Consider the following 144,179-nt stretch of genomic DNA (forward strand, 5'->3'; position numbering starts at 1 on the left):
TTTTCCATTACGTTACAAATGAATTAAGTCACCATCAATTAAAAAAATACAACTGCTCATGTTGTACATCCTCTATAACAGACATAAATATCCTACTCAAACATAAAAATGACAAGTCAATAGTATAATGTGATACATCAAAGTGATAATATTTTATCGATCACACTAAGAAGAGGAATGAAAAAATAATTTCCCCTGGCCAGTCCTGATAATTTCATAGCCAAATAAGAGTAGTAATTATTTTGAAAGTCGCACTTAAGAATTATCTCGTCAAAATTAAGCTATCATCACTACAGTATTTTGGTTCTAACACTCCACAAAGACTGAGAATATTTCCCGCGAGTCCAAAGAAAGTGGGACAAATCAATCCAACATAGGCCTACCTACATGTATATGGGTAGAGGCAAGAATGGTAATTATCCTAACATGATTATACTTGGGCAGACCATAATGAGTACATCTATTTCATATTGATATAAAGATGCCTTCATGACAGTGTGAAAATTAGAGAAGAGCAAGTGTGAAGGTTTGGCATATCCACCGAAGAATAAGTAAATTTTGATGCTTTGAATTTGTGAAGTCATATGCGAGCAGTTGCCCAGAAGGCATGTAATATAAATTCCAACAATTCAAATTTTTAATGGCTCATGACGATAAAAGAAGGTATGAAATGATGTGTCTGATGATATATCACATGCACAGGTAAAATCACTTTGATTTGTATGCTACAATTCAATGTCACACGTGCACAAAACCAAACTGCCTGTTGATAGTTTAGATTTAGTGTTCCTTGCACTTCCGAAGTTATTGTTTTCTTTTCACACAGATGATCATGTGATATACACGAGGGCACATTTACTCAGTTTGTTATTTCAAATGTGATTTTCCTCATATTTTGGAATAGTTGCCATAATAACAAAGTTACCATAGATGTAACTCTTTTAGAAACGGGCACCTGGTAGGAATTACTAAGAATACAGTCTTGTAAAGGTACGAGTGACAACTGTTTGGCTAATTCCATAGTAATTACGTTGTATGGAAGAATACTGAGCAGAAACTGCTCAAGAAATAAAAGAAAAACACTTTTATTTACTAACAGCAAGTTCTACCATTCATCAATTTTCCATTACGTTACAAATGAGTTAAGTCACCATCAATTAAAAAAATACAACTGCTCATGTTGTACATCCTCTATAACAGACATAAATATCCTACTCAAACATAAAAATGACGAGTCAATAGTATAATGTGATACATCAAAGTGATAATATTTTATCGATCACACTAAGAAGAGGAATGAAAAAATAATTTCCCCTGGCCAGTCCTGATAATTTCATAGCCAAATAATAGTAGTAATTATTTTGAGAGTCGCACTTAAGAATTATCTCGTCAAAATTAAGCTATCATCACTACAGTATTTTGGTTCTAACACTCCACAAAGACTGAGAATATTTCCCACGAGTCCAAAGAAAGTGGGACAAATCAATCCAACATAGGCCTACCTATATGGGTAGAGGCAAGAATGGTAATTATCCTAACATGATTATACTTGGGCAGACCATAATGAGTACATCTATTTTATATTGATATAAAGATGCCTTCATGACAGTGTGAAAATTAGAGAAGAGCAAGTGTGAAGGTTTGGCATATCCACCGAAGAATAAGTAAATTTTGATGCTTTGAATTTGTGAAGTCATATGCGAGCAGCTGCCCAGAAGGCATGTAATATAAATTCCAACAATTCAAATTTTTAATGTCTCATGACGATAAAAGAAGGTATGAAATGATGTGTCTGATGATATATCACATGCACAGGTAAAATCACTTTGATTTGTATGCTACAATTCAATGTCACACGTGCACAAAACCAAACTGCCTGTTGATGGTTTAGATTTAGTGTTCCTTGCACTTCAAAGTTATCGTTTTCTTTTCACACAGATGATCATGTGATATACACGAGGGCACATTTACTCAGTTTGTTATTTCAAATGTGATTTACCTCATATTTTGGAATAGTTGCCATAATCACAAAGTTACCATAGATGTAACTCTTTTAGAAACGGGCCCCTGGTAGGAATGACTAAGAATACAGTCTTCTAAAGGTACGAGTGACAACTGTTTGGCTAATTCCATAGTAATTACGTTGTATGGCAGAATACTGAGCAGAAACTGCTCAAGAAATAAAAGAAAAACATTTTTATTTACTAACAGCAAGTTCTACCATTCATCAATTTTCCATTACGTTACAAATAAATTAAAGATAAATTCCAGTAGTTGCAGTAAACACTGATTTCATGAGAAAGTCTGTAAAACAAGGCTTAATTGGCAGTATATCATCGAGGATCTAGATCTGGTACAGTTACATAAACTGAACTTTGTGAAATCCTGAAATCTACGCTGAAAAATGTTCACACTGACGATCACCAACACAGATAGGCACACGTGGGACAGTGTATTATTATTGCTGGAATAAAGACCCGACGGAAGTGACCGAATCCGCGCTTATTTTGCTTATTTCTCAGCAATTACACAATTTCTTCCAGAATCCTTTGGCACATATTTTTTATTCATACGAACAGACACTTGGGTGGTCATTATATGAGATTCTGTAAAAAGTCATTTTGAGATCGTTACCAAAACTGGAATTTATCTTTAAGTCACCATCAATTAAAAAAATACAACTGCTCATGTTGTACATCCTCTATAACAGACATAAATATCCTACTCAAACATAAAAATGACAAGTCAATAGTATAATGTGATACATCAAAGTGATAATATTTTATCGATCACACTAAGAAGAGGAATGAAAAAATAATTTCCCCTGGCCAGTCCTGATAATTTCATAGCCAAATAATAGTAGTAATTATTTTGAAAGTCGCACTTAAGAATTATCTCGTCAAAATTAAGCTATCATCACTACAGTATTTTGGTTCTAACACTCCACAAAGACTGAGAATATTTCCCGCGAGTCCAAAGAAAGTGGGACAAATCAATCCAACATAGGCCTACCTACATGTATATGGGTAGAGGCAAGAATGGTAATTATCCTAACATGATTATACTTGGGCAGACCATAATGAGTACATCTATTTCATATTGATATAAAGATGCCTTCATGACAGTGTGAAAATTAGAGAAGAGCAAGTGTGAAGGTTTGGCATATCCACCGAAGAATAAGTAAATTTTGATGCTTTGAATTTGTGAAGTCATATGCGAGCAGTTGCCCAGAAGGCATGTAATATAAATTCCAACAATTCAAATTTTTAATGGCTCATGACGATAAAAGAAGGTATGAAATGATGTGTCTGATGATATATCACATGCACAGGTAAAATCACTTTGATTTGTATGCTACAATTCAATGTCACACGTGCACAAAACCAAACTGCCTGTTGATAGTTTAGATTTAGTGTTCCTTGCACTTCCGAAGTTATTGTTTTCTTTTCACACAGATGATCATGTGATATACACGAGGGCACATTTACTCAGTTTGTTATTTCAAATGTGATTTTCCTCATATTTTGGAATAGTTGCCATAATAACAAAGTTACCATAGATGTAACTCTTTTAGAAACGGGCACCTGGTAGGAATTACTAAGAATACAGTCTTGTAAAGGTACGAGTGACAACTGTTTGGCTAATTCCATAGTAATTACGTTGTATGGAAGAATACTGAGCAGAAACTGCTCAAGAAATAAAAGAAAAACACTTTTATTTACTAACAGCAAGTTCTACCATTCATCAATTTTCCATTACGTTACAAATGAGTTAAGTCACCATCAATTAAAAAAATACAACTGCTCATGTTGTACATCCTCTATAACAGACATAAATATCCTACTCAAACATAAAAATGACGAGTCAATAGTATAATGTGATACATCAAAGTGATAATATTTTATCGATCACACTAAGAAGAGGAATGAAAAAATAATTTCCCCTGGCCAGTCCTGATAATTTCATAGCCAAATAATAGTAGTAATTATTTTGAGAGTCGCACTTAAGAATTATCTCGTCAAAATTAAGCTATCATCACTACAGTATTTTGGTTCTAACACTCCACAAAGACTGAGAATATTTCCCACGAGTCCAAAGAAAGTGGGACAAATCAATCCAACATAGGCCTACCTATATGGGTAGAGGCAAGAATGGTAATTATCCTAACATGATTATACTTGGGCAGACCATAATGAGTACATCTATTTTATATTGATATAAAGATGCCTTCATGACAGTGTGAAAATTAGAGAAGAGCAAGTGTGAAGGTTTGGCATATCCACCGAAGAATAAGTAAATTTTGATGCTTTGAATTTGTGAAGTCATATGCGAGCAGCTGCCCAGAAGGCATGTAATATAAATTCCAACAATTCAAATTTTTAATGGCTCATGACGATAAAAGAAGGTATGAAATGATGTGTCTGATGATATATCACATGCACAGGTAAAATCACTTTGATTTGTATGCTACAATTCAATGTCACACGTGCACAAAACCAAACTGCCTGTTGATGGTTTAGATTTAGTGTTCCTTGCACTTCAAAGTTATCGTTTTCTTTTCACACAGATGATCATGTGATATACACGAGGGCACATTTACTCAGTTTGTTATTTCAAATGTGATTTACCTCATATTTTGGAATAGTTGCCATAATCACAAAGTTACCATAGATGTAACTCTTTTAGAAACGGGCCCCTGGTAGGAATGACTAAGAATACAGTCTTCTAAAGGTACGAGTGACAACTGTTTGGCTAATTCCATAGTAATTACGTTGTATGGCAGAATACTGAGCAGAAACTGCTCAAGAAATAAAAGAAAAACATTTTTATTTACTAACAGCAAGTTCTACCATTCATCAATTTTCCATTACGTTACAAATGAATTAAGTCACCATCAATTAAAAAAATACAACTGCTCATGTTATACATCCTCTATAACAGACATAAATATCCTACTCAAACATAAAAATGACAAGTCAATAGTATAATGTGATACATCAAAGTGATAATATTTTATCGATCACACTAAGAAGAGGAATGAAAAAATAATTTCCCCTGGCCAGTCCTGATAATTTCATAGCCAAATAATAGTAGTAATTATTTTGAAAGTCGCACTTAAGAATTATCTCGTCAAAATTAAGCTACAGGTATCATCACTACAGTATTTTGGTTCTAACACTCCACAAAGACTGAGAATATTTCCCGCGAGTCCAAAGAAAGTGGGACAAATCAATCCAACATAGGCCTACCTACATGTATATGGGTAGAGGCAAGAATGGTAATTATCCTAACATGATTATACTTGGGCAGACCATAATGAGTACATCTATTTCATATTGATATAAAGATGCCTTCATGACAGTGTGAAAATTAGAGAAGAGCAAGTGTGAAGGTTTGGCATATCCACCGAAGAATAAGTAAATTTTGATGCTTTGAATTTGTGAAGTCATATGCGAGCAGTTGCCCAGAAGGCATGTAATATAAATTCCAACAATTCAAATTTTTAATGGCTCATGACGATAAAAGAAGGTATGAAATGATGTGTCTGATGATATATCACATGCACAGGTAAAATCACTTTGATTTGTATGCTACAATTCAATGTCACACGTGCACAAAACCAAACTGCCTGTTGATAGTTTAGATTTAGTGTTCCTTGCACTTCCGAAGTTATTGTTTTCTTTTCACACAGATGATCATGTGATATACACGAGGGCACATTTACTCAGTTTGTTATTTCAAATGTGATTTTCCTCATATTTTGGAATAGTTGCCATAATAACAAAGTTACCATAGATGTAACTCTTTTAGAAACGGGCACCTGGTAGGAATTACTAAGAATACAGTCTTGTAAAGGTACGAGTGACAACTGTTTGGCTAATTCCATAGTAATTACGCTGTATGGCAGAATACTGAGCAGAAACTGCTCAAGAAATAAAAGAAAAACATTTTTATTTACTAACAGCAAGTTCTACCATTCATCAATTTTCCATTACGTTACAAATGAATTAAGTCACCATCAATTAAAAAAATACAACTGCTCATGTTGTACATCCTCTATAACAGACATAAATATCCTACTCAAACATAAAAATGACAAGTCAATAGTATAATGTGATACATCAAAGTGATAATATTTTATCGATCACACTAAGAAGAGGAATGAAAAAATAATTTCCCCTGGCCAGTCCTGATAATTTCATAGCCAAATAATAGTAGTAATTATTTTGAAAGTCGCACTTAAGAATTATCTCGTCAAAATTAAGCTATCATCACTACAGTATTTTGGTTCTAACACTCCACAAAGACTGAGAATATTTCCCGCGAGTCCAAAGAAAGTGGGACAAATCAATCCAACATAGGCCTACCTACATGTATATGGGTAGAGGCAAGAATGGTAATTATCCTAACATGATTATACTTGGGCAGACCATAATGAGTACATCTATTTCATATTGATATAAAGATGCCTTCATGACAGTGTGAAAATTAGAGAAGAGCAAGTGTGAAGGTTTGGCATATCCACCGAAGAATAAGTAAATTTTGATGCTTTGAATTTGTGAAGTCATATGCGAGCAGTTGCCCAGAAGGCATGTAATATAAATTCCAACAATTCAAATTTTTAATGGCTCATGACGATAAAAGAAGGTATGAGATGATGTGTCTGATGATATATCACATGCACAGGTAAAATCACTTTGATTTGTATGCTACAATTCAATGTCACACGTGCACAAAACCAAACTGCCTGTTGATAGTTTAGATTTAGTGTTCCTTGCACTTCCGAAGTTATTGTTTTCTTTTCACACAGATGATCATGTGATATACACGAGGGCACATTTACTCAGTTTGTTATTTCAAATGTGATTTTCCTCATATTTTGGAATAGTTGCCATAATAACAAAGTTACCATAGATGTAACTCTTTTAGAAACGGGCACCTGGTAGGAATTACTAAGAATACAGTCTTGTAAAGGTACGAGTGACAACTGTTTGGCTAATTCCATAGTAATTACGTTGTATGGCAGAATACTGAGCAGAAACTGCTCAAGAAATAAAAGAAAAACATTTTTATTTACTAACAGCAAGTTCTACCATTCATCAATTTTCCATTACGTTACAAATGAATTAAGTCACCATCAATTAAAAAAATACAACTGCTCATGTTGTACATCCTCTATAACAGACATAAATATCCTACTCAAACATAAAAATGACAAGTCAATAGTATAATGTGATACATCAAAGTGATAATATTTTATCGATCACACTAAGAAGAGGAATGAAAAAATAATTTCCCCTGGCCAGTCCTGATAATTTCATAGCCAAATAATAGTAGTAATTATTTTGAAAGTCGCACTTAAGAATTATCTCGTCAAAATTAAGCTACAGGTATCATCACTACAGTATTTTGGTTCTAACACTCCACAAAGACTGAGAATATTTCCCGCGAGTCCAAAGAAAGTGGGACAAATCAATCCAACATAGGCCTACCTACATGTATATGGGTAGAGGCAAGAATGGTAATTATCCTAACATGATTATACTTGGGCAGACCATAATGAGTACATCTATTTCATATTGATATAAAGATGCCTTCATGACAGTGTGAAAATTAGAGAAGAGCAAGTGTGAAGGTTTGGCATATCCACCGAAGAATAAGTAAATTTTGATGCTTTGAATTTGTGAAGTCATATGCGAGCAGTTGCCCAGAAGGCATGTAATATAAATTCCAACAATTCAAATTTTTAATGGCTCATGACGATAAAAGAAGGTATGAAATGATGTGTCTGATGATATATCACATGCACAGGTAAAATCACTTTGATTTGTATGCTACAATTCAATGTCACACGTGCACAAAACCAAACTGCCTGTTGATAGTTTAGATTTAGTGTTCCTTGCACTTCCGAAGTTATTGTTTTCTTTTCACACAGATGATCATGTGATATACACGAGGGCACATTTACTCAGTTTGTTATTTCAAATGTGATTTTCCTCATATTTTGGAATAGTTGCCATAATAACAAAGTTACCATAGATGTAACTCTTTTAGAAACGGGCACCTGGTAGGAATTACTAAGAATACAGTCTTGTAAAGGTACGAGTGACAACTGTTTGGCTAATTCCATAGTAATTACGTTGTATGGAAGAATACTGAGCAGAAACTGCTCAAGAAATAAAAGAAAAACACTTTTATTTACTAACAGCAAGTTCTACCATTCATCAATTTTCCATTACGTTACAAATGAGTTAAGTCACCATCAATTAAAAAAATACAACTGCTCATGTTGTACATCCTCTATAACAGACATAAATATCCTACTCAAACATAAAAATGACGAGTCAATAGTATAATGTGATACATCAAAGTGATAATATTTTATCGATCACACTAAGAAGAGGAATGAAAAAATAATTTCCCCTGGCCAGTCCTGATAATTTCATAGCCAAATAATAGTAGTAATTATTTTGAGAGTCGCACTTAAGAATTATCTCGTCAAAATTAAGCTATCATCACTACAGTATTTTGGTTCTAACACTCCACAAAGACTGAGAATATTTCCCACGAGTCCAAAGAAAGTGGGACAAATCAATCCAACATAGGCCTACCTATATGGGTAGAGGCAAGAATGGTAATTATCCTAACATGATTATACTTGGGCAGACCATAATGAGTACATCTATTTTATAATGATATAAAGATGCCTTCATGACAGTGTGAAAATTAGAGAAGAGCAAGTGTGAAGGTTTGGCATATCCACCGAAGAATAAGTAAATTTTGATGCTTTGAATTTGTGAAGTCATATGCGAGCAGCTGCCCAGAAGGCATGTAATATAAATTCCAACAATTCAAATTTTTAATGGCTCATGACGATAAAAGAAGGTATGAAATGATGTGTCTGATGATATATCACATGCACAGGTAAAATCACTTTGATTTGTATGCTACAATTCAATGTCACACGTGCACAAAACCAAACTGCCTGTTGATGGTTTAGATTTAGTGTTCCTTGCACTTCAAAGTTATCGTTTTCTTTTCACACAGATGATCATGTGATATACACGAGGGCACATTTACTCAGTTTGTTATTTCAAATGTGATTTACCTCATATTTTGGAATAGTTGCCATAATCACAAAGTTACCATAGATGTAACTCTTTTAGAAACGGGCCCCTGGTAGGAATGACTAAGAATACAGTCTTCTAAAGGTACGAGTGACAACTGTTTGGCTAATTCCATAGTAATTACGTTGTATGGCAGAATACTGAGCAGAAACTGCTCAAGAAATAAAAGAAAAACATTTTTATTTACTAACAGCAAGTTCTACCATTCATCAATTTTCCATTACGTTACAAATGAATTAAGTCACCATGAATTTAAAAAAATACAACTGCTCATGTTGTACATCCTCTATAACAGACATAAATATCCTACTCAAACATAAAAATGACAAGTCAATAGTATAATGTGATACATCAAAGTGATAATATTTTATCGATCACACTAAGAAGAGGAATGAAAAAATAATTTCCCCTGGCCAGTCCTGATAATTTCATAGCCAAATAATAGTAGTAATTATTTTGAAAGTCGCACTTAAGAATTATCTCGTCAAAATTAAGCTATCATCACTACAGTATTTTGGTTCTAACACTCCACAAAGACTGAGAATATTTCCCGCGAGTCCAAAGAAAGTGGGACAAATCAATCCAACATAGGCCTACCTACATGTATATGGGTAGAGGCAAGAATGGTAATTATCCTAACATGATTATACTTGGGCAGACCATAATGAGTACATCTATTTCATATTGATATAAAGATGCCTTCATGACAGTGTGAAAATTAGAGAAGAGCAAGTGTGAAGGTTTGGCATATCCACCGAAGAATAAGTAAATTTTGATGCTTTGAATTTGTGAAGTCATATGCGAGCAGTTGCCCAGAAGGCATGTAATATAAATTCCAACAATTCAAATTTTTAATGGCTCATGACGATAAAAGAAGGTATGAAATGATGTGTCTGATGATATATCACATGCACAGGTAAAATCACTTTGATTTGTATGCTACAATTCAATGTCACACGTGCACAAAACCAAACTGCCTGTTGATAGTTTAGATTTAGTGTTCCTTGCACTTCCGAAGTTATTGTTTTCTTTTCACACAGATGATCATGTGATATACACGAGGGCACATTTACTCAGTTTGTTATTTCAAATGTGATTTTCCTCATATTTTGGAATAGTTGCCATAATAACAAAGTTACCATAGATGTAACTCTTTTAGAAACGGGCACCTGGTAGGAATTACTAAGAATACAGTCTTGTAAAGGTACGAGTGACAACTGTTTGGCTAATTCCATAGTAATTACGTTGTATGGCAGAATACTGAGCAGAAACTGCTCAAGAAATAAAAGAAAAACATTTTTATTTACTAACAGCAAGTTCTACCATTCATCAATTTTCCATTACGTTACAAATGAATTAAGTCACCATCAATTAAAAAAATACAACTGCTCATGTTGTACATCCTCTATAACAGACATAAATATCCTACTCAAACATAAAAATGACAAGTCAATAGTATAATGTGATACATCAAAGTGATAATATTTTATCGATCACACTAAGAAGAGGAATGAAAAAATAATTTCCCCTGGCCAGTCCTGATAATTTCATAGCCAAATAATAGTAGTAATTATTTTGAAAGTCGCACTTAAGAATTATCTCGTCAAAATTAAGCTATCATCACTACAGTATTTTGGTTCTAACACTCCACAAAGACTGAGAATATTTCCCGCGAGTCCAAAGAAAGTGGGACAAATCAATCCAACATAGGCCTACCTACATGTATATGGGTAGAGGCAAGAATGGTAATTATCCTAACATGATTATACTTGGGCAGACCATAATGAGTACATCTATTTCATATTGATATAAAGATGCCTTCATGACAGTGTGAAAATTAGAGAAGAGCAAGTGTGAAGGTTTGGCATATCCACCGAAGAATAAGTAAATTTTGATGCTTTGAATTTGTGAAGTCATATGCGAGCAGTTGCCCAGAAGGCATGTAATATAAATTCCAACAATTCAAATTTTTAATGGCTCATGACGATAAAAGAAGGTATGAGATGATGTGTCTGATGATATATCACATGCACAGGTAAAATCACTTTGATTTGTATGCTACAATTCAATGTCACACGTGCACAAAACCAAACTGCCTGTTGATAGTTTAGATTTAGTGTTCCTTGCACTTCCGAAGTTATTGTTTTCTTTTCACACAGATGATCATGTGATATACACGAGGGCACATTTACTCAGTTTGTTATTTCAAATGTGATTTTCCTCATATTTTGGAATAGTTGCCATAATAACAAAGTTACCATAGATGTAGCTCTTTTAGAAACGGGCACCTGGTAGGAATTACTAAGAATACAGTCTTGTAAAGGTACGAGTGACAACTGTTTGGCTAATTCCATAGTAATTACGTTGTATGGAAGAATACTGAGCAGAAACTGCTCAAGAAATAAAAGAAAAACACTTTTATTTACTAACAGCAAGTTCTACCATTCATCAATTTTCCATTACGTTACAAATGAGTTAAGTCACCATCAATTAAAAAAATACAACTGCTCATGTTGTACATCCTCTATAACAGACATAAATATCCTACTCAAACATAAAAATGACGAGTCAATAGTATAATGTGATACATCAAAGTGATAATATTTTATCGATCACACTAAGAAGAGGAATGAAAAAATAATTTCCCCTGGCCAGTCCTGATAATTTCATAGCCAAATAATAGTAGTAATTATTTTGAGAGTCGCACTTAAGAATTATCTCGTCAAAATTAAGCTATCATCACTACAGTATTTTGGTTCTAACACTCCACAAAGACTGAGAATATTTCCCACGAGTCCAAAGAAAGTGGGACAAATCAATCCAACATAGGCCTACCTATATGGGTAGAGGCAAGAATGGTAATTATCCTAACATGATTATACTTGGGCAGACCATAATGAGTACATCTATTTTATATTGATATAAAGATGCCTTCATGACAGTGTGAAAATTAGAGAAGAGCAAGTGTGAAGGTTTGGCATATCCACCGAAGAATAAGTAAATTTTGATGCTTTGAATTTGTGAAGTCATATGCGAGCAGCTGCCCAGAAGGCATGTAATATAAATTCCAACAATTCAAATTTTTAATGGCTCATGACGATAAAAGAAGGTATGAAATGATGTGTCTGATGATATATCACATGCACAGGTAAAATCACTTTGATTTGTATGCTACAATTCAATGTCACACGTGCACAAAACCAAACTGCCTGTTGATGGTTTAGATTTAGTGTTCCTTGCACTTCAAAGTTATCGTTTTCTTTTCACACAGATGATCATGTGATATACACGAGGGCACATTTACTCAGTTTGTTATTTCAAATGTGATTTACCTCATATTTTGGAATAGTTGCCATAATCACAAAGTTACCATAGATGTAACTCTTTTAGAAACGGGCCCCTGGTAGGAATGACTAAGAATACAGTCTTCTAAAGGTACGAGTGACAACTGTTTGGCTAATTCCATAGTAATTACGTTGTATGGCAGAATACTGAGCAGAAACTGCTCAAGAAATAAAAGAAAAACATTTTTATTTACTAACAGCAAGTTCTACCATTCATCAATTTTCCATTACGTTACAAATAAATTAAAGATAAATTCCAGTAGTTGCAGTAAACACTGATTTCATGAGAAAGTCTGTAAAACAAGGCTTAATTGGCAGTATATCATCGAGGATCTAGATCTGGTACAGTTACATAAACTGAACTTTGTGAAATCCTGAAATCTACGCTGAAAAATGTTCACACTGACGATCACCAACACAGATAGGCACACGTGGGACAGTGTATTATTATTGCTGGAATAAAGACCCGACGGAAGTGACCGAATCCGCGCTTATTTTGCTTATTTCTCAGCAATTACACAATTTCTTCCAGAATCCTTTGGCACATATTTTTTATTCATACGAACAGACACTTGGGTGGTCATTATATGAGATTCTGTAAAAAGTCATTTTGAGATCGTTACCAAAACTGGAATTTATCTTTAAGTCACCATCAATTAAAAAAATACAACTGCTCATGTTGTACATCCTCTATAACAGACATAAATATCCTACTCAAACATAAAAATGACAAGTCAATAGTATAATGTGATACATCAAAGTGATAATATTTTATCGATCACACTAAGAAGAGGAATGAAAAAATAATTTCCCCTGGCCAGTCCTGATAATTTCATAGCCAAATAATAGTAGTAATTATTTTGAAAGTCGCACTTAAGAATTATCTCGTCAAAATTAAGCTATCATCACTACAGTATTTTGGTTCTAACACTCCACAAAGACTGAGAATATTTCCCGCGAGTCCAAAGAAAGTGGGACAAATCAATCCAACATAGGCCTACCTACATGTATATGGGTAGAGGCAAGAATGGTAATTATCCTAACATGATTATACTTGGGCAGACCATAATGAGTACATCTATTTCATATTGATATAAAGATGCCTTCATGACAGTGTGAAAATTAGAGAAGAGCAAGTGTGAAGGTTTGGCATATCCACCGAAGAATAAGTAAATTTTGATGCTTTGAATTTGTGAAGTCATATGCGAGCAGTTGCCCAGAAGGCATGTAATATAAATTCCAACAATTCAAATTTTTAATGGCTCATGACGATAAAAGAAGGTATGAAATGATGTGTCTGATGATATATCACATGCACAGGTAAAATCACTTTGATTTGTATGCTACAATTCAATGTCACACGTGCACAAAACCAAACTGCCTGTTGATAGTTTAGATTTAGTGTTCCTTGCACTTCCGAAGTTATTGTTTTCTTTTCACACAGATGATCATGTGATATACACGAGGGCACATTTACTCAGTTTGTTATTTCAAATGTGATTTTCCTCATATTTTGGAATAGTTGCCATAATAACAAAGTTACCATAGATGTAACTCTTTTAGAAACGGGCACCTGGTAGGAATTACTAAGAATACAGTCTTGTAAAGGTACGAGTGACAACTGTTTGGCTAATTCCATAGTAATTACGTTGTATGGCAGAATACTGAGCAGAAACTGCTCAAGAAATAAAAGAAAAACATTTTTATTTACTAACAGCAAGTTCTACCATTCATCAATTTTCCATTACGTTACAAATGAATTAAGTCACCATCAATTAAAAAAATACAACTGCTCATGTTGTACATCCTCTATAACAGACATAAATATCCTACTCAAACATAAAAATGACAAGTCAATAGTATAATGTGATACATCAAAGTGATAATATTTTATCGATCACACTAAGAAGAGGAATGAAAAAATAATTTCCCCTGGCCAGTCCTGATAATTTCATAGCCAAATAATAGTAGTAATTATTTTGAAAGTCGCACTTAAGAATTATCTCGTCAAAATTAAGCTATCATCACTACAGTATTTTGGTTCTAACACTCCACAAAGACTGAGAATATTTCCCGCGAGTCCAAAGAAAGTGGGACAAATCAATCCAACATAGGCCTACCTATATGGGTAGAGGCAAGAATGGTAATTATCCTAACATGATTATACTTGGGCAGACCATAATGAGTACATCTATTTCATATTGATATAAAGATGCCTTCATGACAGTGTGAAAATTAGAGAAGAGCAAGTGTGAAGGTTTGGCATATCCACCGAAGAATAAGTAAATTTTGATGCTTTGAATTTGTGAAGTCATATGCGAGCAGTTGCCCAGAAGGCATGTAATATAAATTCCAACAATTCAAATTTTTAATGGCTCATGACGATAAAAGAAGGTATGAGATGATGTGTCTGATGATATATCACATGCACAGGTAAAATCACTTTGATTTGTATGCTACAATTCAATGTCACACGTGCACAAAACCAAACTGCCTGTTGATAGTTTAGATTTAGTGTTCCTTGCACTTCCGAAGTTATTGTTTTCTTTTCACACAGATGATCATGTGATATACACGAGGGCACATTTACTCAGTTTGTTATTTCAAATGTGATTTTCCTCATATTTTGGAATAGTTGCCATAATAACAAAGTTACCATAGATGTAGCTCTTTTAGAAACGGGCACCTGGTAGGAATTACTAAGAATACAGTCTTGTAAAGGTACGAGTGACAACTGTTTGGCTAATTCCATAGTAATTACGTTGTATGGAAGAATACTGAGCAGAAACTGCTCAAGAAATAAAAGAAAAACACTTTTATTTACTAACAGCAAGTTCTACCATTCATCAATTTTCCATTACGTTACAAATGAGTTAAGTCACCATCAATTAAAAAAATACAACTGCTCATGTTGTACATCCTCTATAACAGACATAAATATCCTACTCAAACATAAAAATGACGAGTCAATAGTATAATGTGATACATCAAAGTGATAATATTTTATCGATCACACTAAGAAGAGGAATGAAAAAATAATTTCCCCTGGCCAGTCCTGATAATTTCATAGCCAAATAATAGTAGTAATTATTTTGAGAGTCGCACTTAAGAATTATCTCGTCAAAATTAAGCTATCATCACTACAGTATTTTGGTTCTAACACTCCACAAAGACTGAGAATATTTCCCACGAGTCCAAAGAAAGTGGGACAAATCAATCCAACATAGGCCTACCTATATGGGTAGAGGCAAGAATGGTAATTATCCTAACATGATTATACTTGGGCAGACCATAATGAGTACATCTATTTTATATTGATATAAAGATGCCTTCATGACAGTGTGAAAATTAGAGAAGAGCAAGTGTGAAGGTTTGGCATATCCACCGAAGAATAAGTAAATTTTGATGCTTTGAATTTGTGAAGTCATATGCGAGCAGCTGCCCAGAAGGCATGTAATATAAATTCCAACAATTCAAATTTTTAATGGCTCATGACGATAAAAGAAGGTATGAAATGATGTGTCTGATGATATATCACATGCACAGGTAAAATCACTTTGATTTGTATGCTACAATTCAATGTCACACGTGCACAAAACCAAACTGCCTGTTGATGGTTTAGATTTAGTGTTCCTTGCACTTCAAAGTTATCGTTTTCTTTTCACACAGATGATCATGTGATATACACGAGGGCACATTTACTCAGTTTGTTATTTCAAATGTGATTTACCTCATATTTTGGAATAGTTGCCATAATCACAAAGTTACCATAGATGTAACTCTTTTAGAAACGGGCCCCTGGTAGGAATGACTAAGAATACAGTCTTCTAAAGGTACGAGTGACAACTGTTTGGCTAATTCCATAGTAATTACGTTGTATGGCAGAATACTGAGCAGAAACTGCTCAAGAAATAAAAGAAAAACATTTTTATTTACTAACAGCAAGTTCTACCATTCATCAATTTTCCATTACGTTACAAATAAATTAAAGATAAATTCCAGTAGTTGCAGTAAACACTGATTTCATGAGAAAGTCTGTAAAACAAGGCTTAATTGGCAGTATATCATCGAGGATCTAGATCTGGTACAGTTACATAAACTGAACTTTGTGAAATCCTGAAATCTACGCTGAAAAATGTTCACACTGACGATCACCAACACAGATAGGCACACGTGGGACAGTGTATTATTATTGCTGGAATAAAGACCCGACGGAAGTGACCGAATCCGCGCTTATTTTGCTTATTTCTCAGCAATTACACAATTTCTTCCAGAATCCTTTGGCACATATTTTTTATTCATACGAACAGACACTTGGGTGGTCATTATATGAGATTCTGTAAAAAGTCATTTTGAGATCGTTACCAAAACTGGAATTTATCTTTAAGTCACCATCAATTAAAAAAATACAACTGCTCATGTTGTACATCCTCTATAACAGACATAAATATCCTACTCAAACATAAAAATGACAAGTCAATAGTATAATGTGATACATCAAAGTGATAATATTTTATCGATCACACTAAGAAGAGGAATGAAAAAATAATTTCCCCTGGCCAGTCCTGATAATTTCATAGCCAAATAATAGTAGTAATTATTTTGAAAGTCGCACTTAAGAATTATCTCGTCAAAATTAAGCTACAGGTATCATCACTACAGTATTTTGGTTCTAACACTCCACAAAGACTGAGAATATTTCCCGCGAGTCCAAAGAAAGTGGGACAAATCAATCCAACATAGGCCTACCTACATGTATATGGGTAGAGGCAAGAATGGTAATTATCCTAACATGATTATACTTGGGCAGACCATAATGAGTACATCTATTTCATATTGATATAAAGATGCCTTCATGACAGTGTGAAAATTAGAGAAGAGCAAGTGTGAAGGTTTGGCATATCCACCGAAGAATAAGTAAATTTTGATGCTTTGAATTTGTGAAGTCATATGCGAGCAGTTGCCCAGAAGGCATGTAATATAAATTCCAACAATTCAAATTTTTAATGGCTCATGACGATAAAAGAAGGTATGAAATGATGTGTCTGATGATATATCACATGCACAGGTAAAATCACTTTGATTTGTATGCTACAATTCAATGTCACACGTGCACAAAACCAAACTGCCTGTTGATAGTTTAGATTTAGTGTTCCTTGCACTTCCGAAGTTATTGTTTTCTTTTCACACAGATGATCATGTGATATACACGAGGGCACATTTACTCAGTTTGTTATTTCAAATGTGATTTTCCTCATATTTTGGAATAGTTGCCATAATAACAAAGTTACCATAGATGTAACTCTTTTAGAAACGGGCACCTGGTAGGAATTACTAAGAATACAGTCTTGTAAAGGTACGAGTGACAACTGTTTGGCTAATTCCATAGTAATTACGTTGTATGGAAGAATACTGAGCAGAAACTGCTCAAGAAATAAAAGAAAAACACTTTTATTTACTAACAGCAAGTTCTACCATTCATCAATTTTCCATTACGTTACAAATGAGTTAAGTCACCATCAATTAAAAAAATACAACTGCTCATGTTGTACATCCTCTATAACAGACATAAATATCCTACTCAAACATAAAAATGACGAGTCAATAGTATAATGTGATACATCAAAGTGATAATATTTTATCGATCACACTAAGAAGAGGAATGAAAAAATAATTTCCCCTGGCCAGTCCTGATAATTTCATAGCCAAATAATAGTAGTAATTATTTTGAGAGTCGCACTTAAGAATTATCTCGTCAAAATTAAGCTATCATCACTACAGTATTTTGGTTCTAACACTCCACAAAGACTGAGAATATTTCCCACGAGTCCAAAGAAAGTGGGACAAATCAATCCAACATAGGCCTACCTATATGGGTAGAGGCAAGAATGGTAATTATCCTAACATGATTATACTTGGGCAGACCATAATGAGTACATCTATTTTATATTGATATAAAGATGCCTTCATGACAGTGTGAAAATTAGAGAAGAGCAAGTGTGAAGGTTTGGCATATCCACCGAAGAATAAGTAAATTTTGATGCTTTGAATTTGTGAAGTCATATGCGAGCAGCTGCCCAGAAGGCATGTAATATAAATTCCAACAATTCAAATTTTTAATGGCTCATGACGATAAAAGAAGGTATGAAATGATGTGTCTGATGATATATCACATGCACAGGTAAAATCACTTTGATTTGTATGCTACAATTCAATGTCACACGTGCACAAAACCAAACTGCCTGTTGATGGTTTAGATTTAGTGTTCCTTGCACTTCAAAGTTATCGTTTTCTTTTCACACAGATGATCATGTGATATACACGAGGGCACATTTACTCAGTTTGTTATTTCAAATGTGATTTACCTCATATTTTGGAATAGTTGCCATAATCACAAAGTTACCATAGATGTAACTCTTTTAGAAACGGGCCCCTGGTAGGAATGACTAAGAATACAGTCTTCTAAAGGTACGAGTGACAACTGTTTGGCTAATTCCATAGTAATTACGTTGTATGGCAGAATACTGAGCAGAAACTGCTCAAGAAATAAAAGAAAAACATTTTTATTTACTAACAGCAAGTTCTACCATTCATCAATTTTCCATTACGTTACAAATGAATTAAGTCACCATGAATTTAAAAAAATACAACTGCTCATGTTGTACATCCTCTATAACAGACATAAATATCCTACTCAAACATAAAAATGACAAGTCAATAGTATAATGTGATACATCAAAGTGATAATATTTTATCGATCACACTAAGAAGAGGAATGAAAAAATAATTTCCCCTGGCCAGTCCTGATAATTTCATAGCCAAATAATAGTAGTAATTATTTTGAAAGTCGCACTTAAGAATTATCTCGTCAAAATTAAGCTATCATCACTACAGTATTTTGGTTCTAACACTCCACAAAGACTGAGAATATTTCCCGCGAGTCCAAAGAAAGTGGGACAAATCAATCCAACATAGGCCTACCTACATGTATATGGGTAGAGGCAAGAATGGTAATTATCCTAACATGATTATACTTGGGCAGACCATAATGAGTACATCTATTTCATATTGATATAAAGATGCCTTCATGACAGTGTGAAAATTAGAGAAGAGCAAGTGTGAAGGTTTGGCATATCCACCGAAGAATAAGTAAATTTTGATGCTTTGAATTTGTGAAGTCATATGCGAGCAGTTGCACAGAAGGCATGTAATATAAATTCCAACAATTCAAATTTTTAATGGCTCATGACGATAAAAGAAGGTATGAAATGATGTGTCTGATGATATATCACATGCACAGGTAAAATCACTTTGATTTGTATGCTACAATTCAATGTCACACGTGCACAAAACCAAACTGCCTGTTGATAGTTTAGATTTAGTGTTCCTTGCACTTCCGAAGTTATTGTTTTCTTTTCACACAGATGATCATGTGATATACACGAGGGCACATTTACTCAGTTTGTTATTTCAAATGTGATTTTCCTCATATTTTTGAATAGTTGCCATAATAACAAAGTTACCATAGATGTAACTCTTTTAGAAACGGGCACCTGGTAGGAATTACTAAGAATACAGTCTTGTAAAGGTACGAGTGACAACTGTTTGGCTAATTCCATAGTAATTACGTTGTATGGCAGAATACTGAGCAGAAACTGCTCAAGAAATAAAAGAAAAACATTTTTATTTACTAACAGCAAGTTCTACCATTCATCAATTTTCCATTACGTTACAAATGAATTAAGTCACCATCAATTAAAAAAATACAACTGCTCATGTTGTACATCCTCTATAACAGACATAAATATCCTACTCAAACATAAAAATGACAAGTCAATAGTATAATGTGATACATCAAAGTGATAATATTTTATCGATCACACTAAGAAGAGGAATGAAAAAATAATTTCCCCTGGCCAGTCCTGATAATTTCATAGCCAAATAATAGTAGTAATTATTTTGAAAGTCGCACTTAAGAATTATCTCGTCAAAATTAAGCTATCATCACTACAGTATTTTGGTTCTAACACTCCACAAAGACTGAGAATATTTCCCGCGAGTCCAAAGAAAGTGGGACAAATCAATCCAACATAGGCCTACCTACATGTATATGGGTAGAGGCAAGAATGGTAATTATCCTAACATGATTATACTTGGGCAGACCATAATGAGTACATCTATTTCATATTGATATAAAGATGCCTTCATGACAGTGTGAAAATTAGAGAAGAGCAAGTGTGAAGGTTTGGCATATCCACCGAAGAATAAGTAAATTTTGATGCTTTGAATTTGTGAAGTCATATGCGAGCAGTTGCCCAGAAGGCATGTAATATAAATTCCAACAATTCAAATTTTTAATGGCTCATGACGATAAAAGAAGGTATGAGATGATGTGTCTGATGATATATCACATGCACAGGTAAAATCACTTTGATTTGTATGCTACAATTCAATGTCACACGTGCACAAAACCAAACTGCCTGTTGATAGTTTAGATTTAGTGTTCCTTGCACTTCCGAAGTTATTGTTTTCTTTTCACACAGATGATCATGTGATATACACGAGGGCACATTTACTCAGTTTGTTATTTCAAATGTGATTTTCCTCATATTTTGGAATAGTTGCCATAATAACAAAGTTACCATAGATGTAGCTCTTTTAGAAACGGGCACCTGGTAGGAATTACTAAGAATACAGTCTTGTAAAGGTACGAGTGACAACTGTTTGGCTAATTCCATAGTAATTACGTTGTATGGAAGAATACTGAGCAGAAACTGCTCAAGAAATAAAAGAAAAACACTTTTATTTACTAACAGCAAGTTCTACCATTCATCAATTTTCCATTACGTTACAAATGAGTTAAGTCACCATCAATTAAAAAAATACAACTGCTCATGTTGTACATCCTCTATAACAGACATAAATATCCTACTCAAACATAAAAATGACGAGTCAATAGTATAATGTGATACATCAAAGTGATAATATTTTATCGATCACACTAAGAAGAGGAATGAAAAAATAATTTCCCCTGGCCAGTCCTGATAATTTCATAGCCAAATAATAGTAGTAATTATTTTGAGAGTCGCACTTAAGAATTATCTCGTCAAAATTAAGCTATCATCACTACAGTATTTTGGTTCTAACACTCCACAAAGACTGAGAATATTTCCCACGAGTCCAAAGAAAGTGGGACAAATCAATCCAACATAGGCCTACCTATATGGGTAGAGGCAAGAATGGTAATTATCCTAACATGATTATACTTGGGCAGACCATAATGAGTACATCTATTTTATATTGATATAAAGATGCCTTCATGACAGTGTGAAAATTAGAGAAGAGCAAGTGTGAAGGTTTGGCATATCCACCGAAGAATAAGTAAATTTTGATGCTTTGAATTTGTGAAGTCATATGCGAGCAGCTGCCCAGAAGGCATGTAATATAAATTCCAACAATTCAAATTTTTAATGGCTCATGACGATAAAAGAAGGTATGAAATGATGTGTCTGATGATATATCACATGCACAGGTAAAATCACTTTGATTTGTATGCTACAATTCAATGTCACACGTGCACAAAACCAAACTGCCTGTTGATGGTTTAGATTTAGTGTTCCTTGCACTTCAAAGTTATCGTTTTCTTTTCACACAGATGATCATGTGATATACACGAGGGCACATTTACTCAGTTTGTTATTTCAAATGTGATTTACCTCATATTTTGGAATAGTTGCCATAATCACAAAGTTACCATAGATGTAACTCTTTTAGAAACGGGCCCCTGGTAGGAATGACTAAGAATACAGTCTTCTAAAGGTACGAGTGACAACTGTTTGGCTAATTCCATAGTAATTACGTTGTATGGCAGAATACTGAGCAGAAACTGCTCAAGAAATAAAAGAAAAACATTTTTATTTACTAACAGCAAGTTCTACCATTCATCAATTTTCCATTACGTTACAAATAAATTAAAGATAAATTCCAGTAGTTGCAGTAAACACTGATTTCATGAGAAAGTCTGTAAAACAAGGCTTAATTGGCAGTATATCATCGAGGATCTAGATCTGGTACAGTTACATAAACTGAACTTTGTGAAATCCTGAAATCTACGCTGAAAAATGTTCACACTGACGATCACCAACACAGATAGGCACACGTGGGACAGTGTATTATTATTGCTGGAATAAAGACCCGACGGAAGTGACCGAATCCGCGCTTATTTTGCTTATTTCTCAGCAATTACACAATTTCTTCCAGAATCCTTTGGCACATATTTTTTATTCATACGAACAGACACTTGGGTGGTCATTATATGAGATTCTGTAAAAAGTCATTTTGAGATCGTTACCAAAACTGGAATTTATCTTTAAGTCACCATCAATTAAAAAAATACAACTGCTCATGTTGTACATCCTCTATAACAGACATAAATATCCTACTCAAACATAAAAATGACAAGTCAATAGTATAATGTGATACATCAAAGTGATAATATTTTATCGATCACACTAAGAAGAGGAATGAAAAAATAATTTCCCCTGGCCAGTCCTGATAATTTCATAGCCAAATAATAGTAGTAATTATTTTGAAAGTCGCACTTAAGAATTATCTCGTCAAAATTAAGCTACAGGTATCATCACTACAGTATTTTGGTTCTAACACTCCACAAAGACTGAGAATATTTCCCGCGAGTCCAAAGAAAGTGGGACAAATCAATCCAACATAGGCCTACCTACATGTATATGGGTAGAGGCAAGAATGGTAATTATCCTAACATGATTATACTTGGGCAGACCATAATGAGTACATCTATTTCATATTGATATAAAGATGCCTTCATGACAGTGTGAAAATTAGAGAAGAGCAAGTGTGAAGGTTTGGCATATCCACCGAAGAATAAGTAAATTTTGATGCTTTGAATTTGTGAAGTCATATGCGAGCAGTTGCCCAGAAGGCATGTAATATAAATTCCAACAATTCAAATTTTTAATGGCTCATGACGATAAAAGAAGGTATGAAATGATGTGTCTGATGATATATCACATGCACAGGTAAAATCACTTTGATTTGTATGCTACAATTCAATGTCACACGTGCACAAAACCAAACTGCCTGTTGATAGTTTAGATTTAGTGTTCCTTGCACTTCCGAGGTTATTGTTTTCTTTTCACACAGATGATCATGTGATATACACGAGGGCACATTTACTCAGTTTGTTATTTCAAATGTGATTTTCCTCATATTTTGGAATAGTTGCCATAATAACAAAGTTACCATAGATGTAACTCTTTTAGAAACGGGCACCTGGTAGGAATTACTAAGAATACAGTCTTGTAAAGGTACGAGTGACAACTGTTTGGCTAATTCCATAGTAATTACGTTGTATGGAAGAATACTGAGCAGAAACTGCTCAAGAAATAAAAGAAAAACACTTTTATTTACTAACAGCAAGTTCTACCATTCATCAATTTTCCATTACGTTACAAATGAGTTAAGTCACCATCAATTAAAAAAATACAACTGCTCATGTTGTACATCCTCTATAACAGACATAAATATCCTACTCAAACATAAAAATGACGAGTCAATAGTATAATGTGATACATCAAAGTGATAATATTTTATCGATCACACTAAGAAGAGGAATGAAAAAATAATTTCCCCTGGCCAGTCCTGATAATTTCATAGCCAAATAATAGTAGTAATTATTTTGAGAGTCGCACTTAAAGGGGAATCCAACCCAAATAAAAACTTGTTTTTATAAGGAAAAGAAAAATCAGACAAGTTGATAGGTGAAAGTTTGAACAATATTGGACAAACAACAAGAAAGTTATGAATTTGTAAAAGTTGTAAATATTGGTAATCACTATACCCATGGAGACTTCAAATTGGCCGCATATGGGATGTCATAGTGATGTAAGGCAAGGACTACTCTTCCATGTACTCCAATACATATTATGGCTAAAATGTCATTTTCCTAAAAGTTTTATTTCAAATTATATTTTTCTTTCATGAGGACATAAAACAATATACTACCTGGATTATATTTAGATTACTGCCCCAGGGTAATGGGTACTTAGGAGAAAACCACAAATCCCTGATAATAAAGTACATAGCCTATGGGAAAGTTGTCCGTGCCCCTTGTCATAATTTACTTACCCAGTTGCCAATTTGAAATCTACATAGTATTAGTGATCTCAATTTTAAAGCAGCTATAACTTTCTTATAGCTTGTCCGATTTCTTTCAAACTTTCACCATTCTGTTTAATCTATTTTTCTCCTTCCCAACACAACATTTTATGGCCAAGGCTGGATTCCCCTTTAAGAATTATCTCGTCAAAATTAAGCTATCATCACTACAGTATTTTGGTTCTAACACTCCACAAAGACTGAGAATATTTCCCACGAGTCCAAAGAAAGTGGGACAAATCAATCCAACATAGGCCTACCTATATGGGTAGAGGCAAGAATGGTAATTATCCTAACATGATTATACTTGGGCAGACCATAATGAGTACATCTATTTTATATTGATATAAAGATGCCTTCATGACAGTGTGAAAATTAGAGAAGAGCAAGTGTGAAGGTTTGGCATATCCACCGAAGAATAAGTAAATTTTGATGCTTTGAATTTGTGAAGTCATATGCGAGCAGCTGCCCAGAAGGCATGTAATATAAATTCCAACAATTCAAATTTTTAATGGCTCATGACGATAAAAGAAGGTATGAAATGATGTGTCTGATGATATATCACATGCACAGGTAAAATCACTTTGATTTGTATGCTACAATTCAATGTCACACGTGCACAAAACCAAACTGCCTGTTGATGGTTTAGATTTAGTGTTCCTTGCACTTCAAAGTTATCGTTTTCTTTTCACACAGATGATCATGTGATATACACGAGGGCACATTTACTCAGTTTGTTATTTCAAATGTGATTTACCTCATATTTTGGAATAGTTGCCATAATCACAAAGTTACCATAGATGTAACTCTTTTAGAAACGGGCCCCTGGTAGGAATGACTAAGAATACAGTCTTCTAAAGGTACGAGTGACAACTGTTTGGCTAATTCCATAGTAATTACGTTGTATGGCAGAATACTGAGCAGAAACTGCTCAAGAAATAAAAGAAAAACATTTTTATTTACTAACAGCAAGTTCTACCATTCATCAATTTTCCATTACGTTACAAATGAATTAAGTCACCATCAATTAAAAAAATACAACTGCTCATGTTGTACATCCTCTATAACAGACATAAATATCCTACTCAAACATAAAAATGACAAGTCAATAGTATAATGTGATACATCAAAGTGATAATATTTTATCGATCACACTAAGAAGAGGAATGAAAAAATAATTTCCCCTGGCCAGTCCTGATAATTTCATAGCCAAATAATAGTAGTAATTATTTTGAAAGTCGCACTTAAGAATTATCTCGTCAAAATTAAGCTATCATCACTACAGTATTTTGGTTCTAACACTCCACAAAGACTGAGAATATTTCCCGCGAGTCCAAAGAAAGTGGGACAAATCAATCCAACATAGGCCTACCTACATGTATATGGGTAGAGGCAAGAATGGTAATTATCCTAACATGATTATACTTGGGCAGACCATAATGAGTACATCTATTTCATATTGATATAAAGATGCCTTCATGACAGTGTGAAAATTAGAGAAGAGCAAGTGTGAAGGTTTGGCATATCCACCGAAGAATAAGTAAATTTTGATGCTTTGAATTTGTGAAGTCATATGCGAGCAGTTGCCCAGAAGGCATGTAATATAAATTCCAACAATTCAAATTTTTAATGGCTCATGACGATAAAAGAAGGTATGAAATGATGTGTCTGATGATATATCACATGCACAGGTAAAATCACTTTGATTTGTATGCTACAATTCAATGTCACACGTGCACAAAACCAAACTGCCTGTTGATAGTTTAGATTTAGTGTTCCTTGCACTTCCGAAGTTATTGTTTTCTTTTCACACAGATGATCATGTGATATACACGAGGGCACATTTACTCAGTTTGTTATTTCAAATGTGATTTTCCTCATATTTTGGAATAGTTGCCATAATAACAAAGTTACCATAGATGTAACTCTTTTAGAAACGGGCACCTGGTAGGAATTACTAAGAATACAGTCTTGTAAAGGTACGAGTGACAACTGTTTGGCTAATTCCATAGTAATTACGTTGTATGGAAGAATACTGAGCAGAAACTGCTCAAGAAATAAAAGAAAAACACTTTTATTTACTAACAGCAAGTTCTACCATTCATCAATTTTCCATTACGTTACAAATGAGTTAAGTCACCATCAATTAAAAAAATACAACTGCTCATGTTGTACATCCTCTATAACAGACATAAATATCCTACTCAAACATAAAAATGACGAGTCAATAGTATAATGTGATACATCAAAGTGATAATATTTTATCGATCACACTAAGAAGAGGAATGAAAAAATAATTTCCCCTGGCCAGTCCTGATAATTTCATAGCCAAATAATAGTAGTAATTATTTTGAGAGTCGCACTTAAAGGGGAATCCAACCCAAATAAAAACTTGTTTTTATAAGGAAAAGAAAAATCAGACAAGTTGATAGGTGAAAGTTTGAACAATATTGGACAAACAACAAGAAAGTTATGAATTTGTAAAAGTTGTAAATATTGGTAATCACTATACCCATGGAGACTTCAAATTGGCCGCATATGGGATGTCATAGTGATGTAAGGCAAGGACTACTCTTCCATGTACTCCAATACATATTATGGCTAAAATGTCATTTTCCTAAAAGTTTTATTTCAAATTATATTTTTCTTTCATGAGGACATAAAACAATATACTACCTGGATTATATTTAGATTACTGCCCCAGGGTAATGGGTACTTAGGAGAAAACCACAAATCCCTGATAATAAAGTACATAGCCTATGGGAAAGTTGTCCGTGCCCCTTGTCATAATTTACTTACCCAGTTGCCAATTTGAAATCTACATAGTATTAGTGATCTCAATTTTAAAGCAGCTATAACTTTCTTATAGCTTGTCCGATTTCTTTCAAACTTTCACCATTCTGTTTAATCTATTTTTCTCCTTCCCAACACAACATTTTATGGCCAAGGCTGGATTCCCCTTTAAGAATTATCTCGTCAAAATTAAGCTATCATCACTACAGTATTTTGGTTCTAACACTCCACAAAGACTGAGAATATTTCCCACGAGTCCAAAGAAAGTGGGACAAATCAATCCAACATAGGCCTACCTATATGGGTAGAGGCAAGAATGGTAATTATCCTAACATGATTATACTTGGGCAGACCATAATGAGTACATCTATTTTATATTGATATAAAGATGCCTTCATGACAGTGTGAAAATTAGAGAAGAGCAAGTGTGAAGGTTTGGCATATCCACCGAAGAATAAGTAAATTTTGATGCTTTGAATTTGTGAAGTCATATGCGAGCAGCTGCCCAGAAGGCATGTAATATAAATTCCAACAATTCAAATTTTTAATGGCTCATGACGATAAAAGAAGGTATGAAATGATGTGTCTGATGATATATCACATGCACAGGTAAAATCACTTTGATTTGTATGCTACAATTCAATGTCACACGTGCACAAAACCAAACTGCCTGTTGATGGTTTAGATTTAGTGTTCCTTGCACTTCAAAGTTATCGTTTTCTTTTCACACAGATGATCATGTGATATACACGAGGGCACATTTACTCAGTTTGTTATTTCAAATGTGATTTACCTCATATTTTGGAATAGTTGCCATAATCACAAAGTTACCATAGATGTAACTCTTTTAGAAACGGGCCCCTGGTAGGAATGACTAAGAATACAGTCTTCTAAAGGTACGAGTGACAACTGTTTGGCTAATTCCATAGTAATTACGTTGTATGGCAGAATACTGAGCAGAAACTGCTCAAGAAATAAAAGAAAAACATTTTTATTTACTAACAGCAAGTTCTACCATTCATCAATTTTCCATTACGTTACAAATGAATTAAGTCACCATCAATTAAAAAAATACAACTGCTCATGTTGTACATCCTCTATAACAGACATAAATATCCTACTCAAACATAAAAATGACAAGTCAATAGTATAATGTGATACATCAAAGTGATAATATTTTATCGATCACACTAAGAAGAGGAATGAAAAAATAATTTCCCCTGGCCAGTCCTGATAATTTCATAGCCAAATAATAGTAGTAATTATTTTGAAAGTCGCACTTAAGAATTATCTCGTCAAAATTAAGCTATCATCACTACAGTATTTTGGTTCTAACACTCCACAAAGACTGAGAATATTTCCCGCGAGTCCAAAGAAAGTGGGACAAATCAATCCAACATAGGCCTACCTACATGTATATGGGTAGAGGCAAGAATGGTAATTATCCTAACATGATTATACTTGGGCAGACCATAATGAGTACATCTATTTCATATTGATATAAAGATGCCTTCATGACAGTGTGAAAATTAGAGAAGAGCAAGTGTGAAGGTTTGGCATATCCACCGAAGAATAAGTAAATTTTGATGCTTTGAATTTGTGAAGTCATATGCGAGCAGTTGCCCAGAAGGCATGTAATATAAATTCCAACAATTCAAATTTTTAATGGCTCATGACGATAAAAGAAGGTATGAAATGATGTGTCTGATGATATATCACATGCACAGGTAAAATCACTTTGATTTGTATGCTACAATTCAATGTCACACGTGCACAAAACCAAACTGCCTGTTGATAGTTTAGATTTAGTGTTCCTTGCACTTCCGAAGTTATTGTTTTCTTTTCACACAGATGATCATGTGATATACACGAGGGCACATTTACTCAGTTTGTTATTTCAAATGTGATTTTCCTCATATTTTGGAATAGTTGCCATAATAACAAAGTTACCATAGATGTAACTCTTTTAGAAACGGGCACCTGGTAGGAATTACTAAGAATACAGTCTTGTAAAGGTACGAGTGACAACTGTTTGGCTAATTCCATAGTAATTACGTTGTATGGAAGAATACTGAGCAGAAACTGCTCAAGAAATAAAAGAAAAACACTTTTATTTACTAACAGCAAGTTCTACCATTCATCAATTTTCCATTACGTTACAAATGAGTTAAGTCACCATCAATTAAAAAAATACAACTGCTCATGTTGTACATCCTCTATAACAGACATAAATATCCTACTCAAACATAAAAATGACGAGTCAATAGTATAATGTGATACATCAAAGTGATAATATTTTATCGATCACACTAAGAAGAGGAATGAAAAAATAATTTCCCCTGGCCAGTCCTGATAATTTCATAGCCAAATAATAGTAGTAATTATTTTGAGAGTCGCACTTAAGAATTATCTCGTCAAAATTAAGCTATCATCACTACAGTATTTTGGTTCTAACACTCCACAAAGACTGAGAATATTTCCCACGAGTCCAAAGAAAGTGGGACAAATCAATCCAACATAGGCCTACCTATATGGGTAGAGGCAAGAATGGTAATTATCCTAACATGATTATACTTGGGCAGACCATAATGAGTACATCTATTTTATATTGATATAAAGATGCCTTCATGACAGTGTGAAAATTAGAGAAGAGCAAGTGTGAAGGTTTGGCATATCCACCGAAGAATAAGTAAATTTTGATGCTTTGAATTTGTGAAGTCATATGCGAGCAGCTGCCCAGAAGGCATGTAATATAAATTCCAACAATTCAAATTTTTAATGGCTCATGACGATAAAAGAAGGTATAAAATGATGTGTCTGATGATATATCACATGCACAGGTAAAATCACTTTGATTTGTATGCTACAATTCAATGTCACACGTGCACAAAACCAAACTGCCTGTTGATGGTTTAGATTTAGTGTTCCTTGCACTTCAAAGTTATCGTTTTCTTTTCACACAGATGATCATGTGATATACACGAGGGCACATTTACTCAGTTTGTTATTTCAAATGTGATTTACCTCATATTTTGGAATAGTTGCCATAATCACAAAGTTACCATAGATGTAACTCTTTTAGAAACGGGCCCCTGGTAGGAATTACTAAGAATACAGTCTTCTAAAGGTACGAGTGACAACTGTTTGGCTAATTCCATAGTAATTACGTTGTATGGCAGAATACTGAGCAGAAACTGCTCAAGAAATAAAAGAAAAACATTTTTATTTACTAACAGCAAGTTCTACCATTCATCAATTTTCCATTACGTTACAAATGAATTAAGTCACCATCAATTAAAAAAATACAACTGCTCATGTTGTACATCCTCTATAACAGACATAAATATCCTACTCAAACATAAAAATGACAAGTCAATAGTATAATGTGATACATCAAAGTGATAATATTTTATCGATCACACTAAGAAGAGGAATGAAAAAATAATTTCACCTGGCCAGTCCTGATAATTTCATAGCCAAATAATAGTAGTAATTATTTTGAGAGTCGCACTTAAGAATTATCTCGTCAAAATTAAGCTATCATCACTACAGTATTTTGGTTCTAACACTCCACAAAGACTGAGAATATTTCCCACGAGTCCAAAGAAAGTGGGACAAATCAATCCAACATAGGCCTACCTATATGGGTAGAGGCAAGAATGGTAATTATCCTAACATGATTATACTTGGGCAGACCATAATGAGTACATCTATTTTATATTGATATAAAGATGCCTTCATGACAGTGTGAAAATTAGAGAAGAGCAAGTGTGAAGGTTTGGCATATCCACCGAAGAATAAGTAAATTTTGATGCTTTGAATTTGTGAAGTCATATGCGAGCAGCTGCCCAGAAGGCATGTAATATAAATTCCAACAATTCAAATTTTTAATGGCTCATGACGATAAAAGAAGGTATGAAATGATGTGTCTGATGATATATCACATGCACAGGTAAAATCACTTTGATTTGTATGCTACAATTCAATGTCACACGTGCACAAAACCAAACTGCCTGTTGATGGTTTAGATTTAGTGTTCCTTGCACTTCAAAGTTATCGTTTTCTTTTCACACAGATGATCATGTGATATACACGAGGGCACATTTACTCAGTTTGTTATTTCAAATGTGATTTACCTCATATTTTGGAATAGTTGCCATAATCACAAAGTTACCATAGATGTAACTCTTTTAGAAACGGGCCCCTGGTAGGAATGACTAAGAATACAGTCTTCTAAAGGTACGAGTGACAACTGTTTGGCTAATTCCATAGTAATTACGTTGTATGGCAGAATACTGAGCAGAAACTGCTCAAGAAATAAAAGAAAAACATTTTTATTTACTAACAGCAAGTTCTACCATTCATCAATTTTCCATTACGTTACAAATAAATTAAAGATAAATTCCAGTAGTTGCAGTAAACACTGATTTCATGAGAAAGTCTGTAAAACAAGGCTTAATTGGCAGTATATCATCGAGGATCTAGATCTGGTACAGTTACATAAACTGAACTTTGTGAAATCCTGAAATCTACGCTGAAAAATGTTCACACTGACGATCACCAACACAGATAGGCACACGTGGGACAGTGTATTATTATTGCTGGAATAAAGACCCGACGGAAGTGACCGAATCCGCGCTTATTTTGCTTATTTCTCAGCAATTACACAATTTCTTCCAGAATCCTTTGGCACATATTTTTTATTCATACGAACAGACACTTGGGTGGTCATTATATGAGATTCTGTAAAAAGTCATTTTGAGATCGTTACCAAAACTGGAATTTATCTTTAAGTCACCATCAATTAAAAAAATACAACTGCTCATGTTGTACATCCTCTATAACAGACATAAATATCCTACTCAAACATAAAAATGACAAGTCAATAGTATAATGTGATACATCAAAGTGATAATATTTTATCGATCACACTAAGAAGAGGAATGAAAAAATAATTTCCCCTGGCCAGTCCTGATAATTTCATAGCCAAATAATAGTAGTAATTATTTTGAAAGTCGCACTTAAGAATTATCTCGTCAAAATTAAGCTACAGGTATCATCACTACAGTATTTTGGTTCTAACACTCCACAAAGACTGAGAATATTTCCCGCGAGTCCAAAGAAAGTGGGACAAATCAATCCAACATAGGCCTACCTACATGTATATGGGTAGAGGCAAGAATGGTAATTATCCTAACATGATTATACTTGGGCAGACCATAATGAGTACATCTATTTCATATTGATATAAAGATGCCTTCATGACAGTGTGAAAATTAGAGAAGAGCAAGTGTGAAGGTTTGGCATATCCACCGAAGAATAAGTAAATTTTGATGCTTTGAATTTGTGAAGTCATATGCGAGCAGTTGCCCAGAAGGCATGTAATATAAATTCCAACAATTCAAATTTTTAATGGCTCATGACGATAAAAGAAGGTATGAAATGATGTGTCTGATGATATATCACATGCACAGGTAAAATCACTTTGATTTGTATGCTACAATTCAATGTCACACGTGCACAAAACCAAACTGCCTGTTGATAGTTTAGATTTAGTGTTCCTTGCACTTCCGAAGTTATTGTTTTCTTTTCACACAGATGATCATGTGATATACACGAGGGCACATTTACTCAGTTTGTTATTTCAAATGTGATTTTCCTCATATTTTGGAATAGTTGCCATAATAACAAAGTTACCATAGATGTAACTCTTTTAGAAACGGGCACCTGGTAGGAATTACTAAGAATACAGTCTTGTAAAGGTACGAGTGACAACTGTTTGGCTAATTCCATAGTAATTACGTTGTATGGAAGAATACTGAGCAGAAACTGCTCAAGAAATAAAAGAAAAACACTTTTATTTACTAACAGCAAGTTCTACCATTCATCAATTTTCCATTACGTTACAAATGAGTTAAGTCACCATCAATTAAAAAAATACAACTGCTCATGTTGTACATCCTCTATAACAGACATAAATATCCTACTCAAACATAAAAATGACGAGTCAATAGTATAATGTGATACATCAAAGTGATAATATTTTATCGATCACACTAAGAAGAGGAATGAAAAAATAATTTCCCCTGGCCAGTCCTGATAATTTCATAGCCAAATAATAGTAGTAATTATTTTGAGAGTCGCACTTAAGAATTATCTCGTCAAAATTAAGCTATCATCACTACAGTATTTTGGTTCTAACACTCCACAAAGACTGAGAATATTTCCCACGAGTCCAAAGAAAGTGGGACAAATCAATCCAACATAGGCCTACCTATATGGGTAGAGGCAAGAATGGTAATTATCCTAACATGATTATACTTGGGCAGACCATAATGAGTACATCTATTTTATATTGATATAAAGATGCCTTCATGACAGTGTGAAAATTAGAGAAGAGCAAGTGTGAAGGTTTGGCATATCCACCGAAGAATAAGTATATTTTGATGCTTTGAATTTGTGAAGTCATATGCGAGCAGCTGCCCAGAAGGCATGTAATATAAATTCCAACAATTCAAATTTTTAATGGCTCATGACGATAAAAGAAGGTATAAAATGATGTGTCTGATGATATATCACATGCACAGGTAAAATCACTTTGATTTGTATGCTACAATTCAATGTCACACGTGCACAAAACCAAACTGCCTGTTGATAGTTTAGATTTAGTGTTCCTTGCACTTCTGAAGTTATTGTTTTCTTTTCACACAGATGATCATGTGATATACACGAGGGCACATTTACTCAGTTTGTTATTTCAAATGTGATTTACCTCATATTTTGGAATAGTTGCCATAATCACAAAGTTACCATAGATGTAACTCTTTTAGAAACGGGCCCCTGGTAGGAATTACTAAGAATACAGTCTTGTAAAGGTACGAGTGACAACTGTTTGGCTAATTCCATAGTAATTACGTTGTATGGCAGAATACTGAGCAGAAACTGCTCAAGAAATAAAAGAAAAACACTTTTATTTACGAACAGCAAGTTCTACCATTCATCAATTTTCCATTACGTTACAAATGAGTTAAGTCACCATCAATTAAAAAAATACAACTGCTCATGTTGTACATCCTCTATAACAGACATAAATATCCTACTCAAACATAAAAATGACAAGTCAATAGTATAATGTGATACATCAAAGTGATAATATTTTATCGATCACACTAAGAAGAGGAATGAAAAAATAATTTCCCCTGGCCAGTCCTGATAATTTCATAGCCAAATAATAGTAGTAATTATTTTGAGAGTCGCACTTAAGAATTATCTCGTCAAAATTAAGCTATCATCACTACAGTATTTTGGTTCTAACACTCCACAAAGACTGAGAATATTTCCCACGAGTCCAAAGAAAGTGGGACAAATCAATCCAACATAGGCCTACCTATATGGGTAGAGGCAAGAATGGTAATTATCCTAACATGATTATACTTGGGCAGACCATAATGAGTACATCTATTTTATATTGATATAAAGATGCCTTCATGACAGTGTGAAAATTAGAGAAGAGCAAGTGTGAAGGTTTGGCATATCCACCGAAGAATAAGTATATTTTGATGCTTTGAATTTGTGAAGTCATATGCGAGCAGCTGCCCAGAAGGCATGTAATATAAATTCCAACAATTCAAATTTTTAATGGCTCATGACGATAAAAGAAGGTATAAAATGATGTGTCTGATGATATATCACATGCACAGGTAAAATCACTTTGATTTGTATGCTACAATTCAATGTCACACGTGCACAAAACCAAACTGCCTGTTGATAGTTTAGATTTAGTGTTCCTTGCACTTCTGAAGTTATTGTTTTCTTTTCACACAGATGATCATGTGATATACACGAGGGCACATTTACTCAGTTTGTTATTTCAAATGTGATTTACCTCATATTTTGGAATAGTTGCCATAATCACAAAGTTACCATAGATGTAACTCTTTTAGAAACGGGCCCCTGGTAGGAATTACTAAGAATACAGTCTTGTAAAGGTACGAGTGACAACTGTTTGGCTAATTCCATAGTAATTACGTTGTATGGCAGAATACTGAGCAGAAACTGCTCAAGAAATAAAAGAAAAACACTTTTATTTACGAACAGCAAGTTCTACCATTCATCAATTTTCCATTACGTTACAAATGAGTTAAGTCACCATCAATTAAAAAAATACAACTGCTCATGTTGTACATCCTCTATAACAGACATAAATATCCTACTCAAACATAAAAATGACAAGTCAATAGTATAATGTGATACATCAAAGTGATAATATTTTATCGATCACACTAAGAAGAGGAATGAAAAAATAATTTCCCCTGGCCAGTCCTGATAATTTCATAGCCAAATAATAGTAGTAATTATTTTGAGAGTCGCACTTAAGAATTATCTCGTCAAAATTAAGCTATCATCACTACAGTATTTTGGTTCTAACACTCCACAAAGACTGAGAATATTTCCCACGAGTCCAAAGAAAGTGGGACAAATCAATCCAACATAGGCCTACCTATATGGGTAGAGGCAAGAATGGTAATTATCCTAACATGATTATACTTGGGCAGACCATAATGAGTACATCTATTTTATATTGATATAAAGATGCCTTCATGACAGTGTGAAAATTAGAGAAGAGCAAGTGTGAAGGTTTGGCATATCCACCGAAGAATAAGTAAATTTTGATGCTTTGAATTTGTGAAGTCATATGCGAGCAGCTGCCCAGAAGGCATGTAATATAAATTCCAACAATTCAAATTTTTAATGGCTCATGACGATAAAAGAAGGTATGAAATGATGTGTCTGATGATATATCACATGCACAGGTAAAATCACTTTGATTTGTATGCTACAATTCAATGTCACACGTGCACAAAACCAAACTGCCTGTTGATGGTTTAGATTTAGTGTTCCTTGCACTTCAAAGTTATCGTTTTCTTTTCACACAGATGATCATGTGATATACACGAGGGCACATTTACTCAGTTTGTTATTTCAAATGTGATTTACCTCATATTTTGGAATAGTTGCCATAATCACAAAGTTACCATAGATGTAACTCTTTTAGAAACGGGCCCCTGGTAGGAATGACTAAGAATACAGTCTTCTAAAGGTACGAGTGACAACTGTTTGGCTAATTCCATAGTAATTACGTTGTATGGCAGAATACTGAGCAGAAACTGCTCAAGAAATAAAAGAAAAACATTTTTATTTACTAACAGCAAGTTCTACCATTCATCAATTTTCCATTACGTTACAAATAAATTAAAGATAAATTCCAGTAGTTGCAGTAAACACTGATTTCATGAGAAAGTCTGTAAAACAAGGCTTAATTGGCAGTATATCATCGAGGATCTAGATCTGGTACAGTTACATAAACTGAACTTTGTGAAATCCTGAAATCTACGCTGAAAAATGTTCACACTGACGATCACCAACACAGATAGGCACACGTGGGACAGTGTATTATTATTGCTGGAATAAAGACCCGACGGAAGTGACCGAATCCGCGCTTATTTTGCTTATTTCTCAGCAATTACACAATTTCTTCCAGAATCCTTTGGCACATATTTTTTATTCATACGAACAGACACTTGGGTGGTCATTATATGAGATTCTGTAAAAAGTCATTTTGAGATCGTTACCAAAACTGGAATTTATCTTTAAGTCACCATCAATTAAAAAAATACAACTGCTCATGTTGTACATCCTCTATAACAGACATAAATATCCTACTCAAACATAAAAATGACAAGTCAATAGTATAATGTGATACATCAAAGTGATAATATTTTATCGATCACACTAAGAAGAGGAATGAAAAAATAATTTCCCCTGGCCAGTCCTGATAATTTCATAGCCAAATAATAGTAGTAATTATTTTGAAAGTCGCACTTAAGAATTATCTCGTCAAAATTAAGCTACAGGTATCATCACTACAGTATTTTGGTTCTAACACTCCACAAAGACTGAGAATATTTCCCGCGAGTCCAAAGAAAGTGGGACAAATCAATCCAACATAGGCCTACCTACATGTATATGGGTAGAGGCAAGAATGGTAATTATCCTAACATGATTATACTTGGGCAGACCATAATGAGTACATCTATTTCATATTGATATAAAGATGCCTTCATGACAGTGTGAAAATTAGAGAAGAGCAAGTGTGAAGGTTTGGCATATCCACCGAAGAATAAGTAAATTTTGATGCTTTGAATTTGTGAAGTCATATGCGAGCAGTTGCCCAGAAGGCATGTAATATAAATTCCAACAATTCAAATTTTTAATGGCTCATGACGATAAAAGAAGGTATGAAATGATGTGTCTGATGATATATCACATGCAAAGGTAAAATCACTTTGATTTGTATGCTACAATTCAATGTCACACGTGCACAAAACCAAACTGCCTGTTGATAGTTTAGATTTAGTGTTCCTTGCACTTCCGAAGTTATTGTTTTCTTTTCACACAGATGATCATGTGATATACACGAGGGCACATTTACTCAGTTTGTTATTTCAAATGTGATTTTCCTCATATTTTGGAATAGTTGCCATAATAACAAAGTTACCATAGATGTAACTCTTTTAGAAACGGGCACCTGGTAGGAATTACTAAGAATACAGTCTTGTAAAGGTACGAGTGACAACTGTTTGGCTAATTCCATAGTAATTACGTTGTATGGAAGAATACTGAGCAGAAACTGCTCAAGAAATAAAAGAAAAACACTTTTATTTACTAACAGCAAGTTCTACCATTCATCAATTTTCCATTACGTTACAAATGAGTTAAGTCACCATCAATTAAAAAAATACAACTGCTCATGTTGTACATCCTCTATAACAGACATAAATATCCTACTCAAACATAAAAATGACGAGTCAATAGTATAATGTGATACATCAAAGTGATAATATTTTATCGATCACACTAAGAAGAGGAATGAAAAAATAATTTCCCCTGGCCAGTCCTGATAATTTCATAGCCAAATAATAGTAGTAATTATTTTGAGAGTCGCACTTAAGAATTATCTCGTCAAAATTAAGCTATCATCACTACAGTATTTTGGTTCTAACACTCCACAAAGACTGAGAATATTTCCCACGAGTCCAAAGAAAGTGGGACAAATCAATCCAACATAGGCCTACCTATATGGGTAGAGGCAAGAATGGTAATTATCCTAACATGATTATACTTGGGCAGACCATAATGAGTACATCTATTTTATATTGATATAAAGATGCCTTCATGACAGTGTGAAAATTAGAGAAGAGCAAGTGTGAAGGTTTGGCATATCCACCGAAGAATAAGTATATTTTGATGCTTTGAATTTGTGAAGTCATATGCGAGCAGCTGCCCAGAAGGCATGTAATATAAATTCCAACAATTCAAAGTTTGAATGGCTCATGACGATAAAAGAAGGTATGAAATGATGTGTCTGATGATATATCACATGCACAGGTAAAATCACTTTGATTTGTATGCTACAATTCAATGTCACACGTGCACAAAACCAAACTGCCTGTTGATAGTTTAGATTTAGTGTTCCTTGCACTTCTGAAGTTATTGTTTTCTTTTCACACAGATGATCATGTGATATACACGAGGGCACATTTACTCAGTTTGTTATTTCAAATGTGATTTACCTCATATTTTGGAATAGTTGCCATAATCACAAAGTTACCATAGATGTAACTCTTTTAGAAACGGGCCCCTGGTAGGAATTACTAAGAATACAGTCTTCTAAAGGTACGAGTGACAACTGTTTGGCTAATTCCATAGTAATTACGTTGTATGGCAGAATACTGAGCAGAAACTGCTCAAGAAATAAAAGAAAAACACTTTTATTTACTAACAGCAAGTTCTACCATTCATCAATTTTCCATTACGTTACAAATGAGTTAAGTCACCATCAATTAAAAAAATACAACTGCTCATGTTGTACATCCTCTATAACAGACATAAATATCCTACTCAAACATAAAAATGACAAGTCAATAGTATAATGTGATACATCAAAGTGATAATATTTTATCGATCACACTAAGAAGAGGAATGAAAAAATAATTTCCCCTGGCCAGTCCTGATAATTTCATAGCCAAATAATAGTAGTAATTATTTTGAGAGTCGCACTTAAGAATTATCTCGTCAAAATTAAGCTATCATCACTACAGTATTTTGGTTCTAACACTCCACAAAGACTGAGAATATTTCCCGCGAGTCCAAAGAAAGTGGGACAAATCAATCCAACATAGGCCTACCTATATGGGTAGAGGCAAGAATGGTAATTATCCTAACATGATTATACTTGGGCAGACCATAATGAGTACATCTATTTTATATTGATATAAAGATGCCTTCATGACAGTGTGAAAATTAGAGAAGAGCAAGTGTGAAGGTTTGGCATATCCACCGAAGAATAAGTAAATTTTGATGCTTTGAATTTGTGAAGTCATATGCGAGCAGCTGCCCAGAAGGCATGTAATATAAATTCCAACAATTCAAATTTTTAATGGCTCATGACGATAAAAGAAGGTATGAAATGATGTGTCTGATGATATATCACATGCACAGGTAAAATCACTTTGATTTGTATGCTACATTTCAATGTCACACGTGCACAAAACCAAACTGCCTGTTGATGGTTTAGATTTAGTGTTCCTTGCACTTCAAAGTTATCGTTTTCTTTTCACACAGATGATCATGTGATATACACGAGGGCACATTTACTCAGTTTGTTATTTCAAATGTGATTTACCTCATATTTTGGAATAGTTGCCATAATCACAAAGTTACCATAGATGTAACTCTTTTAGAAACGGGCCCCTGGTAGGAATTACTAAGAATACAGTCTTCTAAAGGTACGAGTGACAACTGTTTGGCTAATTCCATAGTAATTACGTTGTATGGCAGAATACTGAGCAGAAACTGCTCAAGAAATAAAAGAAAAACACTTTTATTTACTAACAGCAAGTTCTACCATTCATCAATTTTCCATTACGTTACAAATGAGTTAAGTCACCATCAATTAAAAAAATACAACTGCTCATGTTGTACATCCTCTATAACAGACATAAATATCCTACTCAAACATAAAAATGACAAGTCAATAGTATAATGTGATACATCAAAGTGATAATATTTTATCGATCACACTAAGAAGAGGAATGAAAAAATAATTTCCCCTGGCCAGTCCTGATAATTTCATAGCCAAATAATAGTAGTAATTATTTTGAGAGTCGCACTTAAGAATTATCTCGTCAAAATTAAGCTATCATCACTACAGTATTTTGGTTCTAACACTCCACAAAGACTGAGAATATTTCCCGCGAGTCCAAAGAAAGTGGGACAAATCAATCCAACATAGGCCTACCTATATGGGTAGAGGCAAGAATGGTAATTATCCTAACATGATTATACTTGGGCAGACCATAATGAGTACATCTATTTTATATTGATATAAAGATGCCTTCATGACAGTGTGAAAATTAGAGAAGAGCAAGTGTGAAGGTTTGGCATATCCACCGAAGAATAAGTAAATTTTGATGCTTTGAATTTGTGAAGTCATATGCGAGCAGCTGCCCAGAAGGCATGTAATATAAATTCCAACAATTCAAATTTTTAATGGCTCATGACGATAAAAGAAGGTATGAAATGATGTGTCTGATGATATATCACATGCACAGGTAAAATCACTTTGATTTGTATGCTACATTTCAATGTCACACGTGCACAAAACCAAACTGCCTGTTGATGGTTTAGATTTAGTGTTCCTTGCACTTCAAAGTTATCGTTTTCTTTTCACACAGATGATCATGTGATATACACGAGGGCACATTTACTCAGTTTGTTATTTCAAATGTGATTTACCTCATATTTTGGAATAGTTGCCATAATCACAAAGTTACCATAGATGTAACTCTTTTAGAAACGGGCCCCTGGTAGGAATTACTAAGAATACAGTCTTCTAAAGGTACGAGTGACAACTGTTTGGCTAATTCCATAGTAATTACGTTGTATGGCAGAATACTGAGCAGAAACTGCTCAAGAAATAAAAGAAAAACACTTTTATTTACTAACAGCAAGTTCTACCATTCATCAATTTTCCATTACGTTACAAATGAGTTAAGTCACCATCAATTAAAAAAATACAACTGCTCATGTTGTACATCCTCTATAACAGACATAAATATCCTACTCAAACATAAAAATGACAAGTCAATAGTATAATGTGATACATCAAAGTGATAATATTTTATCGATCACACTAAGAAGAGGAATGAAAAAATAATTTCCCCTGGCCAGTCCTGATAATTTCATAGCCAAATAATAGTAGTAATTATTTTGAGAGTCGCACTTAAGAATTATCTCGTCAAAATTAAGCTATCATCACTACAGTATTTTGGTTCTAACACTCCACAAAGACTGAGAATATTTCCCGCGAGTCCAAAGAAAGTGGGACAAATCAATCCAACATAGGCCTACCTATATGGGTAGAGGCAAGAATGGTAATTATCCTAACATGATTATACTTGGGCAGACCATAATGAGTACATCTATTTTATATTGATATAAAGATGCCTTCATGACAGTGTGAAAATTAGAGAAGAGCAAGTGTGAAGGTTTGGCATATCCACCGAAGAATAAGTAAATTTTGATGCTTTGAATTTGTGAAGTCATATGCGAGCAGCTGCCCAGAAGGCATGTAATATAAATTCCAACAATTCAAATTTTTAATGGCTCATGACGATAAAAGAAGGTATGAAATGATGTGTCTGATGATATATCACATGCACAGGTAAAATCACTTTGATTTGTATGCTACATTTCAATGTCACACGTGCACAAAACCAAACTGCCTGTTGATGGTTTAGATTTAGTGTTCCTTGCACTTCAAAGTTATCGTTTTCTTTTCACACAGATGATCATGTGATATACACGAGGGCACATTTACTCAGTTTGTTATTTCAAATGTGATTTACCTCATATTTTGGAATAGTTGCCATAATCACAAAGTTACCATAGATGTAACTCTTTTAGAAACGGGCCCCTGGTAGGAATTACTAAGAATACAGTCTTCTAAAGGTACGAGTGACAACTGTTTGGCTAATTCCATAGTAATTACGTTGTATGGCAGAATACTGAGCAGAAACTGCTCAAGAAATAAAAGAAAAACACTTTTATTTACTAACAGCAAGTTCTACCATTCATCAATTTTCCATTACGTTACAAATGAGTTAAGTCACCATCAATTAAAAAAATACAACTGCTCATGTTGTACATCCTCTATAACAGACATAAATATCCTACTCAAACATAAAAATGACAAGTCAATAGTATAATGTGATACATCAAAGTGATAATATTTTATCGATCACACTAAGAAGAGGAATGAAAAAATAATTTCCCCTGGCCAGTCCTGATAATTTCATAGCCAAATAATAGTAGTAATTATTTTGAGAGTCGCACTTAAGAATTATCTCGTCAAAATTAAGCTATCATCACTACAGTATTTTGGTTCTAACACTCCACAAAGACTGAGAATATTTCCCGCGAGTCCAAAGAAAGTGGGACAAATCAATCCAACATAGGCCTACCTATATGGGTAGAGGCAAGAATGGTAATTATCCTAACATGATTATACTTGGGCAGACCATAATGAGTACATCTATTTCATATTGATATAAAGATGCCTTCATGACAGTGTGAAAATTAGAGAAGAGCAAGTGTGAAGGTTTGGCATGTCCACCGAAGAATAAGTAAATTTTGATGCTTTGAATTTGTGAAGTCATATGCGAGCAGTTGCCCAGAAGGCATGTAATATAAATTCCAACAATTCAAATTTTTAATGGCTCATGACGATAAAAGAAGGTATGAAATGATGTGTCTGATGATATATCACATGCACAGGTAAAATCACTTTGATTTGTATGCTACAATTCAATGTCACACGTGCACAAAACCAAACTGCCTGTTGATAGTTTAGATTTAGTGTTCCTTGCACTTCTGAAGTTATTGTTTTCTTTTCACACAGATGATCATGTGATATACACGAGGGCACATTTACTCAGTTTGTTATTTCAAATGTGATTTACCTCATATTTTGGAATAGTTGCCATAATCACAAAGTTACCATAGATGTAACTCTTTTAGAAACGGGCCCCTGGTAGGAATTACTAAGAATACAGTCTTGTAAAGGTACGAGTGACAACTGTTTGGCTAATTCCATAGTAATTACGTTGTATGGCAGAATACTGAGCAGAAACTGCTCAAGAAATAAAAGAAAAACACTTTTATTTACGAACAGCAAGTTCTACCATTCATCAATTTTCCATTACGTTACAAATGAGTTAAGTCACCATCAATTAAAAAAATACAACTGCTCATGTTGTACATCCTCTATAACAGACATAAATATCCTACTCAAACATAAAAATGACAAGTCAATAGTATAATGTGATACATCAAAGTGATAATATTTTATCGATCACACTAAGAAGAGGAATGAAAAAATAATTTCCCCTGGCCAGTCCTGATAATTTCATAGCCAAATAATAGTAGTAATTATTTTGAGAGTCGCACTTAAGAATTATCTCGTCAAAATTAAGCTATCATCACTACAGTATTTTGGTTCTAACACTCCACAAAGACTGAGAATATTTCCCGCGAGTCCAAAGAAAGTGGGACAAATCAATCCAACATAGGCCTACCTATATGGGTAGAGGCAAGAATGGTAATTATCCTAACATGATTATACTTGGGCAGACCATAATGAGTACATCTATTTTATATTGATATAAAGATGCCTTCATGACAGTGTGAAAATTAGAGAAGAGCAAGTGTGAAGGTTTGGCATATCCACCGAAGAATAAGTAAATTTTGATGCTTTGAATTTGTGAAGTCATATGCGAGCAGCTGCCCAGAAGGCATGTAATATAAATTCCAACAATTCAAATTTTTAATGGCTCATGACGATAAAAGAAGGTATGAAATGATGTGTCTGATGATATATCACATGCACAGGTAAAATCACTTTGATTTGTATGCTACAATTCAATGTCACACGTGCACAAAACCAAACTGCCTGTTGATGGTTTAGATTTAGTGTTCCTTGCACTTCAAAGTTATCGTTTTCTTTTCACACAGATGATCATGTGATATACACGAGGGCACATTTACTCAGTTTGTTATTTCAAATGTGATTTACCTCATATTTTGGAATAGTTGCCATAATCACAAAGTTACCATAGATGTAACTCTTTTAGAAACGGGCCCCTGGTAGGAATGACTAAGAATACAGTCTTCTAAAGGTACGAGTGACAACTGTTTGGCAAATTCCATAGTAATTACGTTGTATGGCAGAATACTGAGCAGAAACTGCTAGGCCTATGTTGGATTGATTTGTCCCACTTTCTTTGGACTCGCGGGAAATATTCTCAGTCTTTGTGGAGTGTTAGAACCAAAATACTGTAGTGATGATAGCTTAATTTTGACGAGATAATTCTTAAGTGCGACTCTCAAAATAATTACTACTATTATTTGGCTATGAAATTATCAGGACTGGCCAGGGGAAATTATTTTTTCATTCCTCTTCTTAGTGTGATCGATAAAATATTATCACTTTGATGTATCACATTATACTATTGACTTGTCATTTTTATGTTTGAGTAGGATATTTATGTCTGTTATAGAGGATGTACAACATGAGCAGTTGTATTTTTTTAATTGATGGTGACTTAATTCATTTGTAACGTAATGGAAAATTGATGAATGGTAGAACTTGCTGTTAGTAAATAAAAATGTTTTTCTTTTATTTCTTGAGCAGTTTCTGCTCAGTATTCTGCCATACAACGTAATTACTATGGAATTAGCCAAACAGTTGTCACTCGTACCTTTACAAGACTGTATTCTTAGTAATTCCTACCAGGGGCCCGTTTCTAAAAGAGTTACATCTATGGTAACTTTGTGATTATGGCAACTATTCCAAAATATGAGGTAAATCACATTTGAAATAACAAACTGAGTAAATGTGCCCTCGTGTATATCACATGATCATCTGTGTGAAAAGAAAACAATAACTTCAGAAGTGCAAGGAACACTAAATCTAAACTATCAACAGGCAGTTTGGTTTTGTGCACGTGTGACATTGAATTGTAGCATACAAATCAAAGTGATTTTACCTGTGCATGTGATATATCATCAGACACATCATTTCATACCTTCTTTTATCGTCATGAGCCATTAAAAATTTGAATTGTTGGAATTTATATTACATGCCTTCTGGGCAGCTGCTCGCATATGACTTCACAAATTCAAAGCATCAAAATTCACTTATTCTTCGGTGGATATGCCAAACCTTCACACTTGCTCTTCTCTAATTTTCACACTGTCATGAAGGCATCTTTATGTCAATATGAAATAGATGTACAGTACTCATTATGGTCTGCCCAAGTATAATCATGTTAGGATAATTACCATTCTTGCCTCTACCCATATAGGTAGGCCTATGTTGGATTGATTTGTCCCACTTTCTTTGGACTCGCGGGAAATATTCTCAGTCTTTGTGGAGTGTTAGAACCAAAATACTGTAGTGATGATAGCTTAATTTTGACCAGATAATTCTCAAGTGCGAATTTCAAAATAATTACTACTATTATTTGGCTATAAAATTATCAGGACTGGCCAGGGGAAATTATTTTTTCATTCCTCTTCTTAGTGTGATCGATAAAATATTATCACTTTGATGTATCACATTATACTATTGACTTGTCATTTTTATGTTTGAGTAGGATATTTATGTCTGTTATAGAGGATGTACAACATGAGCAGTTGTATTTTTTTAATTGATGGTGACTTAACTCATTTGTAACGTAATGGAAAATTGATGAATGGTAGAACTTGCTGTTCGTAAATAAAAGTGTTTTTCTTTTATTTCTTGAGCAGTTTCTGCTCAGTATTCTGCCATACAACGTAATTACTATGGAATTAGCCAAACAGTTGTCACTCGTACCTTTACAAGACTGTATTCTTAGTAATTCCTACCAGGGGCCCGTTTCTAAAAGAGTTACATCTATGGTAACTTTGTGATTATGGCAACTATTCCAAAATATGAGGTAAATCACATTTGAAATAACAAACTGAGTAAATGTGCCCTCGTGTATATCACATGATCATCTGTGTGAAAAGAAAACAATAACTTCAGAAGTGCAAGGAACACTAAATCTAAACTATCAACAGGCAGTTTGGTTTTGTGCACGTGTGACATTGAATTGTAGCATACAAATCAAAGTGATTTTACCTGTGCATGTGATATATCATCAGACACATCATTTCATACCTTCTTTTATCGTCATGAGCCATTAAAAATTTGAATTGTTGGAATTTATATTACATGCCTTCTGGGCAACTGCTCGCATATGACTTCACAAATTCAAAGCATCAAAATTTACTTATTCTTCGGTGGACATGCCAAACCTTCACACTTGCTCTTCTCTAATTTTCACACTGTCATGAAGGCATCTTTATATCAATATGAAATAGATGTACTCATTATGGTCTGCCCAAGTATAATCATGTTAGGATAATTACCATTCTTGCCTCTACCCATATAGGTAGGCCTATGTTGGATTGATTTGTCCCACTTTCTTTGGACTCGCGGGAAATATTCTCAGTCTTTGTGGAGTGTTAGAACCAAAATACTGTAGTGATGATAGCTTAATTTTGACGAGATAATTCTTAAGTGCGACTCTCAAAATAATTACTACTATTATTTGGCTATGAAATTATCAGGACTGGCCAGGGGAAATTATTTTTTCATTCCTCTTCTTAGTGTGATCGATAAAATATTATCACTTTGATGTATCACATTATACTATTGACTTGTCATTTTTATGTTTGAGTAGGATATTTATGTCTGTTATAGAGGATGTACAACATGAGCAGTTGTATTTTTTTAATTGATGGTGACTTAACTCATTTGTAACGTAATGGAAAATTGATGAATGGTAGAACTTGCTGTTAGTAAATAAAAGTGTTTTTCTTTTATTTCTTGAGCAGTTTCTGCTCAGTATTCTGCCATACAACGTAATTACTATGGAATTAGCCAAACAGTTGTCACTCGTACCTTTAGAAGACTGTATTCTTAGTAATTCCTACCAGGGGCCCGTTTCTAAAAGAGTTACATCTATGGTAACTTTGTGATTATGGCAACTATTCCAAAATATGAGGTAAATCACATTTGAAATAACAAACTGAGTAAATGTGCCCTCGTGTATATCACATGATCATCTGTGTGAAAAGAAAACGATAACTTTGAAGTGCAAGGAACACTAAATCTAAACCATCAACAGGCAGTTTGGTTTTGTGCACGTGTGACATTGAAATGTAGCATACAAATCAAAGTGATTTTACCTGTGCATGTGATATATCATCAGACACATCATTTCATACCTTCTTTTATCGTCATGAGCCATTAAAAATTTGAATTGTTGGAATTTATATTACATGCCTTCTGGGCAGCTGCTCGCATATGACTTCACAAATTCAAAGCATCAAAATTTACTTATTCTTCGGTGGATATGCCAAACCTTCACACTTGCTCTTCTCTAATTTTCACACTGTCATGAAGGCATCTTTATATCAATATAAAATAGATGTACTCATTATGGTCTGCCCAAGTATAATCATGTTAGGATAATTACCATTCTTGCCTCTACCCATATACATGTAGGTAGGCCTATGTTGGATTGATTTGTCCCACTTTCTTTGGACTCGCGGGAAATATTCTCAGTCTTTGTGGAGTGTTAGAACCATAAAAGAAGGTATGAAATGATGTGTCTGATGATATATCACATGCACAGGTAAAATCATTTTGATTTTTGTGCGAGTGTGAAAACGTAATTTCATTGAATTAAATTACATTTAATACAAATGGGGGAATTCCTTGCATGTGAAATCACAAAATCAAAACTATGAAATGACCCAATTAATATTTAATAATAATGTTTTTTCACTAATACGTTTCTTCTACTTATCTACTTTTCATGAATAAAATCAAATTACATTAGGGTGAACTTCCCCTTTAACACGTTTGAGATTCAAAGTTTTATTGCCACATTGCAAACACACAATAGTCCATCTAAGGAATGCAAAGGCCCGTGTCCAATCATTGAATTCCTTTTGGTTTATAATGCGTCAGCATGTAAACCACCTGGAAGACAAATTATGCCATCGCTGTCTTTTCATATTGATTGACTTGAATCAATAATAAACCTTCGTGAACTAGAAATTTCTGCTTAAATAAACACAAAAGTATTGATGATAAATATAACAATAATGATTTTGCAAGCCTCTGGGAGATCCAACCAAAGCTCCATTTGAATTTAGAAAAAAAAATAAATACAAAGCAATATTTCATAAACATTGAGTGAGTGTGATTTCATTTCTTTGCCACTGCAATATGCACACTTTCTTGTTAATCATCAAGAGAAAACGATATGGATTGCAAGACTGCGGCAACAGAATGCAGAAAGAGATATTGCTTTTAAACACAATACCCGAACATTCTTTGTACAATACTCACACCTTACCTTAACCCTATTGGGCTATTTCAGACCAGGATTTATACGAGATCATTCAGATCTCGGCAGTTGATTGTGCGATCGCTGTGAAAACTTGCACGCGCAGAGCCAGATGTAAACTAGAAGACTGTATAGTAGAATTTTCAAAAAATTAATTGTTTATATTTGTTAATTAATTAATTTTGCAAATAAGTGCATGAAATTTGCGGTAATATGATTTTTGCCTTTAACTCACTTTAAATAGCCAGTAGAAGGCTAATTTCCTAGACAGATAACTATCAAATTCAGTTTTGTTGCGACAGGGTGATGGATCCAAACAAGAAATTCTTACATCAGGTAATTATAAGTTTACAAAGGGCTGATAGCAAATATAATAACGGATAATCATCATTTCTCATTTACATGGTTGAAAAAATCCTTATTCTTCATATTATCCCTGTTTTCACAAACATCTGGTGTGTTTAACAACACAAATAACAAATATTCCCATTTTTGCAATAATACGGGAGATGAAAGAAAGACACTCCAAGTGAAAAAGGGTGTATCTCTTTCACCAAAAGCAAAATTTTGAACCATTGCACATTAAAGAACATTCGATATTTGTGTTGTACAATGCATTTGTTCCCTAAAATATGGATACTGTGAAGATTATTAATATTTTAGATGAAAATATGAAATATTGCAAGAAAACAGCAAAATCCTAGAGCAGCATGTCTAGATAGCAGTGATTCAAGCTTGCATCATATTTGTAGCAGTGCATATTTATCCAATACACAGATTACACCAGGGGAGTGTTTCATCAACATTTTTGTCCGACAGTTTTTTATTCATGATAAATAATGTTTTTTGTCAAACAAACCATGGACCCTACTACGAAACCAAGTTCCAGATCCGATTTCATATTTTCACAGTAAGTGCAGCTGATTTTAACATAATTGAATAATACAATTTTGTCAACAATTTAAATCCATAAATATCAGAGTCTAACCAAAGGCAAACATGAAACTGATTTAAACATTTGTGACCACTCAGCTACAGTGGTGCACAAAATTTAGTGAACCCCACCAGAAAATGAAAATTTTTAACATGTGAAATGTTGAAGTTCTGCCATCTTTTAGATATTTAATTGTGAAATCAAGTTGTAAATATCACATTCAATAAAGTTTGTTTTTCACGACTCGCCAAACATTATAGTGTTGTTGTCTACACTCAGCATGAGGAGTGCAGTTTGTGGTTGGATTCACTAAATTTTAAGCACACTGTAAATACCTTTGCTATGTTATTCAAAGAGTGCCTTAACCTCAATGGCCTTGGCCTTGAGGACGGAAGTCCCAGACATAAGGTGGTTTCAAACCGCCTCGATCACAAGAATCCCCGTTAAATTACAAGAACTTTTTTAGGCTGAAAAATACCCATTAAATATTTCTGCATTCACACCGCCCTGAAACATACCCTTCGGGATAAGTTCCTGAAGTTATGAGCATGCGCAATATGGTCTGATAAGCAGGCAAGGCGCGTGATTCAAAATCACTAGCCCAGCAGCCACCCACGGCGCCGCACCCAACGACACGCTGGGCTAAAAGTTCCCATAATTTGCTTTCACATCGCCAAAATACCTGCGACCTTGGAAAAATCCCCGCGAAAGTTCTCGTAATTTCGCCAAGTACCTACTATTTAGCGGGTATTTTCTTTCGGGGAAATTACGCGTAGTTTGCTTTCACATTACCAAAATACCTGGTATTTTCTGATCGGGGTAAATTTCCCGATCAGAGAATACCTGGAACTGACGAACTTCGAGGCGGTCTGAAACCACCAAGAGAGTCCCTGGCCTCGAGCTCTGGTATAAATCTGCAGACCAATACTATGGGTAGCTTTCCAAGATACAAATCTATAATGGTTGATGCACTGGCGGATGCAAGGGGGGCTTATCCAGCCCGTGGCGCCCCCCCCCCCCCCCTTAGAGAGCCATAAAAAACATTTAGTGGAAAATGTTGTAAATACGCAAGTGAAGTCCCCTTTGTTGCTTGTCAAATTTGTGACATAAATATTCATTATTCGGGTGTGAAGAATTTTTTTTTAAAACAAAAAAGCCTCTTCCCCCTTTGGAAAATCTTGGATCTGCCCCTTGGTTGATGTTCAATTTATTGGTGCATTTCGCATTGAAATTACAAAGAAGCGCACATGACTTGACCTTCCATAGGTAAAACTATGCTTGAAGTCTATGATTTACTTTTTCAGACCAGGGCCCCGTCTCACAAAGAGTTACGATTGATCCAATCAATCGTAACTCTATGGAAATCCATCAGTGTCATGATTTTTTCTACAGGGAATTTGCACAATCTCCTTAAAACAAAGAGAATCACACTGAATCTTCAAGAGAACGATAAATGTATGAATGTACATCATATCTAGAAAATATTTTGAACAAATTTGCATTTTTAGATGTTGACGTTGCTGGCCGTCCATAGTTGTGATTGATCGGATCGATCGTAACTCTTTGTAAGACGGGGCCCATGTAAAGCAGGAGAGAATATCATAAACACTTATCATCTGACAAGTTTCCCTTGTTTTCGATTGGCTGATAAGCAAAATATGTCTAACTGTTACCATGGTAACTGTTAAAAAAAAGGGATATTGTCACTCTTTCAAAACATGCTCCCCCATGTGACTTTTCTTCTATAAAATCAAACGCTTTGTGTGATTAGGAGATTTGGCCTTCCATAATTTAGTACTGATTGAGAACTACAGCTCACACTTAACCATACCATAGTTCAAAATACAGGGTCTCTATGCGATCACTTTGAAGTTCAAAGAACGCAAAATCTGGGTCCCGTCTTAAAAAGAGTTACGATTGATCCAATCAACCACAACTATGGAAAGACAGCAACGTCAACATCTAAAATAGACGTTTGTTCAAAATATTTTCTAGATATGATGTCTATTCATACAGTCACTGTTTTCTTGACAATTCAGTATGCTTTTCTATGTTTCAAATGAATTAAGTTGATCGGATCAATCGTAACTCTTTGTAAGATGGGGCCCTAAACCATCAACAGGCAGTTTGGTTTTGTGTAAATGTGACATATTAAAGTGTAGTTTACAAGGTCATACATCTTACTTTCTTTTTTACATCAAAACATTATAATTTGTATGGCAAACGTGATCAGAGTTTAAGTGTGGATTAACAAGTGTCTTTCCACAGGAAATTCACCATCATTATGTTGCAATCCGATCAAGTGAAATAAATGAGGACCTGGGGCAGGTCACAAAGACCCTATAACAATGGTAACTGCCATGAATGAAACTACCATCCAGCTTTCATTAAATTTTCATTGATGTCTTTTTAGGTGCAAATAGTATCGAAGACCCTATTTATTGAGACACTGTGCATATACACCTGCACAAACAGTACAAAAACACACCAGACTGTGGTCTGTAGTTAATGCGAAGAACAGTTCTTGACAGTGATTGGCTGCTGGCCCCTGATACCATGGTAGTTTGTATGCTACAATTTAATGTCACATGTGCACAAAACCAAACTGCCTGTTAATGGTTTAGATTTTGTGTTCCTTGCACTTCAAAGTTATCGTTTTTTTTTCACACAGATGATCATGTGATATACACGAGGGCACATTTACTCAGTTTGTTATTTCAAATGTGATTTACCTCATATTTTGGAATAGTTGCCATAATCACAAAGTTACCATAGATGTAACTCTTTTAGAAACGGGCCCCTGGTAGGAATTACTAAGCATACAGTCTTGTAAAGGTACGAGTGACAACTGTTTTGCTAATTCCGTAGTAATGATGCCGTATGGCAGTATACTGAGCAGAAACTGCTCAAGAAATAAAAGAAAAACACTTTTATTTACTAACAGCAAGTTCTACCATTCATCAATTTGTGAAGAATATTAATATTTTAGATGAAAATATGAAAAAATATTGCAAGAAAACATTAAAATCCTAGAGCAGCATGTCTAGATAGCAGTGATTCAAGCGCGCATCATATTTGTAGCAGCGCACATGTAGCCAATACACAGATTACACCAGGGGAGTGTTTCATCAACATTTTTGTCCCGACAAGTTGTCAGATCTGACATCTTTCCTTGATGTTGATTGGCTAAGAAGCACTGTTACTATGGCAACTGTCGGATAAAATGGGACTTGTCGGATAAAACGTCTGACAAGTCCTTTCATGAAACGCTCACCTGTATGACCGTGAAATGGTACATTTTGGATGGTATGTGTGTGACAGCACGATTGTTCTATGTTCAGCCTCCCATTTGCTTGTGTACAATTTTGAAAAAGATTTGTTACTACCCATGCAATCTGAAAATGCTTGGCCTTTAATAGCTAGTTTTTATAGAGCGCTTTTCCCAGAATGGTTCAAAGCGCTTTACAGCATATTTTCACCCCAGTCTTTGGATTCATTTCAATCCAAAACAAAAAGTGCATAATTTCTACTCCCCGCGGGGAGCATTCCTTGCATTCATCGCAGCCTCATAATGGCGCTGGCAAATTCAAACATACAATCACTTTCGCATCCTACCGGCTACCCATTTAGCACCTGGGTCAAGAGTGGCAAAGTGTAGATTAACGCCTTGTCAAAGGACGCTACACCGTGGTGGGATTCGAACACATGACCCTCTGTTTACAAGGCAAGAGTCAGAACCACTACACCGCGGCTCTTCCACAAAAAACTATATAGAACCGGTTGCCAATGGGATAATGTCACACCACTGGGGAGCATTTCACAAGACAAATAGTCAATTACTTTCCCTGATGATTTGTTATAAGCTACTAAAATCCTTGCATCTGATTGGATCAGAGCAAAATTGTGAGTGAAAATCCCTGACCATAATGTTTCATGAAATGCTCCAGAGTACTCTATCGTGAGAAAAACTTCCAAACATGATACATGTACCTGGATCATTACATGTATTACAAATTGAGGTGGGCAGAATCAGCCTAAATAGTTCTACTTCACAAGTACTTGTACAAATTGGCCCTTGGATCTTGCTCCTTGGCAGCGGGTTTTGTCTCTGTCATGCCGTTCACCTTGGCATCAGGTTCACCCTTATTCACCGTATGGGCGGTGAGCTCAGATAGCATTGTCTCTAGTTTGTTGAACCTGAGGTCAAAGTGAGTTTGTATTGCGTCCAGTTTGGCGTCCAGTCTGGACATCATCTTCGCCTCCATGTCGGCCAGGAATGATTCAAGATGGTTTCCAAGAGAGGTCTGGGATGCACTAGGTTCATCATTCTTCTCTTCTTCGTCACTGGAAAAAAAAGGGAGAATTTTACAAATAATGATGAGTATGAAAAGCATCTAATATTAGGGTGGGAAATAATTTTAATTTTTAGGGGCTATTATTTTTTCCCACATTGGGGGAATTCAGAATTTTTGGGGTATTTCATTCACTTTAAGGGCTATTTTTTTACGGGCAACATGCAACCATGTAGTGAATGTAAATATCATTATTCTGCCATAGTTATAACTATAAGATTGATTTTCTAAATAATATTGAATATCGTTTGTGACAGATTTTGGGGCGACTCTAGAAAGAATAATATGCATTTAGGGGGAATTTTAGGGGTGATTTGGGGTGTAACAGAGGCAAAATCGCCCGTCCTCATGTATTTCTTATGCTGTGGTATATAAAACAAAGAATGTCCAAGTAAAAGACAATAGTGGTTTAATTTCTCTTCACTAAAATCAAACATTAAAATCTGTAATTTAAAAAAAATGGGATTTACGCCCATTCCAATTACAGGTAGCGTAATTAACCTGGAATATCGCTGAAGGCGATTCTGTTGCACAATAATTCATGATTAAAGGCAGTTAGAAATTTTGTCTAGGAGTCAAATGATTCAGTGGGCTAATAAAGCATACATAATGCCGAAGTCTGTAGATTCATCCAAACAAACATTGAGAAAATGGGGGTTCGACTTTACACAAAGGTACAAAAATAATGCCAATTACTTGTTTATTTTAAAAAATGTGACTAAACAACAACATACATGATTCACAAGATTCATAACTCGAAACAGTATTGTGCAATTACTTTAAATATCAAGATACCCATTATTTAAAATTTCATCTGACCCTTTAACATTTTTTTTTACCTACCATTTTTCTTTGTCCTGCTTGTCTTTGTTGTTGGCATCTTCTTCCTCCTGTAATCTCATGTTAGTTACACCCCTACACATCATCTTCAGGGCTCCATACATGCTTTCCTTGCCTGGGGAATCCCCTCCACCACCTTCAAATGATGACATCATCTATGGTATAAGCAACGATTAACAAACCCAACAAAACGTAGTCCTTTAAATTGTTTCTCTTACAGGAATTAATATACAGGTTGTATAACTTTTCCTTAGTAAAGCTGTCACAAGAAACAGTATATGTATATGATTACCTCTGTGACCTTTGACCTTGCTACCTCCAAATATGATCAGATCATCATCACTCTATGCAGGTCACTTCCGACAATGACCTCATGACAAGTAGATCTTTAAACTACTCAAGAATGAAAAGTGACTCCAAGCAACTCCTGCAGAAGATTTTCGAAATTTACAAACCTTAAGTGCATGGTTAGTACACTTTTGCTGCATCAAATGCAAATGTTGGCCTTTGCCATTTTTTTTTCTGTATTCGTGTCCTTGCAAAAGTTTGATTAGTGGAAGAAAAAAAGGAGTCCTCAATTCACCCCCCCCCCCCCAAGACTTGCATGTATTAGTTCTCTGAATGAGCCAATAATTGTGTCAAATAATTGCCTAAGCTGATCAAAATAAAGAGTAATACTTTATGAAAAAGCATGTTATTTTGTCTCCTAAGATGAACAAAGCAACTCACTATCCAAACATAAGCCACCTCAATTGTTAGCATTTTCAATATTGTTCTGGCTGGCATACACTCCTTACAAGACCTTTGTACCCCTTCACTCTCAAAATCCATTCATCCATACACTGCCGCCCCCCCCCCCCCACAAACACTCATTCCACATGACCGTTATCCTTCCCGTCCAACCACTTCTATCATAATGTATTGTTTATGAATAAATAATGTCATAACAGACTCCTTTTGAATCATGCATATTTTAATTACCTTAATCTTTGTTATGACTGACAAGATTTATAAGACCTTTGAAAGACATGATTTAAGTGAAATTGATGGAGAATGGAGGATCTACAATGAGAGGTACCTGTTCAAGCTGTATAATCGTGAGTGAAACATTAAAGTATCTTTGAGAAAAAAGTCATGGTGCAGAGAGAGAAGCACGAAAACTTCAAAATTACAGGACCCCATCTTACAAAGAGTTGCGATAGATCCAATCAACCACAAGACCACAACTATGGACGGCCAGCAACGTCAACACCTATGATGCAAGTTTGTTCAAAATATTTTCTGGATATGATGTATATTCATACATCCATCGTTTTCTTGAAAATTCAGTGTGCTTCTCTTTGCTTTATACAAAAGACATTGTGCAAATTTCCTGTAAAAAATATTATGACACAGATGGATTTCCATATAGTTGAGATTGATCGGATCAATAGTAACGCTTTGTAAGACAAGGCCCAGGAGTACTGTGAAATCCTATCTTTAGTATTGTTTAATGTTTATCTCACAATTCCAATTCATAAATCTGAAAGTGTGTGCCCGAACATGGTTATGGTGTGAAGTTTATATGTTTAACTGAACAAATTTACCACTTTTACATCTATATTTATTTTGATTGGGAGCCTTATCAAAATAATATACATGTAAAACCCCTTCTCAAGCAAGAAGTGGGTTGAAAAATTTAGGTTGTAATCTTTGTCTGTAACTTTCTTTATTTTTATCTGACTAACTTCAAAACTTACAAGGTTGAAAATTGCCCCCCAGCCAATCAATTTACGCAGTCCATGGAGATACAACATAGATTAAGGTACCAGTATGAAACAAGTTTGGTGTTGGTCCCTTGAGTGGTTCTCTAGTTATAATGACAACAATATATTCTCATATATATATATATATATACAAACATGGTGTGATCCTTGACCTTTAACCTTGACACATACAAATCTATTCAGTTCATTGTCTCTCCTATTTCCATATAAGGACCAAATATAAAGTTGATCCATCAAAAGATTCTTAAGTTACTACCAAAGAAAAATATTTAAAAAATAAAAAATTCTCAGGACTGGTGACCTCTTGTGAAGGCATTAAAATGATGTGTATTCTCTCATATCAAATGAGATTTTATACTTCAATATACATGTATTTCATGAGTGATGATGGTGGCATCAGCTGCCTTACCTTAAGCATTACATCAGGACTTGCTGCCATCTGGCCTTGTGCTCCACTCCGGGAAAAGCCTGAAAGAAGACTAGCCATCTGTCCCATCATGCCTAGATCACTGCTGGCTGACTTCTGATTGGCTGCGGCTCCCACCACAGCGGCCTGCAGATCTTGAACTACTGATGATTGATTCTGCATACAGTACATGAAAAATAAAGAGATTGCCTAAAGACAACTTGACAATTTAATTCCTTATATTTTTGACAGACAGATTCAACTCCCCCCCCCTTGAGATTTCAGCCGTCAAACATGAAACTACACCAAAAAACGCCACACACGCCATTCTTGTTGTCTTCTTAAGTTTTCTACCGATTCAAAAGTTAAATTTTACAAAATAGTTTGCAAGGCTACCTTTACAAGTCAAAATATTTTTTGCTCCAAATAAACAAATAAAGTGCAAAACATTTTTGTCTTTATTGCAAGTACTATTTGTAGTGTAATATAAAATAACATATATAAAACTAATTTCATATGTACAAGAATATCACTATTTCATGTCTTTTTTACGAATTTATCTTATTTTTATCATTATTAAAACTAAATTCATAAAGACATTATTAAGATCACAAAGAGACTAAAATCTAATTTGAGTAAAAATTAATCATAATCTCTTTTGGATATGAACATAAAATCACATATCTAAGGCAATTCAATTTTTTTTTAACATATAAGTACACAAGAATGTATACAAGATGCTACAGAAAAGAGATCATACAGTGTCCAGCTATATCTTAGTGCCTTGTGGATATATCACGCTATTATAGTGGGATGGATTCCATCCCACAGCCTTTTCACATAGTATAAAATATCCCGTACTACTATGAGTAGTCAAATGTGCCGCAATTTTCTAATGTTTATTACTGGTCCCGTTTTATAAAGACTTGCTAAAGTAAGAAATACAGAATTTCTATGAAAAGTTTACCATAGATAGCAAAACAAATTGAATAATTTCAGTAGCTTTAAATCCAGAGTAAATTTTATGAATCAGATTACAGGGAATAATATTGCTTTACAAATTTGAATAGCACTTTCGGTCATAAGAGAAAGGCTCTCAACTATGTAATGTACAGTCCTATATAAAAATATGCTATACAAAAGATTTTATGCATAGCAGTCTTTCAAAAATATGGAGCAAATTACGATGCAATACCAGGAAAATTATTCCCTGGATTATATTAGACATTTACATGTATACTACATATTTTACAATACACATTGATGCTAACCTTCTGGTACTGTTCGATTGTGTTCATTAGGCTCTCTGCCTTATCCGAGATAGGCTGCTGGGATGCCAGGAGACCACGGACATGGTCCATGTTTATGTTGCCATGACGATCCTGAAGAGGCGTCTCCCTGCTACCGTTGCTTCTCGTCAATGTCAGTTTAATGTGATGGAGATGGAGAAGGTTCTTGTCAGCCAGAGATACAAACTGTGGAAGGAAAAAGAAGAAATCGCAACTTAAGATGCCTCGTCAAATTTAATCACCGTCATAAGAGAATTCGTACAGTTTGTATGCTATGTAGATCAATGAGATTCTTGTCTGGGCAACCAATTATCAACGTTCACCACCCACAGCTGGTTGTAAGTAAGAGATGAGATGGAACAGGTCTGTAAGATGATTTGTGCTGACGTTCTCAGAAGAAGGGACTAAATTTCACTTTTCTATCATATGTTTCGTGGATCATACTTTAGTATGTAGAAGTGTGTGAATGACTTTACCTTCCAGGGATGTTTTACTGTTTCGAAGCCACTTCTGTTGACTATTATCAGTGAAATACAAATTGGCTTTCAACCATTCTGGAGTCCATATTTTGTGCTTCAGTCCCACTTGCTCAGTTTGATGTGGTTTCTACCTGATTTTGTCCAGCTTTAGTAGATGTCCAGATGTATGTACTCTGGTGAACTCTGTGCTTCTTTGTTTGTGTCACAACTACATTGTCTACATATTCTATTCATCGGTGTTATCTTCAAATAATGTACTCGATTCACCAGTGCTATCTTCAGGAGACGAATTCTATTCATTAGTGCTATCTTCTGGAGACCAATTATTCAGCAGTCCATTGTTACACTTCTTAGCAACCATGGCTGACAATGAAGCGCCAATCACCAGAGCACGAGCAAAAGAACAAATTGTTAACTCAACATTGATACAAGAAATTGTGAAAGACATTATACAAAATGATCGCTTTACAAGCCTTGTTGAAGAATCGGTTAACAAAAGGATGAATGAAATGGAAGTCGCAATAGAAAAGCAAAAGGCTGAAATATTTGATTTACAGAATTCCAATAAGAGTAAGTCTAAGGAAATCTCAAAGCTGAGAGAAAGGGTAGAAATCCAACAAACACAAATACAAAGACTTGATAACTTGACAAACAAACAGGAGCAATACTCCAGAAGAAACTGTTTGAGGCTATTCGGATGCACTGAAAGGAAAGGTGAAAACACTGACAAAATAGTAATGGACTTAGTAACAGGCGTATTGAAGGTTGATCTCACTCTTGATGATATAGAGAGAAGCCACAGAGTAGGGAAGCTGAAGGAGGAGACAGGAGGAAAAGTTGCACCAAGAGGGATCATCATCAAATTTAAGTCATATCGGAAAAGACAAGAGGTACTAGCTCATCGAAGAAAACTCAAAGGAATGAAGAAATCTCTGGTAGAGGACTTGACGCAAAGAAATCAAGAACTTCTTAATCGCGTCAAAAGAGCTAGTCCTGTCGTCATGGACGCCTGGAGTGCAGATGGTCGCATCATCGCGGTACTGACAGAGACTGATGGTGATGGTAAGCATCTGAAACGAGTAATTCAGGGCAGTCATTCAAAGCATCGAACAAGTAAAATCTCTCAACAAATAAGAACTGGAAGCAAAGTGAGCTTTAAGTCTGACTGAATAAACTTCAACATTTTGTTGTTCCTGGAAGGATACTTATTCACCAGATAATTGTATTTATATTTCTTTGCGAACTGATCATTAACTGTTCTATTTATCTTGACATTGTTGTTGTTTTTTTATGATATTTACATTGTTTTGTTTGTTGTGGCTTTTTTTTTGCTTTTCTTTGTGTGTTTTTTTTTTCCTTTCTTTTTTTATCCTATATATCACACTGTGTGGCTTGAACTTCAAAATGTATTGTAATTTTAGAAAACACTTGCAGCAGTATATTCATAATTATCTTACCATCTCTTACTATGATGATGTCAGATAGATTTCCTTTTGAGTCCCCCTATATAACCCCCAATTAATTAAATACTAGTAAACATTCAAATAAGGAAAATCTCTCCATGATTCATATAAATTGTAGGAGCCTTAAGAAAAATTTTAATTCCCTAAGTATGTATCTTGACTGTTTTAATAATAAATTTTCAGTTATAGGTTTAACTGAAACCTGGCTGAAAGACGGTGACTGTTCTTTTTTAAATATTTATAATTATGCCTTTCTTGCCAAAAACCGTTCTCATAAACGTGGAGGTGGTGTTGGTATTTATATTCGTAATGACATAAGATTTATAAGACGTACTGATCTTGAAATTATAGATGATGCTTTAGAATACATCTGTATTGAAATGGTTCATTACAGGCATAACAAGGATCAAAATGTGCTAATATATGTCTTCTACAGACCTCCAGACAAATCACTTCCAACTTTCTTTGATATTTTAGAGCAAATTTTACAAAATGTTTTATCTGAAAAGAAAAAATGTTACTTCCTGGGAGATTTTAATATCAACATATTATGTAATTCTGTGTCATCTGATACCTTTTTAGATTTATTATCATCTTTCTCGTTTACACCTTTAATTTCGAAGCCCACCCGAGTTACTTATGAGAGTGCGACACTAATTGATAATGTTTTTACCAATGTAAATAGCAATGTTTGTCTCTCGGGAGTCCTTACTTGTGATTTTAGTGATCACTGTGCAATATTTTTTATTTCAAAATTTCGAGAGTGCAACATACACAATTCTCCTTGCCTAAAACGTGATATAAATTCTGATTCACTTTCACACTTCTGTACAGAATTGGGCAAGCAAGATTGGGGATATATTTATGAGTTAATTGATGTTAATGACAGATTTAACCAATTTTTTAATAGATACAAGGAATTGTATAGTGAATGCTTCCCTTTCAAAGAAATTAAATGTAAAGTTAAACAGAATAAACCATGGTTTAATAGCAAACTACGCAAAATGTGTGTGAAGAAACATAATCTGTACCGAAAGTATATTAAAAACCCATCATTATGAAGAAAAATAAGTACAAGGAGTGTCGAAATGCTTTTAACACTGAAGTGAGAAAGTGCAAAAGGAAATATTATATAAATAAATTCAATCATTTAAAGGTTGACATGAAAAAAACATGGCAAACAATTAACGAAGTTATGAATAAGCGTAACACCAAGGTGCAATGTACAATGATTAAAGATGATAATGTAACAATAGAAGATACACAAGAAATTGCAAACCGGTTTAATAGCTATTTTAGTACAATAGGATCAAAACTTAATAATGACATGCCTTCAAGTGACATAGATTTTTCATTTTACATGGAAAATAGAGTAAGTAATTCATTATTCATGTCTCCAGTGAGTATTTCTGACGTTATTGATGTCGTTACATCTTTTAAAATCAACAAGAGTCCTGGATCTGATGAAATTAGTATTTGAAGTTTTCAAGAAATCTATTTATTTTATTATACATCCACTGTGCAATATTTTTAATTACTCACTAGACTCGGGAATATTTCCTGATCACTTGAAGGTAGCAAAAATAGTTCCGGTCTATAAAAAAGGTGAAAAAGCAATAATATCAAATTATAGGCCAATATCTCTTTTATCTGTTTTTGCTAAAACATTTGAAAAAGTTGTTTATAACAAATTAATAAATTACATTGAAAAAAATAATCTTTTGTATAAAAGACAGTTTGGCTTTAGACAGGGCCATTCAACAAGTTTTGCACTTTTAGAATTTACCACTCATCTTGCCAGTGTTTTTGAGCAGAGAAAGCATTTAATTAAAAAATTTTTAGATCTGTCGAAGGCGTTCGACTGTATTGATCATGCAATCTTATTGAAAAAAATGGAATATTATGGCATAAGAGGAAATATTCACACATGGTTTGAAAGCTATCTTTTTAATAGGAAACAATATGTATATACAGGAAATGTATCATCTCATGAAATGATTTTGAATACAGGGGTTCCGCAAGGATCGATACTCGGCCCGTTGTTGTTTTTATTATTTGTTAATGATTTTAATTATGTGAGTAGCCATTTCCATTCTATTATGTTTGCAGATGATACAAATTTATTCATTTCAGGTAAAAATTTAAATGACACAATTAACATTGCAAATTCTGAACTACAAAAAATTCATGGATGGTTTTTAGCGAATCGTTTATCAATTAATTTGGAGAAAACATCTTTTATGGTTTTTAAGTCCAAAAATTTTATAACATATAATCCGGTACCAAAAATTCAAATTGGCAATTGTTTTATTAGAAAGGTAGAACAAACTTAATTCCTGGGAGTAACAATTGATGAAAAACTCACCTGGAAAAACCATGTAAATGACATCTCCTCAAAAATAGCTAAGGCTATTGGTATGATCAACTGTATAAAATGTATTGTTCCTAGAAAAGTACTAGTATTGTTATATTTATACAATGATATTACCCCATTTATCATACTGCAATATTGTGTGGGGAAATTGTGGAATAACTATCTTAAATAGACTGTATATACTCCAAAAGCGTGCAATAAGGGTAATGTGTAATGTTCCACCACTCAGCCATAGCTCTCCTCTTTTTAAGAATTTAAATGTTTTAACAATTTTTCAACTTAATAAATTGCAATTGGCAATATTCATGTATTCCTATTTTAAAGGTTTATTACCGTCAATTTTCAACAATTTGTTTACCCAAAATAGTGCAATTCATTCATACAGTACTAGGGCCAAGGGGGATATACGTTTACCTTTATTGAAATTGAAGTTCTCAAGAACAACTATTATATTCATGGGTACTAAATGCTGGAACAGTATCCCACTTGCGCTACAATTATGTCCTACTTTGTCATCATTTAAAAGAAAATATAAATACTATATACTGCAAAATGATAATTAATTGATTTTTGTAGAAACATGCTACAGTGTGTCAATCTCTCCTGTTTACTATGCAATCTCATTTTCATTTCCTTTACAGTCTTTTCTCCTCACTCTTTCTCTTTCTATCTTGGCTTTGACATCTCTTCATAAAAATATGTTTAATTTGTATTTTAATCGTATGGGAATACCCTCGATAAGCCCCCGTGGCTTTTGGTGTTTCCACCATATTTCAATTTGTTATGTATTTTTTATATGTATGTAAATTAGCCTTCTCTCACTTTCTTTTTTTATAGGTGTTTTTTCTGTATGTGATATATATGTATATATTCTTGTTTGTGAATTGATGATTATGTTGGTTTTTAATTGAATATGGAAATAAATGAAATGAAATGAAATGAAATAAGTCATGCAAGACCTTGCACACAGCTGGAATATGTTTTTTGGGAGGCCAAGTTATTCAGTCCCACACAGGAAAGTTTGGGCATAAAAGCACAAGAAGAGACCAGCAGTTACAAGAGGAAAAAATACATCCTTCACACATCCCGCACGCAATACGTCAAAAAATATAATAAGTTTGCCAATCAACCACAACTATGGAAAGCCAGCAACGTCAACAGATAAAATGCATGTTTGTTCAAAATATGACATTATTGGATTTCCATATAGTTTAAGATGATCAGATCAATAGCAATTTTTTTTCTCTAGGAAATTGCATGGTGTCTTTTGTAAACAAAGAAAAGCACTCTGAATAATCACGAAAAAAATGAATGTATGATTATACATCACATCTAGAAAATATCTTGATTTCAGGTGACAAGGCAAAGTATCACTTCCTTGGCAAGCTGTATGTACTCGCTAATCTTTCCACAGCTTCGCTTCAGAAAGATAGCTACACCCAGCTTGCCTCGTAAGTGATAGTTTGCCCATCACCTTCACCAACAGTGATTATTTGCTTACTATCCAAGTTTGACAAAATTTTCAGTGTTTCATTTAATTTTACTCTATCTATTAGATTCAGATGAAGCTGGTCTAAAAAAAACTAACCTTTAATTTAACACTATTATAAGATCTATCCAACTTGATCTCCTTCTTATACATGACATCATCATCATCGCCTTCTCTGGCTTCCGGCTCCAACCTCTGGCCTCTTGCAGTGCTCAGGTAACCATCCGTGTTATCATTCACCTCAGCATGACGAGCATTGCTCACTACAGATATGGCTAGCAACTCGGCTCCAGGCTTACAGCTGATTTGAAGCATGCAGGGCTTTGGCGATGATTGGTCAGAGTTGGAAAGGATGATGACCGAGCCAGAAGAACGGGTTTCATCTTGAGAACTGTTATATAAACATATGAAAAGAGAGTGTAATAGAGGATGTCCACTACACTATAATATCCATGAAAAAATGGAAAAAAGGAGAAGCCTTTTTTTGTATACTTAGGCCAAGTAATAAAAGTGATTCATGCATCAACTTTTGAAAAGTGAATACCTCCAGGGAACATCAAGGAATGTACCATACACACTATGTCCGAACAATAGACAGATTCTGTACGAAATTCCAATTCATAGATCAGGTAAACATTTTTTATTTGGGGGGGGGAGCTTCTTTTCACACGTGATTGCATAAAGCGGCAACCTTGGTGAAACTTTAACATTGACGTGAATGGAAAAATTGGTGGGCTCTTTTGCGCATTCCTTGGGGGGCAAACTCGCCCCAAGTTCCCATGTACCTTTCAGCTGTTATAAATAATAATAATAATATTCCGCATTTATATAGCGCTTAACACATCAGAACGACGTCTCTAAGCGCTTTACAGATATATTATTACCCCGGTCATCGGATCCTTGCATGCCCGCATACAATGTATGCACCTTCTCCACTCCCTGGGGAGCATTCCAACAAGAGTTCTTAGACCCAATTGCTAGGCATACTACATAGGCTTTCGCATCCTACCGGGTACCCATTTAACACCTGGGTGGAGAGTGGCAAATTGTGGATTGACGCCTTGCCAAGGGACGCTAGGCCATGGTGGGATTCGAACACACGACCCTCTGATTACAAGGCGAGAGTCAGAACCGCTACACCACGGCGCTTCCAATCAATGAGGCTCATTGTTTAGATTTTAAATCTATTGAAAAGTGAATACCTCCAGGGAACATCATGGAATGTACCATGCACACTATGACCAAACAATAGTGATTCACCCTAAGCCCCTGTGTACCTTTCAGCTATGAGCACCGACAAAAATGCGATATTCTTTTCACTCACTTTTTATAATGAATGAGGCTCACTGTTATGGACGCATGCATTTGTGACGTTGGTGAAGAACAATAAGAAACAAGATGACGGCGTAAACATCAAGTTTCCCCCGTTTTTTCATAATATTTTCATCGTTTTTTTTAATGAATTCTAGTTTAAAAATGAAATTGATAGCGTAGAAATGTCCGAAATGAAATTGTATCCAATTTACATGATTTAGGGCTAGATCTTTTAGGAGAAAAGTAGAAATCTTGGGGGCAGAAGTTTTAGGTTATTTGGTGGTACACGGACAAAATAAGGGTGGCAATTTTGGCTTATTTTCTCTTTTTCTATGGGACAAATGCTTGATTTTTTTACACTGTCAGTTTCCAATACAGCTATTTCTCATATAACTTGGCTCTTATGTAAATTTGATTCTTTAAATTATTTTTTCTTAATTAAAAATTGAGACTGAAAAATGAAAAATTTCTTGCCATATTACTTTCCACCTATAGAGGGCGTACACAAAAATATGCCCAAAATTTAAGTTTTTGAGCGCTCTGGTGAATACAAAAATTATTCCCAAGTTACTAATGAAAAATAAATTGCAACTGTATGGAAATGATATTTTAATGATTTCTTAAAGTATGTGCTATGTACAGCATTGGCATACCATAGTCCTACCCACTCACACAATTGCGAGGTTAGTATATTCTATACGAACCTCGCACAACCATCGTGTTTTTGTAGTGGATTTTAGAGTTGTCGTTAACATCGCTTCATAACGTGAATGATGTTAGCCGAAACCCATTCCACTACTCACCAGGGCTTTTTATGGTATAAAGCGTTCCATTTTCAATTTTTAACATATTTTTTAATTTAAAAGGACACAAAAAAGAGCAAAATCGCTTACCTCCGCCTGGAAAGTGGCTTCTCACGTCTCTTCCACGGAAATAAAAAGGAGGTCGTTGGTGGCGCTAACACAGTTCACAACCTTAATTAAGCTGTGTAGTTTTTTTTTAACTAGATTCATGATTCATTGTATGCGCAATTCCAATAATTGTTTGATAAAATAGAGACCCCAATAAATGCAATAACTTAAAAAACGTACTTTTTTATTATTTTTGCTGACGATAATACTTTTTGGAAAATATTCAAAACGATGACAAATTAAACAAAAAATATAGAAAATTCTACGTACCTTGAACAAAGCCCCGCAAGTGCTACCGTTCGTTTGTCAATTAACGTTCCACCAAAGTCTTTACAGTAAAAAGATTGAACACTTTGCCGACTTTGCGTAACGCTTTGCATCGATTTACGTGTAAGATAATTTTTGTGTCTAGTCTTTCCCTTGTAGTGTCTTTGATATGAAGATAAATCGCGCGCCCTCTTTCGCTCATTAGACGAAAAATTTGAGAGCTAGAAAGGTGACTTTCGTATTTTGTCAACGAGAAGAAAAATAAACGCTTAAATGACGCATTTTGAGGGATATTCATCAAATTATGAGGAATTGACTTCACATCGTTTGGTAAGTTTCGTAGGAGGACTTCATTCTGTAAGTCCTCTTATTCATTTTTCGGAAAATAACGTTATTTGTTGAATGCGCCGTGCCTTCAATTATTCTGTAGTCGGCGGCAGAGATGTAGCCATGGGTGAGTCCTACCTGTAGATTCCCCACAGGCAGGATGGTTGCAGTGAACAAGTGCTATACACCAAAAGCTTCAGTCTCTCTATTTTGGTTGTTCCGCTGAACTGCATTGGCTCACTCACCAATACATAGACTGAAGAGCTTGGAGGCCCGTACGTACAGACAACGTATTAGCAGTAACGTTAGATCTAACATTCGAAAGTCAAACGGGGCCTAAGCTTTCGATCCTAGCAGAATCTTCGTTGGAGGCATAATACAAAAGATCAAGCGGGGATATGATATCATCAATATGCTAATTGAATAATATTATATAGACATACCTAGAAGTAGAACTGCTTTACCGAAATAATAGTTAGATTGTTAGATCTAACATTCGGCGGAAACCCGATTTTCTGATCGTTTTTTTGTACATTATGCTATAAATTGAATAATATTATATACATACCTAGAACTGATTTACCGAAATAATATTGTTAGATCTAACATTCGGCGGAAACCTGATTTTCCGATCGTTTTTTTGTACATAAAATGTCACATTATTAAAATAAAGAAATCACATGTATCCATATTTACGAAAAAATGTATTATTCACGGCTGATTCCAAAACATCGCATGCGATCGCGATCAGTTTGACCTGCGACCGATCACGATCGCATGCAATGTTTTGAAATCAGCCGTGAATAATTAATACGTGTGAGGAAAACGATACTGGTCCAGAATCACCAATTTTGAGGATAACCAGAGGATGGAAACGGAGTGAAATACGGCAGAAGATATTAAGTTATTCATCTTTCTCGTTATATTTTTTTTCTTTAATTTTTACGATAAACATGATTTCAATCACTCCTAATACCAATGAGGTCCAAACATTACATGTATGGACCTCATAGGCGACATCAGTAGTATTTTGTGTTAGAAATCTTTGAGAACAGGATATTTCTATATTTATATCACAAGTAGAAGCTATAATTCGTTTCTTTTATTGAAATTTAAATTTTAGTGTGTAAATGCATTGTTAGCAACAACAAAAAATGAAAGAAATTGAGGGAAACTTACATTTTGACGACCTTTTCTTGATTTTCTTGGCAGTTGCTCTTCACTTCTGACTCTCGATCGGAGCTGATATGCAGATCACGTGATACGCGTTCTCGTCAGGTGATCGGTTGGTTATTCTTTTCGCCAGACGTTGATAGTTATATATTTCATAACGCTAGCATTCATCGTAAATTTGGGTGAAAGAGATTGAAGTTAAACAGCGCAAGCTTTAATTTTTTTTTTAAATAACGTTTAATTGATTGCACAAGTTTCGCCTCGGACATGTAGGATCATTTGGTCCAATATTGGCGTAACGCATAACTACGGGGGGGGGGGTGTCCCTACCACTACCATCCACAAGCCAGCAATTATCTTTTTTTCTTTCTTTTTTTAAACCAAAATACTCCCCAGAAAAAAAGGAACCAGGGTTAAAGAGAAAGAGAATAATGATGGAATAAAAAATAATTTATTTTGTCAGCTTTTACTGTTTTATTCGACTTATAATCAAATATTAAATGGGGCTTAGAACAGCCTTTTTAAAAGTCAATTAATAAAAAATATTCCTCCTCGGGATTCGAGCTTTCATCATCAATCTTTTTCATAACTACGAAAATATTTTAAATGTCCAAATTTTGTATTGGTATATAAAGCTTTAGCTCATGCGTTGCGCCCGTCTTATTTTAATGTTGAGATACAATTTTATGCTTCTAATGAATTCCTAAAAACACTAAATTCTCAGATCCTTTCGCAATCGAATGATTCGATTGAGCTAATGAATGATTATTATGTTTCATGAATTGTTTAAAAGGTGTCTCTCTATCAGTTTTGAATATTTAAAAAAAATGCCAGCTCGTGCTTTTTGCTCGCAACATTTTGATTAGTAAGAAGTTCTTGTAAATGCGAGTTTGATAGATAAATAACTAGAGAGAGAGAGGGGGTCCCTCAGCTACTTGTCCTCGCTTATTCCCAATTTTTTTATTATGCTCGTGTTGTGAGTGTTTCAAAGTCTTTTCTTATTTTTTTACCCTTTTTTATTGTCTCGGAGCTTCCCTCTATTTCTTTTAACTATGATGTAGCCCTTTTTACTTGTTTCAATTCTTTTATGTTCTCATTTCATTGAAAACATAATTATTAAACTGACGTAGAAGACTTTATTACGAAATTTTGATATTGTTTTTTCTTGTTTGTTTGGCTTTCTTTTTTTCTTCTCCTCATCCTTTTTCTTCTTACTTTTTTCCATTTCCTTATTTTCTCTGTTATTTCAATTCATGAGGCATCCTCCAACTTATATACAACATCAAATACATTTAGAGGCGGATATCCAGTGAGGGGGCGTGGTGGTGTGCCCCTCTAAAAAAAGGAGGAAAATATGAAGGGAAAAAAAGAACTGGTAGGGGAAAAAATAAGAAAAAAAGAAAGACAATGATGGCAATGATTATGATGATGAAAATTATCTTGGTGAAGATGATGGTGGTGGTGATGGTGGCGGTGATGATGATGATGGTGGTAGTGGTGATGAAGATGAGAATGAAGTTGGTGATGATGATGATGACTAGATGTAATTTGTCTTTGAAAAAATTAAGTAGTGCAAAGGTGAATTCATTTAAAGTTTATTATGAAAATAGCAGAAAAAAATAATTTGAAAAATTGGTATGCGTTCGAGGAAAATCCATCCCCCACCCAAAAAAAAAATTAAAGGTGAGATTTTTTAAAAAATTATTTGTGACGGCGTAGGCCTATGCGAGCAGCTATAGGATATAATTATGGTAAAAAAAAGTAAATGAAATGTCAAGAAATACATGATAATGACTTTTATTGTACATTCAGTATTTCAATAGATAACTTCATACCCCTACTCGTTCCAAAAAGAAAAAAAGTGGGTCATTACGGACCATTAAAAATGGGAAATTTTGGCATTTTATATTACATAGAATATAGAGCAACTGCTTGTTTATGGCGTCACAAATCAAGCATTCGAAATTCTATTAACTCCAATTTAAAAAAAAAATTCCCCTTTAATTTACAAAACAGTATCAGCATGATCAGTGTGAAGCGGTAAAACATTCACCTGATAAGTATAGACCTATCTATAATTCATGCGGCGCGCAGCGCGTGCGGCAATGTTTAATAATATATTGCTGTGAATAGAATGAATGTCATTAAAAACATAATCTCACAGATCAAATAATGCCAGCTCGACGCTCGAGCTGAAAAAATATATTTTGTGCCCTGATAATTTTTAACCCTAACCTAACCCAATTTCTAAGTATTTTTTTATCATAAACGGGATAACTATAGACAATTGATTGAAAACTTTATATTCTTTGCGAAAATGAATATGAAGGACAACTTTTAAGAACACAGCCCGGAACACAGTTTTAGAGCGTTAGAGCGCGATTTATACGGATTTATACCTACAACCGCTAAATCCTCATGAAGCAGTTGGAACATTTAGTCCTGATTCAATCAGCTTAATAATTTTTGCAACAGGCGCCAGTCCAACAAACAGACAAACATTTGCCCAAACGGACAACATCTCAACCTCTGCTCATTTCTTTTTGCACGGGCACATAAAATCTCGACCTACCCATCACTTTTCTCACTATTTTCTCCTCCCTTTTATTTTCCATTAATTTATCTTTCGTTTACTTTATTTCTGTCCTCTTTTCCCTTCTATTTTTTTCTCGTCTCACTACTTTTCCTCATCCCCCAGCCCCCGACGCCCGTGCAGATTCGCAAACAATATCAAGAGTAGTCCGGGTAGGCAAGGGCGGAAATCTCTCCCGAAAGGTAGAGGGACTAGGGGCTGGAAAATTTGACAAGCAAAAAAAAAGAAAAAGGTTTATCACCCCAATTTAAAGAAGGTCATCTTGACCAAAAGAAATTTGACAAGCAAACAAGCCCCCCCCCCCCCCAAAAAAAAAGGGCACCCCAAAAGTAAGATCGTCTCTTCCAAAATACATGTTTTATTTCGATTTTGAATTAAAAGACCAAAAATAGTAGAGGGGCATTTCATAATGTGCCCCCGACTATTTTGGGTGAGGGGGACATGTCCCCCTGGGATTTGCGCCCATGTGGGTGGGGGTGATGCGCCTCTCTTTCGGAATCATTATGGAAGAGTGTAAATACGAGTTCGCTGTGATTTCGATCTCATACCTATAAAAAAAAAATAGAACAGCTACGCCTTGAACACAGGCAAAAATGCCTAACGATTTCTCCGCGGCATTAACAACTCTCGTAAGGGGCGCTCCATTTATAACTAAAGTTGCATATGTAGCTGTCTACCGCGACAGGAACAGTCGCAGAATTGAAGCCAGAAGCGTGGGAAATTGCCAGAAAATTCAAGAAAAGAACCGGTGAGTACCGATTTAACAGTACTAATTTATTAAGTAACATTTATTGAATCATAAGAAGATTTATTTTTTAGTAAAACAAAGCTTAGTTCTAAGCTAGGGCGGCCCAAATGCGCGTGAGTGGAGTCCCAGTTTATTAGCACGGGTAAGTATTGGGGTGTCGCCTAGAGTGATTTCAATCCCACCTTTGTGACTCGGTATATCTGAACTGGTTCACTGTCTCGATGTTCGGGTAGGTGAAGCGTAGTGTAGTGTAGCGTAGCCAGGCGGCTTCTAGAGAGTAAAAATCATTTACTAACGAGTAACGTAAGGTTACTCTCATACGAAGCCAGGCAGTCCTCCCCATTCATCTGCGTGTACCGCAAAAAACCCTGAAACTTTCACCCCCCGAGATTTCTACTTTCCTTCTAAAACATCTAGCTCTAAATCATGTAAATGGGATAAAACTTCATTTCCGACATTTCTACGCTCTCGTTGTTATTTTTAAAACAAGAATTCATCAAAAAAATGAAAAAATATTGTGAAAAGACGGAAGAGACTTGCCCGATGTTTACGCCGCCATCTTGTTTCTTATTGTACTTCCCCAACGTTACGCGACGCTCGCTTGTTTTAAAAATAACATTCAACGAGAGCGTAGAAATGTCGGAAATGAAGTTTTATCCCATTGATTTAGCCTACATGAAAATTAGAGCTAGATCTTTAATAGAAGGAAAGTAGAAATCTCAGGGTCGAAAGTTTCAGGGTTTTTTGCGGTACACGCAGATGAATGGGGAGGACTGCCTGGCTTCGTATACTATGAGAGTAACCTTACGTTAGTAAATGATTTTTACTCTCTAGAAGCCGCCTGGACTGCTGGAGTGGAGCCTGCACGAACATCGCTCGAGTCGAGAGTCGAGGTACCGGTACCGGTATACCGGTATAGCGCACCACTCGGGAATCGAACCCGGGTCACCGTAAAGCCTAACCCAGAGAGCTCCCGCCCGCGCAGCGGGCGGGAGCCCAGAAGCTTACCGTGTATTTTACCATTGTCACCGGACTAGGGTGATTTATGGTCTAAATATTTCTCCAAATGAATAAATTGTGAAAACGGAAAGTATACAATTACCACGATTATATGGATGAAGGTCTAACGAGTGGCAGATTCCTGACATCTGGGCACAGTCTGGAACCTCAAAAAAACGAAAAGTTCTCTCCTTCTACCCCGTCTCGATCGGCCATTTTTGTTAAAAATCGTAACAAAATGGCCGATCGAGACTGGGTAGAAGGAGATAACTTTTCGTTTTTTTGAGGTTCCAGACTGTGCCCAGATGTCAGGAATCTGCCACTCGTTAGACCTTCATCCATATAATCGTGGTAATTGTATCCTTTCCGTTTTCACAATTCATTTGGAGAAATATTTAGACCATAAATCACCCTAGTCCGGTGACAATGGTAAAATACACGGTAAGCTTCTGGGCTCCCGCCCGCTGCGCGGGCGGGAGCTCTCTGGGTTACGTAAAGCCTAAAGGCGTAATCCGAAACCCCCGCTCTTATGCCGGTACTCACCCATTTTCTTCATTTTCAAAATTACAATTCAAGCAAACATGAATATCGTAAGGACCTTGAGTGTTCCAGGTTGGGTTCAATTCAACAAAGCTCCGGGAATCCATTGGTAAAACGAATTTCTGGTCGATTTTCTTCAAGACTTTCAGGTAATCCGGTGCAATGCTGTGTCCGATCGACAATTGTTATGGGAGTCTTCATGCACAAATCACAAAAGGAAATGTGTCAAAAAGGTTTTCGGCCTGACCCCCCCCCCCCCCCTCCCCCGACCAACAAACCTGGGATGGGTAAAATTAGCTTATCTTATTAAAGATTCTACAACCACCGCTATTGCCTGACCATTTTTCACCCATTTCTTAATTCTAGTCGTTTACTTGTTTCATAATCTTCCGGGAATAAACCATTTTTTTAACAAACAAACTGAGCAAAATGCTGAGAATTCCATTAAAATAACGAAGTTAAATTTTAGCAATATTTTGTGAAAAAAAAAGTTATATGCATGTCGTCATGAATATTCATTAGGTGGGTTGATGTCATGTCCCCACTTTCATGGCCGTACGCAGAATTTTTTTGGTGGGGGGGGGGCCGGGAGCAGCACGCGTAAACTTTTTCGAAAAAAACCCTCGAAAGCGAGGGAGCGAAGCGACTGTGCTTGTCATACACAGTAAAAATGCTGTTTAAGATTTTATACAACGCTGTTTACTATATGAACCTTACAGTATTTGTTAAACCGTTTAAACAATCATGTTTAATTTTTTGAAGATTAGATATTGAAAATTAAACTTTGTTGCTTAAGATTCAAACACTTGTTTAAACTGTTTAAACAATTACTGTAAGGTTCATATAGTAAACAGCGTTGTATAATTATTTTTTGCTGTGAAGGGGTGTTTTTGCATTTTGTCAAGTGAAATTGAAGTTGCATACTTTTGGTGAATTTTTGTGAAAATTTTCAATAAAAAATGTAAGTTTTCAAAATTTCGGGGAGGGGGGGGGCAGCTGCCCCTCGCCCGCTACATACGGCCATGCCCCCCTTTCTTATATGTTATTACATGAAATCATCACTGGCGGATCTGGCGGGGGAGCACATCCTGCCCATGCCCCCCCCCCCCCCCCTTGAGAGCCATAATCAAAATTTGTAATGTAATTAAGCCGTTTTTACCCAGCATGGAATATCTAATGCATTGAATCTGTTCTTAATCCAATATCTTAAATTCTTGGAGGAAAAAATTTGAATAAACATTACTTCATAATACAAAAGATCAAGCGGGGATATGATATCATCAATATACTAATTGAATAATATTATACAGACATACCTAGAACTGCTTTAATTACCGAAATAATACAAATCTTAAAAATGTCATAACTTTAGTTATTCCTTACCCGAATTTGTTCAAATGTTTAGTTTTGTTTGTCTGATTTTTTGTATCGGTTCAAACCACATTATATTCAGCCTGGATTACCCTTTTAGGTGACATCATATTTGTTTTCTAATGAATAATATATTGGGGGTATCAAAGATTTAGCCGACCTTGCACAGTTGCACTCTATTTTTGTTAATATTCGTGCTTTGCCTCATTTCCTTCCTATTCAGTTTTTATCACTCCATGAAAAGTCACAAAGAATTTTCGGATATTATGTCATTATCTATTACAAAATTAGATTTTATTTTTAAAAAGGTAAAAAAAAAAAATCTTGTACTCTTCAGTTGCTCATGACGTTTAAGAAAACACAAAATTCTGTGCCCTTCGATTATATTTGCCCTTTATGCCACTGACCGCCCCTGATCCTACAAAAATCCTTTACAATGTGTATAAAAAACCGACGAAGAACACCAACAATTTTTGTTGATTATTTATCAAGAAATTATAAAAGAAAATTGATTAATCTAACAATCGTTTGTAATCGGGATTGGTTAAATACCGCCTCGGTTTTGTGGGAAATTTTGATATGTTATTACTCTCTCATTCAACACAATATATTTAATGAAATTTAGATTCAAAGGGGGTATCTCCCTCATCGCTGCCCATGCTCGGATGAATAGATTCAACGGAAAAGTCAATAGAGAAGAAATGATGTGAAAAAATAATAATAAAAAGAGGGGAGACGCAGAGAGATTCTGTTGATCGTGCATTATCATATCGGCAATTCATTAATCCATCTCCCATCCCGAAGGGTTTTGATAATTATGGTTGCTCATGCATGCATGCGACAGTCATGACCGTGTACAAACTAATTGCAATCAAATAATGACAACAGGTTGAAACGTCATGAACGTCAGACTGGGGATAGGAACAGAGAACCCCCCCCCCCCCAAAAAAAAAAAAAAAAAAAAAAAAAAAAAAAAAAAACCCACTTATAATGTTTGTAAGAATAGAGCTATGGTTCAGTCTTTGGTTAGAATAAACCCCTCAAAATCCAACAAATATAAGCTTTTGGCATCTGATCAGCATTTTTATAAAATAATTTTCGCCCCCATCCCCTCTTCCTTTAGGTGAAAGCTGGATCCATGCAATATTACAATTATAATGCGGTAAAATATTAAAGTTACTGGAAAGCCGCCGAGGTGTTGTGTCCTCCCTCACCCCCATCCCCCCCCCCCCTCCGCTCAAGTTCGGAATGACTTCCAGATAAAACGCCTCAGTCATCGCTATACGCATCATCAGAAGACAATAGATTGTATGAGAATTCTTTGTGTATGCTGGGATTGACTGATCGTTGTAATGATAATAAAACCATCTCAGCTGCAGTTCGTTGCTGTTATTCTCTGTGATCTCTTTCGTAGGTCGGCCTCACATGCAGTTCAACCAAATTCTGAGTGAGTATAACCATTGCACTTCTTTTTACAATGTTTTTTTCTTTTTACATCTCGGAATATAAGTACATTCACCACTTCTGAGAATTCGCTGAACTTATTATGTTAATATCGTCTAATTCAACATTGAAGGATTGACAATACTTGGCAATACAATGATTGAGTTAAAACCAATACATATATACATATAATATATATTCATCGTCATCAGCATTCTGCGCTCTATGAGTGACCATCGCGGTCTTGCGCTTTCGATTGTATCGTCTCAATAATGAACGTGCCCTCAGAAATCTTCATAAAATAAATATATATTTGTTTTACAGCAACCAATCTGGGAAGGCCCTCAAGGCCGTCTCCCCGGGCTCCTATCCTTACCTCGGCTGTTTCACCAATTACACATATCCCCACATATCAGGCCATGGGCGGAAATCCTAGGGGGGACAGGTGGGACGCGTCCCCCTACCCAAAAGAGAAGGGGGGGACACAATACCAAATGTCCCCCTACTATTTTTGGTCTTTTATGATGGAAAGAAATACATCATTCAAAATCGAAATAAAACATGTATTTTGGACGAGATGAACTTACTCTTTGGGTGATTGCCTCTTTTTTCTTCTTCTTTTTCTTCCTTTTTTTTGCTTGCCAAATTTTCCAGCCCCTGGTCCCCCTACATTTGGGGAGAGATTTCCGCCCTTGTACCAGGCGCGTATCCAGCATCTGGGGAGTGTTTCATGAAAGGAGCTGTCAGACGTTGTATCCGACAAGTCCCATTTTATCCGACAGTTACCATAGTAACTCTGCTTCTTAGCCAATCAACATCATTGAAAGTTATCTGAACAACTTGTCGGACAAAAATGTAAATGAAACGCTCCCCAGATCATACAAAACATTTCATGGGCCAAATTGTCTGGGGACAATTATAGTGACTCTATCGTATTATGCAAATGCATGGGCCCATACATTTCTTTGTCATAGTTGATATTGGATACGCCAGTGCCTATGATCCACTTTCATTTTTTTTTCATTGTTAAAGGGGATCATTCTTACCGGGAGCGGCGAAACGTATTTTCGTGTGGGGGGGGGGGCAAAGCATCAAATTGTCATCTGTGAGAAGTAGTTGTGTGTTTTGTAAAGCCTTTTGGAAGTGATTTCAGATTGATATTTAGGCTTTCTTTTTTCCGCGAGCGAGCTGTTTAGAAATATTTCTAAATCTGAAGTTTTAAAAGTTGCTTTTTGGTCAATTATACGGCGCAAATTACTGTTAAAAAGGCACGATCCTTGTCATGCGTGCGAGATGTTGCGAGTGCGAATCAACTTTTGGACATTTCATGTAATAAGATATGAAAATTGAACATTCCGAGCAGTTTTTATAAACAAGAAAAGATGCATAGGCCTATATAACTAAAGAATTACCGCGAGCTGAAAGGTTGAATAAATTATACTGACCAGAAATGGAACCTGTTAAGGACTGCATTTAGTGATTCATTAATGTGATACAAATGTCACCAATCGAATAATACGAGCGCGAAGCGCGAGATGAAAATATATGTGATATTCCAACCTAAACTGCATTATGTTTTACTTAAAAAAGGATACTCATTTTGCAAAAGGGTACATTTTATTTTGAAAAAAAGGGGTATCGTATATTTCTATTGTATTTGTGTTACAGGCGTAACCACCCGTCACAAGCTTCTGCTTTCAAGGAACTATACGCCTTCTTATATGTCTTATGTTAACAAAATGTTAATATATTTATATTTGATGACAAATAATTTTGTATGTTATATTGGAAAATTATATTTTGTGAAAAAAAGAAAATAAATGTTGATTTGAATTTATTTGAATTGAAAAATTGAAAAAATATTACCTACATGACGGCGTATCCAAGGAGATTAAGCACGCCCCCCCCCCTCCTTTTTGGCTAAGCAAAAAGGGAAGATAAATTAGAAAAGGTGGTAAGGAAAGATAAAAGAAAAAATAAGAAAAAAAATAGAGGGGGAAGAAATTTAAGTTAAGTTAAGGGAGGGGAGCGATTACAACATAGACGAACTTTCAGGTCACCAATATGAAAATAAAAACTCGCTCCTGCTTCCAGCTCGCATTGCCTGCTTACTTTATATGATAGGCCTATATCCTGTTCAAGAAGGCTGAGCTTGCGCTTCGCGCTCGCATAATTTGTAATGTCATACGGCAGGCCCTATCCTCTTCATGATTCACCAGATGCAAAAGGTAGATAGATGGTCTAATTTAAGACCATCCCACTCTATATTGCTTCCCCCCTCGCAGATGTCAGCCGTGTTATGCTTTTGCACGGGAGAGTAGGTTGTATTCTATCCCGTGATTGGGATTGGTATGATGTAATCTATTCATTTATAGTGGCATAAGTAAAATATTTCAAGGAAAGGGGCAGTGTCACATGAAGAAGGGCCGACCGCCTCTCTGATTTTTCAAGTAGTGAAAAAAAAAGGTTGAGAAGAGGATTTACGAAGGGCGATCAATAGGAAAGATCTGCACCGTATGATTTTCATAATACCCTTATTAATAATTATTCAATTGATAGAATGCGGTGCCGTCTTTGGATCGTCTTGCCCCCGATCAAAATAACCTGGTGCCGACCCTGACAAACTACCGATGTAATAACGTTCCTTCATTCTTAACAATTTACAGGGGTTTCATCATGTCGGCGATGTATAGGTTTCAGTGTAATGCATCACTACAGAAGATACCGATGAGACTGGTTGCTCTGAACGTGCTTTTTATATCCGGTTAGTACACATAATGGAGCTTTTCAATGACTAATTTATACGTCGTTTGTTCCCTTTAGGCCTCTATATTATGCAAACATATTATAAAATATAGAACAACCTTTCAGGTTCACCTAAGCCATGCGCGTGTTCGGGGGGTGCGTCGGGGCGCCAAAAAGAGGAAGAATAGAGAGGAAAAGAAAAGGGGGGAAAAAAGAAGAGAAAGAGAAAACAGGGGAAAGAAAGAGAGAATGGAAAAAAGAAGAAGATGGAAGGGGGCGCCGAATTGATGTCCGACATAGGGGCACCGAATTGATGTTCAACATAGGGGGTTGCCGAATTGATGTGCGACCTAGGGGGGTGCCGAATTGATGTTCGTCATAGTGGGGCGCCCAATTGATGTTCGACCTAGCCGGCGCCGAATTGATGTTCGACCTAGGGGCGCCGAATCGATGTTCGACCAAGGGGCGCCGAATTGATGTTCGACATGGGGGGGGGGGGGCGCGCTTGCATAAAATGTTGAGATAGATACCTATCCTGTTCTTGATTACCTAAAGTGCTTAAAGACTTTCCAAATTTGAGGTCAGAATATCAAAAAAATTCAGCTAGCGTTTCGCGGTCGCATCAATTGTTAAGTTATACATTTACCCATCATGCTCACGGTTACAAAAAGTGCTTAGAAACATATAGATGAAAATATTTTTCCGCACCCCCTCCTCTATTAGCGAAAGCGAAAGCTGGATCCGCCTAGGGCTGGTAAAGAAATGTCAGCTCCCGTTCATATAATTTTAGTGGGGCCTACTCTGATAAGAAGTTTTTTTTCAGTTTTATTTATTTAATCAGGGTGGCCTCATCAGTTAACAAACTGCTGTCCTTGAGGGCCCTGAGATAAAATCAATATGTACAATATTCACAAAGAATGAATACATAAATCAAAATGGCATGCACTAAAACAACAAATATATAGGAAACATTAAAAATACAATTCAGTAAAGAATCAAAATTGAATTTCAAGTAAAGACAAATGAAAAAGAAAAGGCTATTGGAAACTGCGGAATACGATTTAACGGGAAAAGGATGGATGACTGGTAACTGAGTAATGTTCATTTGATTAGTAATAATTTGAGTAGATATTATAATGTTTGCCAAATTAGAATATGAATATGAATCAATAACTCAATGTTACTCCTCTTGCATTGCAAGGCCTATCAATTTTTCATTTGTTAAACGAGACACGGAATGAATTGAGGGACATAGCCTGGCGTTGATCTTTCCTAAGATTATTCTATTCTGTGGTCCCGATGTACTGAAAAGTCCTCTTGCCACTATTATTATGTAGAGGAGCACTGTTTACCTGAAGGGAGGCAGTGGACATTGAAACCGTTCACTTAAATATGGGGGGGAGAAATACAATTAACACATTTAAATACTTCACACATTCGGTGGAAATGCCGTCTGGAAAAGAGATCTTTCCATTTTAGAACGGAAAATAAATAAAAAATGTGAGTTCGCGGATAGGCCCCTAAGATCATCCTTGCCATTCTGTTATGTAATTTGGTAAGTCTATCAAGGAGACTGAGAGAAAAATTAGACCAATCTACGTCACAATAATCAAATTGTGGCATGATCAAAGCATTACAGAGTAGTTTGAAAATGTCATCCGAGAAATAAGGCTTTGTGGATCAACGTAGAAATCCCATTTTTCTTGAAATATTTTTAACAATGTGATATATGTGCCTTTCGTATGACAAATTTTCATCGAGTATGACACCTAGATACTTTTTTGAAATCATGGAGTCGCTGTTTAACTAATTTGAAACCTCAAAGTGCTTAAAATTCTATGCTTTTATTCTTTTCAAAAAGTGTTATTACAACATATTCATGGATATCTTTTTATCATGAACACATTAAAAAAGTGGTCTTCGGTTGCCTTTTTGCACGTGATTACGAAGTATGATAATTCAACATGCATTTAAGGCTCCTATATGCTTGCTTTGCTTTGCACATGGGCGCCAAAATTAGGTCTTAATCCTTACATTATCGAGAGGTTACTATATCAACGTCATGAGCAATAATGTCAGTCTGGTAAATATCTCTGTCACCGCCGTGCACCTTCGGTAGCGGAGTGTTTTTTTTAACAAGGGGAGGGGTGCTGAATACGTTTACTGAAAATTAGGGGTGTAGCCCCTACCCCCCCCCCCCCCCCTGCATCCAGACCCCTGCTCTTTACGTGTCGTCTGGGGTAAAACAAAAACTGTCCAGAAAAATATTCATTAAATTAAGTATGTTTCTCGGGGCTCGCCGAACATTGTATTGAACTAGTGATGTTGTCTCCATTAACAGTTAGCATGAAGGAGTACATTTTATGGTCGAGTTCACTAACTTTTTAGGACAACTGTATATGTTCTGTAACCTATAATTTTTTACTGAATATAAAGGTTGATATTGTTGGAACGCTATTCTCATACATCTCAGTTATTATATGTCCCAAATATGATTTCATTCTCCCATTATGATCTGCTAAGCTGGGGCTTATGCTGACTCGTGTCTTAGAAGTGAAGAACATTACTGCTGTAGCGATGGTCATGGCCTCAACTACACTCTACCCATGTTCATCCCATGCCAGACGATAATAGATGGTGGGTTTGAGGTTCAAACCATCCCAAAGCTCATGCAAGTTCCTCACGTGACCCAATGTAGGAGGAAGAAGGAACTTGGAATCCCCTTCGGAAACAGAATCTGTCGCCTGCCCGGTACGTCATATAGGACATCAGTGGTGTATGTGCGCGCATGGGTGTGTGTGAGGGTGGATTTATTATGTGCAAAATTTTGGAAAATGTGGTTCGGTGTGTGGGCCACTGTAGGGGGTTGCTGGGTGAGTGTGTGTGTGGGGGGTGCTGGTTGAGTGCACACTTTCATTTGAGGTGGCGTAATGGTCGGTATATGGTACAATAATAGGCCAACATCGGGTCCAAAGGGCATGATACGAGTGTGGGTGTGTGGGATGGGGGAGTAGTTGTGAGAGGGGGGCTGAGGATCACTCTCTTTGATTTGATGGATTGTAATGGTACAATAAAACACATGGTCCAAAGCAATATATTAAGGTGTGGCAGGGTGTATCATGGTTATGACTGGGTATAAAGGACGGATGGTTACCACTTTGTTGGAGGGAGTGAAATATTTCATTGGTCCAAGACAATACAATCATGAGGGTGTAATTGTTGCACCCACACACCCTCAGGGAGGGAGTTGCACGTGGTCCAACGCAGATTACGATGATATGAAAAATGAAATGGATTGTTGGAACCTTTAACATCATAATGATTATCATTTTTGTAACGTGTAGGGACCCGTTATTTCGTAGTTCTGGGCTCTTTGTTCTGGGTGAGATGATATTTAATTTTTTTTTATTTGACGCAAGATGACAACATCTGTTTTCATGGAGTAAAATGTTTTGTATCATTAATATTTACACAATTTGGAGACTGTAAGAACGACCCATGTACACAAGGTTGGTGCGAAGAAACGATGACGGGATATCGGTGCCACTCAATCGCTGACAACGAAGACATCAACACCACCACTCTTACCAGCTCCATCACTACTATAGCCAGCACCGCTGCTCCTACAACCAACAATACCGCCACCACCCCCACAAGCACCAGCACTACCACGGATGAAACTACTACCGTGCCTTTGCCAACAACTACCCGGACATCGGCCACAACGTCACCATCGTCAACCCAACCCACGACAACGCCTTCTCAACAGAGTAAGGGACAGTTTATGTTCCATTTGATTACAGGGGTGTTCGTTTTTTCAAACTATGTTTCTACCCGTTTAATAATCGTTGCCTATATTTTCTTCGCTTAATTTAGTACAATTCAAATTCTATATCAAATTCTGATAATCACCCATGATTCAACTCTCTTGCTCTATAGCCAGCACCGCTGCTCCTACAACCAACAATACCGCCACCACCCCCACAAGCACCAGCACTACCACGGATGAAACTACTACCGTGCCTTTGCCAACAACTACCCGGACATCGGCCACAACGTCACCATCGTCAACCCAACCCACGACAACGCCTTCTCAACAGAGTAAGGGACAGTTTATGTTTCATTTGATTACAGGGGTGTTAGTTTTTTCAAACTATGTTTCGACCCGTTTGATAATCGTTGCCTATATTTTCTTCGCTTAATTGAGTACAATTCAAATTCAAATTCTATATCAAATTCTGAAAATCACCCATGATTCAACTCTCTTGCTCTATAGCCAGCACCGCTGCTCCTACAACCAACAATACCGCCACCACCCCCACAAGCACCAGCACTACCACTGATGAAACTACTACCGTGCCTTTGCCAACAACTACCCGGACATCGGCCACAACGTCACCATCGTCAACCCAACCCACGACAACGCCTTCTCAACAGAGTAAGGGACAGTTTATGTTCCATTTGATTACAGGGGTGTTCGTTTTTTCAAACTATGTTTCTACCCGTTTGATAATCGTTGCCTATATTTTCTTCGCTTAATTGAGTACAATTCAAATTCTATATCAAATTCTGAAAATCACCCATGATTCAACTCTCTTGCTCTATAGCCAGCACCGCTGCTCCTACAACCAACAATACCGCCACCACCCCCACAAGCACCAGCACTACCACGGATGAAACTACTACCGTGCCTTTGCCAACAACTACCCGGACATCGGCCACAACGTCACCATCGTCAACCCAACCCACGACAACGCCTTCTCAACAGAGTAAGGGACAGTTTATGTTCCATTTGATTACAGGGGTGTTCGTTTTTTCAAACTATGTTTCTACCCGTTTAATAATCGTTGCCTATATTTTCTTCGCTTAATTGAGTACAATTCAAATTCTATATCAAATTCTGAAAATCACCCATGATTCAACGCTCTTGCTCTATAGCCAGCACCGCTGCTCCTACAACCAACAATACCGCCACCACCCCCACAAGCACCAGCACTACCACTGACGAAACTACTACCATGCCTTTGCCAACAACTACCCGGACATCGGCCACAATGTCACCATCGTCAACCCAACCCACGACAACGCCTTCTCAACAGAGTAAGGGACAGTTTATGTTCCATTTGATTACAGGGGTGTTCGTTTTTCAAACTATGTTTCAAACCGTTTAATAATCGTTGCCTATATTTTCTTCGCTTAATTGAGTACAATTCAAATTCACATTCTATATCAAATTCTGAAAATCACCCATGATTCAACTCTCTTGCTTCGCTCGTTCTCTGGCCTTGATTAGATACTTCATGTATACTTGACCCCTCCCCGTGTACCCCCCCCCCTTTCCCTGGGAAGGATTCTGCATACGACATGTACGGGAGACTCTTCTTTCGCTTGTTATTAATTAATGTCGAATACATTGATTGCCATCTTGTTTGGGGTGGTCTTCCTATCCTGTTTATTTTTATTTGTTCTTTCATAGTTTGCCAATCGAATCCTTGTCTAAACGGAGGGACTTGCATACCAATTCTCGACACAAACTCGCAGCAAGCTTTTGAATGCGAATGCTCGCTGGAGTTCTACGGAACATTATGCGGTAAGCAGGAGATATACATATACAATGTGTAGTAAATTTTGTTCCGATTATAACTCATGATCAATCGTATATAAAAGATAACTTGCCTGCCTCGATCTGTCCCCACTGGTAATCATTTAAAACAAAGCCTTAAAGCTATTTTATATAGGATAAGTAAAAACAGAAATAAAAAACTTAAATATTCCCTACCGCTCTTCTTTCTCATCCTTCTTTATCTTAAAAAGGGTGAACTTTTTTCACTATATGAAAATTCGAATACTAATGGAATTTTTAGCAGTCTGCGGTGAGGAACACATCTAAACAGATAATGGTGCTACAGCAAACAATGCCGTGTCATTCCGTCTCTATTTCGAACATAAAATAAGGATGGATGCATGGATGGATGGATGAATCATCATTATTTTCATAATTCATATTAACAGAATGTTCTACAATCCACACACCCGACGTGGCCGGAAACAGAACGTATACTTTTCCAAACTTCTGGATCCCTGGCAATGCGACATCGTTTGACTTTATGGTTAGCGCGGACAATGATGCACACATTGGCCTTTTCCCGAGTAACACCACAGATGAGAAATACGAATTGGGTAAGTCGGTCACGCAGTGGCGTAACTACGGTGGACATGGGGGGCACGTGCCCCCCCCCCCCCCCCCCATCAGCTGACCAAAAAAAAAACGGGGAAAAGGAGAAAAGAGGGAGAAAGGAAGAGAAACGTAGTGGGAAAGAAGAAAATATTATTCATTATAATGTTATATTATATATTTTATGTTACATTACATTAGAAAAATTATCATCATAACTTTATGAAACATAATTTGCTCAGGGCCTATGTCTCCATTGTTCCTGGTGCTCGCATTGTCTGTTTAACGAGATATATAATGATCATGTTATACTAAAACCTCCCGTTTTCACTTAGTCAATATAAACCAAATATATTTCCTAGCACTTCCAGTTATCATTGTTTTATGTAGCGACATATGCTTCTTTTTCATGACTCAAAAAGTTGTTGCCCCATGTTACTTCATAATTATATATGAAACATTTCCTGTCCGTGATTACGTTCGCATTAGTGGATTGGTGAGATATGTCTGCTCTCCATGAATTCCTAAAATCAGTCCTTAAAATGACCCTTCTTCTGATCTGAATATCAAAAATTTTCAGCTCGCGCTTCGCGCTCGCATCATTTGGTTAATGAAATAAGTATGGTCCTAGTTAATTCCTACAAAGAAGCCTTAGTTATGCCACACTTCAGATCTGAATTATCTAAATTTTCAGCTCGCGCTTCGCGCTCGCAATATTTGTTTAGTGAGATGCGTATATGATAATCATGATTGCAATGACTACAAAAAGTGTTTTATGTGTTCAGATGTAACTCTAACAAAATCAGCAAGCGTTTGACACTCGCATTAAATGACTATGATGAGATATGAATACTCTTAATGGATTCCTAAAATATATTCCTTAAATCTCGCTGTTTGGGGCCAATATATACAACAATTTGAGCTATGTTTAGCGAGATGGGTACCTATCATGATTACACAATGCGAGTGCGTAGTGCGAGCTGAAAATGTATATATGCTGACCCGAAACGGAACCGTTTAAGCAAGAAGGTATGAGTGGAGTTCACCATACATTTTTTTTTTGATTTACGCACGGAGCGCAAGGCGATATGGGGGATGATTCAGACCTAAAAACTGTCAGCACTTTTTATACAAGTAACTTAAATGCATAGCGTGAGCTGAAAATACTTGATACACTGACTTGAAAAAGTGACATTTCAAAGAATATTTGCGAGAATTCATGAAGAGGATATTTATGCCACAAATCAAACAATGCGATCGCGTATAGTGCGAGTTGTTTTATAGTACATGTTTACATTCAACTAATTTAAGTATATTTTGTAATCGTGAATGTATAGGATGCATAGTACCACGGTAAAAAGAAAGTAATGGAAACTCGAATCGCGAACCGTTGAAAATAATTTTGTGCAATCGAATTGAAAATATTTCAAGCCCCATGTTATCCTCTTGAGCAGAATACTGTATTATCTCAATCAACAATGCAAACGCGAAGCGCTATATTTAGCGATTTAAAAAAAATTTATGTAGGACCCTATAACCACCCGATTCATTTATTCTAATTCCCCTGATTCCATTCACATTTCTTCTTATCGTTTTTCCCTCACGTCCCCTTTTTTCTGTTTTATATTCATTTTCTAATTTTCTCTCTTTCTTCTTCTCTCTCTCTCGGGCGCCACCCCCCCCCCCCCCTCCGCCTACACGACTTGAAAATGCGAAAGCTTTGTGTTAAACTGATTTTGGTGATATATTCAGTTCGAGGCTTTGCCAGCTTTCTATATTGCTTCAAATTATTATTTTTTTTTAATTATCGTGAAAAATCTACGCAACCTTGTGATTTGGTATCTCATATCTCATTATGCAGCTATCGGTGGATGGGCGAATACCGGTGGACAAATTTTACGAGTTACTACTACTCCCGGTGGCCCGGACATATTATATCCTCAAAACTCTAATGTTCATGATGTTAGTCTCTCCCAAATACCAGACTTCGATCATTACCAGCTATCGTTCGCCAATGGACACATTCAGCTGAGCCATTATGATAACGGTACGGTAGTAATGGAGGCCCGGGATCACCAACAACCGCTTCAAGTCTCCTATATAGGAATTTGGACTGGTTTCGGATCAGTTGGTTATTGGAGATTCCCGACGTTCTGCCCAGGCATACCAGCCGTGACCCGGTCCCGACAAATTATCCAACCATACATTCAGACACACGATTCTCTCATACAATGGAATTAGAATATTAAAAACTAAAGTTTAGTACATAATTTATCTTGTTATTTTTTTAATATGTAATCAGTAACGGAGTACAGGTAATTAACAACAAACTTCTTATTCATTAATTTCTCTTACACGCTTTGAAAAGGGTTAAATTTTAAAAGTCGTTGAAGCACTTTAATTTAACAAATAAGGTCATTTTCGGCAATTTTTTTTCAAAAAAGCAGTACCTGTTATTTCAACAAAATGAAATAGTTTACTGTTTATGTAGTGTTTTTTTTTATTTTGCGAAAACCCCTTATTATGTTTTTTCATGATTATTTCATTTGCAATAACAATCATTTAATATAGCTTGAAAGGAATCGTCTACTGTCTATAACAAATTAAACCTTTCAATTGCATGCAGGTTAAAATAGTTTCGCATTGAATTGTTTGTGCACGATTTCCCCCTCTGTTCTACTCTAATCTCTTTATACTAAATTCATTTTTTTTTCTTATTTTGTCAGAAAGAATTCAATCCCATTTCCATCCATCCATTGTTTTCTCAAAAATATTTAACTCAAAAGGCAAAATATGTCCATCATTGAAACTAAAACGATGCAGGAATCTACCATGTGCACACACATTATGCTGTTATTTGTATTTGGAACCATAGAACATTGTTTATTAAACTGAGAAAAGGAGTTTTGTATGAAATCAATGGGAATGCTTTCTATTTAGACTAACAGACTGTGAAAATACATGATAATTATGCTGTAACAATTTTGCTCATGACTGTATTCACTGAAACTGTCGTGCCTCTGAATGACAAGATTATGATAGCCACTTTTTCTCTTTTGTAAAAAAACATGTTGCAAGCAATAATATATAGACACATAATAGAAGCCTAAATAATAATGATTATCTCAGTATATGCTTACAATAGGAATGCATTATGCTCATTACTGTTCTTGATCAGTTGTTAATGCTGTATACACTTTATTTGGAGGGGGTACTATACTCTGTCGGTAAACGTATAAAAACTGTACAAATCACCATCTTATAGTGATCTTCCGATTTGCAGGGTCACCGGCCCTAACTTCAATATTGTTCCGATACCTATATAGGAGCAAACGCTTAAAAGGAAACCAAAATCCAAGAAAAGAACCAATCTTATTGAAAAGAGTGAAATGAGAGGAACAATTTAAAACAAGTTTGATCAAAATCGGTTATGAAATGAGCAAGTTATGGACGTTTAAAAAGTCTTGTTGTTCCTTCTTGGCAAACGTGCTTCAAAATGGCTGATTTTGTGGACATATCTCCGATTTTGTTGTACACAAATTTTCAGATTTTCCCCTTTATTTTACATATTTCACATTATCTCCTCCTGACCTTGACATATGTGGTGTGAATTATATTTTCCTATATGACAAATGGAGAGTTGTCCTCAAAATCAGCCATTTGGAAGCACGTTTGCCAATTTGAGGATCGACATAGAAAGTACAACAGGAGTTTTCAAACTCCATAACTCGCTTATTCTATAACCGATTTTGATAAAACAAGTGTTAGATTGCTCCTCTCATCTAATTCTTTCTGATAAGATAGAGTTTCTCCTTGTCTTTTTGGTTTCCTTTAATGTGTGCCCCTTCAAGCATGTCCGGCACTGCTGAATAATTATGGCGGCATATCCTTGAACTAGTATCTCCAACTTTTGGACGCCCGTCGATTTTCTGGTCATGTTATTGCGAGCGTAAGACTGAGTTTTTAATTGTTTTTCACCTCATTTTCTTTTTTTTTTAACTCCCCCCTCTAATTAACCCTCATACTATTCAAGTGGTTCTATGACATTTGCTCCGCCGAAATTTTATTACTCCGCTGTTAATTCCAGACACTGAAGGAATTACCCATTTTAACCATGGGTTTAACATTATCATGATTATGCTTCATCCTAAACCTAACCTTATATTAACATAGAACCCCACTGCTACCCAAACCCCATCTTAGAGGAAGCCCCGAGTAACTATCGACGGATCAAAAGCCTTGTCACCATTTAGGTTGGGGAGTGGGATGAAATAATAGGTCACCCCGCCCCCAAATAGGTTCACCGCTTGGGTTTACACCAGCTCTATTTAACCCCTTGAAATATACTATCAGACTATATAGGACATGTAGACAGAGTTGTGAATTTGCATCCATGGAACATGTATATATCAGACTAAGAGTCTAGCTGATATTTATCAATATTTCAGTTATAGTAGCAGACAGAAATTTGTCGTTTTCGCTAATTATACAGAGCTGCATGATAAAAGTTGAATACGTTGTAATTTGTATGTTGTTGTAAATAGCAGTAATCCAAAAATTAATCATCTTCGTATCTTATATTCGTTTTACCTTATTGTGATCAAGGTTTATGTTCAACAATGCATAAATGCAGTGGTGATGAGAACAATACTTTAAAACTCATTTGCTAATGATGAGGTATTTTGACCAGCGCTTTGATTGTCATCACTGTAACCGCTCTTTTTATAACTTGCCTATAATGAGCTCTGTCTTCAATTATTGATCAATCATTCACAATATATTTCGATCTACTTCCAAGGTTGATGTTACTATTATGAATAAAGATACAAATGATGGAACTATTGTATCCATTTTCTGTTTTACATCATTCATCATTAATGCACGTACAGTGTATACTTGAAATTTGTAATTTGTTATTTTCAATTCCTCATAGTTTTACCTTTTCTTTATTCTGTACCCTCATAACTCCCTTCCCTCCCCTCCCCCTCCCCCTCTCTCTCTTCCTCTATTAGTCTCTCTTCCCTCTCATCTTAGAATTACCCCTCCATCATGTTGCTCTCGATGGGCCATTCAGTTCTAATACCTAACCCAACTTCAAATGTATTTTGTGCTCTACTGTCTTGTATGGTGTGCAATGTCTCTCTCCCTCCCTTTCTCTCCCTCCTTTCCACTGTCTCGTTCTCACTGTCGTGCGTATGGCAAGCCGTTTTAACATTTAATCATATTTCTTGATATCAAGAAATCGAATTCTTGATATCAAGAAATGGTTTTGTGTAGTTAGGCAATGGTTATTCTTGATATCAAGAAATTGAATTCTTGATCATTATCAAGACGTATGATTAAATGCTAAAATGGCTTGCCATACGTGCGATCCTTTTCGAACGCCACGACTGGCTTTTCGTAACCGATCGCGAAAATGTTTAAACCATTCAAAATACATGTATTAAACAATGTATTATGTATCAAACATGTAATAAACAATGTTTTATAATTAGTCTTATGTTATTACGTAATTTTCAGTAAGTGTGATCAACTGTTAATTTTTAGCAATATTCATTTCGTTTTGTAATGTTTTGTGATACATGTATGATTTGTTTGATTATGAATATATTAAAATAAAAAAATTGTTTAAAAAAATATGAAGCTATCTACGATCAAGACGATCGCTACAACTGATCTGATACGATCTGATAAGATCACTACGATTACTCAACGATTAAGACAACCGTTACAATCATGGCACTATTCGTGAGAGTGGGCAGCAATCAGTGTTCCATTATTGTTATCTTGTTTACTCTTCAGTTTCAAATAATTTTAAGCTGGCAGAACATTCGTAACTAGTGTATAATATGATATCACAAGAATTTGTCTTACTTTATTTATTTCGATTTATATTTTAACTTAAATGTGAATAAAGAAACAACAATCAAACTATCGTATTCATTGTCTATTTTCCTTGTCTATCATTTAAATCATGATGAATTGTATCTGTTCCATTTTTGTTTTAAGCCATTTCCCGAGCAATGAGCTCAAAATTCAGTAATAATTTTGCATTAAGATTTCTATAATCCAATCACAAAGCTCGTTAGATAAGAATCCAAAAGGCGTATATAATATATATTAGATATAATGAAATTTTCACTGATCTTGATCAACGGATGAATATTGCATGTAAAGATTAGAATGTGAGATGATAATCCACTATATAGTTCACATTAATGATTATGCAATTTTACCCAAATTTTAGACAAGTAAAATTAAGTCACAATTCGTTAGGCTTCCAGAAAAATGCAATAACTTTTGATTTTGACAATTAGTCGGATTAACAATAGGATTTTCAAGTTTTTTTTTTGTTGTGTGTGAAATGGATGTGTATGGGAACGAGTATGATAGAAGAAAATGATTCGGGAGCTTTTTGTGTGTGTATTACCCACAAATAAACACAATTCCATTGGTTTTTTTTTTCCAACGAGAGATAATAATGCTCGAACAATGAAATCTAATAGGTCTAAATGTGATGCCCTAATAGATGACACGAACAGAGAAATGTTCTTATATTAGACACCCAATGAATTTGTTTATTTTTAATCCTCCCGAAATGTAAAGTACAAGCAATAAAAAAACGTGAGAAAGTGTTATTTATGGACGTTTATTATGGTATGCCTATATACACCCGGGGAGCGTTTCATAAAAGGGCATGTCAGACGTTTTCTCTGACAAATCCCATTTTAACCGACAGTTACTATGATAACAGTGCCTTTCAGCCAATCATAATCAAGGAAAGTTGTCAGACCTGACAACTTGTCGGATGCAAATGTCGATGAAACGCTCCCCTGAATCTAAGCTACATGGGAGAATTTACAAATTGAAATCGAGATTGTGATCCCTCGTTATTCTTTCCTTGGAGACGTTCAAGATCGGTCCTAGAAATATTAATCTGCATGATATAAAAGATAAAATGCTGTAAAAACACAAAAATAGTTTTTACACACGCACACGCTGACGAATGGTGTTATAAAGGCAACAGTGTTCCCCAAAAGACGTCGACACCGATCGCCTAGTTGTCTGAAATGATGTGCCAGGAAAAGGAAGGCGGCGGCGTCCTCACAGAATAAAATAGATGTTAGTTGAACATAATCTATTGTCCTATTCTCTTCCCCCTTTTATTTTTCTTTTGGATTGCATAATGATTATTTTTATATAAATAAGAAGAGAAAATTTTAGGGACGGTTACATTTAACGTTCATAATTTTGGAGATGTTTTCCTTGTTTTCTTTATCCCTTTATACCTTAATACTGCATCAGCTGGAAAAATACAGTTGTTTTGGAGTCAAGTTTCAAGGTCAATCTTGTTGTCTTCCTAGCTTGGATGAATTCCGATACTGATCTGCTATTTGTGCTGTACTGGTATAGTGGTAATGCCATGGTCACATTTGTTCTACGGCGGCCGTACGGCGAGTCGAAAACAGCCGTTTTAACATTTTTTGTCCAACTACATATAGGTGGTTTGAATCAAAATTGATAAAACGGCTGTTTTCGACTCGCCGTACGGCCGCCGTAGAACAAATGTGACCAAGGTATAATGAAAGGGCACTATTCCCATGTGCCGCTGCGTAAACATAATGTCACTCAGACCAAAACTTGTGTAGCTTTGTCTTGACTTATTGTTTCTTTAATTCTACTCTATCTCTTTCACTTTCTTTTGTTTTCTAAATTATTTCTTATGTGTTTTATAATAATTTCCTTTTACTCTTCTTTTGCAATGATCTTTACACGAGATTTAGCGTGCGAATGTACGTAGCTTGGTTTTATTTTTTAATTTTTACTTCAACGACACCTCTTAGAATGACGTGTGAAGCTAAAAAGTAAAAATTTGTCAATATGGCAGCAGACAGAACCCCACTCTTCAAAGCATCAATTAAAACAGTTCGGACAAGAAATAAAGCTCTTGGAGTTACCAAAGATACTTCTAAGTCATCCCTCTTGAGTCATGCAAAACCCATGAAAGATGATTTTGCTTTAAAGGCAAAAGAAGTGGTAAGTATTTTTTAATCGGTTCCAGAGCAGAGGCGATAGCGAGCCGGGCCGGGAGCTCAGCCGACTCGGGGGCCCGCGGCGGGGGAGCTCAGCGGAGCTCCGGCATATGTGCACTAGAGGCGCACAGACACTGCACAGGCAGGCACAGCCAATATGGGAGAGATTATCTCCAACTTCTAACACCAGTATTTAAAGGTCAAGTCCACCCCAGAAAATTGTTGATTTGAATAAATACAGAAAAATCAAATTAGCAGAATGCTTTAATAAAATCGGATGTAAAATAAAAAAGTCATGACATTTTTTAAACTAAAGTTTTGCTTATTTTTCACAAATATGGCTGGGCGCTAAATGCAGTTTCGCACCGGCCGCCGGCCGATTACCAGCATACCTCATCACCAATACTTGTTCCCAAATGTCATGACAAGTCTCTCAGTCACATTTCGAGGTCAATATACCCACCTCTTCCAAATATCGGGAACGGCTGTATTTCAGCTTTGATCTCGATGTCGTTGTTCGAATCCTCTTCGCGGATCGCTTGGATTCGCCGTGCGCCGTAATGTTGATATGGACTGAAGTTATCAACCAAAAGATTCGCCTGCAGCATGCTGGCAGTTTGTTCGCCACATGTTCGCATGATTTGGTTGCTAACTTCAGTCCCTCCCTGGGTTAGATAGGGCGATGCCCTGCGCAGGTCTAATATGGCCACACATCGAAACTTCATCAATTCAAGTTTAAAAAAACATCCATAAATTTGGACCGATTTGAACCCAAAATTCATGAAATGCAATAAAAATGTGGTGAAACATAAAATGAGCTATCAGATTTGAGCTTATTTTGAGCGGATTACGTTGGATTTTGAAGCTAAATTTGGTATCAAAATCTAGCTAAAATTCCGCTGGTTACGATGCCGCCATATGCACTGTACAGGGGTACAATCACAGAGGGGGAAATGTAACCCAGGGAGCTCCCGCCCGCTGCGCGGGCGGGAGCCCAGGAGCTTACCGTGTATTTGACCATAGTCACCGGACTAGGGTGATTTATGGTCTAAATATTTCTCCAAATGAATTGTGAAAACAGAAAGTATACAATTACCACGATTATATGGATGAAGGTCTAACGAGTGGCAGTTTCCTGACATCTGGGCACAGACTGGAACCTAAAAAAACGAAAAGTTCTCTCCTTCTACCCCCGTTTCGATCGGCCATTTTTGTTAAAAATCGTAACAAAATTGTGCACATCCGCGAGAGCATGCTAGTGCGCCATGGCCGTGCCTACCTCTAGGCAATATCAGAGATTTTTGTATCCAATTTTAGATACGTTTACGTTTGCTGGAAAATGATAGTTTGCACCTGAAATTTGAGGTGCTGAATTATGACATGTCACTTGACAATCGATGATCGTTTTTTGTTGTGTCGTTGCAGGAACGCCCTTAGCTGCACGCATACGGGCATTGTGTAAGGGTGTTGGAAGTGTGGTGCTAAGGGCGTTCCTGCACCGACGTGACAAATTGTCAACTTATTTCACAATCACCAAAACACACACCAAAAACATTGCATTGTTATGCACAGGCATAATCGCTTACCATCGAAAAGTCCTAATTTAAACTCAAAATTTCCTTTAAAAAAGTAATATTTTACCCTTTTAAAGCTGCGGAATCTGCGTCATGATTCCAGAGCACGCGACAGCATAGCCTTATCTTAGGCTTAGCTCAGATTTGATAAGCGGGGTCGCTGAAAAATCTGTGGTTTTGTTCTGAGTTCATAAACTTTTGCAAATGGTATTTTAGGATCATATCTTAAAAGTGACATAATCAGAAAACCAGGACCGCATTGAATGTGCACAGAAATGAGTCAACAATAAGCTTCCGAGTGCCTTCATTTATTCGACAGGGGCACCTAGCTAGCCTAGAGGACTCTGTGATGATTTTATTTCATATTTTTGTCATTGTATTTTCATCACGGAGCCTTGACACGGACCAGATAGTTGAACTTGATGATTAAACAGGGATTTCCCTCTAGAATTACTATTTAGCCCTGCCAATTTTTACCAAATATGAAATTTATCGGATTTTGAAGATTTTATACACCTTATGCATATAAATGTGTAAAAAGTATCAAATTATAAACTTGAAAAATGAGAGGTTTCTTTCCAGACCGATCTGTGGTGGCCATTGCAAAATCTTCCCATGCTGCGTAATACAATAGTAGGCTTGACCCTTGACTCGCTTCGTTATGACGTAGCTACGATGAGCTACGTTATGAAGCGCCGTTTTGTAGAACAATCTATAGACAAAATTATTGTTTAACAAATAATTATCATTTAGGCCTACATAAAATTTTTATATTGGTTGTAAGTAAAATATAATTATTTTTTGTGGGAGATAGTCTCCTATATTGGAGAGAGTGAGAGTCGCCCATATTGGCTGTGAACATCTACTTCCTAGAGTGCGGCAAAATTTTGAAGCAGTAAAACTTAGAAGATGGTAAAAAGCGATAGAAAAAAGAATTAGAAAAGCACAAAAATTTCCATTTACTTTGATTCTTTACTTTATCATCTTTAATTACATGTGCAATAAATCCATGATTCTAAGCATGCGACCAATTCTTTTTAATGAAAAAAAGGGAGGAAACAAATTCGACACCCGTCATGATGATCCACTGTACATGTAGATTAGCTGTCCTATCAAGTATCATTTATCATGCTGCAGCATAATTTAGGCCTGGTAACAGCCAGGAGGCATTTGGACTTGGATTGGAGTGTATAATCATTACTAACACAAGGTTACTCTCCTAGATACCTGGCAATTGTTAATGTCTGTATCAATCACAGGACACAAAAATTAATTGTATGTAGATCTAATTCATTGTGAGCAAGGTCTGAAAAACCATTTATTTCCCTTGGCTTGGGCAGATTGATGGAGAGCCTTTCCTTTTCCTTAACCCTGTAACGGTGATGACATCAAAACCAAAATTGAGCCAGATACTCCTACAGTGTACTCTCTACAATGTATTGACTGCCTATTAGGCTGGGACGAATACCCTTTTTGCCATTCAATTGTTTGCCAGGGTAAACAATTTAATAGTTTGAACAGTCAAGATTCCTGAATTATCAGAAATCACAAAAATTTAACCTATTTACATGACCTAGTCTATCAGAAGTCACATGAGATGACTCTGTGGAGTATCGCATTACAGCGCCTACGGTACATGTATGACGACACCACTGTCACAGCTGAGTGATTGTCATGTCTTGAATGTTTGGAATTCATTAAATTTTAGCACAAATTTCATTTGTTTTCTTGCACTTTGTTTATATCAAAGATTATAGCCATGTACTTTTGGTAATCAAATGTCTCAAATCAGAAATCAACAATCAACTGGTTGAACATTCTATTAGTGGAAAAAGTAGTATTCAGTTGTCAATTGTTGGAAAATTGATCGAATGTATCCTCCCAGGCCAACTGCTTATCTCACTCGTTTTAGCATAATTTGTTGAAATGTCTAACGGCCAAGTTACTTTTGTTGATTATCATTTGAAATCACCTGCGAAGCAGAGTGAGACTATAGGCGTCGCTTTTCCGGCGGCGGCGTCAACACCAAATTTTAACCGAAGGTTAAGTTTTTGAAATGACAGCATAAAAAGTATATGGAACTAGTTCATGAAACTTAGCCATAACGTTAATCAAGTATTACTGAACATCCTGCCTCAGTTTCAGGTCACATGACCATGGTTAATGGTCTATGAACTTTGACTATGTTGGGGGATCTGTTGAATCACCATCATAACTTTGAAAGTTTATGGATCTGATTCATGAAACTTGGACATAAAAGTAATCAAGTATCACTGAACATCTCATTCGAGTTTCAGGTGACATGACCAAAGTCAAAGGTCATTTAAGGTCATTGAATTTTGTCCATTTTGGATGTAATTATTAGATTGCTGTCATAACTTTCAAAGTTTATAGATATAGTTTATAAAATGTGGATATAGGGGTAATCGAGTATCACTGACAAGTCTTAGGTCGCATGATCAAGGTCAAATGTCAATTATTGTAAATGAACATAGTATTGTATCATTATATGAATGGTGTTTTTTGTGAATGATTATTTTATTGTAGTTTTTAAAGTCAGCACTGCTCAGGGTTGTAATAAAAAATGTTTTTTATTAAAAAAAAACAAATAAAACGTTTTTTATTGTTTTAAAACGTGTTTTTTCCAACGAATGATGCAATTTTCTGTAAATTAAATTAATTATACACTAAATACAGTGTGATTTAAGCTCTTGATGTTTTAAAAAAGATATGACCACAATTTTGTTAATGAATTTCCAACAGAAAAGTTCATATTTCCCCCAAAATTACTAAATCATGGAAATTGAATGCCTACAAAAAAAGAAAGGTTGACAATTTATTCCTAATACATGTCGTCCCGAGGTATATTGAGTCTTGTCAATCAGCTAGGGGGGGGGGGGTGGCGAGAAGAATTTGCACAATGGAAGAAATTGACGTACATGTATATGGGGTTTCAAGCTTAATTTCATTAAATCAATATGCTTTATTTCATTTGAATCAATTATACCAATTTTAGTGCATGAAATACAAATTCAATTCAAATCTATAAATAAAGCCCTTGAACTACTTATTATTTAATTCAGGAATTCTGATTAAATGTATATTTAAAAAAAAATTCACTATAGAATGTTTTTTTTAACCCTATTAAGACTGGGGGGCTGATTCAGCCCCCCTCGTCATTTTTTGCAATAAATCCACTTCGCAAATTTTTTTACCGCGTCACTCACAGACTTTCCTTTTTCGAGTCTCATGCAAATTTTGAGACCAAAATTGCGACCCCCTGGTATGCGGTTCCGAAATTACGCAACATTTTGTAAGTGCATGCAGACCCAAAATTGCTCAAAAACATGAATTCGTGTACAAATCCAATGCAAATAGTGTTTTTAGGCAAAATTCATAAATTTGTCATTATTTTTCCTTTTACCGTTTAAAATCAATTGACTTCACCTTGTTTATGGTCAAAATGTAGTCCCTGACTATTTCCATTGAAAAAACAAAAAAATCAAAGGAAAATAAATGTGATGTTGAAATTTTTTTTAATAAACATTTGATCAGATTCCTATAAAGTCTGTGAACCAAAAATGAGCATTTCGGGGACATAATTTACATGTAGTTAATTAGAGGAAAACTTTTGATTTTACGCATAAATTAGCAATGAGATTTATGCAAAATTTGATTAATAGTTTTTAGATTATGCCATGGGTAGTGCACGTGCCAATTTTCGTTGTGATCCCGCGATCGACGGCCCAGGTCATAAGGGGGCCCCTCGGTCTTCTTAGGAAACGAAATAGCCCAGTCTATTTAGGTTACCGGTAATGTTTTTTGAACTTTTTTATATTTATGTACAGATTTTTTAGACTTTTTTTTATTACTAATGGAAATTTTTGGCAATAATTTTCCAATCATTAACAATAAGTAAAAATAATGATACAGATACAAATTTTGGCAAGAACTCACATTGGGTTTATACATGAAATCACGTTTTTGAGCAATTCGGGATCCGATAATATGCACTTGTGGTGTATATCATAAATGCATACCCATGCATGCATCCCCAAAATAGTCTTGAATGATATGGCGTGGCCCTGTTGTGTCTATGGATTTATCATAGAAATTTTTGAGGGGGCCATTAAGGTCCCCTGGAATTGTTAGGGTTAAGGTTTGCTAGCTGATTATCTTATACTGTTTAAAGAACTTTTCTTCATCTTTACGAAACACAAAGTTTTACCTGCTTTTGTGTGTACCTCAAGAGTATGATGTCAGGTTTACAGTCTATTTGTAAAATATTATTGTGCTTGTGCAACAATTTTAAATAGTGTTTTTTTCCTTGTCCAAAAAGTGATCACAACACTCAGATATGTTTGTTAAAGTGAGAATATTCTTAATGTGGATTGATGTGCACAATTGAACAGGGAGAAAAGGAACATGACAAAGCAATGGAGAAAGAAAGAATAAAGGGGGAAAGAGAAAGAGAAAAGGAGTGGTGTTGAAAAAGAGTTTTGTTAGTTAGAATAAAATAATACACCACTTGAAAAATAACAGTATAAAAAAACAATCTAAAATCACATCCATGCAAAATTGCAAATTTATAACACACAAGTCTATGCGGTGTTTTAAAACACGTTTTTTTTTGTAAAAAAAACGGGTGTTTTAAAACGCGTTTTAAAACACACCGTTTAAAACGCGCCAACCCTGGCACTGCTGCTATATTGAATCGCGCAATGCAGGTGAGACTGCCAGAGGCACTCCACTTGTGTTTTGTATTTATTAATTTTTTTTTCTTTTGTTGAAAGGTGATCACAATCTCCAAGCTGAAAGATTTTTTGCTTGAACACAGGAAGCAGTACATCAATGCTGCAAGGTAAGTATACAAAATAATTTGCTATAGATGAATTATGACCTGAAAACTATGACCTGTCCTTTTTTTCCCTTGATTTTTCCGACATGTGTAGACATTTACTTTGAAATTATCATTGTAGCCCAATATTCATCCACTTTTTATAATAGATCAATGATATTGATTGATATGGATGGCATTTAAAAAAAAACTTTATCACATTTAAATGCATTTGCATTAGCTGGTGATCTTTCCTTTTTTTTATATTGTATATTGGATATTGTATGATGATTATTTTCAATTAAATGTAATGAATTTGACTATTGTTACGAGTATAATGTGTACCTGGAAATACAATGAAATAAATTTGAATGTTATTGTTTCTTGATCATTTTGTTGCAGTCATCTTGTAAATGATGGCTGTCACATGTCAGATGCTGAGAGAGATCAGATAGACTCAGACGCCCAGGATTTTATGCGAACATGTACAGATACGATAAGGTTGCTTAAGGCAGAAGGTATTGTATTTACTTTTTATCAGCACTGTATCGTGTCAAAGTGAATCAAAACCTTTTGGGGGAAATGGAATAGAGGAAAAGTGAATTTATAAAATATTCCATCAAAACCAGTAGCAAAATTAGAAAGTAATGACATATTTAAAATTCCTGAATTCCCTGCCTAGTCTTCAATTGGCAGTATTATTTGAAAGAGATGAAGAGTAGAAAAATATGCTTCTCACAGAATGAAAGTTATGCCGTACATTCTTCTTAGTGTGTTATCAACCATGCCTGATCTTTTAAAACAAAATTGAAGCCATTTTTCCTTTCATACAGCTCATCGTCAGAATGTCCCTTCCCAAGTGAGACAACATAGAGAAGCAGTCTTTGAACTCATCAATGATTATCTGAAAGGTGAGAAAAACTGTTATTACCTGTCTTTTTTCTTAAAGGGAAGTTGGGCACAATTTTAGTTTTGCTGCAATAAAAGCAGAAAATGAGAAAAAGTTCATTGTGGATGTAGATCTGGGTCCCGTAACACAAAGGTTAGTAATTAATCGTACGCTTGATTTTGACGATTGATTGTACATTGTAGTCAATGGAAACAATCGTAGAAAAAATGTTCTACGATCATTGCTAAGCTTTGTGTTACGGGCTCCTGGTACAGTTACATAACCTAAACTTTGTAAAATCCTTAAATCTAAGGTGAAAAATAATCGCATTTTAGATTGCCAACACAGATAAGCATATGTGGGATAGTTTGCTTAAAGGGGTAACTGAAATTAGACTATAAAATCCCTTGCTTATTTTGCTAGTTTCTCTGAAATTATACATTACCTTCCAGAATCCATTGGCACATATTTGTTTATTCATGCAAACAGACAGAACACAGTTTGAAATACTAGTAGTTACCATGACTGGCTTTTATCTTACAGTCCTATTAGGAAGGAATGTCAAAGGTGGACTAAAACTGAAATCTTACACCAGATTATAGAATGACGGGAGATAGGGTGAAATGGAGGTATTTTGTAATCAACATCTGGGTAGCGTTTCATGAAAGGACTGTCGGATGTTCTATCCAACAAGTTCCATTTTGTCCGGCAGTTACTATTGCAATAGTGCTCAGCCAATCAAAATCAAGGATAGTTGTGAGGTGTGACAACATGTCAGACAAAAATGTTGATGGAAACGCTCCCCAGAACTAGGAGAAGATACTTCCATAGAGACACCTTGTGACGGTTCAGGAGAGTGTTTCACAAAGATATTAGTTAGAATTAAACTCTCGGTTGCATGCTTTTAAATTGCTGGTCTAATCATGCTCAGTGGACATATGCTGCTTCGTATAAATCAATGAGGATGTGCATTTTATATCATGCACACTTTGACACTTACGCATGACTTTCCATTCACTCGTTGTGAAACACCCCCAGAAGTGCATTTTCATGTCTCCAGTTTTACACAATATTTCACAGTTAGTGTTCCTTGATGGCATGCAGGACTGCGCATCTTTTTGTAATCAATGCGTCTTGTAGCTTTACCTCAAGCTTTAATTGTTTTGTAAATAAATACATGTGAAACTGAACTGATGGTGTTATTGTGCTCTTTGTATTACAGGTGTATGTAAGCTGTACAGTGAACAGAGGGCAATCAGAGTGAAGCGTGTTGTTGACAAGAAGCGCATGTGAGTACCGGTAATGTGAATGACAAATCATGACCACACCACAATCTTTTATGAAGTGAAACAAGAAAGTATGATTTTAGAACAGAAAGGTCACGCAGGCTATTTTTGTGATAACATAATAATGATGATATTAGCTGGATTTACACAGCACCTTTCGCCTGAGGATACACAGCACACTATTATTACCCCTGCTTTAGCTCTAGTTGCAACTTTTAGAGCAACACTTGTGTCAGGTACTGTACCCATGCACCTCACCTGTGTCAAATGCAGCTCGTGTGAATAAATTTCTTGCTGAAGGAAAACATGCCATGGCTAGGGTATGCATGAATTCCTTGTTAAGCCAGGGTTACACCAAAACCAAATTCTCCGGAATTAATTATTAAAGACTGATTCTATCCCAATTCGGCCTAATTCAGATGGTTTTGGTGGATGTGAATGTTCCTGAATCCTTCCTGAATTTTCTCGTATTCGCGGATGGAGAACAGAATACTACCGAAACCAATTATGTGTTTTCGGATGGATTCGCATCCGATTTGGTTCCAGTGTAACTTGGCCTTAACAAATTGTGGTTCCCATTTAGATTTGCCTATTCAGAGAAATATATATTAAAACAGATGTGGCCTTTTTATCTGTGTGATCCAAGGAAATTTAAGGGATTTTAACAAATTTCTGAATTCCACTGCAATAAAATGCATATTGCTGACCCGTTTTTATAAAACTAATAATGCATATAGGGTGAAATTTGTGATGGAAGTGGCATTGTAGTCTTTATCAGGTATTGAAAATGTTATGCAGTAGTAGCACTCGCAAGCTCCTCTTGATTGTCGCAAATTCCGAGTACCCTTGATTGCATTGCTACTAAGACAAACCTGTGTCTTATCGGTATACTTTAAAATGGACGTATTTTCATGCAAATTTTCAGTGTCTCCTATCACTTTCTTATCCCACATAGATCAAGACTGAGACAGGAAGGACCTTTAGCTCGGTTGAATCAACCTGTTTCTAGCAAGGGAGAAGAGAAAGTCAAAAGTAAGTTTCATAGAGAGTAAAGTTTGACTCAAGCTTGACTGTTCTGACTTGTGTCTCTAGCTCAGATTGTACCCTAATCATAGTGTTCATTTCAAGCTGGAAGGCTATCATGAAGTTAATTTCATTACAGAGTGAAGTTGGTAAAGCATCTACCTGTCGAACCAAAGGTCGTGGGTTCAATTCAATTGCATTATTTTTGCATTTGGTCTCTGGTGAGATGTCTTGTACAGTTATTAGAAATGCTCTCGTATCAGAGCTGTGGTCAATGTAAGTCTGTTGTGGTTGGCATGCTTGAATGACCATTTTGACCAATCTGATACAAAAAATGAAAAATTGTTTGTGTTAGTTCCACTACATGCATTTTATTATAATAATGATATAATAATAATAATGGTCTTTATTGAAGTATCAAAACATTCTTTGTAGCCAGAGGCTGAATTACAAATGTTTGTACATGTACAAGGTAAAAGATTTACATATAAGTTTGACATTACATTATACAAAATAAAATAAGGAAAAAAATATATAATATACATAATTAATCAGCACACGGTAAAATGTGAGCTCCGTTCAACCTTGCAAAGATAACCAGAAGAATATTACAAAATATTACAAAAAGGCACTATGCAAAGCTGAAAGGAGCACTGAACAATAACATGGAGTATTGGACATGCATAAAAAATTTAAACCAAACTCGGCAAGCAATCAGGAATTTAAATGAAGAGAAAGGAAAGACAGGAAGAATAGAAGGACAGATTAGATGCATTACCAAGAAAGTAACTAGTACTTAGGCTGGACGAACACTTACATGTTAGTAAAACAGACAACCCTGAAAACTTGAAAATTATTGATATTTCAGAGAGACATATTCACTCAAATGGCAACAGCAGAACAGCGCCCTCTTTTGTTGTTATATGTGACCAGCCATACCAAACCAAGAATAAGTTTTCAGAGAAAGTTCTTGTTAACCCTTGGACCCTAAATTATTAGGGGCGGCGGTGATCCATACCCTGAATTATTTGCACGTATCGACCACATTCACAAACTCCTACATGTATGATTTGGGCCCAACGGCATCTTCCCCCCGCTAGTAGCCGGACCGGTCCGGCTGAAGAAGTTTAGCTTCTCGTAGACCTAGTCTACAAACAGAAATATCAATTTTAGTGTCTGTTTTGGGCTCAAAATCACTGTTTTGACTAAAGTCAGATTTATCAAAAGCTTCCCCATAGTCAGCACGTGCCTCGTTGCACATTACACCGTGTATTACCGCACATGCCACACGAGCCACCGCTGTAGAGTAGCATATTTTGGCCTTTCTTTAGGCTAAATCCTTCCGAAATCAATGCCAATCTTGACTGAAATTATCGACTAAATATCCCTACACGTACTAGAAAGATGACGTCATCTTTCAAAGATCACCTGACATTTAGAACCCATGTTTTATAAGTCACATGGCTTCAGGCCGGTATTCCGGGTATATCGGGTATATGTGCGTTCACTGGTAGGCCTGAATACCGGCTCATTGGGCTCAAAGGGTTAAAAAGCCAAAAAGCCCCAAACTAGAAATTTGGTCTTCAAAAAAAAATTAAATCAAAATCAAAATTGCCTTTATAAAATACTGTCAAACATTCAAAGTTGTAAAGTTGGATAAAAGATGAGATACAAGAGTTTCCATGACACCAGTTTTTGTGGACTTGCTGGAATTTTAACTGAGATTACACAGTGTGCTCATCTCATGCTTGAGTGAACCCTGAACTTCAAACCTTGTGTTTCCTTATTTTTCTTGCTCTTTTTTTAAATTCTTCTACATTCAGTCAAGTACTTGAGTGGATTAGTGTTGATTAATATTGACAAGTTCAGGGTATATATCATTTCAAAGCCTAAGGTGTGCATTTTCAAGCTCAGTATTTAAAAAAGTCTTACAATTTATTTGGGCGATTCATTCATTTATTTTTTTGGGGGGTGGCAGGTCACATATAGTCTCCTCTGACTTTGTTGACTGATGCGAGACCCTCATTCTGGGCACCAAATCATGAAGCTCGTCAGCACTGGCAAGTTGTCATTCTTTGCCAGAGATCAGTGCATCTCAAAATCATCAAAGCTGACAAATAAAGTCAGTGCTGACAACTTTCCTGAAATGCCCAGAACCATCAAAAGATAAAGAAATGTTATATATCCAAAGTAGTGTTCTTGATATGGAAAGTTTGATGATTATTGAATAAATGCAATTCTTGAACTTTTTTTTCTTAATTTCTGTTTATTGCAGAAAACCCAGCATTTGACCCGAATCTAACAAGTCCAGAAGGAGAAGAAGATGATGACCTCTCACCAGACGAGATAAGAATGGTAATTATTATTTGTTCATAGGGAAAATAATATTGACCAGAATTCACAAAAGAGATTTAACCAAGGAAGAGGTACGAAGCAATGGACTATGCAGATTTCTCATACACTTGCACCTCATTCAAGCATGAGGGTAGCATCCTTTGCCAAAAGCGTGCATTTATTAATGGATGTTTTTGCAGTATAAATGCTGAAATAGCTGCAATTCTGTACATAAAATCTACAGTTTAAAGCTTAAAGTTTATAGTTTAAACCTCTTGTTAAATACGGTTCATGGAGTACCATCAAGGGTTGATCCAACCATGGTATTGAAATTATTTGTTCCTAACATTTAGAACCAGGCCAATAATACACTGACTTCAATGGGGCTAATTATGTATTCATGAGGTCATATCTGAGGCCCCCATGGACCTATTCCCACCAAATTGTGGTAGTGGGGGTTTTTCATCATGCTCTACCAAAATAGGGTATCAAAAACGCTGAAATGCAAAAAAGTTTTTGTGACATCATCACTTTGGTACTCTATAAGAAAGTTTTGGCTCTCTCAAAAGATGAGATCACTAAGACTATATAAATTTCAAATTGGCAAGTTGGTGAATAGATTGTGACATATTGTAAGGGCAACCCTCATATTTGACCTTTTACCTTATATGAATTCATGATTTTCTCCTAAGTATGACATAGCATTTTGTTATATATATATTCTCATAAAAGTAAAACATTATTCCAATTAAGACTATTTTAAAAGATGACATTTCAGTTAATCTATGTATTCAAGTAGATAGATTAATTGTTCTTTACATCACAATGACATCACCCATTTAGTCAATTTGAGTGCCCATGCATTTAGTGAATTACTTTTTTGCAAACAATTTAAAGAATTTATAACTTTCTTATTTTTTGTCTGATTTTACTTAAACTTTTGCTTTTCTGTCACTCTGATTTTTTTCTATTCATTTATTAATTACATGTACTTTTTTTTTTTGGGGGGGGATGCAATGCAAGAGGACCAATAAATTGTAGATGCAATGCAAAACAACTATGATTTTATATCATATATATGCATATTTTTTAGAGTTTGGTCATAGGTTTAGAAAGAGATATATGTATTGCAAGTAGCCTCAGAGTTTAGTGGAGTACTTACCCCAAAATGTAACGTATAATTAGGTGGTGGGAGAAATGAATGAAGAATGTTGCTCACCTTCAGAATTTGGGAAAATTACATGGGGCGCAGGACAAATTCGCCGCCAAAATACCCAAAAGAGCCCTGAAAATTTCTATAAGATCCAATGTAAATTGTAATACAATGTTACAAATTTTGGGTGGTGAGCTGAAAAAAAGAAGCCCCAGATTATTATTTTGTTCCTGTTCAGGATCCAGTTAATGCCTTGTCCATTTGTACATGCTTAACTTGTAGGACATACGAACATTATTTTCAGCTATTTTGTAAACATCCTTGGTTTAGAAGTATGGAGGCATTTTTGCACTTTCAGCTTTTTAAGCCCTTTCTGATCACTCACAGCCATAAAGCTACAATCTATTGAAAAATTAGGCATTCAAAAAGTTTTTCGATCATAGTAATCATGATAATAATTATATGTAATGCTTAAAGGAGAAATATATTGAAAATCGTAAAAATGGAGAATCATATATCAAATCAAAGGAGAACATAAGGAGAACACGATGGTGTACATCATTTATCATGGAGACCGATGGAACTCAGTTAATTGATAGTGTAAAGTTCTCTCTCTGAATGCTTCAAACATGCAGAATTACGTCCGCGAAATTGGGGATTTTTTATGACGTCACTTTCTGTACGAGAGGCGTGATTGGCTCTCCCACGTGAAGCTCCACTTGCATGCAAAACCTGTTGCGAGGGTACGTTTTCTCCACATTGTCACTGAATACTTCGATCACGAAATGAAAGAAAACCCAGAATTTTATCCAGATTTGGATTTTCAAATTGATGATTTTGAAGATGAAGAGAATGATGAGAAGTGAACAACAAAGTGACGTAGTTGGGGGTAAATTGGGGGAATCGATGATGAGGAGTCGGACAATTCAACTTGCAACACGATCACATGCCGATTCGCTACCAACTCATGCAGCTGCTAAGTGCTCGCTACACCGCGCGTGCCAAATTGAATTCACGAAAATGACTTACCACACTGTCCAGACAGAGTCTCTTACTTCTGTGACTATGAAGAAGGAAAATAATGATAAAACTGTACTTACAAATAAGTGAATGTAATCCGAACCTGAAGGCAAATCAACTCAACGAATAGCAGCAGACGATATGCACCGATGATAAACTTCATGTGGCTGGGATAGATTGTCACTCGTTCTGTTAGATGTAATTTTTATCTCATTAATTTGACAAAATTACGAAACTCGGGGAATTATTCATCTATATAAAAATATAGTAACATCTCGTATAATTTTTAAATTACGATCAAACGTTTTTTGAAGGAAAACGTTGAGGTAAATTAAAATTAGATGTAAAAGATCCCCAACATGCGTAGCTTGAGAGCTGAGCAACACGTGCATAGATCTACTCTCTCAGCCAAGGCGAGCAAGCAATACGGCATGTTTGTGATTTTGATTACGATCACATATACGAGCTTTTAAAAGGTTTTATCGTAATTAAAAAAATAATACGAGATGTTACTATATTTTTATATAGATAAATAATTCCCAGAGTTTCGTAATTTTGTCAAATTAATGAGATAAAAATTACATCTAACAGAACGAGTGACAATCTATCCCAGCCACATGAAGTTTATCGTCGGTGCTTATCGTCTGCTGCTATTCGTTGAGTTGCCTTCAGGTTCGGATTACATTCACTTGTTTGTAATTACAGTTTTATCATTATTTTCCTTCTTCATAGTCACAGAGGTAAGAGACTCTGTCTGGACAGTGTGGTAATTCATTTTCATGAATTCAATTTGGCCCGCGCGGTGTAGCTAGCACTTAGCAGCTGCATGAGTTAGGTAGCGAATCGGCATGTGATCGTGTTGCAAGTTGAATTGTCCGACTCATCATCATCGGCGTAATTCCCCCAATTTACCTCCAACTACATGTACATCACTTTGTTGTTCATTTCATCATCATTCTCTTCACCTTCAAAATCATCAATTTGACAATCCAAATCTAGATAAAATTCTGGGTTTTCTTTCATTTCGTGATCGAAGTATTCAGTGACAGTGTGGAGAAAACGTACCATCGCTACAGGTTTTGCATGCAAGTGGAGCTTCACGTGGGAGAGCCAATCACGCATCTCGTACAGAAAGTGACGTCATCAAATTCAAGAGACCGATGCGAGGCATATTTCGGAGAGGCATTTTGAGCGTGTTTTAATCGGCGATTTTCACCTTAAGTATTATTTTCGTTATTTTTGAATGACCCACTGATAATCCCCACATCATTACCTTTCCATTGACATATAATACGACCACATTCATAATCACTATACATGTAGTTCTCCTTTAATGCAAGCATTGCATATAATTGCCTCGGCTGTAGCATGGCTACCCTGATCGGGCGCTCGAGCATTCAAGGAATTTCTTCCTCCCAGGCACCTATTTACTACACCTGGGTTGAGCGTGGCAAATGTATATAAACGATTTGCCAAAGGACACAAGTGCTGCGGCAGTGGCTCAAAGTCTGGAGACTTATCCACTCAGCCACAACACCTGGGTTCTGTAACATAAAGGTTAGCAATTAATCGTACGCTTGATTTCCACGATTGATTGTACATTGTAGTCAATGTAATCAGTCGTAGAAAAATGTTCTACGATCATTGCTAAGTTTTGTGTGACGTGCCCCAGTACATATTTAAAATGCAAATACTGAATATATATCTCTTATGTCATGGGGACCTAGTGTTGCATGCATTAAGAATATTTGCATATGATGATCAATTTGATGTAGTAATTTCAGTACTTGTTCGTCATTGTTGTTTTTTTCTAATTATTCTTATACATTTTCTTTGCAGTTTCAACAAGAAAATGAAAGATTATTCAATGATATGAACTGCCTTGTGGATGAAGTAAGGTAGGTGCCCATGGAACTACTGTATAGTCTAGGACTCTAATATTTCTTTTCATTCAATTCATTTTGTTTTTCAATTTTATAAAAATGTTGATGATTTGATTTTATATCCCTTTAAGTGCCGTTTCCAGAATTGCATTATACTTTCTGTGGTTTTAGATTTTTTTAATACATATGGTCCTAAATAAATGGTTCATATTTATTCTTTGAGAATTCAAGTGTGAGAGAATTTTTTTGATCTTGTGGGGTATATTATAAATGTGGTCACCATGGTAGTTAAAACAATGGCAAAGTTAAAAATCTTTATGAAACAAGACCTTGGACTTGTGGTCAGTCTGTTTATGATTGCTTATTAATAGGCACATGGTATAGACCCCTCCCATCTTTGCTCTACAGTATTGGGGAAGGCATTCATCTCTCTATTCTGCGTACTTATGTACATGCTAAATGATTGGCTAAAAGTCATGTGATTTTAGAGACTAACCCTGATATACCCGGGTTATTTTAATCCATCTCACAGCGTTACAAGTAGAGTTAATCATTAGTTGTATTAAAGAGCCAGTTTGGGGCTCTGGTACATTGTTGATGTCTGTGGGGCTGTTCTTTTATTTAAGGTCCTTTGTTTGCTTTAGCTCATCTGGCAATGTTGACAGACCCAGACCAGACCCAAAGAGTGAAATTTACACAAATCCTATACCAATCGAATGCTTTAAACACAGCAATGCAGCTTTATGCATTTTCACCCCTTACCAGCTGAGTAATAAAATATATATAATAATTCTTTAGTAATTCTTTATAGAAATGTTGTGGCAGTTTTGAAAACTGAAGAAAACCATTGCCACAAAGAATAAGGATTTAAGGATTTTAGGGAGTGATTAGGGTAGGAATGAGGTGGAAATTTGGATGAACCGTGACTTAAGAAAGTATGATGCACTGTGTCTAAATAAAGTTTGATGCACAGTGACTTAGTAAAGAAATTTTGCTGCACCATGATTTCAAAAAGTTTGATGCACCATGACTTAAGGAAGTTTGATGCACCAAGTCTTCAGAAAGTTTGATGCACAGTGACTTAAGAAAGTTTGATGCACCGTGACTTAAGAAAGTTTGATGCACAGTGACTTAAAAAAGTTTGATGCACCGTGACTTCAGAAAGTTTGATGCACCGTGACTTCAGAAAGTTTGATGCACCGTGACTTAAGAAAGTTTGATGCACCATGACTTATCTTGGATGAAAATGTACTGCATTTTATACCCCCATCTCCATTTAGAAACTTCTATTGCTTACAGTACAGGTGCTAATGATAAAAAGGAAATGAATGTGAATCTCAAGGAGGGGATAACATTCTGATATGATTCAACATTCTTTCCATTTGGGTTGCATTTTTTTAATTTTAGAGAAGCTTCTCTTCTAGCTTTTGTAAAACAATATTTAAAGGCCACTGCACACCTTATGACTGGTCTACATGTATGATCCGATTTGGAACAAATCGTATTTTGCTCATTTTCTGAAAATTTGAATGAAAAGTATACATGTATTTTTATTTGAGGTTCAAAATAACTGAAAGAATACACATATAACAATTTGGGATGATTGCAAGCCTTAATTTTGGAGTAAAGGTCAAATTAGTTTCAAATCGTAGCTAATCGTACGATTGTAATGACGTCATTATGACTAGATATTACATTCGCTTTTTTATTATAAAGATGGTAGCAAGTCATGGATTTGAAAGTAGGTATTTGTACGATGATTTAGAACATTAAACAGTAAGATGTTCCATGTCTCAACATTAGCATCAAATTCTACTACATTCTATTTCAAAATCTGGTTGAGACCAATCGTAAGGTGTGCGGTGGCCTTAAGGCATCTCAAATCTAAAGCACAGAGATATAGTCAAGGCCGAGAAAACCTCCCATAGAGTTTATACCTGTGATTCGGCCTGAGGCCTTTTATTATATTCTTCTTGAGAACGTGTTGGCTAAAAATAAATCTAATGCAATATGAAGCCAACATTTGAATCTAACTAACCTTTTTTTAACTTTCCTCAATTTTACAGACAAATCGAGGGCAAAGTCGTTGAGATTGCACAACTCCAGGAGATTTTCACTGATAAAGTCCTCCAACAGGTAATATTGATCTTTTAATAACCATGGCTACTACCTTCCACTCCCTTCCTTATCTGCTGTTTGAATCAAGGTCATATTCCTTCTCTTCTCCTGATGTGTGTAAGATTCTTTTTAGGGCCGTCTGCACCATCCCGAGTTTTCAAATTAGCGCGCTATTTCTGAACCGACAAATTATCCCGATCTGAACAATCTCGAGATCATTTGCAATGGAGACGCAATTATCGCGCTAGTTCGTAGGATTAATCTCGAGATTGCAATCCCAAGTCAACTTGGGATTATTTGCAAAATAGCACGCTATTTTACGAATTATCGCGCTATTTCGTAGGTGCAGACGCACTCGGGGTTATTTATTCACGGCGTCAGACCATAATGCATCGATGCCTCGCTCGAGCAGGAATCGCTCTTCTTGCCATGGTGTAGACGGGGTTTCTTGAATCTCGAGATTAATCGTGAAGAGGGCCGATGGGGCTAAAATCTCAAGATTGAGCAAACTCGGGATGGTGCAGCACCGCCTTTTGTCTCTTTTCACACGTTTCATCAATAATGATCGCATTATCATTCTGGTATTTGTCACAAAATCTGTAAGTAGTTCATGTGTGGGAGTATTTTATTAATTTTTTTTTGGGGGGGGGTGTGTCTAATTTGCGAAAAGACTAGGTGTCACCGCCAACGCAAAATTATCACCTCTTGACCTTTATTCACAAGTTTATCATAATCAGTGAAATCACAAAAAATACTAAGCAAAGTGGTAGATTATGCCACGAGCAGCATTTTTCAGATTTTCATGACATTCAAGATCCAGTTGGAAAGGGGAGGGGAAGAAGGGGGGGGGGGGGGCTCCCAGGACCTCTCTCTGTCCCAGTCATATGATCTACTGAAATATCCTAGCTTACATGCAGTGAGGGTTAAGTATCTCTCAGCTGATGATGTGTATTAAACAAGAGGTTAATCGTAGTTGCATATTTCTTTTGCTTTTATTAACAAATTTGATTTTGACGTTTGAGTTCAAAACTTGGGACATGTGTTGGATTCTAGTTTTCTTTATAATTACACTGTGCAGTGTGTACCTTATCTGTCTGTGCTCATTCTTGTATGGGTGTGAGGCTAGGGTTCGAAAGATAGCTAGTTGAATCATGATTTTCATGAAATATGACATTAAAAAAAAAAAAAATTAATCTTTTTAGCTAAAGAAGTAGCAAAGGTGTATTGTTCATTTGTATTTTTATTGTATTATTGATGATGGTAATGACAATGGTGCCAAAGATGAGGATAGTGATGATGATGATGATGATGATGTTGATGATGATAAAGATGACGATTGTGGCAGAGATGATTTAGTGATGATGATGATGACGATGATGATGGTGGTGATGATGATGATGATGGTGGTGGTGATGATGATGATGATGATGTTGATGATGATGATTATTATTATTATTATTATGATGATGGTGATGATGATGAAAATGACATATGCATTTCATTTTCCAAGTTCATGTACCTGTAAAAAATAACAGGGTATTAGTTGACTTTTAATGCAATTTTTTTTCCAGAGAATGTGTGTTCTTTTCCACCCAGTAATGTCATGCTTAATCCTACCATCCTTCACCCATTAATAGAATAGTAAAAATAGACTCAGAAACAATCCTGCACAGACAAAGAACCAAGCAAGGTTATCAAAATCTTGGCTTTGACATTGGTGCCCATTAGTTTTCTCAACCCCTCTTATTGTGAATCTTCATCATACCATTTTAAACTGGATAGAGAATTCTTAAACCACATATTGATATGCATGTGACTATCAGACTCACTGCTTCATGGCCAGATTGGTGGTCAGGCGGTTAGTGTGTCAACCCCAAAGTTGGAAGGTTACGGGTCCAAAGCCACAATGGGGTTCTACCAAAGAGTTTGAAAATAGTATGATTGGCTTTGGAGCCTTGAGCTTGGTTAACTGGCATAGGTATGAAAAATTTGTGGACACATTGAGGTACTAGTCGACTAGGTGCCTTCTGTTTCTATTACATAACCTCTCATTTATGAATGTGGTTGGTCTCTTTTTGTAGCTCTCCACATTTGTTGTTATTTTTGCAGTTTAACTGAGATTATCAACCACTGATATATTACCCTCATCACTGCCAACTAATCAATTGATTTGTTTGAATTAAAGTTGGTTTTTTTTTTATCTTTGTGGAGTTGGCCATTGCTCTCAACATGTGGAGTACTGTACTTGAAAATAATATTGGCAGTAAAAAAACCTCTTGAAGTGTTGGCAATATGAAAATTGGTGGGTGTGGTGTACATTTATCTCTTTTATTTCATTGTAGTTCAATTGTCTGAAATTGTGAGCATTGTGAAGTATTTACTTCTTTATGTGATTATTTATGAACTTGAAAATGTTACCTTTTATAACATCAGTGATTATAAAATACGAAAATCAACGCCTACATGTATTTGTTTTGCCTGAACGAAGTTCGCTAGAGACCTAGTTAACACTTTTCATGTTGGCCTATTACAAGAATTTTCATTTTTGTCTGTTACAGAAATGTTTAATTCTTGTAGAACTTGCTCTCATTTCTTTATTTTTGTATCATTTGTGTTCATTCTTGGTACAATGATACTTGGGTAATACCACATTTGTGGTGAGAAAAATGGTGAGGTCAAAGTTCATCTAGGGGTCAAAAGGTCAAATGATGGGAGGCCATGTGCATCGATTTCATATTACAAAATTATTAAAGTTTTTGTTTAACTTGCTCATATTCCTTATTTCTGCATCAATTGTGTTCATACTTGTTGCAAATGATCCTTGGGTAATACCACATTCATAGTGATGAAGATGGTGAGGTCAAAGTTCATCTAGTGGTCAAAAGGTCCAATGAAACATGTCCTCATTTCCTTATATTTATATAATTTCTGTTTAAACTTCAAACAAATGATCATTATTGTCACATATTTACCTACACAGCTTACACCAAAGGCCATCTTGAGGTCAAAATGTCATTTTGCATATTTCATTGATCGCGATATCAGGCGAAACTCGTGGTTTGTAAACCACCTTGTTTAAGGAATGGCGAGAAATTTATGATTGCCATTGAATGATAAAAAGACTTTTGAGAGATTTCGAAGGAGTAAAATGTGACTTGAATCACATGCTTTTTAGATTTTAGGCAAATTTCTACCGATTTTAGCGTTGATATAAACCATTTTTGTATTTTGTTACTGTCATCATTGAACTGTCATTGGCATCGTTTTTATCATCAGTCATACCATCCATTCATATTTACATTCTCATTATTGAAGTTGTATTTATCATTACTGTGGTTGCTAATCAACGTCATCATCACTTTCTTTATTATATGGTGATCTGTCCCTTTAAGGACACAATCCATTTCTATCTCGTCTCATCCTTCCAACCTGTTGTGGTGGATCCCAACTGGGTTTTCAGTAGCCTACCACTGCCAAACCTCACTCCCCGGGTGTCATTCCTCACATATTTCACTAATTTCAGCTCTCTGCATGCAACTTTTGATGATGAGCACGATGCCACCGATTGCTGTCATATGTTTACATGGCAATAATAACAAATTGAAATCAAAAGTGGGCAAAAAATTCCAAGGCATCAACAATATTTTGATGGTAGAATCATAGATCTGTTTCCAGATTAAATATATAGTTAAGCAGGTTACAGTACTTCCAGCACAAACATAAAGTTAGAAAATGCACCTCTCATCTCGATGATTTTTTTTTTCACTGTTGAAGTTGTATATTTACTTCAGTATCATAGAGATTAATTGAGTAGATTTAAGTCATATTTAATGAAAATGAGTAGATTTAAGTCATATTTAAATCTTGTTTAGGGGCCAAAATGTGTAAATGAAGCCCGCAAAAAAACTTGTTTAGGGGGTGATTTTGCACAGAGAGAAAAACTTGTTTAGGGGGTGTTGATCATTAAGATTGCATGTTGCATATCATGTACGCATCAGCATTTAAGTGCGACTCTTAAGTCATATTTAAATCTTTGTGAAACACCCCCCAGGGTTATCAATTCAATACGCTCAGTCTGCAGTTTTAGTCAAGATGCTCCCTAGTATTTATGATAGCATGAATTTATTAAAGAACTTTGAAACAAAGTTTGCCAGTTAGGCAGTATTCTTTTATACATTATAATTATCAGTGACTTTGGCTGAAAACATAGACAAAACTTGTGAATGCATAGCTTTTCAATTTCAAAAGTAGCCTTCAATTGAACATTAATACTGTAGCAAGATTTTTCTTTTCCTTCTTTTTCGATATCTCCTGAGTACATTACAGTACCCTGTTTATTTCAAATTACACTAATTTTTCATACATGCGGTTTTTGCTCCCACATGTTCACGCCACCTTCATGCAACCCTCATGACCTCTTAAGAAAAGGTCAAACCCTGATGAGGCAATCAAATCAAACATATAGGTCCCTAGGGAAATAAATGGTGCACCAAAAGTAGATACAGCTCTCCCAGAGTTCAAAGCCGCAAGTGGTATCGTTTTTCGCCACCGATCTGACAAATGCATCTTGATACCCATGCCCTCATGAGTAAATTTGATCTTTGTTGGATATAAATATCTCAAATATTTTGGTTATTAGTTTGCAACCCTGGAAACCTGGTTTTGACTGAAAAGCCACATTTTTTGGGGTGAGCGAACATTGCATGTTTAGACTTACAAAAGAAGCACTTTGTTTGGATGTGTGGTACTAAAATTAAAAGATTCTATATTTGTACCTCTTGACTTGAGTTGTTTAATTGCTCAAGGAGAATAATCCATTTCTTTTCAAACAGGTGCTAAAAGGACAAATTGAAAAAATGTGCTAAAAAAGCGGAATTGGACTGAGTTTATTAAAAATGGTTTACATAAACTGCATCCTCCCCCAGCAACTTCAGATCCATCATGTATGACACCTATGGAATAATGTTGTCAGATTTTTGAATATTATCATTAAATTTATATGTTTATGATCGAGTATGATTGGCATATTTTTATAGGCTGCTACCTACTTGATAAATGGGGATATTTACCTCAAAAGTGATATTTTATTGGTAACGAGACATTGCTCCTGCGACAACTGCTCCTCAGCTAATTTATTTGAATGTTAGGGTCTTCAGGGAAAAAAAAATACACGGGGGCTTGGGGTTATTTTGCCCCTGAAATGCTAAAAGGGCCCTGGAAACTCGAAAAGGAAATTCTGGAAAATCCCCATTCATTACAATGTAAAAGCTTGTCCAATGTTGCAGTTTTAGGAAGTAAGTTGTGAAAAGAAGTCCCAAAAATAAATTATTGTTTTCATGTTATGGTTTTTTAGTTCAGAATGATGCGAGAATTAGGGTTACATGTAAGTTTAAAGATATACATGTAGCTTGATGACCGATGTTCGTGTATGTGTTTGCATTAGTGTGTGTATTTTCGGTAGGAGCACTTGTCATGGGAGCAAATGTTATGGTACCATTTTATTTCTTAAAATTAATTTTGAAATGATAATGAGTGCAAATGTGCAATATTTGGCATTTAAAGGTCAAGTTCACCTCAGAAAAATGTTGATTTGAATCAATAGACAAAAAAAAAATAAGATGAGCACAATGCTGAAAATTTTATCAAAATCGGATGTAAAATAAGAAAGTTAGGACATGTTAAAATTTCGCTTATTTTTCACAAAATAATTATATGCACAATTTTTATAGTCACATGCAAATGAGAGAATCGATGATGTCCATCACTCACTATTTTTTTTTTAATTGTTTGAATTATACAATATTTCAATTTTCATTTTTTTTTATTAAGTGTTATGCTTGTTGGATTTTTCTCTTTTTCAAATCAACTTTTTGTTGGGGTGAACTTGTCCTTCTTATTACAAGAAACAAAGCACAATCCCCTGTAGTTTACTTTTTAAAATGCTACTCCAATACTTCTAGCCACTCTTGAGGCCATTAATAATTGCTTCTAAGCACAGCATTTGATATAAAGTTATTGCATCTCATCTGCAGGCTCATGTTTTTAATCACAAGCACATCTCAACAGTGGCAAATCATTTGCAGAGGTGGTATGGTTATCATAATGATTATGATATTTGTTCATTTGAACGCCTACTTATGAAGGGTAAAAACGTAATCATTGTCAATTTGACTCCTTCAAATTGGTTTTCCAATAGTGATTGCATGTCACTTGTAATTTTGCCATGAGTATCAAGCTTTCTTTTGATGATTTTGATATTGGGGGCTTCTTAAAGAGTGCTCAAGTCCGTCAGGAATGACGCAGTGAGAGCAGGAAACGACATGTGTAGGAAAGTCAATTTTTTTTATAGATTATTGAAACAGTTGGATAACTTTGTAAGTGAATATTTTTTATGTTAGTGAAAAATTTTTGATTAATTTTTTTGGGGGGCACGCATCTTCAAATTATAGCAATCCATCCGGTTGAAAACTGTGGGGACTGTCATACGTGTTGGTCACCATGCTCGTAAATGGGTTTTGAAATTGTTTTCTATGCAACAAATCATCCCTCGATCTCAGAATACCCGAAAACAAGTATTTTGTCATGCTTTCCGCACCATGAATAATGCCTCAAATACATGTATTTCATTTTCATGAAAGTGTAATATTCCCTTTACTTGTATCAGGGTGTTATAAAGGACTGTGTATCCTTTTTTCTTGATTTTTGATAATGATACCCTTTCACTGTACACGACCCTTTTTACGCCCATGCTTTTGTGTGACATTGAATGACATCCCCCCCTCCATCGGGAAAATCCATATCGGAAAGATCACATAGTCACCACACTGTGATACGTTGTGTAACAATGCTATGTTCACACTGCGTTCACATAGTCATTCCAGTGCAATAAACTTGAACATGATATTACATAGTGGTACACAGTGTGTCAACAAATTGATATACATATAGTGACTATAATAACCATAGTGTGAAAAATGCTCCTCTTATATGACAGTAGAATTACTATATGGACACAGTGTGAAAAATAACATCTAGTATTGATTGGTTTTTCATCTTGAGCACTCTTTTCACATTCCAGAGTGATAAAGTGGGGAATCTTTTCACTCTCTGGTAAAGTCATAATGACATTAATGTGTTGGTATCCAGTGTTGGCACACTGTACATGTATAGTCTACCCCTGTGTGTTTCCACAGTGTGAAAACATGTTCCATTTAATCACAGTAGAATGATTATGTCAGCACAATGTGATCACAGTGTGAAACAAAGTGTTGCACGCTCTGTTCATACGGACTATGTGTTATTTCCAGCGAGGATGCCTCTCTGTTGTTAGGGACTAGTAGGGCTGAACCTTGTAGAGTTCAACAAGATATCATTTTGAAACGAAAGTACTATTTTGTGATCTTGCTGTCAAACATGACCTCAACACCTGTTTATAGCCTCCTTTCTTCATGAAAAATACTTAAGAATTGCTACATTATGTTATGATGCCACAAGAAATTATCCTCAATTATAAAATTTAGAGCTCATTAAAGACTTTGCGTCATAGCTAGAAGTGTAGGTGCAAATTCAAGGACTTTCATTGTCATTATTTCAATTTGCTCCGTCTTTGTTGTGCGGATGGCCACAAAGTCTTTGCGAATCAACTTTAGATCGGGATATGAGCAAATCTGTCTCACTAGGGAATGCACGTCAAACGTTAATTGTCAATTCGCTGCGACAAACACCCAATTAAGTGGGCAGGGTCTGGATTGCAGAGCCACAATCGGCGATCAGGACGGGCAGACGAAACGAGTGACGTCGTTGTGGTCAGGTTTGCCACAAAGTAAACTGAGAAGGTGGGGGCAACATAAGGTGTTAAGAAGGGGGGCAATCATCAAGCATTTTGTTGGACGTCACAGTGTCTTTGTCTCTCCCCCAGTCCAGGATAAAACCATTTGACTTGTAAGAAGCAACTGACTATATTATCACTCATTCCCAATTTAGGTCCTAACCGGGTTTTGCTTGCATGCTTCTTTTTATATATCATTCATTCACTCTGCTTGTCATTTCTCTCCTAAATTGGTTTGAAGCATATGATGATAGATAGCTCTCACATCTTCTTTGTTGATTCTAGGACATGCATGATGAAGCAATTTATTTGTAGATTTCTTTCACCTGGGACGTAAATCCACCTGCTAAATGGCTCTATGGTTTTTTTTAGCAAAAATCATTCCATCTTTGTCCACTTCTATTTTAAACCATCCGTACTGAACTCATGAATCCATATAATCTTCTTTTTGTCAAATTCTATTGATTGATATTGATGGCAATTAATGATGAACACATAAAGATAAAAATAATCTCCACGACAGATTTTATTTAAACTTTGAATCTATAAAATACCAAATCCTGCCAACAAATTTTGATTCAGGTCATTTTCAGTTTTTGTCTCGCCTGCATAGCAGAGCGAGACTATAGGCGCCGCTTTTCTGACGTCGGCGACGGCGGCGGCGTCAACATTGAAATCTTAACCAAGGTTAAGTTTTTGAATTGTCATCATAAATTAGAAAGTATATGGACCTAGTTCATGAAACTTGGACATAAGGGTAATCAAGTATTACTGAACATCCTGCCTGAGTTTCAGGTCACATGACCAAGGTCGAAGGTCAATTAGGGTCAATGAACTTAGACCATGTTGGGGGAATCAATATCGAAATTTTAACCAAGGTTAAGTTTTTGAAATTTTGTCATAACTTCAAAAGTATATGGACCTAGTTCATAAAACTTAGACATAAGGGTAATAGTGTATCACTGAAGATCCTGCCTGAGTTTCAGGTCGCATGATTAAGGTCAAAGGTCACTTGGGGTCAATGAACTTTGGCCATGTTGGGTTTTTTGAGGAATTGTCATCATAACTTTAAAAGTTTATGGATCTAGTTCATGAAACTTGGACATAAGAGCAACCATGTATCCCTGAATATCATATGCGAGTTTCAGGTCACATGACCTAGTTCAAAGGTCACTTATAGTCAACGAACTTTAGCCATGTTAGGGGTATTTGAGGAATTGTCATCATAACTTTAAAATTTTATGGATCTAGTTCATGAAACTTGGACATAAGAGCAATCAAGTATCCTTGAACATCCTGTGTGAGTTTCAGGTCATATGACCAAGGTCAAAGGTCATTTAGGGTCAACAAACTTTGGTAATGTTTGGGGTATTTGTGGAATTGTCATCATAACTTTAAAAGTTTATCGTTCTAGTTCCTGAAACTTGGACATATGAGCAGCAATGTATTCCTGAATACCCTTTGCGCATTTCAGGAACATGGCCAAGATCAAAGGTCTTTTGAAGGTTAATGACCTCTGGCCGTGTGGGGAGTATGTGTTGAATTGGCATCATAACTTAGAAAGTTTATGGATCTAGCTCATGAAACATCGACATAAGGGTTATCAAGTATGAATGATTGTTTTGCACATGTCTTAGGTCACATGATCATGGTCAAAGGTCATTTTGGGTGAATGGACATACTTTATTATCATATTAGTGTTTTCTTCTATGAATAATTATTCATTAGCTGTTTTCAGATGCAGCACTGCTGCTATATTGAATTGCGTAATGCAGGCGAGACTGCCAGAGGCGTTCCACTTTTTTTCTTCATTTGGTGGACTTTTGAGCCCTTGTTGAAACAATTTTATACAAGTAGATCATTATTAAGCTAAAACAATGAAAGCAACAAGATTTTTATCTAACCTTCCCTGGCTTCTAGATACGAATTGCAAAAAAGTGAATAAAGTGATGAATATGACCAGTAAAATCCAATTTTAATTACCAATTTTAGCACAGGAGCATAGCGAATGAACAGAAAAATTAACTTTGTATTCAAGAGGGAAGCTAATAGACACATTTTGGTCTATTAAGGATTTGACATTGCAATGACGGGATTTGTGACAATACCCACTATATTAAACTGTTTTGTGTAATCATTCATTAGTTAATGGTTGGGCCAGAGATTCACTCCAGTGCATGTAATTTCCTTAATAATAACAATAATCTGTTTTTGTTATGTATCTAGAAATTCAGAGGAATTGACCCTTGCATTCATCAGCTGATTAGATTGTCCTTGTACATGTATGCATAAGATAGATTGCATGCGAATAATCTTAATTGGATGACATTATTCAAATTACATTTAAGTACATTTAGATGCTATTTTGTGTATTATAATGAGTGCAAAGTTAATTACTAAGCTCAGATGTGCTATATACCATAGACTCGTCACTTGTGTTGAACTTCATTCTTCATTTTTAAAGTATGATTGATGTGAATAATATACAAAGGCACTTTATTAGGACTTATGATTGTGTACAATTTGTATGAAAGGTCAAGTCTACGAAAAGTTAATTTCAATGAAATAGATAACCTTAATAAAGAGCCATTGGTATAGTGGTTCTGACTCTCGCCTTGTAAACAGGGTCGTGTGCTCGAATCCCACCGTGGTCTAGCGTCCTTTGGCAAGGCGTTAATCGACACTTTGCCACTCTCGACCCATGTACTAAATGAGTACCCGGTAGGATGCGAAAGTTATTGTATGTTTGAATTTGCCAGCGCCATTATGAGGCTGCAATAAATGCAAGGAATGCTCCCCAGGGAGTGGAAATTGTGCACTTTTCTTGCAGGATTTAAATGATTCCTATGACTGGTGTAATGATATGCTGTAAAGCACTTTGAGCTGTTATGGGAAAAGCACCATATAAAAACTAGCTATTATTGTTATTACTTCAAATATATTAACACAATTTTGACTTATGATGATTCATGCAAGAACAGCTGTGATACCTATTCTCCAAACACTAAATTATGTTATTTTTTACTGATGAAATACACTTTAATAGTGAGTGTGTGTGATGTAACAAAATCTCTCATCTGCATACGACATGTGCTGCGTATAGAACCGTTTTGTGAATATAAGATAAACAGTTTATGTCACAACTTTTTTGTCACCAAATTCTGATATAACTTTCTGTGTTTTGGTTTGATTTGTCTCTGTTTAATAGGGTGAACTTGACCTTCAACGCATGTCTAAACCTCGGTCAGGAATTCAATAATGGTGTGATTTATTGTAGAGTGTCATCAAACTTTCCAATCTTAAAAATGTAATAACCATTTCATATGTTGATTCTTTGTTAAAAGTTTCTCTTCTCTTTCATTGATTTTTTTCCTTGAAAGGTGTGAACTCTCACTTACAAATTTAGTGATTGCATATATCACATGTATAAAAAAAAAATTCTTAAAGGAGAATGAAACCCTTGAAACCAGCTGAATCCATATCAAAGAGAAAAATCAAAGTAACATATTGTTGAAAGTTTGAGGAAGATTGAATGAACAATAAGAAAGTTATGAGCATTTGAATATTGAGATCACTAATGCCATGTAGATCCTCCCATTGGCAATGTGACCAAGATCTGTGATGTCACACAAGTACAACTCCCTCATTACTTTAGTACTTATTTCACTTATATTCTCACTTTTATAGAGTCTATCACAAGGTGAGGTGTTCTCTTTATGAGAGAACAAGTACAGAGGTTTCACAACATTATATCATTGATGAATCGTTTGTCATATGATTAGAATGAGCAAAAAGAGATGTTTTGGGGTATATTTTCAGTGTCCAAAAGGGGAGAGTTGTTCATCTGTGACATCATAGATCTTGGTCGCATTGCCAATGGGAGGATCTCCATAGCATTAGTGATCTTGACATTCAAATGCTCATAACTCTTCTATTGCTAGTCCTATTTTACTCAAACTTTTGTTGATCTTATTCTTTGATTTTTCTGCTTTCACAAAAGCTAACTTGCTCCAAGAGTTTCATTCTCCTTTAAAGATTTTAAGAAAAAGCTTAGCCCATATCATGCATGGGAGCTTGGTTAGTATATCTTTTTACAGATCCTGATCAAAATGAATTTTCATAGGGAATCTCATAATACATCCACAAATAAACTTTTGTTTCCTTCATGCTATCCACACAGTAACAGTTTTTTTTATATTCATATTCATATTATATAGTGATTTTAATGGAAAAGTGACAGAAAATGGGGGGGGGGTGGAACATCAAATATTCATCCTTTGACAAGGAATATAACATAATGCTATTAAAAAAAATAATCATATGATTTATAAATGTTGCAGAGTTACAGAAATTTACAGCTGGAAATTTATCATACCTTGGTTAATACCTTGGATGTAGACATATAAAGTTGCCTCTCAGTGAATTCTCATGAAGAATTCCAAACACTTTCAAGCACAATAGTTCTAACCCTAATAATAACATGTACAAGTACATGTACCTGAAAGATATGTGTAAATACTAGGAAGCCCCCCCCCCCTCACACACACAAACACACACCCACACATACATGCCTGTTACCAGATGATTTTTTAATGGGTACTAATCCCAGAATCCCAGGCACCTTTTTAAAGGGGCAATAAAAAAAAGTTGTTATAACAGAAATGCCTCTGGTAACCCAGTTATAATTTTGTTTTATGCAAGTGGTAAAAAGCATGTTCATAAATGTAATTGTGCAAATTGCAAACACTCCTTATGAAACAAGTCTTGAAATTAAGAAAAGTCATTTTTGTGTACTATCCAGAAATAATTAGCTGTTCCCATTGGCACTATCATACCTCGATATATGCTACCGCATGAACACATGCAAATGAGAGGAAAATATCAACGCCTCCAGATCATATAATTTGTATATATTGTGGTGATCACAAGTAAGTTCATAATTGTGATTACGCACCTACTCCACATGAAAGAAATTATTTGATATTAAAGATCATTATACTGTTGTGATAATTAGTCACAAGGCTTCTAGTCGATATTGACCAGTAAAGTACAAGGTAATTTGTAAGGTCGTCTCTCAAACATGCACGACCCATTACTCCGACACACTATCCACGCAGCATATAAATTGCCCCTACCACCAGTGGTTCCCGACGGGCCCGAGGCGACAGAGCTCATTACCGGCCAGGGCGGCAGTGGGTGTCACGTCGAGGTGTCACGCTGGGTGCTGGCTTTCGAATCCTTCCTTCTCAAGTCATTTTGTCACCATTTTGTGTGTGAAACCATCACCTGTTGCATCACTAACTCATTAAGTGGTAATAGGAGGACCATTTTCACTCATCTCCACGCCTGTCCATCATATTTCAGACCAATGTCTTTTTTAATAAACCCATATTTGTTTGTCATTGTCACGCCTACCCTATGAACATAGGTAATTACCTCTGGTAATTGTTGAAGTAAATCATTTCCCAACGGGAGGTGTTTTTCTCATCACAAAGGATGCCCTAGATGTGTATTCTGTTTTCATGTACCTCGGAAATCGGAAATTCTTGACGACTTCATCATCAGTAACCCCATCTTCAGGTTTTATAGAGACCCCCTAATCAGAAGTGATGTAAAAGGCATATTCAAAAGAAAAAATACAGAATATCTTTAACAAAACATGTTTACTGTCCGATGTTTCCCAAGGAGAGTTACGTAAATATTCAACCAATCAAATTAGAGTATTTCAGTTTTTTTTTGCTTGTAATTTGTTATTGAATTTGTCATATGATGTCACTGGAACCCTCAAACATTTGGCAAAGTTGTTGTTTTCAACTCTCTAATCTTTACCCCTGACCTGTTGATGTTAAAGTTTGCCCTCAAAGCAATTTTATTTTAATACATGATGATAAAAAATCATAATTCTTAAATACTTTCATCAAAATCAGATATGACATAAATAAAGTTACGGCATTAAAAAGTTACTTCTAATTTGTTCAAATCTTTTATTGTGATGTGCCAACAGCAGATAAGAAGTTGAAATGATAATAGTAATGTTGCATACTCAAACACCTTTTGTACTTTAATTTATGAAACCATGAACTATTTCAATTCTGAAGATTGAATTATCATGATGCAAAAGTTTGAGATCCGTTTGAAGACCAATGGGGCCTACTGATTGGTAAATAGTAGGGTTGTGCTCTGCAAGGCTAGTCTCAAGGACATTTATGGGGCCCTCAGAGGTCTGAAGTCCTATGAATTGGGCCCTTGGCCTTGGACAGTCAGTCCTTGGCCTCAGCTTTCTGGACTTGTGTATAACAGATGTGGGGTCCAGAGTCAGACTTAAACAGGGTGCAAATTTGTCTGAAAAGTTTAAGCAAAACAAAAAAAAAAGGTCATCAGTCAATAATGGTTGACATTTCTCAAAAAATGTTTTATTTAAATATATGAATAAAAAAAGTTGTAGCTTATTTTACAGGATGTGCAATGTTCATGCATTTATGAGTTTGACAGGGGTGCACAATTAATGCATTCTACGTGCTGCACCATTACATATTTCCCCTCCGATCCATGGCTGCGTAACACTGGTTGAACAAACTGCATACAATAGTCTTGGTTTACCATTGACTTTCTGCAATTGACTGCCAACCTTGTGTTACCATGCTGTGGTCTTGCCCAATTTGTATCTCTTAACTGGCTTATTATTTACTACTTTCAACAATGTTCTTGCCTTCTTTTTTTTTTTTCCTTTGCAGAGTGCAGACATTGACAGGATTGGGGACACGGTAGTGCACACAACAGAAAACATCACAGCAGCTAATCAAGATATAAGAGAAGTGAGTTGATTGCTTTACACGCCCACATTTTAATTTTATGGCTAGATTATTGATACTTTGTTTTGAACTTGGCTGCAATAATTTGTTCTTTAGAAAGAACAGTGCAATTATATCAATGGCACTGAAGAGATTTTTGTATCTTTTTATGTATTTATGTTAAGATTAACATCTTGTGGCCCATGCTATCTTGTACGTCTATGGAGAAAATGGTTGACCAACTTAAACCATAAGCCTTATTATTGGCACATGCATTGTGAACTGCACTAACTCTTGTTATAATCTTTGTCTTAATATTTTACCATTTAATGATACTATAAGTTCTGGTACCTTTTCAAAAAAAATTACTAGCATCAAACAAAGAATGTTGGAATTTTCTCTCCCAGTTCATTGCCAATCTATTGATTAACCATTTTTGCTTCATTTAGAAAATATTCTGGCATTCAACACTATATATTGAAATGTCTCACTCAATATGATTCCAATGCCATGATTATTCACTTTTATTTCCTTTTTTTAATTTGGTTGGAATCAACCACTTTCTTTATATATTGCCAATTTAATGATCATCCATATTTTGTTTATTTTGACATAACTTTGGACAAAATTGTGGCTTTAGTCGCATTATTACGTGCTGGTTCATCAGAAAGTTTGCAAAAGATATGTTTAGGTTTCTTCATTAGTGTGTTTTACCCAAAAAAAAGAATTATCAACTGTCTTTAATATCTTTTTTTTATTCTTTCCTTCTGCTTGTTTTTTATTATTTTTTATTTTAGGCAATCAAGAATAATGCTGGCATGAGATTATGGATCCTGTTCTTCCTTGTTGTCTGTTCTTTCTCTCTCCTCTTCCTTGACTGGTATAGCTAGCGAACACCATCATTTACCAATATATCATTTCTTCATGCCAATCAAATTCAAAATATATATTAAAGTTTGCTTATCTCTGAAGGTGTCTAAGACCGTATACATCAGCATCAAATTTGCATGGGAGGGGGGATACAAATGTCTTTGAGTCCCCATTTTAGTGAAAAAATTATTTTGGTCATCGATTAAGAGTGGAGGGTTTGAGTAGCAGTTATTGAAAAAGTCAAGGAGCTGTTGATAATTTAACCCTTTGCCTACGGGCAAGATTGAGAAATACAGAATTCAGAAGTCAACGGGGGAACAAGGACAAAGAGGATAGAATGTTTCACCAAATTTGTTGTGGTTCTTGCACTGAGTTACCATCATTGCTTTAAATGCTTTCACTATCTTAAAAAGGAGTTACCATCATACATGTATGTCTACATCCATGTACCCCTTCAGGCCACCACACACCTTATGCTTGGTCTGCAACCCTATTTTGTAATAAAATGTAGTAAAGCTGATGCATATATTGAAACATGGAACATCTAAATCATCATACAAATACTTATAATCAAATATATGCCTATGCTACCTTCCTTATTGGAATAAAAGTGAATTGAATATCTAGTCGTAATGATGTCATATCATTCGTATGATTGCCTATGATTTGAAACTAATTTGGCCTTTACTCAAAATAAATGTTTGCAATCACCTGATAATTGTTGTACTAGTATTCTTACAGTGAATTTGAATCTCAAATAAATAAAATAATTATTCACGTTTTCAGAAAGAAAACGATTTTTTCCATAATCGGATCAGTTGTACAAAGGTGTGTGGAGGCCTCATTAAATTTCTGCTGTGATGTCATTTTCGGCCGTATAGGGTGTACGCTTTCATAGTCGTTCTGATAAACCTGATGTAAGATCATTAGAGACTCATTACGTGTACATGTAGTTAGTTGATTGAGGGGGATTGAAGCCACAGATTGGTAATCATCTCATCATCCTCTCTCTTTCTCTCATTTTTGAAAACTTCCTCATGACCTGTCCACCTCCAACAACAGCTTGATTTGAATACAAAGAGAAATATTGAAGAAACTTAATACTGAAAATGTCATCAAAATTTGATGTAAACTTTATACATTATACATTTTGAAATTAGCCTATTTTCACATAACAGTTAATGCACAAAATGGCACAACTGAGAGAGAAAGTGATATCACCTGCCCACCTATTCATTTTGTATTCTATTACTAGTATATGACATCCATTTGTAGAATAATTCAAATTCTTCTGTATTTGGTCGTAAGAATTGAAATGATACTAGTAATTTATTATCCCCTGAGGGGGAATTTTGCTATTAGGAAGCTCTTGATTGTATCACAGTAGCAATTCCACATGTTCTCAAAGGAATCAAACCCTGTTTTACATTATATTGAGGGAAATGATGAAATACGAAAGAAATAATGAGTGGGTGTTATCATAAGTACCCTCAATTCTATATTGTGTATGTTGTACTTATAACTGATATTTTGAATTTAGCAAAACTTTTAAAATCTCATGATTCATCATTTTACACCTGATTTTTATCTCCCCTGCATAGCTTTCCCGATGGCAGCGCCAACATTGAAATCGTAACTGAAAGTTAAGTTTTTTAAATGGCATAACTTAAAAGTATATAGACCTTAGATAATAAAACTCGGACATAAGGGTAATTAAGTATTTTTGATACTGAACATCCGGCATGAGTTTCAGGTCACATGACTAAGGTCAAAGGTCATTTAGGGTCAATGAACTTTGGCCATGTTGGGGGTATTTGTTGAATTGCCATCATAACTTTGAAAGTTATGGATCTAGTTCATAAAACTTGGACATAAGAATAATCGAGTATCACTGGACTTCCTGTGCGAATTTCAGGTTACATGAACACGGTCAAATGTCATTTAAGGTCAATGAACTTGGCCATGTTGGGGTATGAATTGCCATCATAACTTTTTGAAATTTTATGGATATAGTTCATGAAATGTGGACATTGGGGAAATCAAGTATAACTGATCATCTTGCACAAGTCACATGATCAAGGTCAAATGTCATGTTCAATGAACGTAGTATTTTTATCATTACATGAATGGTGTTTTTTTTAAATAATTTTATAGTCGTTTTCAAAGTCAGCACTGCTGCTATATTGAATCATGTAATGCAGGCCAGAGGCGCTCCATTTGTTATGATTTTTTTCATCATTATGTTTGTTCAAATCAACTTGTTTGCATGGACTAGGATGAGAGACACTTTAATTCTAAAATTTTGCAGACAACCTCATAAGATCAGAATGAAGAAATTGTGATATCAAGACTCTTGATAGGTTGTTTCATTATAGTATCGTAAGACATGTTGGACAATGTCATGAGTTTTTTGTGTGTCTGCTATATGCAACAAATCATTCAATGCTAACTTTTACATTCTATTTCTGCCCTGGATTTCATCGTAGTCAAATTTGACTAGGCAAGGCAAGAGCTGGGCATCTACTGTCTCCCAAGCTTGAGTGGCTCAGAAATAATTTGACTCGGAATGGTGTAACAGCAGCTGAAAAATCACTCAATTCAGAGTCGAAGTGACTCAGGAATTATTCATTTTGACTTGAAACAGAGTTGACTCCCTACTGGAGATATTCCAGGTTGAATTTGACTCCTCATAAACAAATGATTTGATTGGTATACAGCTTTCGGTAGCTTGAGCTAAAGTCATTAAAAACATTGTGTACTATGTGCTCCATGGCCATACATGTATAAATGTATCGTTATTAGGCAAGTGAAAGGGCAAAGTGACACTATCAGTTGCAAAAAAATCATATCAAATACTCTTATCTGAATATGTAAAAAAAAATGAATAACATTATTTTTTTACTATGCGTGCTATAGTGCTCTTTTACTTGCCAAATGACAATAATAGTTCAAGGTGAAACCCTGAGAATTAACGTCAAAGAATCATTAGTCCTTCAAACAGTTTGAAAATGAGCAAGTAGCCAGAGTGACCAGGGCTCCGGAACAGAAAGGTTAGCGATTAATCGCTAAATAAAATGGCCTATCAAGATCATCGTTGCTTGCGCATTATGCTCTGTAGACTAGGAACCAATCAGAATTGTTCTTTCAAATAAGCGATTAATCGCTAATCTCTGTGTTACGGAGCCCAGACGATATTCCCTTCAAAGACTTCAGTATTATCTCATGGTAGCAGTGAGAAAGCACCTTTCAGTAATAGATATCCTGATGGTAATGTCATTCATTTCAAAACCTTCATACTCCTGATTCCTATCCTTCCAAACATAATTATATGCCACCAACATGAGAATTTTTTATTCTTTTGAGTTTCCACAACGTTAGGAAGACCCTTTGAGCTACTCAACATTCTTAATCAAAATATCTTGCCAATGATTGACGTTTCAATGGGTTGTAAAGTAATGTTAAAATGGACACGAGTGTGATAGTATAATACTTTCCATAAGGTGATGGAGATATTGATATATTCAACGATGTGAAACTTGTTTGAATAGAATCTCTCTTTTAATGAATGGGAAGATTTGTACCATGTTATGAAATACATCATTTACATTTTGTCTCGATTTTGAAACCTTATTCTGTCACAAATGATTATTTATCATAGAAATATGAAATGTTTGAGATAAAAACATATTTTCACAGCAAGGGGGAGTCAAGTTAAAGAATTTTTTCTTTTAGAATAAAAAAAAATGGTCAAAATAATTCATAGTAAAATTGATTTTTTTTAAGGGTGTGTGTGTAATTGAGTTTTGTAGGACGTGTATCAATCAGCTATGTGACCAGGGGGGTGTTTCACAAAGATTTAGGTATGACTTAGAGTCGCACTTAAATACAGAGTTGCGTACGGTATGAAAGGCTTGACCGCATTGGTCAGATCGTATCATGAGGACGCGCACTAATGCGTGTCTATCAATAAGATCCCGCGTTGCATATCATGTACGCGTCGGCATTTAAGTGCGACTTCAGTCATACTTAAATCTTTGTGAAACACCCCCCAGGGCTCGAACCTCAAACTTCTGCATCAATTTGTAACTTCGTACAAAGCTTGGATTACACGCACATTCTGGTGAAGTATATATTGAATGCACAGATGAGAAGTCTTGGAAATGTATTATCAGTGGAGTTGATATAAAACCGACAGACCCATATATAACTGGTATATAAATGGACAATATTATTTATATGTTCAGAAAATGAATTACTTTTAACCTCTGACATCTTTTGGCAACCATTATATGTGTTAGCTAAATGTATGTATTTATTAAAATCATGATTTGATATGAATCAAAGTCATTTATATTGGAGTATTCTGTTGCTTTGAATGACACTAAATACACAAGCAATTTTACATTATTCACTTGTATTAAAGCATTTTCACTGACATTTGAAATGTAGTGCGCCTATGGATAGGCATACTACATAACAGCACTTTATAAATGCTGAATATCGTAATTATCATTATCGTCATTGAAAATAAGTTATCCCATTGATAAGTCAAGCATTTTTTTTATTTAAAACTTTTCTATGCATGTCATGAATATGCAATGAGTGATCTGATGATACCGTGTCTCCACTTTTCGTTTTGATTATTATTGAAATAACAATTTTTTACTTCAAATCTGAAGATTTCATATGAATGAAAACTGTCAAAGTGGGATCATATCATACATGACATCACTCATTGCTTATGAAGTCCGTACATTATATTATTCACTGATATATCATGCATAACTCTAAAATTCAAATTTTCATCCATTTTTTATGTTTATTTTACTCTCTATTTCCTGCAGTAAGTTATGCTTGATGATTTGTGGCCTTGTGGGTTAACTTGAAAACAGGACAACTTTGCTAAAGAGCATAATGATTGAGAACTAATTATTAAATCAAGCGCTTGAGATCATGAAAATTTATGAGATTCATTAGGAATTTTTTGAAAACATTGTTTGCTGCTTTTGAGTTCGATGATACTTGACCAATACGTCAGTACGATTGGTACCAACTTGATGTTATTTTCTTTTTAAGGTAAACTTCAGTAACCCCAGTGATAATTATAGGACACTTCTCGAATTTTATTCTACGTCAAATGAAACGCTTAGAAGTGTTTTGATAGGATGCAGCCACCCCCACTCCACCCCCCTGCACTCCCGCTTCGTGAACACATACTGCCGTATGAATAATTATAGTGCACATCAGACAGTGACATTATGATAACGTAACTGTCTCTATGCTCTTCAGAAAAATAAAGAGAAGAAAAAACACCTGTTTTTCTTATACTGGGTTTGAATTGAGGTACATTTTGAATTAGCAAGTATTAAGACCTTGTGGGTGTTTCATAAAGCTGTTTGTAAGATACAAATGACTTAACGCACGACTGGTATCCTTTCTTGTGCTATGTGATATCCTTAGATGTAATTGAGTGATGACCTAAGAACATGTTCCAGTCGTGCGTGAAGGGCGTGAAGTCGTTCGTAACTTTACGAACAGCTTTATGAAACGCCAACCTGTTTTAAATTCGACTACATATCAATTGTTATATGGAAATTTGAAAAGAACGTCCATCGTTATGTTTTTGAGATCGGAGGAACAATCAACTCGAAACGTTTTAAACATGCTAAAGCTCGTAATCGTATATATATGCGGAAGTTTGTTCATTAGTCCTACACCGTCTGATGACGTACCATCCAGGTACGTTCCTGGTCGATCAAATCCACATGATATGACGCCGCCCCTATAAATAGCTCTTCAAAATAGCCCCTATATCACCTGGAACCCCATGTTTCTCGTCTAGACCACCGACCTTTCTCCGACTCGTGCAGGGGCGTGAGAGTCCATCACTCTGCTCCAGATTGGCGAGACGAAACTATCTTTGTCCTGTCGCGATCAGGCAGAAGTTTTGTCGGTTTAATTTTAAAGATTATCAGCATGAACATCTTGATCAGAATTACCCTCATCGTTGAAAAGTTCAATCCGCCGTGGGCATTGCCCCCATCGCCGTCATGTAGGCCTATAAACATTGCTGATTATAACACCGTGATGGACATGGCATTCATTGACCCCAATGATGCTAATTGATTTAGCATCATCATTACCATCATCGTCGTCATCATCAATACATCACTTTCATCATCATCTTCATCACCACCATCATCATCACCATCATCTTCATCATCATTACCTTCATCATCATCATTACCACCATCATCATTACCATCATCATCGTCATCATCATCATCACCATTGCCATCTTCATCGTCTTCGTCATCATTATCATTACAATAACCATCATCATCGTCGTCAACATCATCATCATCACCTCCACCAGACTAACCATCACCACCATAACCATCAACTTTTCTATGTTTTGTTGTGTTTAATCATGGACCTATTACGGTCCATGGTTTAATCATGACTTTATTCGAGTTTAAGACAGTGATAAAGTAGCAAATTATACGAATGCATAAAACGATATGTCAATCGTTTAATTTCGAACGGAAGACAGGTCAAAATATTTTACAAACGTCACAATTAGAGCTGCAGTACCACAGGAAGCGCCTGGAGAATATTAAGTAAAAATGCTGCAAGCTCTTATAAACATCTTGTTAATAATAATTACATAATTAGTATTTTCTAAATTAGACGAGGTACGGTAAATTAGTTTGTCATTGCATAATTAAAATCTATGACTAAGGAATAATGTAAAGGTATTATAGAAGCGACAATGATATTCGTGTTAGTATAATGCGGACATAAATTGATTTTGTTTCAACTTGATTAGCATCTGAAAATCATCAAGAAATTTCTATCAATTACAGCAGTCTAAACTAAAAATATTTGGTATAGGTAATTTTACTGGGATTTTTTTTAAAGGATACATGCGGGTCAAAATGTACCTCCCACCATGCTCGCTCTTTTCTGGCATATAATATTGAAAAAAAAAATAGTAAAGAATGGCTAGTTTAAAAGAGTCTGGAGGGACAAGACTTATCCGGTTTATAATTTGTTCTTTTGAGAATTTTTTTAAAGATGTTGAATACATTTGAATTTCTTATCTACACTGTAATCAATATCCCGAAAGGCCTGCACCTGGACACCCCCCCTCCCTCAGGGATCACCTTCCCACTCGCCCATCACAAAAGTTGACCATAATTTCGGACTTGTGCCCCTTCCGAAAATAACCCGTCAGTGCAAGCACCCTTGAGGACAATTACCCCCACTTATAAATACCTTCTATAAGACAATTACCCCCCCCCCCGCGCTAAATAGCCCCCAGCCCCAAGACGACCACCTCTAGTAATCTAAGACAAGGTACCCCCCCCCCCCCCCTCCCGCTTCCCTTCTTGACAACCATCATTTAGGTTTAGGATGATTACCCCTGTTACGACTAACGATTCGGGTAATATAGCCCTCCTCTTGGACAATTATACATATTACAATGTACACTTGACAGCCATGATTACCCGCCCCCCCCCCCCCTACTTAATAACCCCTAGGCAACCATCCTCGAAGCTACAACATGTATGTAACCCCATAAAACAACCCAACGCGAGCCATTATCCCGGATAATTACCCCGGACCCAGACCAATACCCCAAACAAAAATACCCTACCCCTCCATCCTAATAACTACACTAATCTTACTTGAAGATTTTTTTTTTCATTCTTTCCTTTTTATTACAGAGAATAAAAAGAACCTTTATTTCATAATATGAACAAAGACGATAACGAATCAAATTGTTTTACATATAACTCTTTTACATACATTCTTTTACAGACATTTTTTTTTTACATGTTTTCCACAAAACATAATATTCTATAAGTTGAAAGAGTACTCGTGATGCCTACTTCATATTTTTTTTATCCTCATAAAATATTGAGGGTTGTTTTTTACGGACATTTATGAAGATTGTTGCCAAGGGGTTGCCATTGTTTTCAAGCAATCTGGTTATAATGACAATCCTTCTCTTGTTGGTAGTAAATCATATTTGTTTAGAATGACTTTTTTATTTAGTTTTTTTTTCTTTATGATTCATACCAAAATCAATTACCAATATATTATGTTTGTTATGTAATGAAAATTGTATGTATACGAATGTTATGAATGCAGAAGAAAACAATAAATCAAATCAAAGATGGAATTACTTAAAAAGAGAAAGTTTGCAAATTATAAAGTATCCACGGAAATTGAAGATCATAAAATTTAAGTCTTTTAAAAACTTATCAGTGTTCGTGCACTTCGCCTGCCGAAAAACCGGTCAAGCTCCCTCTCGTGTTTGAGTACTGACAGTTTTCAAACAATTTTGCAAGAATCACGTTGGCTCGCTTCAAAAGGTCACCAACCATTTACACATGTGTCCAAATCAAGTCTTTCGTCCTTGGCACAGAAATTACAGATAAAATACCTCGAATATTTCTCCTTTCTTCGCGATAATTAGCACTTGCATTTCTTACATGTCTTTCATTTCTTCCACAACCTTGTATTGTGCGGAGACAAAAGACAGCAAAAACCGAAAGCAGACGACGATCTTTAAAAACCACAGGTGACATCCGAACGGTAATTTGTGGTGTATAAAATTCGGTGATCGCTATCGTCTGCCACAAAAGCGCGCGTTTTTTGTACCCTCGATGATTTAGGATAGGAGCTTTTGGTGACGAATCATTTTGGGGGTTGGTTTGTAGATCGAGTATTGACGATGGAAGCCCCGCAATGTGTTCAGTGGGACGATAGAATTACCACAAAAAGTGGGACTAAAATTAGCAACAGGTGACAAAACTACGATGGTATTTCAGAGTCAAGTTCAAGAAAAGTACACGTTAGGAAGTCCCCTATAACCGCAAGAATTCCAGCAGAGCAGAGTATATTATTTAAACAGCGCTCTATATTTGACATCCACACAAATTATTAAACCACGCTTTTCTAATTCAACGGAATGCAAAAATCTTGTCTCGTTGGTTTAGCATCTAAATGGAAGCAAAGAAAAGAAGAAGAGTATCTATTTTTACGAATAATTCAATTTATGACGGTAGGACTAATGAAGTTATGAAAGATATGAGTCATTATTATAACCACATCAAAATAATTTCCGACGAAATTAATATTCTTCGGAGGTAATTTACATTGACGAATGCCAGTTTTTAAGGGCAAATCGGAAAAATACGGATTTTGTTAACTGAAATCAGTTGATTCAATTTTTCATTTCTTTTAATAAAAAAGGGGGAACGTATATTATATCATGGAAATCTATTCTTTTCATGGAATCCTGTCTGTGTATAAGTCTCTTTGAATATTTATATTGTGTTTGAAACAGAATTAACTCTACATGTACATCATTCAGTCTGTTTTTGCTACCAAATGCAGGCTTTTGCCATTGTTAAAGGTCAAATACACCTCAGAAAAATGTTGATTTGAATCAATATAGAAAAATCAGACAAGCACAATGCTGAAAATTTCATCAAAATCGGATGTTAAATAAGAAAGTTATGACATTTCAAAGTTTCGCTTATTTTTAACAAAATAGTTATATGAACGAGCCAGTTACATCCAAATGAGAGAGTCGATGATGTCACTCACTCACTATTTCTTTTGATTTTTTTATTATTTGAATTATACAATATTTCAATGTTTACGAATTTGATGATTAGGACCTCCTTGCCTGAAGCACAAAAATGTTAAAATAATGGAATTCCGTGTTCAGGGAGGAATGAAACTTCATTTCACATGACAATGACGAGAAAATCAGAATATTTCATATTTCATATAATAAAAATACAAAAGAAATAGTGAGTGAGTGATGTCATCAGTTCCCTCATTTGCATACCGACCGAAATGTGCATATTACTGTTTGTGAAATGAAGCGAAACTTTAAAATGTCATAACTTTCTTATTTTACATCCGATTTTGATGAAATTTTCAGTGTTATGCTTGTTGAATTTTTATCTTTTATTCAAATCAAGTTTTTGTTGGGATGGACTTGTCCTTTAATGTATTGCACTTTTATATCTATTTTTCTAGTTGGACAAACTGACCGTGTGGGTCCGTGCCCCAACTTCGAGCCAATCATATGACCACACTAAAATCTGATTGAAAAAGTATATTCGTAGTTTCCCAACGATATTCAAAGAATCCCTTCAATATATTCACGGTTTATAAAAAAAAAAATCAAAACCCGTACTGCTATTGCCTTTCATTTATATTGGTAATGATGATTGTTATGACATTATTAACATCCTGCGATTCCAACGTCATAAACGTCCTGAATATTTTAGCTCGAGGATGTGCTTGTTTTCTTGATTGTTTTATATACTTGTTGATGACCTTCCAATCCGTGTCGTAATTGTTAATAATTATAGGTGTGGAATATTCCAAGGGCTTGCACTTCCTGCTCGCGAATAAACCTATATACATGTACATATAAATAATATTTTAAAAATGATTAGTCCAAAGATAGCGAGCGAATCGACTATGGATAAAATTATATATTTTCTTTCCTGATCAGGGTGATATCGGTGATATTCTATTATTAAAAGAGTGTTAATGACTTAATGATACATGCCAACATGGTGGACAGGATACGAAATTTCATTGTATTTTTTATATGGCATTTGATGATTATTTAGCTTATAGGGGACCTATAAATCTAGGTGATAGAGAACATTTTGTATCAGTTTGGATGTCTGAACACCAAGCTCTCGATAGCAATTGGTCTTCATTATACCTACACTCTTAAAAATGTTGGGCAACATACGGTCCACACAACAATTGGTTAAAACTTTATCCAATTCTGGGTAGTTTTACACCAATACTGTGTAGTTTTCACCCAAAGCACACATTATTGGTGTAAAACTACCCAGAATTGGATAAAGTTTTAACCAATTGTTGTGTGGACCGTATGTTGCCCAACATTTTTAAGAGTGTATAGATAGAAATAGCTTTTTGAATAGTTGCTTAATCAGTGAGTCGGAGATGGACTTAAATTCCTAATCTTTTGCAGTGCCCATAATTATCTGTCATTAATGTATACATGTATAGGCTAGCATTGTTTTTTTTATGGGAAATGACCTATGTATCTGTTATCTAACCCCCTCCCAAATGCCCAACGACCAGTGATGTTGATACTGGTTTTATTTTAGTAGAGCATATTTTATTTTGTTTGGATAAATAATATGGAAGATTTCCTTTTATGGTGTTCTTTGGGCTGCGTTTTTTAACACACCTTCTAGATAAATATTTATACATAATTATATCAATAAATCATCTCTAAGTAAAACCACGTTTTGCAGGCTAGCCACTGTGCCTGTTGTAAAGGATACTTATCTACAGTGGTATCAATAATAAAAGTTTGCTTTGAAAAAGTCCCGGGAATTAAAAAATATACAAAATGGGATAATATTTTCACATATATTCTTGGGCAAAAACAAACTGATCGTGTGGAACATTTCTCATACATTTCTTTTGCATTTTTTAGCCAATTGAAGTGTTTTGGGCAAGGAAACAAGTTAAAAAGGTAAAATATATCTTCAAATCAATCTTACTAGCTAGAGTCCATGTGTTCTTCGTGATCAACGTTTACTCTTATTCATATATTCTGCGCAAATCATTTTTCACGAACTTTTCAAAAGTATGTGGTGCTCACTCAAGCGGAAAGATTTTTCGACAGTTATATCGTCATTTGCTTAAAGAGATCTGTACCAATGTTTAAATGTGGAAAAAGCTTCAGGATATTACAAATGTATAATTTTACAGCATTATTTTTATGTGTAAACTTTTTTTATATGCACTTTATATTATGTTCATTTCAGTTTCATAGATATAACTGGCATTACATGTATCACTGTACTATTAGTGTTGCCAATTTGCACGAAAGTTGTTGTATTGCACTCTCATACCGCACAAGGGGGACTGATTTTAAGAAGCTATACACTACAATAAATATCCTCACCAAAACCCGGGAAAGAGCATTGAATGCCAGCCAACCTTTCCAATTTTTGACGCCTGTATAAAATTATTTGTTCGTGGTTTTAAACGTTTAACGTGTTCATGAAGGTTTTCTTCACTGTTTTCCATTTCCCCTCACTTTCCCCTTTTTAATTTTGTCCCTTTTCTATACCCCTGAAAGAGGCGCACAATGATACCCGTTTACCAGTGGGCACGTGCCCACATACCCTCTTTATTTACGCCACGGGTGGGGGGGGGGGGGGGGGTCTTTAAGCACATTACTTTGTGTAAAATAAACATGGCTAAATTCTGAATATTTGTTTCATTATAATGGGGAGACGAGGTATATACAAATGATTCTTCTGACTTAAAATATAGGTCAATATTTTAATCTAAATATGCAAAGCTGTTATTAAAAAGATAATTTTGTAAATGATCATTGTACTTTTGGATTTCCGTTTTAACTTTGCTGCCACTTTGAATGTATTAAAAATATCAAAACGAGATTAAAAGAATAAATTTCAAAAAAACGACTAATGGATATATTTTTTAAGAGATTGTACCATGACTTGTGAACTTGAAATTCTTTGCCACTTCCTTGCGGATAAATTAATGTACTTTTCACCTTTCTTATCTCTGGTTGCACGTTAGTATTGTGCCGCATTCATGGCATTGTAGATTTCCGATCTCAAACCACAAATGCTTATCATGCCTACTGGTTGAAACGAATCTCTTCTACTCAAAGACCATACGAAGTCATGCCTTGTGGAGAAAAACAAATGAAGAGTATGCGATACATTTAAAATCTTTGTTGTGGTTTCTTCTTTAAACTCTTTGGAATAAAACCACAACATGTTGTCTAGATGAGAGGAGGGGGCTCATCGGCAACTGTTGCCCGAACGTCCAATCTTAAGTTAAAGGAAATATATTTCGTTCATTTTGACTCTCATTCGAGAAGATTCGGGTTCGAACTGGAGCCCCCACACTGACACCATTATTTTAGGGAGGTTTGATAATAAAAGAGGGTGTCTATCCAAAGTTTAATGGGGACCTGGTAATTTTTGTGGTATCAATACTTAAAATAACCGCAGATCGAGCTACTTGTGTTATACTGAAGCATTAATAATGTCAACAGTAACACGAACTCATACAACTAAAGCACTATCGATATATTTAAAACTTCATAAATTTCATGAATAGATTAATATATATACATATGAATGATGAATATTCATTCATTGATAGTGAGCACATCCGAATAAGGTAGCAGCACGAAGCCCCCACTTCGTGATGAGCAGGTCATATATAAATTGGCATTTTAATATAGAACCAGATGTTTTATGCTTTGGGCTCTATACGCGGGTGTATACATGCCAGCCAAGTCATCGCATCATCAAACATTTATTTTGATTGGATGAATATCGCCATCGAAGAGGGAAAAGGTCGATTATAAATAACGACAAAATTAAAATGAGTATTTACACTTATGTTTGGGGACAAACCCCCGCTTTATATTATAAGCTATCGACATTCCAGAGATACGTGTCACCACACGGCACCTGTAACTGTATTCTTTTGAACGTACTGTATATTGACAAAAGAATTGCTGGCACGTGTATGCGCAAAATGACAATGCTATATCTAGATTGACAAGCGAGTAACAATGTCCACGCGTCGCCTGGTTGTCTTGGTTTAAAAATCACTTTATTGTGTGTCGTTATTTCTTTATTGACTACCCCATCGAGGAATGTCTTTGTTGTGTTATGTTTGAAAAGTGTCAATATACTGCAGCCAAAACAGGGGATCCTTAGAAGCCACACGACTTGGTGGGGAAAAAAAGAAAGAAAGGCAAAACTATGTGCATTGATAATTCCACCGGGTAGCTAATCATCGTATTGTATTGAAAGGAATGCCAAAAAATGACCGTAGAGAGTTCATTTATTGTTAGGCTTTATAAAGAAGATCCTTATTCAATATAAGTACATCATTATAATCGAGCGGAAAGAAAGCATAAAGCCTGAAGTTCGAATTAATGACACTCACTTGGCGCCCATCACCGGTGCCTATTACAAGGGTGTTTGTGTATAGTTGTTTGACAACGATCATTGACCGTTTCTAATAATCACCAGGGGTACTATTGCTTTGTCAAATGAGGTAACCGCACTTTCAATTCTATTATTAGAACGAAAAAATAACGATTTGAAAACATTCAATTAAAACCGCGTAATCATGCAAATTTTATATGGTGCATTAATAAGGTATTTCAATAAAACGGAGACTTCGATCAATGCTTTTAATTTATATTGAAGGTTAGTCATCGCAACATACATTCTTTACTAATGAATCATATCGTTTTTTAGCATGGTCCAGCAGTATTTGTTTACAAGCGGGTGAAATTTATGTGTCACGATTACTTGTACAGTAAGCCGATTGATTTGGATAATCCTAATCCGTCATACTCTAAGGCCATACGGCAGATCTCAGTTAAGGACAATTAAGTGTCATCAAATCGGTGATTATTTTGCTGTCTTGTTACATAATTGGTTCTCGTCCGGAGAACGGGGGGGGGGGGAACAGAAACAGAATGATACATACGAAATAAGAGAGAGGATAGGAGAGAGAAAATGTGAAGGGAATGAGAATGGTAAGGACTAGAGAGGGGCGGGTACAGAGAAAGAGAGAGAGAGAAGGGGTCGGGAGTGAAGATATGGAAATATCAAAATCAAAGTAAAAATATTATTTCAATGATTGGTTGTTAAGGGATGGCACACTGGAGGCATATTATTTCAAATCCATTCTATCCATCCCTTCATTCATCCATCCATCCATTTACCCACCCATCCATCCATCCACCCAATCATCCATCCATCAATCCAATCATCCATCCATCCCAAGCCTTTCCTTGATGTGCTAGATGAGTACCGGAAATAGGGGGAGGGGCACATTTATCACGTGGATCTGAAGATTTGCACTTTTTGAATTGCGCTCATCTCTCAAATACTAAATCGATGACTCTTTTTTTATGTGCATGATGTATAATAATTGTGACCTCTATACTTATCGATAGCATTGTAGCCCGGGTCACTCCTAAACTGGGATATGCCATGAGCAAATCCGCATACATTCGTAATTCCGAAGATTCGTTAATCCGAAAACAAAATAAGGTTCGTTACGAAATTACGAACGTTCGGAACATCGAACCTTATTTTGTTTTCGGATTAAAGCACCTTCGAAACAACGAACCTTATTTCTTTTTCGGATTAACGAACCTTCGGAACAACGAATCTTATTTTGTTTTCGGATTATCGAACCTTCGGAATAACGAACCGTCGGAATAACGCCACAAATGTGCGGATTAACGAACCCTTTTTCGTTTTCGGATTAACGAACATCGAGGTATAGGCAATTTACGTGGTTCGGAATTACGAACCTTCGGAATTAAGAACCTTCGGAATTACGAACCTTCGGAAATACGAAGTGTAACCAGAAAATCAACCCTATATAGGCATCCTAAGTGCATGGCGTGAACAAGAAAATCCTTACCCTAAGTAGTGTCCAGTAAAAGTATGCTTCTCATCTAAAACGCGTAATTCAAGAGAAAAAATTACAACCCATAATGAGTCTCACGGAAAAAAAATTGTGTATAAATGATTTCCCTTCCAAATGAACTTTAATTTGCAACCCTAAATCATGTAAATGGTTAGAACCCTCAAAAGGCATGCCAAAACACGTTAACGACGCCTGGGTGCCCGAAACGGGACAAAACTTTTTCAAACTTTGAAGGTCTAGTCCACGCCACAAAAATGTTTACTTGAATAAATAGAGAAAAATCAAATTAGCAAAACGCTGAAAATTTCATCAAAATTGAAATCGCATGTAAAATAAGAAAGCTATGACATTTTAAAGTTTTGCTTATTTTTCAAAAAACATGTGATATGCACAACTCAAATGTGACAGTTGATGATGTCCCTCACTCACTATTTCTTTTATTTTTTTATTGTTTGAATTATACAATATTTCATTTTTTTTTATAGATTTGACAATAAAGGACCAACTTGACTGAATCATATAGTATTAAACAATGCTCATTCCAAATGTTCACCGAGGATTTAATCGTTGTTTCACTTGAAAATGAGAAGAAATATTCCCTATTTTATATGATAAAATACAAAAGAAATAGTGAGTGGATGACGTCATCAGTCTCCTCATTTGCATACCCACCAGGATGTGCATATAACTGTTTTGTGAAATTAATCAAAACTTTAAAATGTCATAACTTTCTTATCTTACATCCGATTTTGATGAATTTTTTTTGTGTTAAGCTTGTTGGATTTTTCCCCTTTTATTCAAATCAACTTTTTGTTGGGGTGGACTTGTCCTTAAAATACCCTTTTTTATCCAAAATCCCAAAAAAATTGTAACTCATTCATTCAATTAAAGCCAAGTTAATGCTGTTGAATCAATGTTAAATATTTTAACTATACATTGTACGCCTGCATAGCCTACTGATATAATCATGATTATGTAATTTAAGGTTCGTCAATTTAAAATGCATATACCTGTAACCAAATAACTGTTTCGGATAGTTAACCACATTGTAGAAATTAAGGGGTCTCTGATTTGTAATATGATATATTTAATGCACTTACGGTATTTTTAGGTATTCTCGCTTTATTAATCATCAAATTACGACCTTGGCCGATCAGCATAACAACAAGAAAATACCTGAGTACTTCGACTAAGTAAATATATTTTGTGGGAGACACAAAAGCGTTGTGATAGGTTCATTATTGTCCTTTTGAATAGTATATTTTTAGAGTGGCCTTTTTGCTTCATTGACGGTATTGTGATAATTTTTTTAATCGCCAACGATGCCTTCAATATTATGACAAGAGAAGCAACAGAATTTATATTTGAATAGTTTGATTTTTTCCCCCTTTTCTCTCAACAACTTCACTTCTGCACAGACTGGAAAATAAAAGTATGATAACAAAACCAGATTATTCTGGCCAAAAAGCACTGATTTTTATGTTGTCTTTGTTTCATACCCTTCTTTTTTCAATTTTTTGTAAAGGTATTTTGATTAATAGTTTTCATAAAACTATTGGGTTAATCATGCTACCAAAGTTTAGTGAACTCAATGGTTGTTAGTTTATTTTTATTTAGACAATAAATTTCCTTTCATTATACTTCTGGCTAACCCCTCGCCTATAGTTCTTCCTTATACAATTGCGCTCTTCTCGTTATCATTTTCTCTTTCTCTTCTCCTCCTTCTCTTCATATAGATATATATATATATATATATATATATATATATATAATATTTATATATATATATATATATATATATATATATATATATATATATATATATTATATATATATATATAATATTTATATATATATATATATATATATATATATATATAATGTAAAGAAATGGATGAAGAGAACAATGGTAGGCGTAGCTTAAATCAAGGTTCCCCAGAGCTATCTACCCTTTGGAAAAATTGGTGATGCCGAAAAAATGTCTC

At 35.5% G+C, this 144,179-nt stretch overlaps 3 protein-coding genes across 4 annotated transcripts; 2 read left to right on the forward strand and 1 right to left on the reverse strand.

Moving 5' to 3' along the window:
- Window positions 1-49,817: 49,817 nt before the first annotated feature.
- On the reverse strand, window positions 49,818-73,471 carry LOC129273602 (uncharacterized). The gene is made up of 6 exons (XM_064107577.1): window positions 73,291-73,471; window positions 64,515-64,806; window positions 58,593-58,796; window positions 57,325-57,498; window positions 55,153-55,304; window positions 49,818-54,301 (listed from the first exon to the last, which is right to left on the reverse strand). The coding sequence occupies exons 1-6, from the start codon at window positions 73,392-73,394 to the stop codon at window positions 54,007-54,009; spliced, it is 1,221 nt and encodes a 406-aa protein (XP_063963647.1). The 5' UTR covers window positions 73,395-73,471; the 3' UTR covers window positions 49,818-54,006.
- Window positions 73,472-75,995: 2,524 nt separating this feature from the next.
- Window positions 75,996-90,952, forward strand: LOC129272470 (mucin-2-like). 2 transcript variants are annotated; one of them, XM_064107865.1, is made up of 11 exons: window positions 75,996-76,105; window positions 78,768-78,865; window positions 81,370-81,597; window positions 82,329-82,616; window positions 82,786-82,947; window positions 83,123-83,284; window positions 83,454-83,615; window positions 83,785-83,946; window positions 84,323-84,436; window positions 84,859-85,026; window positions 86,883-90,952. In XM_064107865.1, the coding sequence occupies exons 1-11, from the start codon at window positions 76,011-76,013 to the stop codon at window positions 87,260-87,262; spliced, it is 2,019 nt and encodes a 672-aa protein (XP_063963935.1). In that variant the 5' UTR covers window positions 75,996-76,010; the 3' UTR covers window positions 87,263-90,952. The 2 variants fall into 2 exon arrangements, with proteins under 2 accessions (XP_063963935.1, XP_063963936.1); XM_064107866.1 differs by lacking the exon at window positions 83,785-83,946.
- Window positions 90,953-92,856: 1,904 nt separating this feature from the next.
- LOC129272471 (syntaxin-18-like) lies at window positions 92,857-112,365 on the forward strand. Its single transcript, XM_064107845.1, has 9 exons — window positions 92,857-93,058; window positions 99,422-99,489; window positions 99,868-99,983; window positions 100,299-100,376; window positions 101,577-101,643; window positions 102,596-102,672; window positions 104,939-105,018; window positions 109,010-109,068; window positions 111,120-112,365. The coding sequence occupies exons 1-9, from the start codon at window positions 92,903-92,905 to the stop codon at window positions 111,205-111,207; spliced, it is 789 nt and encodes a 262-aa protein (XP_063963915.1). The 5' UTR covers window positions 92,857-92,902; the 3' UTR covers window positions 111,208-112,365.
- The last annotated feature ends 31,814 nt before the right edge of the window (window positions 112,366-144,179 follow it).

The sequence above is a fragment of the Lytechinus pictus genome, chromosome 12 (assembly GCF_037042905.1).
Source record: "Lytechinus pictus isolate F3 Inbred chromosome 12, Lp3.0, whole genome shotgun sequence".
Classification (NCBI taxonomy): domain Eukaryota; kingdom Metazoa; phylum Echinodermata; class Echinoidea; order Temnopleuroida; family Toxopneustidae; genus Lytechinus; species Lytechinus pictus.

Bases quoted from the DNA above. Each gene is read 5' to 3' on its own strand.
- LOC129272471 (XM_064107845.1), top strand. From the start codon at position 92,903: ATGGCAGCAGACAGAACCCCACTCTTCAAAGCATCAATTAAAACAGTT. The intron at 102,673-104,938 runs GTAAGTTTCATA...TGTTTATTGCAG, and splicing joins GGGAGAAGAGAAAGTCAAAA to AAAACCCAGCATTTGACCCG. The intron at 105,019-109,009 runs GTAATTATTATT...TTTTCTTTGCAG, and splicing joins CACCAGACGAGATAAGAATG to TTTCAACAAGAAAATGAAAG.
- LOC129273602 (XM_064107577.1), bottom strand. From the start codon at position 73,394: ATGGATTCCCGGAGCTTTGTTGAATTGAACCCAACCTGGAACACTCAA. The intron at 55,305-57,324 runs GTAAGGCAGCTG...CTTATACCATAG, and splicing joins GTCCTGATGTAATGCTTAAG to ATGATGTCATCATTTGAAGG. The intron at 54,302-55,152 runs GTAGGTAAAAAA...TTTTTTTTCCAG, and splicing joins AAGCAGGACAAAGAAAAATG to TGACGAAGAAGAGAAGAATG.
- LOC129272470 (XM_064107865.1), top strand. From the start codon at position 76,011: ATGATAATAAAACCATCTCAGCTGCAGTTCGTTGCTGTTATTCTCTGT. The intron at 82,617-82,785 runs GTAAGGGACAGT...CTTGCTCTATAG, and splicing joins GACAACGCCTTCTCAACAGA to CCAGCACCGCTGCTCCTACA. The intron at 82,948-83,122 runs GTAAGGGACAGT...CTTGCTCTATAG, and splicing joins GACAACGCCTTCTCAACAGA to CCAGCACCGCTGCTCCTACA.